This window comes from Phocoena sinus, chromosome 6 (assembly GCF_008692025.1).
Source record: "Phocoena sinus isolate mPhoSin1 chromosome 6, mPhoSin1.pri, whole genome shotgun sequence".
Lineage (NCBI taxonomy): Eukaryota > Metazoa > Chordata > Mammalia > Artiodactyla > Phocoenidae > Phocoena > Phocoena sinus.
In genome coordinates this window covers 28,485,946-28,630,124 of record NC_045768.1, presented here as the reverse complement: position 1 = coordinate 28,630,124, position 144,179 = coordinate 28,485,946, and the positions used below count along the sequence as shown (strand labels likewise).

Genomic DNA, 144,179 nt, shown 5'->3' with positions numbered 1-144,179 from the left:
ACAGGCTCTTGGTCCTCAGCCAGGCATCAGTGCTGTGCTGCTGAGGTGGGAGAGCCAAGTTCAAGACATTGGTCCACCAGACACCTCCCAGCTCCATGTAATATCAAACGGCGAAAATCCACCAGCGATCTCCATCTCAATGCCAAGACCCAGCTCCACTCAACGACCAGCAAGCTACAGTGCTGGACACCCTATGCCAAACAACTAGTAAGACAGGAACACAAACCCACCCATTAGCAGAGAGGCTGCCTAAAATCATAATAAGGTCACAGACACGCCAAAACACACCACCAGACGTGGACCTGCCCACCAGAAAGACAAGATCCAGCCTCATCCACCAGAACACAGGCACTACTCCCCTCCACCAGGAAGCCTACACAACCCATGGAACGAACCTTAGCCACTGGAGGCAGACACCAAAAACAACGGGAACTACGAATATGCAGCCTACAAAAAGGAGACCACAAACACAGTTAAGATAAGCAAAATGAGAAGACAGAAAAACACACAGCAGATGAAGGAGCAAGGTAAAAACCCACCAGATCTAAAAAATGAACAGGAAACAGGCAGTCTACCTGAAAAAAAAATCAGAATAATGATAGTAAAGATGATCCAAAATCTTGGAAATAGAATGGAGAAAATACAAGAAACGTTTAACAAGGACCTAGAAGAACCAAAGAGCAAACAAACAATCATGAACAACCCAATAAATGAAATTTAAAATTCTCTAAAAGGGATCAATAGCAGAATAACTGAGGCAGAACGGATAAGTGACCTGGAAGATAAAATAGTGGAAATGATTACTGCAGAGCAGGATAAAGAAAAAAGAATGAAAGAATTGAGGACAGTCTCAGAGACCTCTGGGGAAACATTAAAGGCACCAACATTCGAATTATAGGGGTACCAGAAGAAGAAGAGCAAAGGAAAGGGACTGAGAAAATATTTCAAGAGATTATAGTTGAAAACTTCCCTATTGATATTTATAGGACATTCCATCCAAAAACAACAGAATAAACTTACTTCTGAAGTGCTCATGGAACATTCTCCAAGATAGATCATATCTTGGGTCACAAATCAAGCCTTGGTAAATTTAAGAAAATTGAAATCATATAAAGTATCTTTATTGACCACAACACTATGAGACTAGGTATCAATTACAGTAAAAAATCTGTAAAAAATACAAACACATGGAGGCTAAACAATACACTACTTAATAACGAAGTGATCACTAAAGAAATCAAAGAGGAAACTAAAAAATACCTCGAAACAAATGAAAATGAAAACACAATGACCCAAAACCTATAGGATGCAGCAAAAGGAGTTCTAAGAGGGAAGTTTACAGCAATACAATCCTACCTTAAGGAACAAGAAACATCTCAAATGAACAACCTAACCTTACACCTAAAGCAATTAGAGAAGGAAGAAGAAAAAAAAAACCCTAAGTTAGTTGAAGGAAAGAAATCATAAAGATCAGATCAGAAATAAATGAAAAAGAAATGAAGGAAACGATAGCAAAGATCAATGAAACTAAAAGGTGGTTCTTTGAGAAGATAAACAAAATTGATGAACCATTAGCCAGACTCATCAAGAAAAAAAGGGAGAAGACTCAAATCAATACAATTAGAAATGAAAAAGGAGAAGTAACAACTGACACTGCAAAAATACAAAGGATCATGAGAGATTACTACAAGCAACTATATGCCAATAAAGTGGACAACCTGGAAGAAATGGACAAATTCTTAGAAAGGCACAACCTTCTGAGACTGATCCGGGAAGAAATAGAAAATATGAACAGACCAATCACAAGCACTGAAATTGAAACTGTGATTAAAAATCTTCCAACAAAAAAAAGCCCAGGACCAGATGGCTTCACAGGCAAATTCTAACAAACATTTAGAGAAGAGCTAACACCTATCCTTCTCAAACTCTTCCAAAATATAGCAGAGGGAGGAACACTCCCAAACTCATTCTATAAGGCCATCATCACCCTGATACCAAAACCAGACAAAGAGGTCACACACAAAAAAGAAAACTACAGGCCAATATCACTGAAGAACATAGATGCAAAAATCCTCAACAAAATACTAGCAAACAGAATCCAACAGCACATTTAAGGGATCATACACCATGATCAAGTGGGGTTTATCCCAGAAATGCAAGGATTCTTCAATATACGCAAATCAATCAAATTGAAAGAGAAAACCATATGATCATCTCAATAGATGCAGAGAAAGCTTTTGACACAATGCAACACCCATTTATGATAAAAAACCCTCCAGAAAGTAGGCACAGAGGGAACTCACCTCACCATAATAAAGGCCATATATGACAAACCCACAACCAACATCTTCCTCAATGGTGAAAAATTGAAACCATTTCCACTAAGATCAGGAACAAGACAAGGCTGCCCACTCTCACCACTCTTATTCAACATAGTTTTGGAAGTTTTAGCCACAGCAATCAGAGAAGAAAAAGAAATAAAAGGAATCCAAATTGGAAAAGAATAAGTAAAGCTGTCACTGTTTGCAGATGACATGATACTATACATAGAGAATCCTAAAGATGCTACCAGAAAACTACTAGAGCTAATCAATGAATTTGGTAAAGTAGCAGGATACAAAATTAATGCACAGAAATCTCTTGCATTCCTATACACTAATGATGAAAAATCCGAAAGTGAAATTAAGAAAACACTCCCATTTACTACTGCAACAAAAAGAATAAAATACCTAGGAATAAACCTACCTAAGGAGACAAAAGACCTGTATGCAGAAAATTATGACACTGATGAAAGAAATTAAAGATGATACAAATAGATGGAGAGATATACTATGTTCTTGGATTGGAAGAATCAACATTGTGAAAATGACTGTATTACCCAACGCAATCTACAGATTTAATGAAATCCCTATCAAACTACCACTGTCATTTTTCACAGAACTAGAACAAAAAAGTTCACAATTTGTATGGAAACACAGAAGACCCTGAATAGCCAAAGCAATCTTCAGAAAGAAAAACGGAATTGGAGGAATCAGACTCCTGGACTTCAGACTATACTACAAAGCTACAGTAATCAAGATAGTATGGTACTGGCACAAAAAGAGAAATATAGATCAATGGAACAGGATAGAATTCCCAGAGATAAACCCATGCACATATGGTCACCTTATCTTTGATAAAGAAGGCAAGAATATACAATGGAGAAAAGACAGCCTCTTCAATAAGTGGTGCTGGGAAAACTGGACAGCTACATGTAAAAGAATGAAATTAGAACACTCTCTAACACCATACACAAAAATAAACTCAAAATGGGTTAAAGACCTAAATGTAAGGCCAGACACTATCAAACTCTTAGAGGAAAACATAGGCAGAACACTCTATGACATAAATCACAGCAAGATCCTTTTTGACCCAGCTCCTAGAGAAATGGAAATAAAACAAAAATAAACAAATGGGACCTAATGAAACTTCAAAGCTTTTGCACAGCAAAGGAAACCATAAAGAAGAGGAAAAGACAACCCTCATCATGGGAGGAAATATTTGCAAATGAAGCAATTGACAAAGGATTAATCACCAAAGTTTACAAGTAGCTCATGCAGCTCAATATCAAAAAACAAACAACCCAATCCATAAATGGGCAGAAGACATAAATAGACATTTCTCCAAAGAAGATATACAACAAACACATGAAAGAATGCTCAACATCATTAATCGTTAGAGAAATGCAAATCAAAACTACAGTAAGATATCATCTCACACTGGTAAGAATGGCAATCATCAAAAAATCTACAAACAATAAATGCTGGAGAGTGTGTGGAGAAAAGGAAACCCTCTTACACTGTTGGTGGGAATGTAAACTGATACAGCCACTATGGAGTATGGAGGTTCCTTAAAAAACTAAAAATAGAACTACCATATGACCCAGCAATCCCATTACTGGGCGTATACACTGAGAAAACCATAATTCAAAAGAGTCATGTACCAGAATGTTCATTGCAGCTCTATTTACAATAGCTAGGACATGGAAGCAACCTAAGTGTCTATCGATAGATGAATGGATAAAGAAGACGTGGCACATATATACAATGGAATATTACTCAGCCATAAAAAGAAATGAAACTGAGTTATTTGTAGTGAGGTGGATGGACCTAGAGTCTGTCATACAGAGTGAAGTAAGTCAGAAAGAGAAAAACAAATACCGTATGCTAACACATATATATAGAATCTAAAAAAAAAAAAAAAAGGTCATGAAGAATCTAGAAGCAAGATGGGAATAAAGACGCAGACCTACTAGAGAATGGACTTGAGGACACGGGGAGGGGGAAGGGTAAGCTGGGACACAGTGAGAGAGTGGTAGTGTATTTATGGACATATATACACTACCAAATGTTAAATAGATAGCTAGTGCAAAGTAGTCACATAGCACAGGGAGATCAGCTCGCTGCTTTGTGATCAGCTAGAAGAGTGAGATAGGGAGGGTGGGAGGGAGGGAGTCGTAAGAGGGAAGAGATATGGGGATATATGTATATGTATAACTGATTCACTTTGTTATAAAGCAGAAACTAACACAACACTGTAAAGCAATTATACTCCAATAAAAATGTTAAAAAAAAAAGATGAAGGAAACTGAGGCTTAATGATGTTACTTGCCAAAGAGCACAAAGACAGTAAGTATTGCAGTCTGAATTCAAACCCAGACAGCCCTAATTCCAGAGTGACTGATCTTGAACCCAACTTGACACTGCTTAACTTTTTTGCTTAATATTTTGTTGTTGCTGTCTTTTTCAATCACCTATCTTTCACACCCTGTAGTGAACACACTCACCAACACTGTCATTTTACCTTAACAATAAGTGACTAAATTTAGTTTAATTATGCCTGTGTTTTCAAATGAGCAAAACAAGTTACAAAGAGATTATATCATAACAATGAACAGAGCTGAGAGCCAAACTGTAGGTCTAACTGCCCATGCTTAGGGTTTATATAGCTTGTCATGGTTGCCTGGGCTTTTCAAGTCTAACTCAAATGTACCTACGGCCCTCAATCACCTAGTCTTCTCTGCTACTGAGAGCCCTTATTCATTCAAAATGCGAAATACTCATATAACCACGCAGAGTGAGGCACTAAGGGGTCATTTCTACTTATTTATAGGACCAAGAGCCTATCACCCTGAATCGTCCTTTTGGTGCTAATGGGGTTCATCTCAGCCAGCTAGGAGGAGGCAGTTGAATGATTTTCAGTACACATGCTTCAGTTCACCCAGTATCTTCTATGGCAGGGGCGTCAGCGGAAACTCTGAAGCCTGGGGCCAGTTTTTTTCTCTGTCCTTGACTCTAGTGGTTTTTTTTTTTTTTTTTTTTGCGGTATGCGGGCCTCTCACTGTTGTGGCCTCTCCCACTGCGGATCACAGGCTCCGGACGCGCAGGCTCAGTGGCCATGGCTCACGGGCCCAGCCGCTCCGCGGCATGTGGGATCTTCCCAGACCAGGGCACAAACCCGTGTCCCCTGCCTCAGCAGGCGGACTCTCAACCACTGCGCCACCAGGGAAGCCCTCTAGTGCTCTTTTGACTGACACTGAGAGGCAGGTAGGGAGAAATGAGGCTTCTGAAGATATTTGAGAGTCATTGTCAGATATGAATAGTTTTTTAAAAAATGGGTTATTAATGCTTATAGCTTTCTATCATGAATATTTTAGCTAATGTATATTTATTAATAACCACAACTACTGCTTAGGAAAGGCCTTCTGTCTATGCTCACTGGAACTATTAGTATATCCTCCCAACTTGTTTCCCAGTACATTTGTATATTTTATAAAATTGTACATTATTTATACAATTATTTATTTATATTGTATATTTCTAATATACAAATTTATCTGAGTAATTTCCCTGCCTAAAATTCTCCATTTGTTCCCCATTGCATAGAGGATAAAGTCCAAATTATCTACTCTTATATATAAGGACCCTCTGGCCCCAATCCATTCCTATATCCTTTTGTCCTGAAAGACAAAACACACAAACACATACATACATACATACATCTTTATATCTACATACATCATTTCTTACCCATAGAACAGATTGTATCTGACCTGCCTTAGACAAATAGGTTCCCTTCACAACACTTACTTCAGTGTCTTCCATACATATAGTAGCTGTTCAATAAACGCATTTCATCTAATTGGTCTAGTATTATTGAACTATATAATCTTGGCTAAGTGAGTTAATGTCTCTGCAATTCAGTTTTTACCTCAGTTAAATGAAATTGTTGCAATCGCTTTTGAGTCATTGATCTAATATTCTGTAAAACAACGGCACTGCCTTACATCTGAATCTTCTCATAGTGCTTCATGTCAGTGGTTTTGACTGGACTCATCCTTCACACTCACCTAGTCTTTTAAAAACCATATTATTGGGATTTATGGTGGATTTTAAATTGTTTCTTAGCCTATAATATAATTGGGATTTGGCAACACTCTGCTAGAGTATTTAGATTTCTTTCAATTTCTAATATTCTATAAATCTTTGATTTGGGGATTAAGTTTTTTAAAAATTTATCTTATTGAAGTACAGTTGACTTACAATGTTCTGTTAATTTCTACTTTACAGCAAAGTGATTCAGTTATACATATATATATATATAAAATAGTTTGTATCTGCTAATCCCAAACTCCTGATTCACCTCTCCCCCCACCCCACCCTCCACCATTTTGGCAACCACTTCTGTTCTCTATGTCTGTGAGTCTGTTCCTGTTTCGTAAATAAGTTTATTTGTATCATATTTTAGGTTTATTAGTTAAGTTAAATAGTCACTTCAAAGTGACTAGTGAACTACTAGAAGTATTGTATAGCTACGTAATGATAAATTTTATCACATTATTAAGTGATCCAAAGAAAATTTTAGGACATTGTTTGGCATTACTGTCATGTGCACTTTTGTCTCATTGATACATCATGTATTAATGTACGTCATAAAATATCTGACCACAGGTAGCTTCAAAAGTTTCAGTAATGTTCAGTTGTAAAGCTGCTTAGGGAGTTAGTAGGTACCTTTTTTGTTAGACTTCATAGCAAATATGTTATAAATGTTATTTTACATACCAAATACTATACAACAACATTTTGAAATATGAAGATTCTGCATATACACTTATTTATCAGGTTACTCAGAAGACTAAGGTGCTATATACTTCAGCATAAATATAGTGCCTGGATGTTAAAACAAGCAAGGAACAGATGCAGCAGCTTAACTGCTGATACAAGGCAATGATCAATCACTCCCTTGCTTAACCCTTTAATGCTTTTTCAGTCTCTACTGTCAACTGCAGCAAGTTCTTTGCTTTTTTTCTCCCAAATGATCCAAAGACCCATGACGCAATGATACCAGCAGAAGGTTGGTTCCTCAATCAGGCCAGGCCATTGTCCATCTTCATGCTGACTTCTTAGCTTGGAGTGTTCTTTGCTCCACTGTTGCTTAGAAAACTCTTCTTTCTAGACTCTATTCAAGGGACACCTTCTCTTTGAAACCTTACTTGACATTTTCACAAATGTCGAGCTGTTAGAAGCAAATAATTACTTTCTTTGTGCCCTCATACAAACTTCTATCGTAACACCAAAAATACTTATTTTGACTTTTTATTTTACATGTCTGAGTCTACCCTCCCCTTCTCCGGTCTCAAGAATGAGAGCTTCTTTAAGACAAGTACTAGGCTGGCACATACTAGGTGCTTATTTTTTTTTTTAAACATCTTTATTGGGGTATAATTGCTTTACAATGGTGTGTTAGTTTCTGCTTTATAACAAAATGAATCAGTTATACATATACATATGTTCCCATATGTCTTCCCTCTTGCGTCTCTAGGTGCTTATTGAATGCTGAATGAATGAATGAACGATGAAGGATACAGGACAAAGTTTTAGATATAAGTTGAACAGAATATCAGTTGTGAGAGCCATCATGAGGAAACAGGGATTCAAGTAGGGTCCCTGCCACGAAATCCAATGTAATCCATTCCAAACACTTTTCTGTATTATAACCTAAAAGTCAGTGGGCTGTGCCCAAGCAAGGTAAATCCCAAAAAGATTCTGAAGGATGCCCTTAGATAATCACCGATGTGTTAATCTGAAATTTTCTATGTACTACATCAAAATGACACTTACTGCTTGATAGAAATTCAGAATCTCAGGCTCCAACCTGAATCTGAATTTTAATATTAACCCCAGTGATTCATATTCACATTATTTTGAGAAACACTTCTTTAAAATAACAACTGTGGGACTGAACTCCAACTAGAAATTATGATTGTTATCTAAAATACAAGTCTGCTATCATATACTAGTCAACAGCTATAACTATAATAAACAAGATTTTAGGTCAAGCAAAAAAAATTGAGGTAGTGGAAACACAATCTAATTAATGAATTTAAGTAATTATTCATTGTTTATAATCACTTGAATGAGTTCCTCTTTGGAAATACATAGGGAATATATAACTTTTACATATTATGTGTAAGAAACAGACCATTCTACCTACACAACATACATGAACATAAATTCTCAGGCAGAAATGAATTAGCAGAGTATGTTTATGAAGTCCTTTAGAATCAAGCTCAGGTCAAACATAGAAAGCTTTAGGAAACACAAATTTAATGAGAGAATTTTAAAAGCATTTAAAGGAGCAGTATAGCATAGTGGCAAAAAGCATAACCTCCAGAATCAGGCTGTCTGGATGCAAATCCTTGTTCTATGTTTACTAGCTGTATGACCTATGGCAAGTTCTTTAAAACATCCATTCCTCAATTTTCTCATCTCTAAATGAGGATAATAATAGTAACCACCTCAAAGGGTTGTTATAAGGAGACAATATATGTAAAATGCTTAAAACAGTGCCTGGCACATAGAGCTATATAAATACATGTGTATATATTTGCAAGTAACTATTATTTAATATCACCATTATTACTAAAAGACTTGGCATTTAAGAGGACACAGGTTGGTCTGGACACAAGAATTGGCCCACAGTAAGAAATGAAGAAGCCGAGAATAGAGGAAGGCAAATGAGCAGTTGTGATGTGATGAGCATGACTGGGGATTAGAGTGTGAATAATCATGAAATAGGAGACATATGTGGGGTCACGCCACCATAAAGGGAACAGAGAGGCAGAGGGAAGGATCAATTATTGAGCACATACAATGTGCCAGGGACAATACCAGCAGCCTTCATATATATTAGCTGGTTTATACCTTACACTTACCTAAAGTAAATCCATTTGTTTAACCAGTAGGAAATGGGGTGATTCTTTCCAATATGACCTAAGCTCTTTTGATGAAGATGATGATGGCAGTGGCAGCGGCTAACACAGGTATAGTGTGTGCTGCTTGCCAAGCACTAGTCTCAACATACTGTTTGTGTTACTTCTTTTAATCTTACCGAGAACTCTTGGCAGGTATATTATTATGATCCCATTTTACAGATAAAGAAACCGAGGCATAGAGGAATTAAGAAACTTGCCCAGGGTCATTTGCCCAAGGGTTAGAGTGGCAAAGCTGGGCTCTTACCCCAAGCAGGGTGGAGCCAGTGCCCATGCTTTTAACCATCACACTGTACCTTCTCCTGTTAAAATAACAGCAACAACAATATCTTGGAGTAGGGGCAATGAATTCGTATTTTCGAGTATCTATTGTATATTAGAGTACACACTCCTATATTTAATTCTCATCACTATGAGGTGAGGTAGGGAGCAGTTTTGATGTGAGACTTTGGAAAATTGGAAACCAAAGTCCAAAATGAATAATATGAATGGGAGAAATAGAAGGCTGTAAAAATAATCATGTTTTAGTTAAATTAGAATTCAGAAAAAAAATGAAAGTCTTGATTAAGAGCCAGCAAACTTTTCCTGTACTCGGTCAGATAGTAAATAGTTTAGCCTTTATGAGAACATGGTCTCTGTCATTAGTTACCTCTGCCATTGTAGCATGACAGCAGCCAAAGATGATACATACATGAAAGGGTGTGACTATGTACCAATAAAACTTTATTTACAAAAATAGTTGGTGGGCCAGATTTAGCCCACGGTCCATCATTTTCAGATCCTTGTTCTTCAAGTAATAAGAACTTTTCTTTTATGGTTACCAGGTAGTTCAAACCATGATAAATAAAATACAGTGTTATCAATATTCAGGATTCTGTTTCTTAAGAATTAAACTCTCACTGATGAGACAGTTGTTGAACTACAGAATATCAGTGCCACAAAGGGCTGACTGCCAATAGTTTATTTTTGGAAAGGCAAGGGAAAAAAGGTTTAAAAAATGTAAGGTTCCATTAAAAAAAATGTAAGGGATGTGGATGCATTGATTTGTTCTACAAATTACAGATAAATCATGAGTCATTAGAGTCAGCAATAACTGGAGAGGATCTTAAATTTATGAAAAAATAAAAGTAAATGGTTATTTTCTTCTAAAGTAGCTACCAAAATGAAGTGTCAGATTGGAGATCACAGATTGTGTCCCCCACTTTTCCCTTCTCTTCATTTCGTCCGATCCCCAGGCATTTATAATAACTCCATGATGAAAAATTACAGTGATTTCATCTTGAAAGATATATTGCATCCACATGTGGGTCAAGTGATTTAATCTTGATTAGTGCTGTCTGAGGCTTGTCAGATGGGTTAGCGATTGGTCATGTATCTCATAGCACCTCTATTAAATCCACTGGGAATTAACATGTTAAATCCATAATCATGCTTTATTGCCTGTATAATCCTGGGTTATGGCTAAACGAAGTTGATTCATTTTTTCACATGTTCACCAATGTGAAGTCATATTTTCCCTTAACTAGTAATTAACCTTTATGGCTTTATTAACTACTTTATTAAATTTAAATGAAATGTTTATTGGAAAGAGTTAATGGGAAGTGTAAACCACAATGACAGTGTGGCCCTGGTGATGTCCTATTCCCTGGAACTTCTCTATTAAAAAGTTTCATATTACAAATAGTTCATTTTTTATCACAAGGTACCAGTGCTTGTCACTTAATAGGCAGTGTGATACAATAAAATAAGCAATGGATTTGGAGTCAGATAGACCTGGGACAAAATTCATATCTAATTGCTTACTAGCTGTGTGACCTTGGGCAAGTTACCTAACATCTCTGAGTCCCAGTTTCCTTATACGTAACATATAAATAATAATAATTATGCCTAGACTTCTGAGGGTAAAGGAAGTAAATGAAATAGTGGGGAAGATATGAGGGGTAGTCAATTTGCAAGAGGTAATTTTTATCAGAGCTTCTATTTTGGGTTGAAGCAGTAAGATTTTTGTACTGTGTTCATAAGGAGGGAGAAAACACTGAAGGCCAAAGGATGGTGTATATTCCTAACTTCTTCTCACCTTCCTCCGCCCCACTGACTAGATATAAACCCTACTGTTTCTATATATATATGTAAGACTGCTGACATATTTCAGAAAGAATCCCCAGGACTGCCATAGTCAAAATTGTCACCCTGTACTAATTAGAAAAAGGTCCCCCTTGGGCAGGGACAGCCCTGTGGACATATGGCTTGACAAGCAGAGAAACTTTTGTGAAAAGAAGGTGGACTGGGGCTCATGGCTTGGTGAGCAGAGTATGGGTTGTGTATCAGCTCCCCTCACCTCTCAGCAGGGCACTCTTGTTCAGACCACAACCCACACACCTGCATGTGGTACCCTGAACCCCAGAGTTTTAACTGGGCATTTGGCTATCTAATTGGAGACAAATTTCCCAGCCTCTTTTGTAATTAGTTCCAGCTACTGGGATGTATCCAGAAGTGGTGTCTATAACAACTTCCAATCATCTCCTTAAGCAAATCCTTTGTCCTGTATATTCTCTTTCTTTTTCCTCTGTCTGGGAAATGGCAGTGATGGAGTAGCCATCTTGGAAACGGAGAGAGAAGCCATGTTTTGAGGATGGCAGAGCTAGTCCATCAACCAGGAGGGAACAGAGTCCTGGGCTGCTCACTTCAAGAATATACATCAACAGAAATAAAATTCTATCATGCTGAAGCCACCATATACTGGCATCTTTCTGTTATTTCTAACCCATACGGGGCTTTTAGAGCAGAGTCGATGGAGTTATTTTTATGAGGAGTCTGATTTCCACCGACACAAATAATGCTGCTTTGGGTCCCAGGTGGAAAGGTAAGATGAAGTGTGGAGAGGAGCACGCGGCAGTGCTTTGGCACCAGTGGCAGTGCCCAGGAAGGTAGCAGAGCAATGATGGAGACTGATGCATGACAGGAGATGGCAGACGCCCAAGAATCCTGGCAACGCAGAGGCTCTGCTCAACCGAATTGGCACACGGGAGCTCTTCCTATGGATCCTTCATTATACTTGAGGGAGAGGAATGTTGCAGCTGGCTCAGCTCTGTGTGAGGAGATGATGGGAAGAACAAATTCTGTGTTGCTACTGTTACTCTGACCCCACCTGTACTCAAGGGGTTAGCAGCACCTTGAGTCAATCAGGGTCCAATGAGAAAAACTGCGTCCAATTATACCACTTATTTTGAATAGATGTACTTTACTAAAGGGTACTTGTTTCAGAAGTGTTCGAAGAGTTGAGAAAGAAAAAAGGAACATGAGATAATACAGAGATTAGGAACGACAGGAAGTTCCTAGGACTGTGAGAAACAGAGAGGAGATGTGTTAACAAATCCCTAGTGGGGGTGGTGGAGGCCACCACAGCTATGGCAACTGCTTCTCAGAGAGTTCATAGCTTCCTGCTGCCCCAGGGGAGGGGGGAGGAGAGGAGAGAGGAGGGAAAGAGGAGGGAAAGAGGAGGGGGGAGAGAGAGAGAGAAAGAAGAGGGATGGAGGGAGGGAGGGATAAAGGGGGAGCATAGAAACTAAAGAGACCATAAAAACTATAGCAACTAAAGGACCATAAAAAACACAAACTCAAACCAGAACTAAAATTAAAAAGACCATAGAAACTAAAGAGGAGGGAGAGATAAAGGGGGAGCATAGAAACTAAAGAGACCATAAAAACTAAAAACTATAGCAACTAAAGGACCATAAAAACTCAAACTCAAACCAGAACTAAAACTAAAAAGACCATAGAAACTAAAGAGAAAGAAGGAAGGAAGGAAGGAAGGAAGGGAGGGAGGGAGGGAGGGAGGGATAAAGGGGGACCATAGAAACTAAAGTTGAAGGTTGAAATTACATACTCCGAAAGGCAATTCTCATATAACTTTGGAGGGATTAGAGGTGAGAAAGGCTGGAAGCAGGGAAACCAGTAGATTGGAGGTTGTGCCATCCACACAGTCTCTAGAACAGTGTTGGGCAGGCAGAGAAACTCCAATTTGTATATGGTGATCTGGAAATTGAATACAAATTTTTGTTTCTTATAGCATCTAATATTAATATTCAGTTCTATCTCCCTCTTTAATACACAAGTGTAAGTTCATGACACATAAACAATTTTTAAGCAGCTAATGATGTTATTATATACTTAACATATACTCCCTTTGCTTCATATTTGTTAAATTTTTCAGAGCATGAAGTTTATTACATTGCAAATTATGAAACACTGAATTAAACATAAGCTTGAATGCCAAAGGAAGAATAGAAGCATGTCAACATTTCGCCTGCTCTTGGTTAAATTTAAATAAATTTTGCTGGCCTTCAGAGATGAACGTTTAAGGCTTATCAGTGAATAATTCTAACAAATGAGTGACAAACATATTCAAAGAAATATTCAAAAATGTACTAATATTTTTGTTGGGACATTGACACCTATTTACTGCATTTTTCAAATCTTTACATTTATTTCTCAAGTAGTCATTCTACCTCAGGTTTTGATGCCAAGGCACACAAATCATACACCTCCACTCTTACTATGGACCCACACTCCCAGCCCCTAGCTCCTACAGACGACGAAGGAGTCCTGCTTATTAGGACTGTAGTGACTATTTAACTGTGTGTCAGAGTGGTCCCACAAGATCCACTGACCCAATTACTGTCTCCTCATTCAAATGATGGAGACTCATTTGTCACATTATTTCAAAGTGATGCTTCTTTACACTTGACTGGTTTTCCTTGGGTCAATATTACTGACAAATGACTATCTCCTTCAATACTAACTGGTGGTAACTCCTAATGTGCCTTATACTTGCAAAAGATTAAACTTCCAGTGCACTTGCAAACCAAGAGAAGTCATGCCAAGGGATATTTTTAAGTTTCTTGAGTGCCCAGTACTATGCTACATAGACAATATACTAACTGTGTAAAGAAATAGCTTCATTTTTGAATGCCTGGCAGCAGGCTGAGCATTTTACATACATTATTTCAGCTAGTCCTTTCAATCATGCTGAAAGGTATTTTCATGCCTATTTTAAAAATGGGGAGACAGAGACATGGCAGTCGAGCTAAGATTTAAACCTAGTTCACGTCTAATCTCAACGCCTTTTCTGCTGAGTACCTGGTGTAATCTTAGTCAGTATCCTTGCCTTTTAGGGTTAGTCATATCCTTTGGAGGATAAAAGGAAGACCCACGTGACCAGCTTATTGCTAAATATCTTTCTCATCTGCCTCTATATCCCCATAAACAAATTTCACTGGACATACATGTCTAAGCAAATGCACAACCAGCAAAGCACCAACCTCCACCTGCACAGATAAGTCTGCTATTCAGGATGTTTTCTACTTTTCTCTATGTGTGCGTGCCCTCTGGACCCTTGTCCTGCAATAGTCCCTTGACACCAGATCAACCCTCCCCGGGAGAGGGATCAGACAATTAGCTCCAAGGCCACTTGACCACTTCTCTGTCCCAGATTTGTGTCTCTGGTCCCTCTCTTTTCCTTACTCTACTTACACCAAGATTCTCAGCTTTCCTTCCTTTTTTTATTATGCTGCTTTACCCTGCAGAGTGAGACTCAGTCTCCCAGGATCCCCTCTTTCCATGCTACCCACAAACATAAACCATCAGGCCTTTTAGTGTGTGTTTTAGCCATTATGAAAACACAGACAGAGGAAGATAAAAATATACAAGGGGAAGATACAAAAGTTTATTATTGCTCCTGATTTCACAGTGTTGGGAAGCACACACCTTAAAATCTCTGATTGTGCCCAGCCCTGCCTAAATAGCTGACGACTGTACATTGCCAACCTGAGAAAGTCAGAGGCTTGCACACTACGCTCACCTGCTTAATGCCACCTCCTGTGGCTCTCACTTAGCTCGTGCTCCAGCTACAGGGCAGTGAGGCCCGTGCCCCTTTACACTTACCTCCTCTGCACATGCTATTGCCAGTTCGTCCCTACCCCAGGCCATGAGAATGTCACTGTCCTTCAAAACTCAGTTCCTATTTTGTTTCCCCTGTGAAACCTTTCCTGATTCCCTTGGGCTTCATGAATGGCTCCTTCCGTCGTGCTCTTCCTGACATACTTCATGTCTGACTCTCTTACAAGCCCTGTTCTCAGTGCATTTGAATCTCGTTTATATGCCTGTGTCTCCTACTTAAATGAGATGTTCTTAATGGCAGGGACCATGTTTTGTTTACCCCTGGGTCCCTTTGGCACCTCCTGCAAGTACCTGGATCTTAGAAAGTAACCCCTAAATTTGTTGAATACATGAATGAATAAATGCACAGATAAATGAATCCATATGCTTGAGCTGAGGGCAAGTGATTATCATAACGATGTGTCACACATCCCAAGGCCAGGAGGGTGAAAAACAGTTATAAAAACTCTTGTGTTTATAATGTCCCTATGCACATCATATTGCTATGGGAGTCTGACATTTTATATCAGTTTTTTCTGCCTAAGGATGTAAAATTGCTCTTCCCCATCAAGGAGAGGCAGTGTGTCAGTCTGATGTGTGCTCTGTAGCAGAGCAGTACCCTCCATGAAGTGATTGCCTGTCAGCTTGTGACACATTACAGCAGGTGCCACAGCAAGCCAGCTCTGTTTGGCACAGAGGAGAGTTAATGAAGGAGTCGGGAGGTGATCATCTCGGGTGATTCAGGCAGTGTGGCTGGGAGTTGGGGGATGGGAGGAAGAAGCCTCCCTTGCAAGCACATGAAAAGAGGTTCACTTCCAGCCTTAGACGGGGACAAAGTTAGCAGACAAGTGACCTGCCCCCATACTGGGTAGCCACAGGCTCTTGTTTATGGGGCCTGTCCTCTTTCTCCCCATAATCTGAAGCAAGCAGCCAAGGTATTCCTAGAGACCATTTGGTATCAGGGCCATCAAAGACAGGTGACTCTCCTGACCTGTTTTTGGAGAAGATGGGATGTGAAGAAAAGATGGAGACACAGATCCTTTGAAGTCAATTTTGCTGAGAGAGAATTCTCTCTCCTTCTACTTCCCTATCTTTGGATAATATACTCTTTTATCTGGAAAACAAGTTGTCCCATTAGTTGGAGTTAAACATTTATACTTAATATCTGGTATTGTGGCAGATTAAGAAATGGGCTAGGGCTTCCCTGGTGGCACAGTGGTTGAGAGTCCACCTGACGATGCAGGGGACACGGGTTCATGCCCCGGTCCAGGAGGATCCCACGTGCCACGGATCGGCTGGGCCCGTGAGCCATGGCCGCTGAGCCTGCGCGTCCGGAGCCTGTGCTCCACAGCGGGAGAGGCCACAACAGTGAGAGGCCTGCGTACCACAAAAAAAAAGAAAGAAAAAAGAAAAAAAAGAAAAGAAATGGGCTAGCTCTTAAGGAGATTATAGTCAATGGAGAAACACACAGTTAACCAATGATTATACTGTGGTAAGTGTGATTTATGGAAGAGCTAAGAACAGGGCACTTACGAACATGCTGGCGGACTCCTAAGTTATAGTCCATGGTTAAGGTAAAGCATCCTGGGAGAGGCAGGACTTGCACTGAGTAATAAATATCATCAATGGTTAAACAGGTTGAAAAGAGTAAAAGAGGCTTTTGGGCCAAGTGAACAATATATGTGAAGACATGGGCCACATGACCCTTTGGGAATTATTAATTGCCATGGCTGTCACCCAAGCTGGAAAGTAGAGAGTGGGAAAAGATAATGCAGGAGAGTTAGGTTCAGAAAAGATTGTGATGGGTTTTTTAAGTAATGTCAAGAAGCTTGCATTTTAAGACCTTAAGGAAGTGGTTGAGGATCACAGGCCAACAGTCCAGGTCAATTAGAGGGGATGTGGCCACAGAGAAGAATGAAGTTGATGGAGATGCATGTCCTCAAATTCCTGATTCACAACATGGAATGCAAAGGGCTGGGTTTCCTTGCTATTCTGACAGGGGAAATCATCAGCCTATGTATCAATGCCCCAACTGACCAGCTACTAATGTTGTGGTGTTAGACAGATTACAACTGATTTCCAACCCTTTCAATCAAATCAGTTGCCTTCCATGAGACTCCTTTTTTTGGTGGGGGGCGGACCTGAAAAGTTGGATAACAATATCTTTCCCACAGCCTTTTTTGTGAGTATTAAATAACATACAGGAAAAGTGAAAAGTGCCTAACATAACATCTGACACATACTTGGTGCTCAACAAATTGTTTGTTAAACTGTGACACATTTATTAGAACTCTACACAAACACTCCCCAACAGAAATTTCTGTGATGATGGAAATGTTTTATGCCCATGCTGTCTAATGCTATAGCCATTAGCAATATGTGGCTACTGACACTTGAAACATGGCTAGTGCAACTCAATTATTAATTTTATATCATTTTAATTAATTTAAATTTAAGTAGCCACATGTGTGGCAAATGGCTAGCATATTGAACAACACATTTATTTTCTACAAAACTCTTCACATAATTAAAATGTTTTGTTCTAAAAATATGAAAAACATAAGGTTGGTGATTTCCAAATTTTGATAATGCCTTAAAATAACATAGATTTTAGTAATTAGTATTCTACCCTACCACTGTGCATTTTGAAATCTCTTGGAGAGAAATAAAACATTTTTTCATGACAATAATTTTGATTTTGACATGTTTGGATACATGTTATAAAATAAATGAATGATATAATTAATTTCAAAAAAGAAAATTACATAATAGCATACATAATGTGATCTCATTTATTTTGGGAAGGTATACATCAAAATTTTAATTCTTTATCACTGGAATGTGGGAGTATATGTAATTTGTGATATTGCTGCTCTGAATGTTTTATATTGCTTGAATCTTTTAAAATGATGAGGTGTCTGAATGTTTTATATTGCTTGAATCTTTTAAGATGATCAGGTGTTAGTTTTATAATTTGAACTATTTTGCTTATGTTACAAAAAGTAAAAATACATTAACCCAAAAGATTCTGGAAAATAAGAATAAGCACCAATTCACAGGAACACCACCTCCATTTATGTCTCCATTTAAGGCATTTAATTTTGTCTTTCTATTATGAGTAGAGAATCACCCCATCTTGACATAAAGTTAGAGAGAAAAGAGTTAAAGCAACTGGTCTGAAATCCATTCACTCCCTTTACCAACAGTATGCTACTGGGTGAAAGTAAAGATGACAGGTGACCCAGTCTAATCTCCTTGTCAGCACGATAATTAGACCTCCTGGTAAATGATGAAATGATATTTGCTAGGAGGAAGGTACTTAACTATAGAATGTTCTTAACAGATGTGTCTGGTTATGCACTGTTCATAGAAATTAAATCCATAATCTATGGATTTATAATCTATGGTTCCTGTAAAATGGCAGGGACATTGAAAGGACACCCTTGACTAATTCATCAAGAAAGCGGCCCTTCCCCATGGACACATATACACTACCAAATGTAAAATAGATAGCTAGTGGGAAGCAGCCACATAGCACAGGGAGATCAGTTTGGTGCTTTGTGACCACCAAGAAGGGTGGGATAGGGAGGATGGGAGGGAGGGAGACACAAGAGGGAAGAGACATGGGGATGGATATATGTACATGTATAACTGATTCACTTTGATATAAAGCAGAAACACACCATTGTAAAGCAGTTATGCTCCAATAAAGACGTTAAAATAAATAAATAAATAAATAAATAAAATTAAAATATAAAAAAAGAAAGTGGCCCTTCCCTAACAACACTCATCAGCAATTGCTGACTGAGTTTCCAGGCTTTCCTAGGCACTGTCCATGGTGCTGGTAATTCAGACATTAAGACATTCACTGTCCTCAAATGGCTCATAATTTAAAAGGACTCAGATAAATAAATAATACAGTGTTGCCAGTGCTAAGATATAAACATAGGTGCTGCGTTAGTACATACAAGAGATAGACACCCAGCCTGAAACAATTATGGAAGCTTTCCCTGAAGGGGCGATACCTTAGAGGAAGTGTAGAAGTTAGCTTGGCAAATGACATTTGGTGTTCTAGGAGCTCTGAAAAGATTGATAGTAGAAAGGCACAGATCTATGACAAAGCATGCCATATGGAGAAAGGAAAAGTAGGCCAGGATGCTTATAGCCTTGCTCATAAGAAGAAGGAGATCAGTGATGGACCATGATGCAGGAAAGGTAGAAAAGGGAATCCTGAATCTTTTATGTTACTCTGGCAACTTACCAACTATACTGAAAACAAGGGGAGTCGTTTAAGCAAGACAGTGACACAGTCATATTAGTATTCTAGAATGGTTATTGATGGGAAATTGATTAGAAGGAATTAAGGCAGGAAGTTAGGAGGGTTTGTCAGTGATCAAGGAGAGAAATATCAGGAAGCTGAAATAAGGCAGAGGCAGTGAGGGTGGAGAGATGAGAGTTATTTTGAGAGCCATTTAGGAGGGTCAGTCTATAAGATTAGATAGATTAAATGTGGGAGGGAAGCCAGGTGGATGGATTTACCAAATATATGACCCAATGGAAAAAAATGATTTAAGGAAAAATGATGAGTTAATTCATTTTGGTTTTGGAATTTGAGGTATCTGTGTGTTACAAAAGTAGAGATATTTAATAAGTACTTGTATATGACATGAAGAGTATAGAGATCTAAGCTAAAGATATAATCTGGAGGTTAAAACTTGCAGGTAAAAGTTGAATTCCCTAAGAGGGTTAAACATTGATCACATAGGGAAAGAGGGCAAAATGAAATGGGGGCTGGGTCCAAGAACCAATATTCAGGAGATGCAAGAATGAAGGAGTAGCAGAAGAAAGAAGCCCACATAGGAGGATGGGAAGAGGCCGCCAAAGAGGCAGAACACAAATGAAGCACTAGGATGGACAGCAAGAGAGAGGAGAAACGAATGGTCCTCAGTGTCAAATACTTCTGAGCTGTTAAGTTTTTAAAAATGTCCTGTGTTTTTATAATCAAGGAGATCACTGCCAACTTTGGCAAGAGCGGGTATTGATAACAGAAAGTGAAATCCAGGAGGAGTTCTACTGGAAGCCATCTCAAGGGGAGAAGAGTAGGTTTCCTATTACAGTCTCCTGATTCCTATCAGAGTAATTAGGATTCTCTCTCCTACCCACAGCAGTGAGACATTGTCTAGAAAGTGATAGATTCTCACTAATCTTCGTTCTCTTATCTTTGGGGAAAATAAAGTAGAACTCGATTCTCCCTGGTCTCAGATTTACAGTAAGAAGAGCTTAGTTCAAATCTTGGTCCCACCATTTTTAGCTTTGTGACCTTGATTGTGTCTCTTAATTATTTGTTTCTTAAAGGAAGGTAGGTGGACCAGCTGCAAAGTACCACCTGGGAGCTTGTTAGGAATGCATACTCCCAGGCCCCACCAACAGCCTGCTGAATGAGAATCTGCATTTTAACAAGATTTTTTGATTCTAAGGCACATAAAGTTTGAAAAGCATGGACTTAATAAATTAAATTCTACTTTTCCCAACTAACAAATGGGATGTAACACCAAATAGATTTTTGTTAAAACTAATTAATAAAGTGAAATACCAATTTGTAGTATCCCTGGAGCCTATTGCTCAATGCTACAGAGGTAAGAGAAAATAAAAAGGGAAAAACCAAATACTTCTTATACCATTACCTTCTTTTTTTATTCATTTATTTTTAATTTTTAAATTTAAAAAATTTTTATTTTATTTATTTTTAAATTTTTTAACATCTTTATTGGAGTATAATTGCTTTACAATGTTGTGTTAGTTTCTGCTGTATAACAAAGTGAATCAGCTATAGGTATACATATATCCCCATATCCCCTCCCTCTTGCGTCTTCCTCCCGCCCTCCCTATCCCACCCATCTAGGTGGTCACACAGCACGGAGCTGATCTCCCTATGCTATGCAGCTGCTTCCCACTAGCTATCTATTTTACATTTGGTAGTGTATATATGTCAATGCTACTCTCTGACTTCGTCCCAGCTTGCCCTTCCACTTTCCCGAGTCCTCAAGTCCATCCTCTACGTCTGCATCTTTATTCCTCTCCTGCCCCTAGGTTCATTAGAACCATGTTTTTTTTTTTTAGATTCCATATATATGAGTTAGCATATGGCATTTGTTTTTCTCTTTCTGACTTACTTCACTCTGTATAACAGACTCTAGGTCCATCCACCTCACTACAAATAACTCAATTTCACTTCTTTTTACAGCCGAATAATATTCCATTGTATATATGTGCCTCGTCTTCTTTATCCATTCATCTGTTGATGGACACAGGTTGCTTCCATGTCCTGGCTATTGTAAACAGAGCTGCAATGAACATTGTGGTACATGACTCTTTTTGAATTATGGTTTTCTCAGGGTATATACCCAGTAGTGGGATTGATGAGTCATATGGTATTTCTATTTGTAGTTTTTTGAGGAACCTCCATACTGTTCTCCATAGTGGCTTTATCAATTTACATTCTCACCAACAGTGCAAAAGGGTTCCCATTTCTCCACACCCTCTCCATCACTTATTGTTTCTACATTTTTGGGGGATTGCCATTCTGACCAGTGTGAGGTGATACCTCATTGTAGTTTTGATTTGCACTTCTCTAATGATTAGTGATGTTGAGCATCCTTTCATGTGTTTGTTGGCAATCTGTGTATCTTCTTTGGAGAAATGTCTATTTAGGTCTTCTGCCCATTTTTGGATTGGGTTGTTTGTTTTTTTGATATTGAGCTGTATGACCTGCTTGTAAATTTTGGAGAATAACCCTTTGTCAGTTGCTTCATCTGCAAATATTTTCTCCCATGCTGAGGGTTGTCTTTTCCTCTTCTTTATGGTTTCCTTTGCTGTGCAAAAGCTTTTAAGTTTCATTAGATCCCATTTCTTTATTTTTGTTTTTATTTCCATTTCTCTAGGAGCTGGGTCAAAAAGGATCTTGCTGTGATTTATGTCATAGAGTGTTCTGCCTATGTTTTCCTCTAAGAGTTTGATAGTGTCTGGCTTTACATTTAGGTCTTTAACCCATTTTGAGTTTATTTTTGTTTATGGTGTTAGAGAGTGTTCTAATTTCATTCTTTTACATGTAGCTGTCCAGTTTTCCCAGCACCACTTATTGAAGAGGCTGTCCTTTCTCCACTGTACATTCCTGCCTCTGTTATCAAAGATAAGGTGACCAATGTGCGTGGGTTTATCTCTGGGCTTTCTATCCTGTTCCATTGATCTATCTTTCTGTTTTTGTGCCAGTACAACACTGTCTTGTTTACTGTAGCTTTGTAGTATAGTCTGAAGTCAGGGAGCCTGATTCCTCCAGCTCTGTTTTTCTTTCTCAAGATTGCTTTGGCTATTCGGGGTCTTTTCTGTTTCCAAACAAATTGTGAAATTTTTTGTTCTAGTTCTGTGAAAAATGCCAGTGGTAGTTTGAAGGGGATTGCATTGAATCTGTAGATTGCTTTGGGTAGTTTAGTCATTTTCACAATGTTGATTCTTCGAATCCAAGGATGTGGTATATCTCTCCATCTGTTTGTATTGTCTTTAATTTCTTTCATCAGTGTCTTAGAGTTTTCTGCATACAGATCTTTTGTCTCCTTAGGTAGATTTATTCCCACGTATTTTATTCTTTTTATTGCAATGGTAAATGGGAGTATTTCCTTAAGTTATCTTTCAGATTTCTCATCATTAGTGTATAAGAATGTAAGAGATTTCTGTGCATGAATTTTGTATTCTGTTACTTTACCAAATTCATTGATTAGCTCTAGTAGTTTTCTGGTACATCTTTAGGATTCTCTATGTATAGTATCATGTCATCTGCAAACAGTCACAGCTTTACTTCTTCTTTTCTGATTTGGATTCCTTTTATTTCCTTTTCTTTTCTGATTGCTGTGGCTAAAACTTCCAAAACTATGTTGAATAAGAGTGGTGAGAGTGGGCAACCTTGTCTTGTCCCTGAACTTAGTGGAAATGGTTTCAGTTTTTCACTATTGAGAACGATGTTGGCTGTGGGTTTGTCATATATGGGCTTTATTATGGTGAGGTAAGTTCCCTCTATGCCTGCTTTCTGGAGGGTTTTTTATCATAAATTGGTGTTGAATTTTGTTGAAAGGTTTTTCTGCATCTATTGAGATGATCATATGGTTTTCCTCCATCAATTTGATAATATGGTGTATCACATTGATTGATTTGTGCATACTGAAGCATCCTTGCATTTATCCTTGGGATAAACCCCACTTGATCATGGTGTATGATCCTTTTAATGTGTTGTTGGATTCTGTTTGCCAGTATTTTGTTGAGGATTTTTGCACCTATGATCATCAGACATATTGGTCTGTAGTTTTCTTTTTTTGTGACATCTTTGTCTGATTTTGGTGTCAGGGTGATGATGGCCTTATAGAATGAGTTTGGGAGTGTTCCTCCCTCTGCTATATTTTGGAAGAGTTTGAGAAGGATAGGTGTTAGCTCTTCTCTACATGTTTGATAGAATTTGCCTGTGAAGCCATCTGGTCCTGGGCTATTTTTTTTTTTGGAAGATTTTTAATCACAATTTCAATTTCAGTGCTTGTGATTGGTCTGTTTATATTTTCTATTTATTCCAGGTTCAGTCTCAGAAGGTTGTGCCTTTCTAAGAATTTGTCCATTTCTTCCAGGTGGTCCATTTTATTGGCATAAAGTTGCCTGTAGTAATCTCTCATGAACCTTTGTATATCTGAAATGTCAGTTGTTACTTCTCCTTTTTCATTTCTAATTCTGTTGATTTGAGGCTTCTCCCTTTTCTTTTTTTTTTTTTTTTTGGTATGCGGGCCTCTCACTGCTGTGGCCTCTCCCATTGCGGAGCACAGGCTCCGGACGCACAGGCTCAGCGGCCATGGGTCACGGGCCCAGCCGCTCCGCAGCATGTGGGATCTTCCCGGATCGGGGCACGAACCCATGTCCCCTGCATCGGCAGGCAGACTCCCAACCACTGCGCCACCAGAGAAGCCCTCCCTTTTCTTCTTGATGAGTCTGGCTAATGGTTTATCAATTCTGCTTTTATCTTCTCAAAGAACCAGCTTTTAGTTTTATTGATCTTTGCTATTTTTTCCTTCATTTATTTCTGATATGATCTTTATGATTTCTTACCTTCTGTTAACTTTCGGGTTTTTTTGTTCTTCTTTCTTTAATAGCTTTAGGTGTAAGGTTAGGTTGTTTGAGATGTTTCTTGTTTCTTGAGGTAGGATGGTATTGCTAAAAACTTACCTCTTAGAACTGCTTTTGCTGCATCCCATAGGTTTTGGGTCATAGTGTTTTCATTGTCATTTGTTTCTAGGTATTTTTTAGTTTCCTCTTTGATTTCTTCAGTGGTCTCTTGGTTACTTAGTAGTGTATTGTGTAGCCTCCATGCGTTCTTATTTTTTACAGTTTTTTTCCTGTAATTGATATCTAGTCTCATAGCATTGTGGTCAGAAAAGATACTTGATATGATTTCAATTTTCTTAAATTTACCATTGCTTGATTTGTGACCCAAGATATGATCTATCCTGGAGAATGTTCCATGAGCACTTCAGAAGAAAGTGTATTTTGTTGTTTTTGGATGGAATGTCCTATAAATATCAATTAAGTCCATCTTGTTTAATGTATCATTTAAAGCTTGCATTTATTTATTTTTATTTTGGATGATCTGTCCATTGGTGAAAATGGGGTGTTAAAGTCCTGTACTGTTGATTTCCCCTTTTATGTCTGTTAGCATTTGCCTTATGTTTTGAGGTGCTCCTATGTTAGGTGCATAAATTTACAACTGTTATATCTTCTTCCTGGATTGATCCCTTGATCAGTATGTCGTGTCATTCTTTGTCTCTTGTAATACTTTTTATTTTAAAGTCCATTTTGTCTGATACGAGAATTGCTTCTCCAGTTTTTTTTGTTTTTTTTTTTTAATTTTTTTTTTTTTATTTTTTGTGGTACACGGGCCTCTCACTGTTGTGGCCTGTCCCGTTGCAGAGCACAGGCTCCGGACGCGCAGGCCCAGCGGCCATGGCTCACGGGCCCAGCCGCTCCACAGCATGTGGGATCTTCCCGGACCGGGGCATGAACTCGCGTCCCCTGCATCGGCAGGCGGACTCTCAACCACTGCGCCACCAGGGAAGCCCTCCAGCTTTCTTTTGATTTCCATTTGCATGGAATATCTTTTTGCATCCCCTCACTTTCAGTCTGTTTGTGTCCCTAGGTCTGAAGTGGGTCTCTTGTAGACAGCATATATACAGGTCTTTTTTTTGTATCCATTTAGTCAGTGTATGTCTTTTGGTTGGAGCATTTAATCCATTTACATTTAAGGTAATTATTGATACGTATGTTCCTATTACCATTTTCTTAATTGTTTTGGGTTTGTTTTTGTAGGTCTTCTCCTTCTCTTGTGTTTCCTGCCTAGAGAAGTTGCTATAGCATTTGTTGTAAAGCTGGTTTGATGGTGCTGAATTCTCTTAGCTTTTGCTTGTCTGTAAAGGTTTTAATTTCTCTGTCAAATCTGAATGAGATACTTGCTGGGTAGAGTAATCTTGGTTGTAGGTTTTTCCCTTTCATCACTTTAATTATGTCCTGCCACTCCCTTCTGGCTTGCAGAGTTTCTGCTGAAAGTTCAGCTCTTAACCTTATGGGGTTTCCCTTGTATGTTATTTGTTGTTTTTCCCTCGCTGCTTTTAATATTTTTTCTTTGTATTTAATTTTCGATAGTCTGATTAATATGTGTCTCGGCGTGTTTCTCCTTGGATTTATCCTGTATGGGACTCTGTACTTCCTGTACTTGATTGACTATTTCCTTTCCCACATTAGGGAAGTTTTCAACTATAATCTTTTCAAATATTTTTTCAGTCCCTTTCTTTTTCTCTTCTTCTTCTGGGACCACTATAATTTGAATGTTGGTGCATTTAATGTTGTCCCAGAGGTCTCTGAGACAGTCCTCAATTATTTTCATTCTTTTTTCTTTATTCTGCTCTGCGGTAGTTATTTCCACTATTTTATCTTCCAGGTCACTTATCTATTCTTCTGCCTCAGTTATTCTGCTATTGATTCCTTCCAGAGAATTTTAAATTTCATTTATTGTGCTGTTCATCATTGTTTGCTCTTTAGTTCTTCTAGGTCCTTGTTAAACATTTCTAGTATTTTATCCATTCTATTTCTAAGATTTTGGATCATCTTTACTATCATTATTCTGAATTCTTTTTCAGGTAGACTGCCTATTTCCTCTTCCTTTGTTTGGTCTAGTGGGTTTTTACTTTGTTCCTTCATCTGCTGTGTATTTCTCTGTCTTCTCATTGTCCTTAACTTACTGTGTTTGGGGTCTCCTTTTTGCTGGCTGCAGGTTCGTAGTTCCCATTGTTTTTGGTTTCTGCCCCCAGTGGGTAAGGTTGGTTCAGTGGGTTGTATAGGCTTCTTGGTAGAGGAGACTGGTGCCAGTGTTCTGGTGGATGAGGCTGGATCTTGCCTTTCTGGTGGGCAGGACCGTGTTCAGTGGTGTCTTTTGGGGTGTCTGTGACCTTAGTATGATTTTAGGCAGCCTCTCTGCTAATGGGTGAGGTTGTGTTCCTGTCTTGCTAGTTGTTTGGCATCGGGTGTCCAGCACTGTAGTTTGCTGGTCGTTGAGTGGAGTTGAGTCTTAGCGTTGAGACGGAGATCTCTGGGAGAGCTCTCACCGACTGATATTACATGGGCCTGGTCGGTCTCTGGTGGTGTAGTGTCCTGAACTCGGCTCTCCCACCTCAGAGGCTCAGGGCTGAAATCCGGCCGGAGCACCAAGACCCTCTTCGGAAGTCTGAAGTCTTCTGCCAGCATTCATTAGGTGTTCTGTAGGAGTTGTTCCACATGTAGATGTATTTTTGATGCATTTGTGGGGAGTAAGGTGATCTCCATGTCTTACTCCTCTTGCATCTTGAAGGTCCTCTCATTTCCTTCCTAAATCTTGAACTTTTAGAAGGTGAAACTGTGCTAAGAAATAGACCATACACCATTTCTGCTTTTGTGTGAAATCTATCCATATTCCCCAAGTAACCAGAATCAATTCTGTCAGCTTCTGTGAGAAGATATGTGGGCCATTTGAGATACCCCAGGGTGAAATCTGTTGAACGTATGACTAAACCTATGAAAATGGGTGGAACAACAATTACTCATTAGGTATAAAAAATTGTTCCTTGCTGTCTTGTGACTGATGTTTCTGAGCAAATACCAACACATTCATACACTCTTATGTGCCTGCTTGCCAACCCTTCTGGGTTAGAGTTCATTATTCAAACAACTCACAAATATTATTTCTGAGCTGCTACTCTGTTCCTGGCATTGTGCTCTGCTAGAAATGCAACAGTGTAACCACTTGATGTGGCCCTCAACATCGTGGAGCCTACAGTCTTATTTTTCCCCAGAAGTTGGCTCTACTCCTGCTCCCAGAATCCTGGTCACCGAATTTTAGTTTACCATTTAGTATTGCTCCCGACTTTTGCTCCCATGCTTTTAAATGACAATCAGGGTCACCTTAGTGCTAAAACCTGTAATTGAACTTCACTGCCCGGTATAATTCTGCCTCCAACAGATTAAATTTTACAATCCAACATTTCCAAGACCAACCCAGTATTCATTCACTTATCTGCCATTTGTTCAACAAATCTTTGTTGAACACACACTTTGTTAAGCACTGTTCTAAAAACATGGCCCAGACAGAAATAAAGAATATGATAATTTTAGCTAATAACAACCCTGCATTATGATTTTGTTAAAGATAAGTTCTCTGAGAAGTGCTACACTTAAGGTTATCCTAATCACAACATCATGAATAATGTTTTACTCAGTCAACGAGAACTTTTTATTTGAAGCATTGCAGCTTTCCTGGAATTCTCCTATTTTGTGTACATCAGAATTTCCAAGTCCTTGATATTTTTCCTTTTCTACCTGGATTTCTTCATAAGATAGTATCCCACTGAGGTAGATCTGAATATTCACCTGTCCTTTGAAGAAAAATTATAAGTTTATCCCAGATTTAAATAATTGGTGCTTTATATCTCTGTAGAATTGAGATTTAGAAGTTCTTTACATCCTTGTTCTCATTAATTGTTTTACTATTCTGAGGAGAGACCAACTGGGTCAAGTTCAAATATCAATTATTTATATTATTCTTAATATTGTTTTATGAATAAACCTTCTACTAGGAGAGAATTTCAACTCAGCTGAGGTAACATGGAAGTTAAAGACTGAAAGATGCAGAATAATGTGATCATCACAGGCTCAGAGGGGAGAGAAAAAGGGAAGAAAGGTGGTTGGAAAATAGTGACAGAAGTGCACTCGAAAGAGAGAGAAAGTAGCTTCTGGTTATTGCTCAGCAAGTCCAAAGAAGCATAGGTAATTTATTCGTGTGAAATAGAAAGTACAAAAAAGCTTTGGAATATTAGAATTGTATTCTATTAAAATACTCCAATATGTCAAGTAGTTTAAATTATTTTATCTTCCAAAAATAATGTCATATAATTAGGAGAAAGACTTTAAGGGAATATTCCACAGTTTTATCTGTGTAACTAACATGGGGAGATGGGATTACTAGGTATTTTTGCTCTCCTCTTTATAATTTTCTGTATTGTTCACAATGTGTATGTTCTGTTCTAGTAAGAAAAAAATCAATACTCATTTTAAAATGAAATGCTCCCTTCTCTGTCTTCAGAAATAATCACACTCTAGTTTTGAATAGGCCTAAGTTTACCACAGCAGGAAAATTTTAGTTTCAAGTGAGCTTGTAACTGAGATCATGCCTTCCATTCCACTTCTCTCCTGAAAAAGGACTATCATTATTTTATATGTACATAGTTGTATATACATTTATACATATTACATATGATTGTAATACTAATATAACTGTTATATATAACAATAATATTATATTGTTTTTATCTGTGTTCCCTACTAGACCATGAACTCCATGAAGGTAAGGGCTGTATCTCCAGCATTTAAAACAGAGTCTTTGAATTGATACTTCTCTTTATATTTTTGAATGAATGGATAATTGTTAAAGTGAAAGAAGACAAGAGAAGCATAACTGGCTATTATGGTGGGTGCTGTGACATAATAAAATTGATTTCTGTGCCTTTGTGTGGGCCGTGTGAGCCTTATCTGAGATTTTTGCCTTGTAACTTCAGTGAAAAAGAACTTCTGACTGGAAGTTTGCATCTTGCCTTAAATTCTAGGTATTTCCCAGATTGGTCTCCAGGTCACAGTTTCTCTATTTATAAAAAGTGTGGAGGATAGACTAGAAATTCTCTAAATTCCTTCCTCTCTTTTAGTGTTTAGAATATTTTCATTACACATTATTATCAAATTTGTTAGTAATTTTGTTGATAGTTTCCTGCATTTCAATCCAGTTCCATTTAGTTTCTACTATGTGCTATCATCTTGCTGAGATACATAGCTTCTGATATGATTTAAAAACACAGTTTAATGTACCTATAAAAGAGTTCATATTCTAATGGTGAGCTTATAAGATGTGATTTTTAATATTACATCTTTAATTTTGAATTTAATCTAGAAAAGTTACACAAGAATAATCATGTCTTTATGCCATCTCCCTATTTAGTTGTAAGCTCCCTATACACAGGAAAAATACATTTACTGTCTCTCTGGTCTCAGGGACCAGCACTGGGACTGCCATCTAATGATCAGGACACATTCATTTAATTGAGCTGCAATCCCTGAGTACCACTTCTGGCTTCCAGTCTTGCAGGCTACTGCCTATTTAACAAGCTGTTGCATTTAACAGATAGATTTCAACCCCCACCCCCCACCCCCCACCCCCAAATCGGGTACTGGAGTCTTTATTTTAACCACTAGGCTACCCCTCCTCAAGATTTTCCCATTTTTGGAAGAATGAATAGAAGACTTTAAAACATAATCTTTTAAAATGACATACCCCAGACTCTTTAGAACTTGTTCTCTCATTTGAGATATATTTCAAGGGACATATCCATTTCATGCTGATATTGATGTCACTGAATTACTGATACTGATGTCTACATCCCGACCTTAACTATATCTCACCCTCCTATGGACCCTTCCTAAGTCACTCAGTCTGTGAGGCCCCTGACTTGCAGTCTTACAACATCGATTTTTAGCATACAGTATATCACAAAACTGTAATAGTCTAGTTACTGTAATCTTCATACACTAGGGCTCTCAGAACATAGCAGTAAAGAGTTGATTCTCCAGTATTCTCCTCACTGTGGTGGCCCACTCAGGACTGTCCCATACAGTCTGCTCTCCCTCATGCTCCAGCCACATCAGCTCAGAATTCTGACTTCAAGCTTAAGGCAGCACATGGATTTACTTTCCTTCCAAAATTCTATTAAAATGTTAGTAAGTAAAGAATAATCTATATACAGCCCCAACCTGAGAATGGAGCCATCAGTGATAAGAGATATTGAGGAATTTTTATAATATGTTAAGAAGTTTAGATTGTTTGATAAATCATAACAGAGAAAGAAAATAGTCCACAACACAAATAAAGAAAATCTGCAGTTGAAGAAGAAGTTGTGGATACAGAACTCAACTGGGCTATGATGAAGAAGTCTAAGCAGTTAGGGAACTGTTGTCCCAATAGCCAGGTGAGTTGTCTTACACCTCCATCCCTAACACAAAGACACACAGATACAGACACACACACACACACACACACACACACACACACACAGGGAATCAGGCTGCAGTCATGATCTTCTATCTCAACCAAACAAAGGCAGAAACGGGAATCTCTAATAAAGGTGTTCCTGCCCCAGAGCTGAACCTTCTTTAAGGTGTTCCGTCTGTGCTTTCCCATTCCCACAAATTAGGAAGGATTAACAAACCCTGTCCATGAACAAAGAGCAGCCACACCTGGGAACATTTGCATTTGCTGTTCCCACTGCTTGGTACGTTCTTTAACTAATATTCACACAACTTTGTTCTTTCTTCTTTTAGACCTTTGTTCTGACTGCCATCTTATTGTAAAAGCTTCCATGCCAATCTGTGTAAAATAGTGACATACCTGTCTCCACTCATGGCATCCTTTATCCCCCTTAGTCTTCTTTATACTAACTGCCTGGAATATTAGTTTTATTTGTTTACCTGCTCTCTTCCCCTACTGAAATATAAACTTCATGAGTTCAGAGATTTGGTTTTGTTCACCGCTGATTTCCCAGTGTTTATGACAGTATCTGGCATTTAGTAGGTGTTCAACAAATATTTATTGAATGTATAAATGAACTTAGTAATATGACAAGAAAACTCAAGATGCCAGCTAGCTGCTCAGCAGGTAAAGAAAGCAAGAGGCCTAAATTAGTGGAGGAATTCACAAGGTATGAGAACAGCATCTTTGTGAAAAGTGGATTCCACTAAACATGTAACATTAAAAAAGCAATTGGAAGCTTTTGAAGGCATATAGTTCTTCTGCCCACCAGGTAAAACAAAAACATTTAGAATCTCCAGAAATAACTACGGAAATATATGCAAAAACATCATAGCCCAAATATGAACCAAAAAATGTATTGTGATTTTGAGCAATGAAGAGAATGAAATGAAAGACTCTATTTGATTTTTATGCTTAGAATATTTAGCCTCCAGTAGCACTGTTTTAATGTCATCAAATTGCTGACTCTTATTTCTTCCTCACTGTGTGACCCAGACCCCCAGGGCAAGAAGAACTTTCTAAGCAGTAGCTGAGCAGATTATTTCACTCCCAGGCCAAACTATTTCTCCAGTGGAGAAATGGAGAAATCTTTGTCTTTCCTTAGTCCATGGCTTCTTTAAGAATTGTACTGCCAGTATGGTCACCAGTCACATGTGGCTTTTAGCTTTACATGGAGTTAAAATTACATAAAGTTAAGTATTCCTTTTCTAGTTGTACTAGTCACATTTCAAGTGCTCAATAGCCACACGTAACTAGTGACTAGTTCTGAATGAATTAAACTGAGCAGTGAAGAAATAAAAAATTTTAATCATCACAGAAACTTCTATTGTTCCAACAAATGATGGAGACCAACAGGTAAAATGAGTCAAAGATAGGCAATTTTGCATCTCAGTATTTACAGGTACTTGGAGAAGCAACAGGTCTGCAGTGGCTAATAATTTCTCAGGAAGCAAGGCATGATTTTACATGTTTATAAAACACCACAAATCTATCTCCCCTTTGTTTCACATCACTCAAAGTCCTGCTAGGAATCTAGGTCCATATTCCTGCTTGTTTCCTTTCTGGGGTCATTTGATGTGGTTAGGAAATAACTTTCTGTCTCTGTCCTCTTTTCAGTGGTAACCCTTAATAATGCTAAAACTGCTGGATATCCTTCCAATTGTGTTGCAAAACAGCATGCTCCTGTGATTAAAACTATGTTAGCACCCATTTTCTGTTATCTATTATTCCTGCTACCTTGTATTTTCTTTTTGAATTTTGGAAGAGCCATGTTCTCCTTCAGAGTGAGGGTTTTAATTATTTTCTAAAATACAATTGGAACTTGAAAATTCTAGTTTATTTGGTTATCTACTTATTTCCTATCAAGATTACTTTTCTTTCTCTATGGGAAAACATAGTATTTGATTGTATATTGAATAACATTTCCATTATCATAATTTTGCAAGTGCACCTTATTGATTTTGTTAAAAAGTCAAGCCATAGGAGAAGTATTGAAAATGATTATAATTACAAAAGGGAATGTAAAGTCAGGTTGGTAGCTTGAAATCAGTCACAGAAATAGGAAAATGCTACAAATCAGCCTTCCTTCCCCCACCAATCAGTCAGTTTACCTGTAAACCATTGTGTATGAGGTTCTGCAAATTTATAATTTTATTATTTAAATGGCAGGTATCAAGGAGCAATCTACATGATGACAAGAACAGAAACAGATTTATATGTAAATCTCTCTGTATATATTACTTAGAGCTATAAGTGAAACCAACTGAAGAACTAAGTAGCAATACAAATAAAATTAGTAGGGAAGAAGTAGTATAAATAAATTAAATTCCTAATCTTTCATAGGCAAAGTTTATAGCTACTATTTAAAACTGATATATTGAGAAAAATAGATTTCAGCATATTGTTTAGAATAAATGCACTAACAAAAGGTTTGTGGGGAGGAGGACAGAACAAAAATTTTTTCATTTAATATTGCTTAATACTGTTTGAACTTTTACTGTGTACCTATGTTACTTCAAAAAATGTAAAATTTCAAAATAAAACACATATTAACTGCCACATTGACCTTGTTCCTCCAAACCTTCCACATTAATAAATGACTTGTTGTTGAACTTAAACTGTTTCAGGAAAATAAAGAAAAGAAACACATTTATTAGGTACACACCATGTGTACTATCGTAGGAATTTCTACATTCATTAATTCCTAATCTGTTAAATCCTCCTAATGCCCCTGTGAAATAGATACACATAGGAACGCTTTTAGAATTTAGCAACCTGAGGCAAGAAGGGGTATATCTGAGGCAGAAATTTTGGAACAGTCCCTACAATGTTGGGGATACCCACTGTCATCTGTGTATAAAACCAACTTTGTTAGCATTATCAGGATTGGAACTACATTTCTCATTGAATATCCCTTCCTTTTTGTTAAAGAATAAAGACTGTGAAGTGGGATAGAAGGTGAAAGTATATTATTCTTGATCATGCTCGCTAGGCCACAGGTGGGCAAGCAGATTGACCTGTCCATCCAAACTGAGTAATTCCTCACTCTTTCACTCTTTATGACTTTATTTCTTCATTCTTGGCAAGAGCAGAAAGTAAATCACGGCATTTCTTGGCTGAAAGGCAGAGTGAAACAGCTGTGACCCTTGAGATATTGTTTACTTTACTGCCTCCCGACATGCACTCAATCACTTGGATTAGACATGCTTGATGGCTTTCGTTCACATAGTTGGCTGTTCTGTCTGCTCCACCAACTGATGAAGAGACAGAGAGTGGCTGCTTTAAGCTACATTTAATGGTTCATTCATTCAACATTTATGAGCACCTACTGTCTGCCAGATACTGAGACGATTACAAACAGGAACAAATCAGGTACCCCACCCTTAAGGTGCTAACAGTCTAGTAAGGGAAGACGTACTGGTGAATATTAATCATTACACAATGGGTATAAGTACCAGAAGAGGTATGAATAAAGTAACATGGCAACACAGAAAAGAGACAGACTAATTCTGCAGAGGAGGAGAAGGTGGAGAAAGGCAAGATACCGGAAGGTTTACAGACAAAGTGATATTTAAATTATACCCTTGCGGTAGGCAATGGCCAGTGCAGTAGAAAGCTTCATGACACAGTAAGAAATAAACCCCAGAAATCAGCAACTATGGCACAGTCACAGGCCATAAAAAGGTAGTAGGTTGAAGAGGTGTAGTGATGCACCACCCAGATCACCCCTTTAGAACCAAAGCCCTCAACCCTAACTGCCAGCCAGCAGTGTTATCTGTTGAAGGCTCAAAGCTGTTTTTTCCCCTAGAAATCACCTTCCTCCAAAGGGGTCCCAATGCCTCCATTGCCGGGGGCAGCCTGATTTATCATTTCAAGTATGCAAACGCTCAACTGCATTGCCTCTGACGGAGGGTAATTCTGGTGGGTAATCTGAGTTCCAGAGATCTCCATATGTGGTAGGCTGAAAAACAGTCCCACAAAGATATCAAGTCCTAATCCCTGGAACCCGGAAATATTATTTGTATAGAAACCAGGTCTTCACAGATGTGGTTAACCAGAGGGTTTAATGATTGAGAGAGGATCTTGCATTAGCAGGGTGGGCCCTAAATGTAATCACGTGAGGAGAAGGTGATGTGAAGACAGAGGCAGAAATTGGAGTGATGTGGCTGCAAGCCAAAGAATGCCAGCAGCCACGTGAAGAGGCAAGGGGTGGATTTTCCCCTAGAACCTCCAGATGGCGCGTGGCCCTACAGATGCCTTGATTTTGGCTCAGTGATACCGATTTAAGGTCTGTGGCTTCCAGAATGGGAGAGAAAATATGTGCACTGTTTTAAGCCACCCATTTTATGGTAATTTGTTACAGTGAACATGGGAAAAGTATACAGCATGGCATCAGCTAAAGCCTTTGCTGCAACTGCACCTCAGTTTAACTTCTTCCTCTGCCCAATCCCGTGAAACAAATTAAGCCAAGTCTCAGCAGTTACTCCTCCAGCCTGGACCAGCCTTTTGTGGTCTGGCCTTGCTCAGTACTTTAGAGTAAATACAAATTCATCTGGAAGAGGAGCAAAGGTCAGGGAAGGGACAACATATGTAATGTGTGAGAGAACCCCGTGGATTTGGAGAAGTTCTGGGGCATTTAGGGCATATATATGCGCTAAGCCTCATATCTTGAAGCTGCCCTCAGGGTCTCCTTATGGCCTAATCCCCTACTTTGCTTCTGGCTTCTACCAAGCCCAGCTCTGACACTAGCACAGTGGGACCACCTCATGCAAAGCTTTTTTTTTTTTTTAATTTTATTTATTTATTTTTGGCTGTGTTGGGTCTTCGTTGCTGCCTGCAGGCTTTCTCTAGCTGTGGCGAGTGGCGGGGGGCTACTCTTCGTTGCGGTGCGCAGGCCTCTCATTGCAGTGGTTTCACTTGTTGCAGAGCGTGGGCTCTAGGCACGTGGGCTCAGTAGTTGTGGTGCGTGGGTTCAGCAGTTGTGGCTCACGGGCTCTAGAGCGTAGGCTCAGTAGTTGTGGCGCACGGGTTTAGTTGCTCCGCAGCATGTTGGACCTTCCCGCACCAGGGCTCCAACCTGTGTCCCCTGCATTGGCAGGTGGATTCTTAACCACTGTGCCACCAGGGAAGCCCCAGGCTCTGCATTTTATGCTCAGCTGTTTGGACATCATCCCCAAAGCAGTGGGTGATACTGAAGGACTGTTTTGCTGGGGAGTAACATGATCATATTTGTATATTTTCAGATCAATTGGCTACAGTGTGTAAATGGGAGTGAAGGAAAGAAAAGCGGAGTAACGAGAGTAAGAAGAGTAAGAAGAATGAGAGGAGCAGAGGGTAACAAGGTGACATGAACTTGGTAAGCTGTTTCCTGGACTTTGAAGGCAACTACTTCAGAAAACAGCTATGTTCTGGTAGTGCTACCTTGAGCCCCATAACTAAGTGTTAAGAGGCTAACAATTGGAGAAGGTGGCAATAGTTCTGAGGACAATGTACCCTTGACCATGGCTGGCAGAAAGCTGTAGGGACCTGGATCATATTGCCTGGGTGTGAATCATAGCTATGCCACTTACTCATAATATATATTTAAGCAAGGTTTATGAGCTATGCCTGCCTTTCCTCATCTACACTAATGATACCTCACTCATGGAGTTATTGTGAGGATTAAGTGCATTAATATACGTAAAGCACTTAGAAGAATGCCTGGCACATAGCAAATGCTTAATAACATTAGTTATTATCAGCCCAGCAGTTTCCTCAAATGTTTTATAGTCAGGAGAGCTGCTTTTCATTTATCAGAGCCCTGGGATCTCAAGAAATGGTGAGGAGAAAGGAATGTATTTATTAAAGGTGCTGATTAAAACTGGAAAAGATATACTGCTACTAGGAACTTCACCCTCTGCCCAGCCCCTAGCCCCAATTTTCTCCTTCCCCTTCCCCACTGAGAATGGTGAGTTGGGCATGGGAATTCCATATGTTTAGAACTAAAAGGGGACTCACAGTCATCAAGGTAAACCACCCACCCAAGGCTGGGTTCCTACTATAGCCTGACTCATCCTTTGGTTCCAGCACTGGACTTGAACACATCCAGCAATGGGAAACAAACCATTCCCATCGTCACAAAGCCCACAGTCCAGTGGCACGCACAGCCATAAATTAACAATTATATATGTATATAACAGCATAATATCAATAAATGGTACAAGGGAAGCTGTCTGGAGGGTGCTGTGGGAATAAAGATGGAAGGACTAATTTATCTTGGGGCAAGCAGGCAAGGTTTCACTAAGACAATTGCACCTGTGATGAATCTTACAGGCTGAAGCTTTTCTTGCTAGCCAGAAAAGCTAGGGACACATATTTGATGAAAAAGGAAAAGCCAACTAAGACACAGAGTTTGGAAAGAGCCAGCTCTTTTGGAAAATCTTGATAGCTGGAATACAGCTTGAAGAGTGGTAGAGGTGGAGTAGCGAGAAGAAGGGACAGAAGTTTGGGCAGAGGAAATAGGTTGTAAATCCTTTAAAGCAGTGCTAACGTCTCTGTAACTATCCTGAAGGCCAGGGGGAGAATTTGAAGATCCCTAAGAAGAGAAGCACATAATCAGATTGGTAGTTGTGGTGGGACAATTGCAAGGCCTCCTGGACATAATGAGAATGCGAATCCTCTTTGAGACACAAAATTTAAAACCATAGTAATAATGCAAATATTATCCCAATTTCTAAAATGTAAAATCTAAGATATGATGTAATTAAATGCTTTCCTCAGGATTGTGCATATAATCAAAGAACTTTTTATTTATGAATTTTATGTTTGCTTCATCCAGAATGCTATTTTACAGACACAAAAGTTCAGAAGAGGGCTTCCCTGGTGGTGCAGTGGTGGAGAGTCCGCCTGCCGATGCAGGGGACACGGGATCGTGCCCTGGTCCGGGAAGATCCCACATGCCACAGAGCGGCTGGGCCCGTGAGCCATGGCCACTGAGCCTGCGTGTCCGGAGCCTGTGCTCCGCAACGGGAGAGGCCCCAACAGTGAGAGGCCCGCGTACCGCAAAAAAAAAAAAAAGTTCAGAAGACATGCCTGCACAAAACAAATGAAGAAGTGAAAAGATCAAACTAAGAAAACGGCTTTTTTTGTTTTAGTGTGAATGTCTAGAAAAGTAAAGTGTATATTGTCTGAAAAGAATTGCTCTATCAATCTCTACAAATGTTTCTGTTCCTGTGAAAACTCCGTGTGCATTACTCAACATATGTACCCATCAATCACTACTAGTTTGAACTGAGGGTTAGTCTGGTAAAATTTTCCAATAGAATAACAAGTGCTAAAATGTCACTTCCTAAAACTGAGAATTTTATTCCACAAAGGTAAATTTAAAGCACAAGTTTGGAATTGAAAACAAAACAAAAACTTTATCAAAATGAAATATATTTTGGAAGTGAAATGCATTAATAGTGTTTCACGGATTTTTTTCCCTTGAAGTTATTAGGTGTTAAAATAAAACAGTGCTTTTCTGTTAAAAATGGATTGTATGTTTATAGTAAAACACTGACAAAGTATAAAGGAGAAAATAAAAATTATTCCTAAAGACCTAGAAATAACTATCATAAATATTTCACACACTCCTTTCATACACACATATATATTATATGTTTATCACTTATTTCTATTCATTTAAATTATGCCATAAGTGTTTTCCTATAATATTCAATGTCCTCTGAAAACAATATTTTAATAGCTGTATAATATTGCACTATAAGGTTATTTCATAAATTATGCAACTATTAACTTACAAGTGGGCATTAACATTGCTTCTAATTTTCTATAGTTTAAGAACTCTGCAATGTTCATTCTTGTACATGAATCACTTTTCACATCTCCACAGCTCTGGTGACTTTCTAAGGGCAGAATCCTAGAATAGAAATGTTGGGTCAAAGTATAAGTTACACTTTTAAAGTTTTTGCCACTTATTGCCAAACTGCTTTTTGCGCAGTTTTTACTAATTTGTAGGTGCACTAAGAAGTGCACAGCTTGACAGGCAAAACATAATATATAATTAATAATTATTTTTCCTTATTATATGTGAAGTGAGGCTTGTTTCATAATACTTATTGGACAACCATATTCTGTGAATTGCTTTTCTATGTCTTATTACCAGTTTTCTACTGGGGTATTGGTCTTCTTCATCTCCTTCTTTTTTTTTTTTTTTTTTTTTGCGGTACGCGGGCCTTTCACTGTTGTGGCCCCTCCCGTTGCGGAGCACAGGCTCTGGACGCGCAGGCTCAGCGGCCATGGCTCACGGACCCAGCCGCTCCGCGGCATGTGGGATCTTCCCGGACCGGGCACGAACCCGTGTCCCCTGCATCGGCAGGTGGACTCTCAACCACTGCGCCACCAGGAAAGCCCAATTTCCTTCTTTTGAATTAAGGGAGGAAGGGAATTTTCTTTGTATTATAGATGCTTTAGGATGCTCAGGAATGCCCCTAATGGGGAAGTCTGGGCTTTCTTTTTTTTTTTTTTAGCAAGCTGGTTAAGCTGTTGATCTGGACTCTATATCATGCTGCCAGTGGGAGCCTATTAAGGACACCTGGGTTAAGATCAAGACCACGAAGTGCATAATTACCATATTATGTTCACGCCTTAGTCTCTTTGTCATGTTTGTTGCAAAACTGAGAATTTGCTGCTATACTGATTCTAAATATTTGCAACCTGAAATCAAAAACACAAAATTAAATTTCTTTATCAAGAATTTAAGAAAACTAAATATATGCTTCAAATAGTACTTAACAATATAGAGCCCATAACTTATTGTAGTTACCCAATGTTAAAAAAAAGTGATGTGCCTTTCATTTTCAAAATATTAGTGTGTAGCTCTTAAAAACATTGGGGAGAGAAAAAGATGTCGGGAAACATAAGTAGAAATGACAGACTAAAGCATTATTCTCAACACCGACAGAAATCACCAGAGGACACTTTCTCCTGTATCACTTTGTTGAAAGAGGTGTAGAATATTTTCCTTCATATACTCTAAATTAAATGACTAATTTTTAAAGTCTATGCATTGCTTTGATCCCTACACATAACAGAGAATTGACTATTAACCCTGAATAAAGCTGACTCTTCCTGTTTAAGAGACCCAGTCAAGCCCCCTAGGAAGGATGGCTACTCCCCACAGTGACACTACAACATGCTTGGGCTCTCACTGTTGGGGGTCTGGTGTTTCGCGTCGATTGTAACAACTCCAACACAGAAACAGGGGACGGTGGCATGCAGCATGCGTGCACACATAACCAAACAATGTTACAGGCATGGAAAAATCCCAACATTTAATTTACACAAGGGGAAATGTTCACATTGTGTTTTCTAGCATAATTGTGTCTTTTTTCTTCATGTTCAGACTGGAGAAGGAATTTTTCTCCATTTCTAAGGTGAGCTGCTGGTATTATTAACTTATTTAAATCTTGTTACACTGTAAGAACTAACATTTGCCAATTTGCTCATTTCTTCACTGTAGGCCCAGTAAAAAGGAGGGAATCTGTTGCCAAAAACAAATTTCAATTTGTTCACCCTTTTCTCAACCCAGCTCCTAAGTTTATATGGAGTCCCCTCAAATTTTAAATGTAAAGGATGCAGTGGAACTGCTAGAGCTAAATTTCACAGTTGAACTGGGATAAGATAACAAACCAACAGTCAGGTACAAGTTGTTCAAAGCCACTTAAGTATCTACTTATGCCCTGGTAATTATTCTCTTAATAAATGGAAAGCCTTCCTTAGGAAAGGAAAAGACTTCATATGGCTTTGAGGCCAAAGGTCATTGGGGCAATCCCTTCCTGCCTTTTACCCACAGGTCCACAGTGTGCCAGCGTTAGCCCCAGAGGGGTCTGAGAGACACACCCAGCACTTCAATGGGGTGATCAGCTGAGGGAACCTGAAATTTGGGAAAACTCCATTTGGAAATGAAGTATTTTGGAAGGAAACTGGCTGATGCCAAACTAGACTGTTTATTCTTTTGGATCTTTGGCAGCAAAAATGTACACTGTGCCATGGTCACTAGATACACAGATGAGGGAAGTACGCTATGATAAATATTTACTGCTTGAGATGTTCTTCATAGTTCCTGGATTCAATGCCCCGATAGAAGCAGCAAATATTCTCATGAGTCCGTTTTTCAGATTGCAATTCTTTTTCCCTACAGGTCGAGAGCAGTGCAGCTCCGGATACCTTCCTGTACGGGGATGTCCACTGGCAGCATCCCGGTGCTGGCCAGGTCCACAAGCTGCACCTGACTCACGTACGTGTCTGGGAAGTCCAAGAAGGGATTGTTACTACTGGGACACAAGACACAAAGGCCTTTAGATTTATAGTAGGTTTTAAAGACATGCAACTAACTGGCAGGGGTTGTGTGCGCATGTAAACACCTTAATCACGAGGTCCAAAGGGACAATTCTGTCTCACCTCAATTTGGCTTCCTTGAATTCTGTGGAAAAGTCTAGGTTAATGAGCGTGTTCTTTTTCAAGAGCTCCTCTTCTGGCAAAAGGGTTAGGCTTTCAGTTGCATGCAAGTTGTACCATGTTAGGTGGAATTATAACCTTGTTACTGTTTTTATATGGAAATTAAGTATGGCTTAAAGAGATGGATATGAGTGCCAAGTTGACAAGGGGTGGATCTGTGATAGTTAAGTTTATATGTCAACCTGTCTGGATCAGGGGATGCCAAGATATTTGATTAAACATTATATTTGGGTGTGTCTGTGAGTGTTTCTGGACAAAACTAGCGTCTGAATCATTGACTTAGTAGATTGCCCTACCTAATGTGGGTGGGCATCACCTAATCCGGTGAGGGCCTGAATAGAACAAAAAGGCTGAAGAAGGAGGAATTTGCCCCCTTTTCTGCCTATTGTTTGTGATGGGATATTTCATCTCTTTTTCTGCCCTCAAATTGGGATTTACGTCATGAGCTCCCTGCATTCTCAGGCCTTCGATTCAGAGGGAATCCCATCACCGGCTTTCCTGGGTTTCCAGTTTATACATGGCAGGTTGTGGGACTTCTCAGTCTCCATAATTGTGCGAGTCAATTTCTCATAATAAATCTCCTTTTATATCCTATTAGCTCTGTTTCTCTGGAGAACCCTAACTAACACAGACACCATAAATAGTCACTCTCTTGCACTGCTGGTAAATTGCTACAGTCTTTCTGGAAGGGAATTTGTGAGTGTACTTCTAAAGCTTTAAAAATAGCCATGCTTTTTGAGATTACAATTCTACATCTAGAAGTTAGCCAATAGAAGTATCTGTGGATGAATTTACAGATTTCTCCACACAAATGAACATCTCAGTATAGCTTAGGAAACTAAAAAATAATTAGACATAACTTAAATGTCTCATTATTGGGGATTTATCAAGAGAATTATTTTATCCTTCAAAGCTACACTGTGAAGGTTATTTTTTGACAGAAATGGGTACTCTTGTATTAGTCTTATGTAACATGAAGTTATAAAACAGAATGTGGGGAAAAGTGGTGGGGCGGTGGTGGTATGATGAAGTGGGAGATTGGGATTGACATAAATACACTAATATGCATAAAATGGATAACTAATAAGAACCTGCTATATAAAAAATAAATAAAATTCAAAAAAATATATATGGGTAGAAAAAAGTCTAGAAGGGAATCATCAAAATATAACCAATAGCTGTTGTGGTACAGTAGAATTAAGAGTGATTTTTCTTCTCTTTCCTATTTTCCAAATAGTTTGTAATGTTCTACTTTTAAATTTCATGTATTTACTTTTATTGTAAAATATGATCGTTTATGACAACCAAGAAAAGAGATTTATAAGACTGGAGAAAACAAGGACAAGGAATAAATTCTAGACCCTAAAAAAAAAAACAAAAAAGAAAGAACAGAATGTACTTATGATGCCATTTTTATATATAATTTTTTGACACAAACCTGCATTCCTACAGAAAATGGAGTTCTGTTTTAAAGTCAAGGGTGTGAAAAAGGAGACAGCAATGATGGGATTCCTCTCAGAAATGAAAACTGAGCCTATAAACATCACTAGTTCTAATAACTGTCTCCAAAGGAGTTAAGGTATGAAGATCAGGAACTTTATTTTAAATGCTCTTTTAAAACCTCAGAACGTTTGTCACTTATCCTTTTCAAAAACTGCCTCACTATTTCCCCATAGTAATCACTCATTTATTTAATAAATATTTTTAAGCACCTATTATGTGCCAGGCACTTTTTTTAGGTGCTGGCGCATGAGCCATAAAGAAAACAGTCGTTGTTCTCATGTTAGCATAGTCAGGTTCACAGTAATTGACTTTAAACAGCCAAACGTGTCAATGAGTGATAAATGCTGTGAAAAAAAATAATGAAGCAGAATGAATAAATAGAGAATGCAGCCTCTTTGCTTAGCCGACATTTGAATAAAGACCCCAAAGGAAGTGAGGAGGTAGGCTAAGCTGAGTTCCAGGGGAAAAGGAGTAGCATTGCAAGCAAAGATGACAGGATGATGGCCCTGGGTCAGGAGTGTTTGGTGGCTTTGGACCATCAAGGAGATCAAAGAAGCTAGAACGGAGTAAGGCAAAGGCAGAATGGAAGGGATAAAATTAGAGAGGTAATAGAGAGTCAGACAACATATTGAGATGAGGGTTAGCAAGGAAATTCTTCAATTATGAAGCCTTATGTCCAAGTTTTACAAGAAAGCAAGGAGCTGGACGATTCTGTACAACTCTCAGAGAGTCTTAGGTGAAGGGAATCCCCAAAGGTAATGACTACCAACAGGTAAACAAAACAGGGTCAATACTTAGGTCTATTGACAGGTGTGAAAGGTATCTGGAGACAGTTTGGGGGCTAAGAAGGTGGGGCTGGGGTTTCCTTGAAACCCAAAATGATTCAGAAATAATTTGCATTATAAATATATTTTCAAATAAAAGTTTATTTTTGAAAATATGTTAGAAAGTGTCAGTGGGTGCTCTTATTGGGTAACCTAGCATGAAGAATGAATACCCTCCGGTTCACTTCTGTAGTTAGTTTTGTTTTTCTTTCAAAGAATAAGCATGTAGAGGCTTGCAATGGCTTGCTATAGAGAAAAGGAGTAATTTGAATTTTTCTCCTGGACTCAGAAATGATCCAGATTATTTGGCAGCTTGACTTCTTCCAGTTTGCTTTGCATTTGCATTTTAATATCGTGCCAATAGACATAACTATCTTCTTTGAACACTTTATTCCTTTCCTTTACAGAGTAGTAATTCTGATCAGAGGATAAAATAACAACTTAAAATGAAACCTCTGATGGAAATCAGGCCAACCAATTGAAATAAATAAATTTAAAAAGAAATCCTACCTCAAGATGTATGTATAATAGAGTGAAATGATACACTCCTCCTATTTCAGAAAAGATGAATTGCTATAAAAGCTGCCTAAACAAGAGATGAAACTTCAAAATATTGGCAACTGAAAAAACACAGAGCTTAACCAAGGAGAGGAAAACATACCATGTAGATTTGCTATGTCCTTTTAACCATAAATGCCTTAAAATTTGTTAATTAATTAAACATTATTGTGTATATATTCTGTGCCAAGGACTATGCTTGGCACTAGGATAACTCAGTCTAGTAGGGAAGGATGGTAAGTGAACTAATTGTATTATAAACATAATGAAAGAAATAAGCTCACAGGAGTGTGGGGAGTTACCGTAGAAACACAGAAAAGACTGAAGAACTGGGAAAGGCTTCCTGAAAGAGATATTGCTTGGGAACCCTGAAATTTAGGATTTGAAGGATGGTGCAAGCAGGAACATCCCTGGAAAAGAGTCAAGAGACCTACATTCCAGTATGAACTCTACCATTAACTAAACTTGAGACTTGAAAGGTCACGGGAAGCATTCATGAAGGGAAGAGACAGGAAAAGCAAGGATGCTATGAAAGTAAAGAATGCTTGACATAGCTTGGAAAAGACTGTGGGCCTTGAGGAGTGTGGCTGTAGCCCTTTGACCAGCTACGCCTAGGGAGCTACTTATTCTGGGTTTCCTGGACTCAAGAGAGGCAGTGCTGGTAACTTTAGTATTTTCCCTACATGTCCTCTATTGTCTATGGACTTTTCCAACTCCTCCATAACAATTTTTGAAAACAAAATGTGATCTAATCCATTGATTTTCAATGGGTGGTCCCAGAATCTCCTGCAATACAATCACCCAAGGTCCTTATTAAAAATGCGGACCCCTGAGTCTTACCTTAAGGTTGCTGAATCAGAATATTTGTATCTAGAGTTAGGAAACCTGTATTTTAACACCTTATTAGGTGATTTGTTTGCACCAACTCATTCTGGTCCACCTATTCTATCCTCCCTGCCAGCCACAGAAACTGGTACCATATTTGTACTTCCAAACACGGACATGTTGGGGATTGAACCCCATGACTCTCAGTCCCCACCTTACTCTACTGTGTAATTTCCTATTTTTGATCCAACAATTTAAACTTATTTAGTGTTTCCAGAAGTAATGTGGAGCGATTCTTATGTTAGGCTGTTAAGAAGCCAAATAGGAGCTTAAATTGTGCATATGGTAATATTTTTATATTACCCTTGAGCAAAAATATTCATGGAAAAATACTGAAAGGAAACACAACCAAATGTTAGCCATTTTTGCCTTCATGGGGCAAGAATGTTGTCTTTATTCATCTTTCTCTCTTCCCATATTTTGTATCCTTCAAAACAAGCACATATTTTATAATTTAAAATAACAATAACTTCATTTAACCTGGAATAAAATTAAAATTGAAATGCCTAAAGCAATAAGAGACCCTCAGAGAACTTTCAAAGCCTCTGGTAAATTGTGTTTTCAAGATTTAACCATCTCTGTTGGCTCTGGCCTCCCAGATGGTATGGATCTGCTCAGTGATCTCTGACCTCACTTGATTTCTGAAGATGTCCTTTGACCATCAAACTTTGCCCTACTTTTCCTGAAAAATTAAGTCATTAGAAACTTTGACTCACGGACGAAAAAGGTTTGGAAGGTTTCAATTTGGAAGATGAATAAAAATCACAGGGAGTAGTGTCTGTTCACTTCTAAAACTCTATAAATCTTTTTTTGTGAGAAATTTTAAAGGCAGGCTTTAAATTCTTGATCTAGGATTTGAAAGTTAACGAGCATAAAAAGAAATTAAGATATTCTTCCCATATAGAGATAAAGCCAAAATTTTTAAAGATTTTGATTTTCTTTTGGTAATTGTTTTAATTATGAACTGAGTGATTATTTATAAATTTATTTTAAAATTTTTATGTAATGTACTGCCATTATGTACAATTTAGAAAATAAAAAATAATATTAACTATCCATAGTTTTGCTATATATTAATAATACAGTGTATTTTCTACAGTCTATGCATAGGTCTGTGAATAATTACATATAATTTGGATTCTTGTAATTTTTTATAATATTCTAACACATTTTCATGTTACTATACAGGCTTTTTTTTTAACATCTTTATTGGAGTATAATTGCTTTACAATGGTGTGTTAGTTTCTGCTATATAACAAAGTGAATCAGCTATATGTATACAAATATGCCCATATCACCTCTCTCTTGCGTCTCCCTCCCACCCTCCCTGTCCCACCCCTCTAGGTGGTCACAAAGCACTGAGCTGATCTCCCCGTGCGATGCAGCTGCTTCCCACTAGTTATCTATTTTACATTTGATAGTGTATATATGTCAGTGCTACTCTCTCACTTCATCCCAGCTTACCCTTTCCCCTCCCCATGTCCTCAAGTCCATTCTCTACCTCTGCGTCTTTATTCCTGTCCTGCCCCTAGGTTCATCAGAACCATTTTTTTTTTATTCCATATATATGTGTTAGCATACGGTATTTGTTTTTCTCTTTCTTACTTACTTCACTCTGTATGACAGACTCTAGATCCATCCACCTCACTACAAATAGTTCAACTTCGTTTCTTTTTATGGCTGAGTAATTAGAAACATCATTGAACCAAAAGATTTCTGATACTAAAATCAACACAGCACTAATTTATTTTGTTCAGATTATGAATCTACTTCAAATCACCTAAAATATGCTTTTGGTCTCATGACACATTTAAATAGTTAAGAGGCATTGCATTCTATTTTCCATTGTCCTATGATATAATGAATCATATCTAGGGGAAACAGTGATAAGGGGCAGCATAAGTTTAGGTGAAAAAAACTTACTTTTAGCTCTCATGAAGGTATCCATCTAATGGATATTCATATAAAAGAGTTTATGACTAAATAATCGATATTATCAACTTCTTAAATAGAAAACCTAACTTGTGATCACAAATAAGTTTGACCAAATTTTTGTGATTCTAATTCTAATGGGAACGCTTCCCATTCCCCTGTCCCACTTTAGAAGCTGTAGCCCCTTCAAGTCTGGTATAATGTAGAGAAAATAGACAGCTATTGGGCTTGGAAAATCTTAGGCAACTTTTACTGAGCTGAGCATTCAAATATTTCCAGATGGATATGAACTCTCTGAACATCTGGGTACTGATGTATTACCTGGAGACCTCCCTATTTATTCCTCAATAAGTCAGATGGCATCCAAAGCTAGATAAATCCTTAACATGAAGAAAGAAGGTGGCAAAATATTCTACAGTAAATGATGTAGCAGGTAACTACTGGTTATACATAAAGGAACACTGGTTGATAGAAGGCACTGATAGTGCCTAATCTTGGAGACCAGAAATAACAGTCCCAGGAAATTTGAGTCCAGTTTCCCTGCTCTTTCAGTAGGGAGCTTATTATAGCTCCCCCAGTTTTAGTTAACTCTCATAAAAAGCTTCCCAAGCAATTTTTACATTAGAATTTCCCTTTTCTTTCCTATAGTGACACATGCTCTTTACATTTAAACTTAAATTGTCCCACATCAATCACCTAGTAGTTCACTCTGGGCTTTAGAAAAGATACAGCTGATTCACAAAACAAGCAGAGTGCAAAGTGGCTCTCTTCCCTAACTCTAAATTCAATTCATCATGCTGATATCTTGAAATCAGCTACTGTGAGAGTACTTTAAACCACAGAAATCAGCACATACCTTAAATCAGAAGCCTCACCCCCAGCCCCAGGGGCTTGTCTGCCCAGCCCGCCACTGTTTGTAGAGTTCTATGTATGGCTAAAGCATAAGCATAATCTGAAAATCATGCACTTGGTGGCCTTGATATTAACAGAGATGTTCTTAATTGGCTCTCACTGGCAGTATGATCTAGAGTCTAGACACAATAGCATAAGCAGCTTGCAAAGAAAAATGGAAGACAAATTTCTCATTTAGGAGCATTCCAAAGTGACCCACTGTACAAAGCATAGAAAACCCCCTTCCTCCCCTTAATTCAAAGGAGAAGAAGACAAAGATGAAGAATGAAGAGGAGCAGGAAGCAGAGGAGGTGGAGGAGAAAAGAAGGAAAAGGAAATAAAAATAAGGAGGTGGAATAAAGGCTTGTCAAAAATCCTGCTTTTTCCACAGTGGCCAAAATGCATGGTCATCATTCATCCTTTGTTTCAGAGGCACTTTTACTATGGATTTTATTTCTCCTTTTCTTTTATTTTACACCAGTATTAGAGTATCCTACAACATGCCCTATGATTAGTACAGAAGCTTTCTGGACCATGCTTTGCTTCTGCACCTCAAAATCCAAGACTGTCTACTCCCTTGAGGGCCCTAAACTCCACTAATGACTCATAATCAAATGTTCTATTTCTAAGACTCATAATAAGGGATTCTCAGATGTAAAAGCAGCAGTCACAGGCAAAATAAGATTAGATAAAAGAGACTGAACTTGAAGCACTGCTCTTGGAGGGATCCAAAGGTTTAAATCAGACTCAGCATAAAGTTGGCTTTCAGAAAAGTAAATTTCTTATTAAACTGCTAGCTTGACTCCAATTTCTCAAAGACCCTTATTATAGTTTATTGCAGTTTAATACTAGTCAAATGTTCACATCTTTTTAAATATATTCTATTGAGACTTTCTGAATATCAGATAATAGCCAAGTGAGATATCCAAATTTCTCATTCAGGCAGTTCAGATTAGATGGTTTCATAAATTATATCAATGGTTCAGCACATACTCAGCAGTCTCAAGATACAGGACGATTTCTGTAAGTCCACGTATATGTCTAAGTATAATTGGTATCCCCATGAATTGCAACAAAAAGAAGGTGAAGGTGAAACATACGTACTATAATTTGCAGTTTGCACCATATTTCAGGTGCATTTCTGTTTTGACATTATATTCAATTTAATTGCCTTTTTCAATCAAAATCTTAATTGTATAGTTAGTTAATGCTAATTAGTTGATGAAGTATTATAACTAAATGTGTACACTTTCTATTATGTGGTTATACCTATACATAATTTCTTTAAAACTAAGCTTGTCTATAGATGCCTCTAAATGAAAGTATGTAAAAAATTACCTCTAAGTGTAAATTTTCAGAAAGGTCAAAACATATGAAATTAGACCTTTTATTTTGAAAATTAAATTCTAAACTCCTCTTCCCAAATCAAGAAGTTAATACTTTTTCTCATTAAAAAGTAAGGAAATGTGATTTAGAAAATGCCTAAGCTTCCAGCCCTGTGGTAGAAAAATTTACAGTTTTAGGTAACAAATTCTCTTAAAATCCTTCATGAATTATTTAGATCACTATTTCCCTAATTTGGCCATGTATCAGAATCTCTTAGGAAGCTTTTAAGAATATAGATCTCAGGATCTCTGTCTAGATCAACGGAGTCAGGACCTTTGGGGTAGAGCTCAAGAATTCATATTTTCAAAAAATTTCTTCTCCAGGTTATTTTTATGTGTAATCAAGTTTAGGAATAAAATATTTTAGATAGTTACGTACTTCCTACCATCACTTGCTATCCCCACTCTCATTCTTCCACATACTCCAAAAAGCAAATCTACATAAACGTGAAGCCAAGTACCAAATTTAGAGAATTTGAATTGGTCTGACTTAACATGTAGTTCACAAAGTTCACCCTGGAGGCCCCTGTGGAAAAGACAAAGACAGGAACTTTCACCATCCACAGCTATTGCAACCATGATACCAGTTCAGAACCGGGTGGCTTCTGATCAGGACCTACATTACAGAGGAAACAGTGAAGATTTAAAATATGAACCCAAATCACAACGCTTGATACTCTCAATTGCCAGCTTTGATTTGTGACCTGTTGCTTCTCGCACATCAGCAACTCTTTTGTGCGTCCTCTACTGTAAAAAGATTTAGGAATTTATAAGTGTTAAGTCCCTTGAACCACAATGGGATTCTAGCTGTAAAACATACAGTGAACCCAGAAGGTCATTTTGGTAGTGTGGGTTCCACCCAGAAATTAAGAGTCTGAGATAAGAACTTGAATGCAGGTAATTGGTGGTGGCAGAGGGTGAGGTGTAATGCCAGGGAACAGTACAAGGGGTGTTCTTGAGTTGGTCACAGCTGTGGCCACTGGGGCTAGATTATGTTGGAATCTTCTGAGGAGCAATGTAGAATGTGCCTCCAAATTGCTCATTGGAAGGAAAAAAGAGAAAGCCATTCATGTACCAGCTCCCATCTCCCAGTAGTCAAGGACTGCCCCATCAGATGCTTATTCTATGGCATTCCAGTCTGCACAAGTGTGAGTGCCACCCAGTTGCTACAAGTATCCCATACCACAATGTCAGAGAAGACCTGGAGCACAGAACAGAAGGCACGCAGACAGGCAAAGCTGAGGCGCTCTCAGATCCCATATGTGTGTGAAGCTGGTTGTTACAACAACAGCTGGCTTAAAACTTGGGCCAGGAAGACCAGGATGAGGCACAGAAGTCGTCCTATACAGTCATGCATGTATCGGGAGGCTACTGTTCTGCCGTGAGCCTGCAGCTTAGAGGTGTGAGGTTCCAAGGCTTAGTACCCTTATTTATGCATTGAAATAGTTCCAGAGTTCTCCAAATTACCAAAAACAGCATGAAGTTATGCTGCTTACATACCGTTACATTGGCACTCTCTGTACAGTGTCATCTCCCTTGCTCCTTATACTGTTAATTTCTTACCCCCCATTCAAGCTTTCTCCTTTCTGTTGCTATTGAGCATTGCTCTGTATTTCACCTGTAACCAGTGAGAAGCTAATTTAGCTTCAAGTGTATGGTACACCCTTAGAAAACGAACAAGATATGGAAATTATAGTTAGGGTACCAGGCACCTCCATGATAATTTTGGCATAAGTCTCCTCCCTGACTAGAATTACCTCACTATCAAACACCACTAGAGACAATAAGAAGACTACTGGTGCTCTGAAACCAGGCTCCTTGGGTTCCTAGGGCATACAAGTAAAGTAAGTGGTGGAGTGCTTAAAGTATTTTGAAGATTCATGGTGAATGATACATGTGGAAGAACCCGACACAGCACATGTGCCTGACTTGTTATTGTCTGCCGTGCTTCTGGAAGATAGGCCTTGCTCCCCTTCGTCCCTGCTCCTAAATATTTCTAAGAGATGATGCGACTTTGCCTGACATGCCATCATCACCACTACGCACTTAGAAAGTCAGGTTCCCATCCCACCCCCACGAACTTTCTAATTCCACTGTTTGGACATTGTCTCTGATGGAAGACCACTTTTCAATGTCATTGACTGTCTGCATTTGACCTGTGATCTGTGCTAATCCTCTTGCCCTCAGCTTGATTGTCTCTTTATTCCCAGCAAGGCATGGACCCAGGATCTGGGAACATGTACCTTGATTCTTTACTGGGAGATTTGTTGTTACAGGAAATTGTGCCTTTCTGTATTGCTGTTATGTGAAGGGATTCAATATTTCATAGAAACAGAATAATTAGATTCACTTATGCTTTCAAGGCATTACATATTACTGTGCAGGAACTCATCAAGTTGAGTTTGATCTAAAAGAATACAAAAACAGAAAAGCAGAAAGGAATTATTCATTCCCTCACCCTTCTTTTTGCAGTTCACATGAATATCCCATCTCTAATCCCACTCTTTAATCATATTAATTACGACTCTATTTCTGTGGCGATGGGAAGAAAGTGATACTAAGACAGGTTTAACAAAAAGGGGGGAATATTTTCATTCATAAAACTGAACAGTTAAGGGGGTATTTGACTTCAGATATGGTTTTACCCAGTGTTCAACAAGAAGCAAATAGACGTTTCTATCTTCATTTCTTGGTTTTGCTTCTACAACATTAGATACATTTTCTGCAGAACCTCACTCCCACCCAGCAGCTACAATGTGACTGCAGCAGCTCCTGTCCCTTCATGCTTCTGTGCAGGAAAAAGTCTGAGAGTATTTCTTAGGATTCACAGTGAAATTCTTATTGCACTTCACTGAGTCTCATTAGCTTACGCATTTATATTGGACTCATGGATTGAATTGTGTCCCCTTCAAATTCATATGTTGAAGTCCTAACCCCTCCCCACCCCCAGGACGTGTGATCGCGACCCTGTTTGGAAATAGGGTCACTGCAGATTTAATTAGTTAAGGTGAGGTCATATGGGAGTAGGGTAAGTCCCTAATCCAAATGACTGGTGTCCTATTGTCCTATAAAGGGGAAATTTGCAGATACACTGGCACACAAGGAAGATGCCACGTGAAAGCAGAGATTGGGATGATGCAGAAGAACCCAAGAAATGCCAAAGATTGCCAGCAAAACACCAGAAGCCAGCTGAGAGGCATGGAACAGATTCTCCTTCACAGCTTCCAGAAGGAACTAACCCTGTTGACACCTTCATTTTGGAGCTGTAAGACTGTAAGATAATAACTTTCTATTGCTTAAGCCACCGAGTCTGTGGTACTTTGCTATGTCAGTACCAGGAAACTAATACATGCGCCAATCACCACGGTCAAGTGAAAGCAATACTCTGGCCAGGCTTGAGTCACATGCAGGCCCGCCATACCAGGAATGGAATGACAGCACTGGAACAGACTGAGGGAGGGGGTGAGTCTCAGGGGGATGTTAGAGTTGGAGGATGAATGGAAATTGAGTAGAATAAATTTCAGCTGTCAATGATACAGTTCCCTATCTTCTATCAATTTCAGGGGGAACAGAGTTCACTTCTCTATTTATCGATGTGATAAATATTTGTCCTCTTTCAGTCTTTCAGTTACACCTGATATTTTCTCTTCTGCACAAGGTCAAGTGTTTCTCAGGCCCTTAGAAACACTAGAAATGTCCATGATTTCCTTCCCAGGTTGAAGGTGTTAATGGAAGCAATGACAATGTAAGATCCTTGAAAAATAGTTACTACGATATTTCAGTAATCAGAGTATTTGATCAAAATGTTTGTCCATAAAGTATGAGAGAGATTTTACTATACTAATATACCAAAGTAGTGATATGAGCATATATAGAAATTCTACAAACAGTGCAAGAGGGTTCCCTTTTCTCCACACCCTCTTTTACAAGCATTTATTGTTTGTAGATTTTTTGATGATGGCCATTCTGGCCGATGTGAGGTGACAACCTCATTGTAGGTTTGATTTGCATTTCTCTAATAATTAGTGATGTTGAGCATCTTTTCATGTACCTCTTGGCCATGAAATGTCGATTACTCAGCCATAAAAAGAAATGAAATTTGCAGAGATGTGGATGGACCTAGAGTCTGTCATACAGAGTGAGGTAAGTCAGAAAGAGAATAACAAATATCATATATTGATGCATATAGGTGGAATCTAGAAAAATGGTACAGAAGAACCTATTTGCAGGACAGGAATAGAAATGCAGACATAGAGAATGGACGTGTGGACATGGGGCAGGGAAGGGGAAAGGGGGATGAATTGAGAGATTAGGTTTGACATAAATATACTACCATGTGTAAAATAGCTAGCTAGTGCGAACCTGCTGTATAGCACAGGGAGCTCAGCTCGGTGCTCTGTGATGACCCAGATGGGTGGGATGTGGTGCATCTGTACAGCAGAAACTAACACAACATTGTGAAGCAACTGTACTCCAATAAATAATAAATTCTACAAAAAGTTAAACTTTGGAATGGTGTATAAAAAAAAGGAAAATAGGGGGCTTCCCTGGTGGCGCAGTGGTTGAGAGTCCGCCTGCCGATGCAGGGGACACGGGTTCGTGCCCCGGTCTGGGAAGATCCCACATGCCGCAGAGCGGCTGGGCCCGTGAGCCATGGCCGCTTGGCCTGAGCGTCCGGAGCCTGTGCTCCGCAACGGGAGAGGCCACAGCAGTGAGAGGCCCGTGTACAGCAAAAAAAAAAAAAAAAAAAAAAAAAAAAAAAGGAAAATAAATGAGCTTTCAGGTTGGGATAAATTCTACAGAGTAGTAATATGTGTGAAGCAAGGAACTGTGCTTTAGAGGAGAGTTGAAGTCAATGCTGGTATTATTAATGTATATGTTGAGATAATAAATGTTTAGCCATTGGTATATATATTCATGAAATGGGGTATTAACATTCTGTTTGTTTTATATTTAACTCTGTAGGGTCTACTAATTTACAATTAAATTAAAAAATCCACTAGGACTAATGAGCTAATAATTGCAAAGAACTCTTGAGCATGGATAAAAGGCACCAAGGGAGGACAAACTTCTATTCATGAAAATCGAAACATCTAAGACTTTAATTACATCCCTTGCTAGAAGGGACTTGTAATCAGTTATGGGGACTAGCTCATTAATGATCTGCTGTGGGATTCCTGAACAACATATTGAAAGCCATTTCACTTACCAAATGTGAATATGCTTCAGAGCAGGCATTTTCTGATAATTCTGTTTCAATACAGCAGGTTCCCTTTTTCTTTCAAATTCAAAGGATTCTAATTAGTTCTATAATATAACACACCTCTGCATTGTCAAAATTTTCATTTCAGTTTTTAAGTTGGGCAGTGAGTGTACGTTTGAGGGATATTATTTCTAGGTTGGGGGAAGGGGAATAAATAAAAGAATTTCTTCAACTCTCTGGGTAAAGATAGTTATGGGACTAGGCTCAGTGAAATAGAGACTCAAATATTTGGTTCTCAGTGCTGGAATCCTGAGTTTGCCCAAAGAAGCATTGAAGGAAGTGCCAAAGTTTCTCCAACTATGGTATTTGACGACCAAATGTTCTGGAAAATATACGAAGAAGTTTTATACATATACATCTATACATGTGTATACATAATCTCTAACCTGAAAAATTTTAAACCTACTTAAAAATGGGAACAAGAGTACAATGAACACCCTTAAATTCTTCACTTTGATTCCAGCATATATATTTTGACATATCTTTGTAAAAGTTTGAATCTAATATTTATTTGTTTATATTTATTATTTACATTGGAAAACGTTAATTAGTAATCTAATGTTGGGAATTTAGATGACAATTTATTTTCATTTTATTCATCTACATATTCTAATACAATGAATATGAATTACTTATATAAATAAAACATCCTGCAAAACGATTCTTACTGAATTATTTAGAAATGCTTTCATTGGGGTGTTATAAACATAAATTTCATGTTATGCATTTGAATCTACGTGTAGCAACAAAATTTGTGATCAGGTGTGAGTTACAAATCTCTGAAAACCAGTAAAAATTCAAGATTTGATTTTTCCCATATACCAGGGAGTTTGTAGGTAGGAAGTCCAGGGCTGGTACCTTTGTCCCATAAATTCATAAAATACTCAGGTTGCCCCTATATTTCTATCATCCTTATCATGTATTCCAGGTCACATGATCTTAAGAAGTGTCCTCAAGTTCCAGTGTCAAGTCCTCATTCCAATGAGGAGGATGGAAGACAGCCTCTGCCAGTGAAGTTTGCCCATTTAAAGGAGTTATTTTTCTCTCTTTTTTTTTTTTCCCCAAATCTCAACCCAATGACTTGTAGTCATATCTCAATGTGTAGAACTAAGTCACTTGGCCATGTCAGGCAGTAAGTAAATCTGAAAATGTAATGTTTTGCCAGGCACAATGCCTCCTCTAAAAAAAAACTGACTGTGAAACACATCATTTTATATACCACTAAAAGAGAAAAAAAGTCTCCTACCAATGAAACTATGGCATGATTTTCTTTTCATTTAGAATATTTATTTGCTACTCATTTAAAGAATACTTTCAGATTTTTTTTTTTTTTTTTACACTTAGACTATAGTCATATATCATGCTGTTCTGTGTCCAGGACATCGTACATACATACACTTTTTATTTAATTGGTAATTGTAACAATCTTTTTGAAGACATCATGAAAAGCAATTAAATTCAAAATGATTGGTACCAACAACACACGTAATACATTGATTATGTTGATGTGACAACAAAGTAAACAGTACTGACCAAATTCACATAAGATCAAGCATGATGCCTCTTGGCCAACAGTGAAGGCAAGACACCAACAATGGCAAGGATATGGAACAAAAACAAGTTTGTCCTGGAACCAGTCAGTATGGCACCTAAGAATTAACTAGACTGCTTTTGGATAGTCAGTGGTGTTTGCAACATGACTACTTGAATCTGTGTGGCAGAAACTTTAAATTTAATTCATATTCTTTTTACAAAGGAGGTGGTGGTATTCTCTTCTAAGTAACTATTTGAGAATTGAATGTAACTACTTTCAAAAGACAAAAAAATCCAGAAATTAGTTAAAAGTGTTTTAGATTTCATAAGCAGAACTGAGGGAGAAAAAGCGTCCTGAGCAAAGAAAAGAAGCAGAAATCAGAGGGCAGAGTAAAAAGTGGTATTTGTTCAATGCAACCTTAAACAGAGAGAAAGGCTCTGGAAGTAAAGTGTACCAAGGCATTGAAGTTGCATCCCTGAACGTGTTAGGGGCACATAATTAAGCTGAGTGTGAGGGGCAAGGATGCTGATAGGATAATAACTAGCTCAGTCTTCTGCTGTGATCTTGTATGCTCTCATCAGTGCAATTAAGGTCACATAATCCATCACCTAGCAGAATATCTGGCATATAGTAGTGCTCAAGATTATTTATTACATTGAATTAGAAAATTAAAATTTTTTATTGGGACGAGGGGTTGAGAAATATCCCAGGATATTCATGAGCATTATTTTTTAGTTAAGCAGGTTAAACAGAAGCTCCTTTTAGAGATTTTTATTTCTTGGTGGGGGTGGTAGGGGGTGATATTCAGGTTACTCTCTAACTCTGCAACCTAGGTGAGAACCAGTAGGTAGGAATCAGACATGCCCATCAAAAGCAAAGAAGCTGACTTAAATGTTACATGCTGAAAGAATATCCTAGGTGTCTATCTTCTTACAAAACAAGCATGGGATGTACTGTCAGCAAAAAATGGATTCTGAATGTATACTAGATGTCATTCAATCACATTTATATGCACTTGCTCTCTGTAGCTTCCTGAATTGAATACTGTGGGAAGATAATAGAAGAGACTGATAAAATGTAAAGAGAGGCTTGGATCTGATGACTGAGTCATCTGCACCCTACTTCAGATCCACAAAATTTCTCTGCAGCTTTGACTCCAGCATCCATAATTTAAAAATCTGCCAGGGTGATTCTGATGTTCAGCAATGTAATTTAGCATCCTCTAGACTGGATCTTTCTAGAGTTCTTTTAGGTTTTCAAATTTCATACTTTAACACATTTGTCATATATTCAACAAACATATATATATATATATATATATATATATACATTTTTTTTTTTTTTTTTTTTTTTGCAGTACATGGGCCTCTCACTGTTGTGGGCTCTCCCGTTGCGGAGCACAGGCTCCAGACGCACAGGCTCAGTGGCCATGGTTCATGGGCCTAGCCGCTCCGTGGCATGTGGGATCTTCCCGGACCAGGGCACAAACCCGTGTCCCCTGCATCGGCAGGCGGACTCTCAACCACTGCGCCACCAGGGAAGCCCTAAACCTGTATTTTTAATTTAACAATATATTTTATTTAACCCAATATAACCTAAATATTATCACTTTAACATGTAATAAATATAAAAAGAATTAATGTGATTTTATTAAAAAAAAAAACCAAAAAAAAAAAGCTATGGGTTTTATTAGCAGCTAGTTCTCACTGCTCCTTACAATATAGAAAACCACAAGAGCCTCATAAACCTCAGATAAGCTCAGGTTTATGAAACTCTAGGACTAACTAAAGTCCCCAGAGACACAGAGCCTGAGAAATTCCCAGAAGTATGGGAGAAGAGCAAGAGTGTTCTGATCTTAAAATGTTATTTCCATTTGTGTCTCCAACTCTTTGCCCTATAGTCTTCTATAATAGCAGAACTTTACTGCAGTCACAGTGGTCTCTCTGCTATGGGATGAAGGATGGTCTGGAGACCACCAAACTAATTTCATGGAAGAACAAGACTGCTGAACTAAAGATGGGACATAAGGGGCAACTATTACATTAAGGAGACAGAAAAACCATTTGGGGGTTACTACATGTAAGAAAAAGAGTAATATACCAAGTGATATGTTTTGAATATGCCAAATAATATATCAATATACCAAATAATATGCTAATTACATAGTGATCTTTTGATACTCAGCCCACATGGCCTGTGAGGAAATCTTCTGCCTGATGAGGTGTGGTGATGGGTTTGTTCCCCACATTAGGGAACTCAAGAAATAAACATATCTGCCTTTAAATGGAAGCAAAGACAAGTATCTCTCTATCGGTCTTTTTAATTGCCCTGTACCACTTATAATAAAACAAATGTGGTATTATTTCCAACTCAGGAGGCTTCAACTTTGGAGGCTGTGACTGCACAAGCACTGGATATTCATTGACATATACAGCTGTGGCTGTGACGAAAGTAAAGAGAAGAGTTACGTACTTATGAGAAATTTCTCAATCAAAGTAACTCTAAATATACCACATCGTTTCTTGATGCTAAGAGGGCCTTTACAGGTCTTATAGTTCTTAAAGAATGAGTAGGAAATTGCCAGAAGGAAAATCAAAACGAAGGATTCTGGCAGATTTAAATTTTCAGATCACATGCAAACACAACACATTAGGAAACAGCAAGTTGTGAAAGATACTAGGGAGTACTTTTAGCTGACAGACTGATAAAAATAAGCTCATGAAGGGTGCGATGGGTTGGATTTTTTCTTCTTCCTTCAGTAGCCCTCCCTGCAGGAGGATTATGTTTCCTATTCCATCGATATGCTCCTTATCTATGTCAGTTTCTTTGACCAATGAAATAAGAGCAAACGTTATGATTGTCACTTCCACTAAAGTTTTAAAAATCAGTAAACAGTATACTATATATACTTTTTTCCTCTGTTGTATGCCCAGATTGCATTTGTTCCTTCAGTCTGGTTCCCAGAACAAAAATAATTTGGAGCAGAGCTGCAGTCAGCTTGCTAATGGCATATTTCTAAACATTCTCATATAAAAACACAATAAATTATTTAGAGAAGAAGTCAGAATATATGTAAGTAAATAATATATTCTCATGCTTTACCAGGCTCCCAACCATTCCACTGCGATTATTAGTAAAGGACAATTCATTATTTGTTAACTATTGTATTTACTAATATTAAATAATCAAGGTAGATTCAAAGTAATTGTTATCTTTTCTCAAAACTTTAATTTTAATGCTACAGGAAGCTCTGTGTCCTTAAAAATTCAGGTTATGATTATGCTCTGATGATTAACATTGTACAGCCTATGGCTATGAGTGGATAAGAAGGACAGTGATTGTCTTATGCACCATGCTTCTATGTTCATTTGTCCAGGTTCCTGTTGGAAAACAGCACAATATTTTCTCAAAAATAATGTATGAATACTGACACTGTCAGTCATCTCACAAAGGAATTGACATACAAGAGAGAAACAGAAAAAAATTCACAAAAACATATATATGTGGATAGACGTTGATTTGGGAGTAACAAAAGATACCCAGGAACAGTTGTCTAGATGTTTCCAATATTTGGAACGTTTAGCAGTTATGCAAACCAAATATTTGAATATCTGCTGGAAGTTTTCAGTTTTTCTGAACATGAAGACACTTGATTTGGGAAAAGACATTATTCAAAAATCAAGAGGAAAGCATTAAAGAGAAGAGTGGAAAGAAAAGTCTTTTCAACTCTGATTGATTGTCTGGTTTCATTAAGTCACCAGATGCCTCCTTTCACCTTATTTAACTGGTCTTAAAGGCTTAAGGAAGTTTTTAGCTCAAATCAGAGCAATCTAAAGAAGTTTCTCAAATTGCAAAATAGGTTCTTAGAAATCAAGAAAACTTCTACTCTTTAGTGAATACACTCAGAAATGCAAGATCTAAACAATTTTTTTCCGTTGACTATGAAGGCATTTAAGATCTTCAGAAAAAGCTTCTTATGTACTTTTTCTAAGCATGTACTCTGATAATTGTAAGATATAAAATAACTCACATTTCTTCTCATCTTAATGCAGACTAGTTTACTAGTTTCTCAGTTTACCAGCTGAGAGATGACATATTGGATTGTGTCTGGGAAAGATGACCAAACCTTACTTCTCTTAAAGACAGGGGTAATCCAATGTGGGAATTATTAGGAGCAGCTGAAATGATTTAGTCAACAGATCTGATGCTTCTAGTTTATTCTGTTTTCAACCTTCTGGGGTACAGGATTCAAATTAATTCCCAAGGAAGAGGCTTAAGATAATTATAGGAAAGAGGTCATGAGATAGCTAGTGCTCAAATCACAAGAAGCTTGCTGATAAAAACAAATATGTTCAGTAGGACAAAAGGGTTGAAAAGCAGAGGACATCTCTGAAGTTAGGGCAGGAGAAACAAGACCATTCCTAAGGAAAGGAGTAGAGATAAATTGGCAAAGGCAAGTTAGTAAGACAAAAAGCTGTGATGAGCCTAGAAAGCTGACTGGACAGACTCCTTCAGTGAACAAATTAAAGTCATTATTTTAAAAGGCAGAGATTTTCAGATTCAAATGCCTTCAAGATCACTGTAATCCCAAGAGCTCTCTATGCATGGTTGAATCCAGAAAACAGACTCTTTGAAACATATCTAAATCCTATGATAGGGGCTCTTCAAAAGAGAGAGAAAGGATAGAGTGGCGAGGTACTCCAGGATGAAAACCATGCATTGAAGATAAGAACACATCTTTTTTTTTCTTCTCTAAACATTTTTAGTTTTTGGAAATTATCCTTGTTGATTAATTTATATTCAGTTTATTTATTTTAAGTTGTATGGGACTCCATTATGTCAGTTCATAATAATTAATCTACCTCCATCAGTAAATAATAAAGATGAGGCCTATTTTCAGCTACAATAAACAAGACTGCAAAGAGCCAAAGTATATATCTAAATGGGGACTTGCTAATATGCACATCTTCAACTTTGTTTACCAAAGAGATGGTTTCAATTAATACTCTCACCAATAATGTATGAGAACTCCCTTCTCTCTACATTCTTAGATTTATTGCTTCCTTCTTTCTAAATACTGTTTTATTCTATATTTCTTACTAATTTATGAAATATATATTTAAGTGTGTGTGTCCATTTAATCCTTTACTGGTTATATTTACTAAAAAATGCCTTCTCCCAGTGGTGTGGGTTGCTAAATACAGATATTTTTAATAATGATACTTTTAAATTTATTTATTTTTGTCATTTTTGAAACATTTAAGAAATCCTTCCACACTCTAGTGTCATGAAGACATTTTTCTATGTTTTCTTCTAAAGGTTTTATAACTTAATTTTGCACGTCTTATCCATATGGAAAATATTACTTTATAGAGAGATTTTAAAAAATATATGGATAGTGGGACCTTCCTGGTGGTCCAGCGGTTAAGACTTCGCCTTCCAATGCAGGCGGTGCGGGTTTGATCCCTGGTGGGGGAGCTAAGATCCCACATGCCTCATGGCTAAAAAACCAAAACATAGAAACAGAAGCAATATTGTAACACATTCTATAAAGACTTTAGAAATGGTCCACATCAAAAAAATAACTTAAAAACAAAAATATATGGATAGTCACATTTCCTAGCACTAATTAGTGAATTACTTGACTCTTCTGTAAATTTAATTTATACCTTTGGTTCCCACTCTCAGCATACAGTATTTCACCCCACATATAACACAAGTTAGATATACCCTTTTTTTTTCTCACCTATGTCAAGATATTGAAAAGGAATTGGAAAACCAAAAGTAAAGTATATTTGGAAAAAACTTTCAATGGAGCTAATTTTCCTCTGTGTGCTGTGAGTCCCTGTCTCCTGTGGAGAAGGGGAAGGTACTCAGACATCAACTGAAGCCTAGTGATAGTAGCATCAGGTAAGCATTGAGAGAGATTTATATATGACCCCACCAATTTGGAGGACATAGTGGACTTGTGTATGACTCCCACTTGCGAAATCTAAAATACAAGAGGCTGCCTGAGGTAACCCATAACATTGAAAGGGAGGATTCAGTAAGGAAGGAGGTATACTTTCTAATGACATTAGACCTAAGGGCCAGGTTTCAACAGACCAGACATGGTTTGTTAAAGAGAGCACCGCCATAAATTTGTCTTAGAAATAGCCCCCAAAACCAGTTGGAGGGGAGATGAGACTTCCTCTGAAAGGAAACTATGCATAAGAGGGCACTAAAGACCACATGCAACACTTCAAAAAAGAAAAAGGTAGTCCTTATTCCCCTACCATATAGAGAATTTGATAACAGCTTGGAATAATACTAATCAAGAAGAAATTTTCTGTTCTATCTGCCTCACCCATCCTGTCCTGTCTATGTGAATCTTAGACACGTCAGAAACCGTGGTTAGCAATATGGGAGAGAAGGGATATAAGTTAGGGAACTAGAGGAGGAGTGAAGCATGGCTACTTTCCCACTGAAGATAGCCTTCCCAAACTGGGTCCAAACTGGAGGTGAGAACAAATTTTAAAAATGAAAACGTTTTAAAAATATTACAATGAACAGCCAAATACCCATCAGTCAGATTCAGCACTTGACTTCCAAGGTTGCCCTGAGGGTCGACATTCAATCAGATGATGAGGAAAGAGAGAGGGGAGAATGGATTTGGTTGGTTTTTATAGGCTTGTATTAGTTTTGCACACTTTTAATTGGTCAGAAAACTCATTCACGTGGCACTACCTAGAGGCAAGGAAGGTTGGGAAATGTAATTCCTAGATGGTTACTTCAACTTAGGCTATGAAATAGGAGTCTGAATGTGTGGTATTCAGCTGGATGTCTCACATTTGTTTTCTTAACAGATCACATGCATCTGAAATTTGTTTGTGTGTGTATGTGTGTGTGTACAATGTGAGTTAATAATCTAGAAATTCAAAGCCTTGATTATTTTCCTGGGTTGAAAATAAACCTACAGACATAATTCATGGATTCCTGTGACATCTAGACTTTTATCTTATATATATATTTTAAATTGGACTCCTTCCCTGTGATTGTTGGTGACATTCTATGTAGTATAGCCAGAAGTCTCCACTAGAGCAATGTGGGATATTATAAAGAATGTAGAAAATAATGTCCAGTATATCATCAACTGGAAATAAGATCTCCAATTATTTTGATATCCACAAAAGCATAGCTATATACATATGCAAGATCACTTAGAAAACCAAAGATTATAAATTAGTTTTAAAATACTCAAAATCAAACAAAACCCAGGAAAGTAAAGTCAGCAGCCCAGATCTTTCGGTTCTAAGTGTTGTGTTTTATCTATGTTCCTCTTCAAGCTTCTATCCTGATTTCATCCAGTGGCATTAAAATATTGTTTAGAAGAGTTTTTCATTTGGGGAAATGAAATCAAAATATTTACCTGCCAACATTCAAGTCATTTTTTCTCTCAACATCTGCCCCTCTTCTCAAAAACCTCACTACTCAACTTGATAAAAGGTTCCTATCACTATGCACTATGTCTATTGATTCAAAAAGTAAATTAACTTGGAAACTATTGCTTTTTTTCTTTATTCCACTCCTAGGAAGAGGCTGTCCTGTTGAGGGGCCATTAACTTCTCTTTAACTAGATTACAGTGCCAGAGGGTAAACCTTTGGGGTTAAGAAGATAAAGTAATTTGCTTCTGAGCTGAGTCATGTCAGGTTCCATCTTAGTTCTTTATATGTGGGGAGGTTGCATTAAGTCATGGACCACAAGAGAATAGGTTCATCCTGTATCCACCCACTCAGGCATACTGAGATACATGTTAGAAAGAGAGTAAAGCCTATCTGAAAGGAGAAAAATTAAGCCTCCCTAATCTCAGCCTGTGGGGTCATCAGAGTTCTGCACTCTAGTCAATCTCATTGCAACTTAGGCTCCATATTAGAGCTTAAGGACAAAGCCCCAGGAAATAGTAAAGCATTCCTTCACATAGTTTTGTTATCCATTCACATTAGCGCTCTCTTCAAACTTTTGGTAACAGGTAGCCAGTAAAAACTTGGATACCTACTACTTCTCTTCGGCATCCTAAAAGACACATAACTTACACTCAATATCTTTTGGTGGAACAAATGAGAATATCCATTAAATAAAGGGCAAAATGTTGAGATGTAAAGTACCAAAATAAAAACAAAATTTTATTGTTTTTTTATGTGACTCTAAACTTTGGGAGCTAAGCCACAGTCTTCTTTGGTCTGGATCCAAAGTAGATCTTCTGAACAAGACCTAAGTAGGGAAAAGCTCCTTTTCCTATTGCAATATTTGATAATCCTTTTCTAATTCAGTGACTTTTTGACATTTTCACAACCCCCTCACCACTTTGAACACCATCAGAGAGACAAGTAAACCTGAACCTCCAGTTTAACCATTAGCTTCTTAGAGATATTTGCTTGGAGAGTATTTTTAGCTTCTGAGCTCTCAACATTTTATTATATTCAATTTTATACCTTTAGTTTTGATTGGGTGACTCCTACATGTGCAGCATAGCAAGAAAATAAAGTTAAAATGAGATAAACTATATACAGTAAACAAGAAAAAAGGTAAAGGCAAAATCTTCCAAGAAAAAAAAAGAATTCTAAGTTATCACTAGGTAGCTTTTTTAATAAATAAGGAAATAAAAGAAAAAAAAGAGTTCTGGAGACTCACTTTATCTTAAAGTGGCTTTGATTTCAGGACACTGCTACTTGAGTTTTGAGTCAGAAAATGCTGAATAAATCCATCCTTTCCACACAGAAAACAGTTCTTATATTAATTTTCACTTTATTGTATTATTCAGGGCAGGCTATCTGACAAAACAATTTCCACATCTCAGTGGACTAGTAAAATAGAATTTTATTTTTCACTCCCTCAAAATCAAATAGGATGGAGGAGAAGGGTGAGTGCTCTGCTCCACAGAGTCTCTCAGGAACCCAGGCTCCTCCTATTGTGTGCCTCACTGTTCCTAGGGCCTTCGAGGCCTCAACTGAATCCTCTGTCTTTGGATGGCAGATAAGCAAAGAGACAAGCACATGTGGCAGGTCATACTGAAGGCTTTTATGAGCCAGGCCTGGATGTGGTACACGTGACTTTCACTCATATCCCAAGGATCAGACTTCATTAACTGAAGAGGAGGCTAGCAAAGGTAGTTTTATTATGATCCCAGGAGGAGAAAAAAATGGGTTTTTATGAACACATACTCTTTGCCACTCTTCTGCTTATTGTGGTTTAGGTGTTCATATTCATTTCCAGTATCATGGAAAATTCACTTCAAAATTATCAGGACCCCTGTATAGAGATATTTTACTTTCAGATTGATGTATTTATGCCAGGATCTTTTTGTCTTGTTTTTCCCCTCTATCGCCAGCCAAGTTCTAAGGGACCCACTTATTACTAAATCTTGATAATAGGATAGATTTGGGGGGACCCAGTTTCCTGAATATGAGTTCTAGCACAGTTCTTTTCTGAAGTTCATCTGTAAAGATAAGGAGAAATGGGAATCACTAGTATATAAAAGTTGTACTATCTCCTTGCACTGAGGTGAAAAACAAATGCATTTATCAGAAATTCAATTGCTAAGAAGGAAACAACACAGTGACTCTGCTATCAGAATTGCTAATAGACTAAGGGATAACTACAAGCAGCAGGTAAGAAGGCTGGCAACAGAAAACTGAGTTTCCATTGTATAAGAAAACTATCAGAAACTTAGGGGCAAGGAAATCCACTTGTAAGAGGTTTTGATTTTGCAGTTAAAACATGAGCTGTGGGAAATAGTAAAAGAAAGGAAGGAAGACATTCAAATTCAGCATACGTTAGTTTTATACACAGTCAAGGAGAAATGGATCAAATTAAGAAGCACGTTGAAGTGTTAAAATCTCAACTGGCCTTTTCAAAAGGGTGTTGAGAGACACCAAAGTAAAAAGGAAATGGATTTCTAGAGTCAGTATAGTCAGATTTCATTCTGTAGACAATAAACTGAAGATGCAAGGAGTCTTTCGGATGCAACTGGATAGAGAAGGTTTCGGAAGGTAGGTTTGGGGAGGAGTATATATAAATACTTGCACTGGGCCCAAAGGTACAGGTTTGGAAAGCAAAAGGAATTCCATCTCTAGTTCATAAGTCTATTTCTCTAGCAGGGACAAATGTGAACTCAGGAAGAAATCTTTCCTGGGAGGGAGCATCCAAGGTCTAAGGAATTCAGGAGTTGGGGGCTGCTGATGCAGCTATTGTTACATACTAACATAAATGCCAGCAAATGGCTAAGGAATATGGTGGTTCTTCTAAGAATGGAAAATTTGAGAGAGAGAAACAAGAATTTGGGGAAGTAGGAAATGTAAGACCATAAACTATACCAGTCTTTGTTTTAAGTCTGAAATTCTCAGCTCACAAGAGAGTGGAAATTCTGGCCCTAGTCAGAGACCACACTCAATTAAAACTTGGGATTCCAAGAACTCTGGTCTAAAGGGGAAATACGAATTAAGATCAATGGACTAAATAAAAAGGAGAAAAGGTAGCAACAAAAAAGAGAAGTCTCTGAGTATTACTTATATATATATTTAAGAAGATAAGGATATTTTAATAAACCTCTCCTAATTTAGGTATGCAGGGCAGGGGTTTTTTGTTGTTATCATTTTCTTCTTTTGTTCCATTGTTCACCTCAGAATATAAGAGGCAGAGTGTTACAATGAGCTCTAAGTGAGAGACTTCTCACATGTGAGGGTTAAATTCACAGACACTAGACTCAGGAACTTGATGGAAACTCTGGAGAAGCTAAATAATCCAAGCAAGTTTTCTTTCTTAAAATTTTTTATTTTTCCTTTTCAGTTCTACCAGCTATTACAAAGTCTTTGAAGTTATCTTTTATTTGTAATAGAATGTAGGTCTGTCTTGTAACATCTTTTGTGTTTTAGAGACATCGCTTTTGCTTGGAAAATGCTTTTATTTGTGGGAATTTGCTTGGAATTTAGGGGCTTCCAATGCCACATGGGTCCTGAGTATTTGTGGAGAAAATGTGGGACTGGTGCTATAATGTTCCTATGTGTCTTGTGGTTCCTCTGGAACTTTACAAGAACATAGGAAAGTTTTCTAGTTGGAAGACATCCATTTCTGGACATCTACATCCAGTGGGAGAAAGTAGGCCTTCAACAGGGCGTTACTAATGAAGAAGAAATCCTATTTCTCTGCCAAGACATCTAAGTGAGCTCTCCTTTGACTGAACCTCAGTAAAATAAGAAGAAAATGCAAGAGAGGAAATGCTTTTAGACATAAGCTAGGACTTTAATTTATCTGTAAAAAGGGAGACAAGATTTCATTTCAGCTATCAAATTTCCCTGTGGTAAAAAGAGGTTTATATAATAACATGAAGGGTTAATATTGTTAAAATGTACAAATTTGGTTGCAAAATTGGGGGATTTTAAATTGGTGGCTTTGTGTTATTTGGGCTCTGCTATTAGCTGACACACCTTGTATAAGCTTGTCTGGTGAATAGGTAGGAGAAGGGGAAATAGAAACTTGGATAATTTCTTCTAATATAGAGTATGCTCTTGGGGTGTCACTCAATTCCTGTACTGACCCATATTAGAGGTTTTGGGGGACAATATCAACAGGGATTTTCATGATGGCCTAAGGGGATGGTCTGCCAGTCTAACTGGTCCCTGCCAGACTATAAACTTTGTGGAAATAAAAATTAGGAAATTTTAATTACATTGATATACATTAGTTGCAAAAATGTGGGTTAAATCATATTTATGGACATATGTACTTGAATACAAACACTCTGTTGAAATATTCTTTTTCAGCAAGACAGGAACTTGAAGGAACAAGAATATATACATCTTACAACCATAGGAATACAAATGAAGATGCTAGCCAGATGGAAAATTGCTTTTCGAAAGATGATATTGTGCATGATTTGTTTCTTGTCAATGTTAAGAGATCTTTTCTGTATTTATCAATAATTACTACAACAAAATAAGACTTTCTGAGAAGTATGAATGTCTGACTACATGTTTTAAATGTAAAAGTTTAAACAATTTTGTCAAGCATATCTGATTAGAAGTTATATTTCTTCACTTAAAATTATATTTGTATTAAAATTTCCTCTCTGACTTTGTAAAGTGATCTTGCTAATCTTGTTTTTATTAATTCATGATTATTTATTATGTGGTGAAATCTCTTTTTAGACGGAGACAATTTTGTTTTTCTGCAGCAGTCTTGTTTTTTTAAACTCCTCTCTGATTTGACTCCAGCACAATATGAAGTCCAATTTATTCAGTTGCTCCCTGAGAGCAGGACCCACATCTGTTTTGCCCTCGTCACTGCATTCGCATTGCCTAAATTAGTTGCCCAGACTTCCCGACAGTGTGACTGCATGTGACTTGTTAAAAATAATGGAGCCACATGAAGGTGTAAGAAGGTGTTTTCTGATAATCCACTGATCTTTTTCCTCTCCTAAGTGTTTCAACGATGTCTCTAGCTAACCACTGGAACTAAGCTAGTAAGACGAGTAAAAAGCAAGAATCAAAAGTAGAGAAAAGCTGAGCTCTACAGCCTGCTCAGGCTCCCCTCTGTACTCCATTGTCACTGTTTCCCTAAGAATGAGTTAGGATACACAGTCGACCATAGTACCTGGGCCATGAGATTCTGTATCTTTGTAGAATCTCCTTTCCTTCCACAAAGCTGGAAGAATAAGAATGCCAAGTTTTCCTATCCTGAAAGAGCCTGGGTTAGTGACATGAGCATTGGTTGGCAGGGGAACGTAAATACTCTCCTCTTCAGTCAAATGGCAAATGATTTCTAGTTGGCTTATGTTTATTTCTATCATGTATTTAGCTCTGGACTTGTCTTTGTCATAGAGACAAGGTCCCTTACCATTTATATTGGAGGTCATTTAGGCTTACGTCTAGTATAGGCAATAGGAATCATCCAAAAAGATCATCCCAATTCACCAAACACTGTAGTACAAGGCAAAAACCTTACAGTAATAATATGCAAGGCAACCTAAAATGCCACTTCTATCAAAAGTTCAGAATTAACCACATCTTCCCTTGAAGCATACTGACAAGCTTGCATCTCTATATCATATTTATTTTGTTCAATACACTCTTATATCCTAACTATATTAGACACTGTTCTCATACCTTTACAAATACTAATGCATATAATTCTAAATTATTTAATATTATTACTCCCATTTTAAAGATAATGCATTTGAAGTTCAAAGACATCAAGTCATTTGTTCAAGCTCACAAAGCTAATAACTGGTAGATCATGTGACTTCAGCACCTGTTCTCTTAACCGCTAAACTCTGCTCCTCACACTTATTATGTCTAGTTGTAGTATCTATACTCATGCAATTTTCCCTGAATTTCCTGATTTTTTTCCAAAGAAAACTGTCAAGTGATACATCTCTCCCCTCCTTTCTCAGAAATTCTGGGTTTGACTAAAATACAGGAAATTATTCTATTATTATTAGTTATGTTGATTTTTCATTTAATGGAATAATAATAGAAGGAATAACAACCAAACTATATTGAGACTTACTATATCTTAGGCCTAATATTCTAATATCTAAGATTACTACATTCTTATATATTACAGATACACAGTATAAAAAGGGTTCTGGACCTAATTCCACTTTGAGGGGGGTGGTTTCCCCAAACCAACCAATAAACAATTCTTAAACACTAGCTGGGTGTCCTACAATTCAACTCAATTCTGACACTATCTACATAGAGAGAGCATCAGGTCTCACAGGTTAAGGGTGAAACCAAGCAGGACCCTGCAGGGCCCTCCCAGGTACAAGACTCTCCATGTCCCCACTTCTCATTTGTAGAAAAAGCTTTAGTATCCTAGGGCTTTCTCAAACTGGTAACGACTAGAGACATGAAAAAATGCAGAAACAAAGGAAAAGCAATTAATCAAGAAAAGTAATAATAGCTTGAACAATAGAGTCACAGACTCCTAGTTCCTCCTAAAGGGATATAGATAATAACATGATTCATATCCTTGAGTTGTTTTACAGAAACCAGGACTCCCACTAAACAAAAACTGCTAACCACAAGCACATAGATGCCAGACTGGTAGAAACCAGATCGATGATTAAGATTCCCAAAACATCACCTTGTTACCTCGCCACCAACCAGTCAGAAGAATGTCCATGTGCTGATCACGTACCCTGTGACACTTGCCCCTGATGTTGCCTTTAAAAACCCTTGCATGTAAGCCATCAGGGAATTTGGATCTCCTGAGCATTAGCTGTCTAGTCTCCTTGCTTGGCACCGTGCAAATAAATACTGCACTTTCCTTCACTACAACCTGATGACAGTAGATTGGTTTTGCTGCACTTCAGGCAAGTGAACTCAAGTTCAGTTTTGGTAACAAGGGCTCATTCCTACAAGAATGTCCCCCCTTTCCTACCCAACTTCAGAGGTCAGTCACAAGTCCAGGTTGTTACCTGTAATTCTGACAGACTGCTATAAATCAGAGGTCCCCATGACCCACTTCTTGATTTTGATTAACTTCCTAGACCAGGTCACAGAACTCACAGAAAGATTTTACTTACTAGAGCACCAGTTTCTTATAAAAGGATACAACTCAGGAACAGCCAGATGGAAATGATGCATAGGACAAAGTATGGGAAAATGGTGCTGAGCTTCCAAGCCCTCTTGGAGCATGCCACTCACCTCAAATCTCCAGATATTCACCAACCCAGGAGCTCTCCAGAACCCCTCCTGTTGGGTTTTTATGGAGGCTTCATTACACAGGCATGACTGATCAAATCACTGGCCATTGCTGATTGACTCAATCTCTAGCCCTTCTCCCCTCCCTTGAGGTCAGGGGGGGAGGGATTGAAAGTTTCAACACTCTAATCACACATTACTAATCACACATTAGTTCTCCTGGCAACCAGCTCCTGTCTTTAGGGGAGTTCCAAAAATCACCTTATCAACCTAATGAAAGACACCTTCATTGTTCTTACCACTTAGGAAATTCCAAGTGTTTTAGGAACTGCATGCCAGAAATGGGGATGAAGACCAAACATACATTTCACACACTGTATTTTGTAATTCTCACAATAACCCTATAATATTAATATTAATACTCCATTTTAGTGGCAAGATTTGAACCTAGCTCAGGTTCTATGCTATGTATATATGGTGACCAATATGCTATAGGGCCTCATATAAAACAAACATTAAGCAGGCATTCTACATTTATGCATTGATAATTCCTCAGCATATGAAACTTGGAGATGTGCATTGCTTTGCAACTCAGGTCTCATACTTTTCTGACATTCCAGAACCCCATTGAATACACCTACTCTATCATTAACCAAAATTTCAGAAAGAGAGACCTGATTGCGGTTTGTTAGGATTGCAGCCTGGGAGACACAGCTTCAAGAAGCACTTGAGTTGTGTTCCACCAGACTACAAAATAAGGGAAGCTTATAAAGGCAAAATAACCTACAAGGTTACGTAAATTGTTTGTCAAGAATTAGGATTGGAGCTGGCAAGATTGCTTGTTAAGCAAGGATTGGTTGGCCTCTAAAATGGTTACATAGTTGCAAAGGGTAGAGGAAACTTTGAAACTACAGGATGCAGCTAGCAGCTGCTAGCAGATATTGTTTTGAAAACTGGCTGGTGGTATTCTTGAGTCTGATACAGTTCAGAAAAAATTCCAGTTCTCAGTGATGCAGGAATGTGTCTGAAACCACATCCACAATGGCCACCCAGCTCCATTTTGGATGCCTGAACCATAGTTACTCCGTTTTGATTTTTAAATGGTCTTAAATATGTCATCACCACCCTCTACAAGATGCTGCCCCCTCTGCTGGCACCAGATGCTCTCCTGTGTATCTGCCTTGGTATCTGCTACAGAGGCCTCCTTCCAGATACTAGCTGTGGGCTATGCTAACCTCAGAGGCTGCTTAGGTATATCTTTTAATCCATAGGTCTGCATCAAAACACTTCTCTCAATTTCAAAGGAAGTAAAACAAGGGATATTAATTCATTTGGAAATAACTTTTCATCTGTCTCTACTCATTCTCTTTTCTTCACTGGACAAAGAATAATGTGCTCAAGTATTGAACTAAATTTACCCCAACTGTCTCCAAACTTAATTTTTAGAAAAGAGTCCTCAAAAGCACCTCTCTTCTATTTAGCTTTATTATAGGAAGTCAGTATAGTCTAGTGGCTAGGACCTGGAATCTGGAATCAGAAATTTGGGGTTCACCACTGACCTTGGACACACTAACGAGCCCCAGAGAAAGCCTCATTTCTCTCATGTAAAAAAATGGAGATAATGGGTAACAATACCACTCTCCTCATTGGATTGTTGTGAAAATGAGACCATCCTATTAAAGAGTTTAGCATGTTACTTGGCTTAGGCCGAGTAGTGACAAGCAATTAGCCGTTGTCTTTGCAGTAGCCATTTTACATTACATTAGAGTCAGTCATCCTGTCCATATGCACACTAAAATTACCTGGGGAGGTTTAACAACTACTGATGCTTGGGTCCAACTACCAGGGATTCTGATTTAGTTTATTTGGGGTAGTCCTGGGCAACTAGGTTATCAGAAATGTTTTTTCACACAAGCCCCAATGTACCATTTTGTACGTGGTAGAGGCATGCCTTATAAATAAACCTTAAATAACATACTAAGCTTACTTTAAAATTCTAGCAGTGGAATCCAAGCACTCAGCTATCTTTACCTGAGTATTGGAAGGTGGTTATTTTTTAACAAATGACTAGCTTTCAGAGAGATAAAGAAAAGCAAGGTGGTGAGAGGGACCTGTCTAAATTATTACATCACCCAAACACACCAAATCAATCAGTCAGGTGATATATCCTTCAGCAGGACCACATTCATAGCTAATGGATAAGGATCCTGAAGTATCCTAAAATGTTACTCCTGGATATGTTATTACTTAGAATAGTCATGGGTCATGGGCTAGTTAGGCGGAAGGCCTGGAATTCCAGTGTTATAAAACCCGGTTTCTCATTTGAGTCCTCACTTGCCTGTAAAATCCTGAATAAGTTGCTAATCTTCCTTCAGGCTCAGATTCTTCATTTGCAAAAGCAGATGAATACCTATTTCACATGGTTCCTGAAATTATCAAGAGACATTCAGTGTTAATCATTTTTTTCATTGATAAAGGTTATACACATTAAATCTTTTTTTCACTATAGTTATATTCTCTGGCCCTCTAGTCTTCCACCAGTCCCTCTTCTTCTCCATAATTAGCTGTTTATGCCACTATTAAGGATATTTTCCTATTAATGTAGATGCATCCCTGACTTCTGACTCCCCAAAGGTCAGAAACTGGCCTTAGTTCTGTATTCCAGGAACCTAGCTCATTATCTGATACATAAAAGATGTTTAATAAATACTTGATGAAAGAATACATGGAAATCAAGAAGCCAGAATTATGAGCAAATAAATTTTTACCAAGGTCAATTCAGTGGGAGAAAATTGTCAGACTATGAAAAGCTATGTAGGGAGAAGCAACTCCAAGCCTCAATTTAACTTCCCTGATGTTTAACATTGACTATTGTTTTGAAGGTAAGATTTTAGGAGCTGTCATATTAGACTTTCAATTCATTCAAGTCTCATTTATTAGGTGTGATAAAACTCAGGATTTAAGACCCTAGATAATTAACCAAGTGTGCTTTCAATTTCAATCCCCGTTACCTACAAATATTTGAACTAGCATTTAATGTTTATTTTGAGCTATCACTGCTATTCCTGGACCTTTGTAACTCAATGAGTTTCATTTCCTTCCATCTTAACCAAAGGAGAAGCACTGACTCTCATCAGAGGAGCGGCATTTCAGGTCAAACATTCCATAACTGGAATTTGAGTTAATGTAAATTAATTCCTATGTGACTCGCATTCCCCCAGTAAACATTTATCATCTACTGCCTCTGACCTTGAACCACTACATGCCACACTGAGGCCAAATTATTGCATTAGTTTTTTTATACTTGAAATAAGTAGAATTTCCATCTCTGGCTTTATTTCCCACTCCTTGATATCATAATATTACCCAAGTTAGCTTTATAATGATGAAGAATTGAATTATATGGTACAGATGAACTTATTTGCAAAGCAGAAATAGAGTCACAGATGTGGAGAACAAACTTATGGTTACCAAGGCGGGGAAGGAGGGGTGGGATGAACTGGGAGACTGGGATTGACATATATACACTACTATGTATAAAACTGATAACAAATGAGAACCTACTGTACGGCACAGAGAACTCTACTCAATGCTACGTGGTGACATAAATGGGAAGGAAATCTAAAAAAAAGTGGATGTATGTATACGTATAACTGATTCACTTTGCTGTACAGCAGAAACTAACACAACATTGTAAAGCAACTATACTCCAATAAAAATTAATATAAAAAAAGAATTGAATTATAACCCTAGGCTCAACATAACTTAGCTTTGCTTTTTCAGCTATATCCTAGATCAGTTGTTGAACTCTGTGTCTTCAAATCATCTGGAGATCTTCTTAAAATGCAGATTCTGATTCCATAAGTCTTTGATGGGGTCTGAGATTTTGAATTTCTAACATGCTCCTAGATAATGTTGTTGATGCTGGTCTAGGGACCACATTTTCAGTAGTAACGTTCTAGATAATTTCAATTCACTATAATTGTTTGAACTTGTTTCTCTGCATTCCTTGCTTCTTTTGCCTCTTATTATAGTCATTCACTTATCCCCTAGACTCATACTTAAGAAGTTTTCTCAGGTGTAGACCTTGGGCCATGTAGTCAACTACGGCTTGTATTGTTTGTCTCAGCTCCACAGTTAGCACCTGGAGTACCCACACCTATCAGCCTTATAAAAACCTACCTGCAAAGAGAGTCCCCAGAAATAGGGACAAGAAGTAGACATTCAGCAACAGTGAATGCTGAGACAGATCACTTAGAGTCCCAGATTCTCTATGTGTTTCCTTTGAAGCAAGAGATAATTTTTACAAACATTCTCTGAATCCTTGAAAAAATGTGCATTGTGTTTTCAAACTAATGAATTATACTATTCAAATTATAATGTATGTTTTGCTTTTAAACATATTAATATATTCAAAATTTTCATGTCAATAACTTTGTTTTCAGTCATTTTTTAATTTAATTTTTTTTATTCAATATTTTTATATTTGAAACTTAAGAAAATGAGCCACTTGATACTGTGTTCATCTGTTGTGGGTATTGGAATTATTATATCCTATTATAACTATTACATTCTGATAGATTGTATGAAGAGGTGATCTCCCTGAAAGGCTATTATCAGAGTCAGTTATTTTTGGAACAGGCAGTTCCTAAGATAAGGGACCAGGAAGATAACAGGAAATGATGAACTATCAAGGCAGAATATAGAGGCATAACTCCTAGTAGATACCTCTCTAAGTCTTGATCTCTTTAATTGGGACTTCTAATATAAATATGCTTTAATATTTTGTTCTATGAGTTAACAACTTACATGTTACTTGCTATATTCCCTTTTATCAGTACTTTCAGTTTCATCTTTAATAAGTCCTTATTTTAAAACTTTAGCTTGGTTTCAGATGTACAATAAGGAAAAATGAGGAAACTGTAAAGCAATAGAGGCTTGAAGCTTGGAGGACGGAATACAGATTTGGGAGACTTCAAGGTCAGAGATTCTAGTTGTGACCCCAGACTTCGAAAGCAGGTACAAGAATAAGGAAGCTGGCAAGCATAGTATCTCGCCCAATGACTTAGTTGGTGATGGATGCATATAAGGAATCTAGTGAAGACTCATAGGACATCCATCATTCTTAACCCTAACACCGCAGATAGTATGTGTGCTACCCAAGAACTTATGTCTCTCCAGCCCCTCCCACATATACATAGAAAAGGGAGAGGGAAAAGGGCAGAATTGATTCAACTTGTGGTCATGACTAAGAATCTCAAAGAGGCTGACTTGACTTGAAAGAGACTTTCAAACTGGAAGAGAGAGAGCTACGGGGGCAGTTTAATTTTTTTTTTTTCATGACTATGCAACAATAGACGATGAGGTGGATGAGAGCAGTTACAGAAATAAGGTTTTTTTTGTATCCACATCTGAAACATAGTATGTGTATCCCAATACTACTCAACTACTTTGATCACAATTAATATTAAAAACTCTTGCATTTGTTTTGATATGTTTATCACCAACAAATACCATGTTGCAAAATACTATTGCTTTTCTGTCCTCAACTGAAACTGTAAGCAGTATTTGACACATCTGATGACTTTTCCCTGCTTAGAGAAACACTCTCCTCTCTTGGCTTTCATGATACTACCTTCCTCTGGTTGTTCCTTCTCAGTCCCTTTACTGAATAATACTGGTTGTCAAATCTGAATCTACTTCTTCTCTTACCCTGCTTATCTTCAAGATTAGAGGTTCTCAACTCTAAACGCATATTTTAATCACCTGAGGAGGTTTAACAACTAATGACCCCTGGGTCCAACCTCCAGAAAGTCTGATTTATTTGATTTTGGGGTATCTAACCAAATAGATTAAAAACTGTCAGGTTACTGTAATGTGAAACCAATAATTAGAAGCACTTTACTAGATGTTTCTCCTATTGATAAATATAAATTTCTATATTAGCTCCAGAATTCTTTCCTGAAATCAAGATTCAACCAACTGCCAGGATTCTGATGATAGTATGGCAGTTTATATTGGACTGTTTCCTGACAATAACAATTACAAACTCTGGACAAAGAAGCATATCTATGTCTATTTCTACGTCTCTTCATATCAACTGAGAGCAGGCAGAACCTGGAGCTGATATTACACTTTCCAGATTGGAAACACACTGGGTGAGATCCACATTTAACTGGCTTTTCCCATGATAGCACTCTCCAGTCTGCCCTGTGCACAGGAGATACAGTTCAAGCAGAAAACAGAAGTCTGAGGTCAAAGTTTGGGGCTGCTAGAAACTGACGAGGATAGGTAAGTGCATGAAAGGATGAAACCACAGAAGGCGTGATCCCCAAATCTGTGTGTGAACTCTTCCAAAATTCAGCTGCACATGTGTAGAGTGAGATTCTAATGAACTTAGTAGAAAACAACAGTTGTAAAGCTAAAACACTGAACAGGAATTTTAGTAGCTGCCTGGTATTAGGGAGGTGCAGTTTGGAATTCGAGTTCTGCCTAATTAGAGGAATTAAATCTAGGGTTTGTAACTGATACTTCAGAAGGGCCACAACTTAGAGTAGTAAAGACCATTCCCAGGACTAAAGTCTATGCCCTGAACTGAGCGAAAAATTCAATTACAATCACTCTAACAAAACTAAAAACAAAACCTTAGGATCAAGTTGGTCCACCAGCAACTTAATTGCTTGCTAAATTAAAATTAACATTTTCCAGAGGAAAGTTACAGAATCCAAAGTCTCTGCAAAATATTATTCAATGTAAAATAAAATTACTAGAAATGTAAAGAGGCAGGAAACTGACATCTATATTCAAAAGAAAAATCAGCCAATAAAAGTGGACACAGACATAGCAGATGTTGGAATTAGCAAACAATAAGTTTAAAATGACTACTATAGATATATTAAAGAGTTAATAAGAAAAATGGATATGATGAGTAAAGATACATTTCAGAAAATATATGGAAACTAAAATTGAACCAAATGGCTACCCAAGAACTGAAAACTACAATATCTGAAATTAAAATAAAAGGTGCTTTCAGAAGAAATGTATCAGTGAAACTGAAGATAGGTAAATAGAAATTTCCAAGCTCAGACGCAGATTATTTTTAAATGGAAAAAAAAAAAAATGAACAGAGCTTCAGTGGCTTGTCAAGTAATATCAAGAAGTCTAACATTGGGAGTCCCAGAAAAGGAGAAGAGAGATAATGGAGCAGAACAAACACTTGAAGAGATAAGGTTGACTATTTCCCAAATGTGATGAAAACCCACAATCAACTGACCCAGGAAATTCGGCCAGCTCCACGCAGGAAATATGGAAGAGCCAACTAATCATTTCACATTTGGGTTACTCGTAGATCTTAAGACTAGCAAGTTCAGAATGATCTCTTGATATTTCTTTGATACTTCCCACTCTTCAAACATGTTTGCTCATTTCCCAATATTTCTCATTTGAGTAAATAGTATCACACTTACCCTGTTGCTCAAAATGAGATTCTGGGAGTCATCTATATTGGTTTCCCAGGGCTGCTCTAACAAATTACCACAAACATGGTGGCTTTAAAAAAACACAGATTAATTTTCTTATCATTCTAGAAGTTAGAAGTCCAAAATGGATTTCACTGGGCCACAGTCAAGGTGTCAGCAGGGCTGCATTTCCTCCAGAGGCTTTAGGGAGAATTTGTTTCCTTGCCTTCTCCAGCTTCTAAATGCTGCCTTTATTCTCTGGCTTGTGACCCATCCTCCATCTTTAACGCCAGTGTATAGCATCTTCTCCCTGACTCTTCCTCCCCGTGCTTTGGTCACATGGTTTCCTTCTCTGCCCTATCAAATCTCCTTCTGATAAGGACACATATGATTCCATTTAGGACCCATCCAGGTAATTCAGGCTAATCCTCTCCATCTCAAGATGCTAAACTTAATCACATCTGCACTCTCTTTTGTCAAATGAAGTTATATTCACAGGTTCCAAGGATTAGAACCTGAATATGTTCGGGGTCTGTTATTCAGCCTACGACATCATCTCTTATTGCTCTTCTCTTACCCCAATTTTTAATTTTTTCATGAACAATTCTTTTTCATTTTATTTGAAAATACATCTTGAATCCACCCACTTCACCTCCAATGCCACCCCTCTAATCCAAACTACCACTAATTATCATCCAAAGAAGGTCCCCTCTGGCTGAAACACACTTCCTTCAGATCTCCTTACTATTATCTCCTTCTCATACTTTAGACTGTAACTCATATATTCACTTTTAAGAAGGCTTTGATAACAATATCTAAAGAATATCTAATTCTACCCTTTAACTCCTTTTAAGACCTTGATGCATTTCAAAATCAACATATTGATTTGTTTCCTCTATCAATTAGGTTCAATCAGGAAAATAGAAACCTTTTGGGAGCTTTGAACGAAGGAATTGGTTACCCTAGCACTGGAAAGTTGGAAGAGCAAAAATGAGTAGGAGTCCTGGAAGAGTAAAGTAGGGGAAGGAATATTGTCCAGAAATTAATACCTGCAAAACCAGATACCTCCCCAAAGGTTAGAGGACAAAAGGGAAGAAGTGTTACCAGAATCGAAGAGCATCTGGGGATGCTGTACCACTGAAAGAGGTAACAGAGAGGAAGAAAAGAGCATCTTGCCTCCTCATTTTCTATTTCTCTATAGAACACTAATGCAAGTTTCCTACATTGCCAAGGAAGTACATTTTGTGGGCCATATATCCTGAATGAATTGGGAACTGTTTAAACGTAGTGTGGCAGTAATAGTGGGTAAACACTGATTGTTCAAAAGCTCTTAATCCCCAACAGTAAGTATTTTGGGAAAATCTCCTTTTAAAAGCATCAGATGTTCTCTGTTTTTTACTAAATGAATCTATCTACAACAATTGACCCTGCTGTCCAAAAAGCTGTTTTAGAGTTACATTTCCTGAGAACTTTAAAAACAAGTGTGGAGGTTTAAACAGCATGAGCACATACTTGGGGGAATTTATCTTGTTTCTCAAGAAACAAAAATTACAAATGGCAAAATAACTTTGTAATACTGTAGGAAGAGATCAAAATGTATTCTTTCCCACCACCGGAAGCCATGCTCATTATAGCAGGAGCCCTGTGTATGATCTCCATTGGGATCTTGGCCTTTGGAACAAGATGTTAAATAATTAGCATTACCATAGCAATGGGAGCTGAAAATAAGCTGCCTTAACAGATCTACTTCCTGCACAAAGAAAGCAGCTAGCACAAGTAGAGGGCAGGGACTTGTAAAGTCAACATTTATGGAACACCTACTATTCCATAAATAGTAGTGCCAGGAATTTTAAAAAATGTATTTATTTATTTGAAAGAACATAGGATTAAGAATTAGAACACCTGTGCCTAGATCCCAACTCTGCCTTATTAAAATGATGTGATACTGAGAAATATATTTAGCCTCTCAACCTCAGTTTTCTTAGGTATAAAATAAGAGTAAAAATAACAATGTCATAAAGAAATTGTGAAGATGGCCTAAGGAAACATGTGAAGTTGTTTGTAAAGTTGTTATATAAATATTTCTGTTGAAGACTATAAATTGCTACATAAATATTTCTGTATTTATGATTGTAAGTATATAAGAAGTACTTAAGAAATGCCAACCACTTTAGACATTTGTTTGCAAAAACAAGATGGCAGTTGTTAGAAATTAAGATGGAATTTTGAAGGTGTTTATGAAAATGTATGAATGCCTGAATCCTGTTCTGCAAATCCTAACTCATCCCTGAAAACTCTACAGGGAGATAGACACAGGGAACAAAGCCAATGGGAAACAAATATTAGTTCATTATTATTGGGTAAGTACCTAATTACTCCTAATGCAAAATGTTGGCAAAGCTGAGTTAGAGGTCTGCAGCTTTTTGCCTGCAATCAGCCTAAATTCAAATTTTGGAGTATTACCACCTAATGACCAACCACATGGTACAAGGAACCTGACACACTGACCAGGACTCTCAGGAGGTTCTGTGGAAAAAATTAGAGGTAACAGAGTTCCTCCCAAGAGCACCATAAAAGAGAAAAAGTGAAAGAGAAAAAATATAATGTGGATTCCTAACATTTTTGGCACAGTATTCTTGCCCATTAGCAAATATGGATGAATCTATGGCCTAGAATTTGATGAATAAGATTAGCAGTTTCTTCTTCATGGGAAGGTGAGGGAGCTAGGATTGATGTGGAGAGAAAGAAACTCAAGTCTCCTCCCCTGCTTGTTGCAGTCAGTATCCCTAGATGGCCCTTCCCTAGCCAGCCTGTCTCTGGCCATTCACACTCACTGAGACCTCTGAATAAATTCAGGGAATGATTCCACACTGATGCACCCCAAAGAGGAAATGAGGTTAGCCAGTGTGCCTTCATCATTTTATTGCCTCTCAACTACAAATCTACTCTTTATTGCCTGATCTGTGGGATGAAGTTGGGCTCTTTATTTCTTCTTTGATATAAGGGACAATGCTAAGGTTTGTCAATACAGAGTCCTGGGGAGATAATCAATGGTGGAGGAAGGGGGTCTTTTTTCTGGTTTCGGAGTGCTCCACTAATAGGCTCCTGCAGTGTGTGTAGCTTCTTCAGTGCCTGATGCCTTCACTGCACACAACTCCAGTCCTGGCTCCTGCAGCATTGTGGTTTCTCCGGCAACAGGAATCTTCAGCCCAGATGTCTCCTCCAACACCAGCTCCCACAGTGCATGGTGGCGAGCAGCACCTATGACCAACAGCTTCCTCCAGCACCCTCTCTGGTGGTTTGGCAGTGGAATGCCTCTGGCAAGATAATTCCCTGTGCATAATTTTCTCAGCACCGTAGAGTACGGACTTCCAGTGGCTTCCACAGGTGCGTCGCCACAGTTACTTTTCTGCCATCCAGTGGGTCATGGCCATGCCCTCTTCAACAAGATCTGGATCTCAGCCATGGGGGGACGGGTGGAAGGGGGCTCTAATATATTGGATGCTCTGTCATACCCCTACGTGGTAGTAACTACTTTTATCTACCTTTCCTATGTTCTTTAGAGTTCTCTTTACTTCTTTATTAGCCCCTCCCTTGTTACTCAAATCTCCTGTTATTGTTAATATTCTTTTTATTAAACTTGTACAAATCGCTGTGTAGTTTCTGTCTCCTGATTGGAACCTGACTGATGCAGCCAGGTTGGTGTAGGCTAAGCACTGCTCTAGAGAAAGGAGGGAACTTCTATTTACTGAGCACTTGCTCTACACTAGAATCTGTGCTGGGTGTTTCATCATTATCTCATTTGATCGTCACAGCAGTTCTTTGTTGCAGGATACTGTTATCAGCACCATTTTACAAGTAAGGACACTGAGGCTCATTAATATAAGTGACTTAAGGTACCCCAGCTATTAAATGGCAGAGTTTTGGAATTAAACTCATTTATCTGGGTTAAAGCCTATGGAACTCGTAACGCTAGGAATTTTCCAAAATTCACTTGAAATATTCTTTAGCTTTACTTCCCTAGTTAGCACTACATAATATCCTAGATACTTATTTATGGAATAATGCCCTTTCTACTTCTCTCTGAAATGGAAGTTAGATTCCTTAGTGACGAGATGAAACATGTCTTTATTAGAGTTTAAGCACTCTTTGCCACCAACATTTACCACCTCTCTTGGTGTGTCTGTAAGGACCCATTAAGAACAGCACGGATTGTGCTATCAATACCTAAGCTTCAGAGCTACCGCTACTGTTTCCTTTCTTGACTGATCTTTTTTTTTTTTTTTTTTTTTTGCAGTTCGCGGGCCTCTCACCGCTGTGGCCTCTCCCGTTGCAGAGCACAGGCTCCGGACACGCAGGCTCAGCGGCCATGGCTCACGGGCCCAGCCACTCTGCGGCATGTGGGATCTTCCCGGACCGGGACACGAACCCGTGTCCCCTACATCGGCAGGCAGATTCTCAACCACTGCGCCACCAGGGAAGCCCTCTTGACTGATCTTTCAACTCCAATTGATTTTTTCAAAAATTTCAGTTTCCACTTGATTTCCTGTTTTCTCGCACTCATATCTTCCTTTACAACATCACAAACTTTATTTTATTTGCTTTGGCTCAGTGGGTGATTTCTCAGATGAAATAACTTGTTTTCTTTCTCTGATTCTAAAATCATCAGAGGAACCTAGTAGCATGAAAGGGAACTGTGCGATGTATTTTGAGGATCACAAATTACTCACTGGAAAGAAAATGATGGATATGTTTTTCTATTCTCTGCATGTATTATACCAAGACGATAGTTTTTCTCAAGACCAAGTTCAAATGTTTTCTCCTATAAACCCCATGCACCTTTCCCAGGGATGAGCCTAGAGGAGGTATGAGGCCCAATTCTGGCCAAAGAGATGTGAGGAAAGTGAGCTATGAGATACCTGGAAAGATTATCCTCCCTGGAAAAACAAAAACAAAAACAAAAACGGCACACTAGAAGAAGACCCCTTTGCCGTTTTCTTCCTTCTAGCTCTAGACAGTTATGTGAGAACACAATATTTGGATACTCTGTGTGAGCCTGTTGAATGGATGAATGACTGTTGTTTTGAGACACCACATTGATCAATTGGTTGTAGGCAGTCAAAAGAAGATTCAGTCCCAGAACAATCCTTTGGTATTCTCTCTGGAAGAAATCCATGAGAACTAGATTAAGATGGAATTTAAGTTAAATAAATGCAAAAAGCCTGAGAGAGATTAGTCACTTGTGTTATATTCCATATAAACAGCCAAATGTGGTCTTAGATAAATTACAGAAAACTGTGGCTTTTTGTTTCTTTCTCACCAATACTTATTTAATTAAAAAAATTAATATTCAGGGTGTCTGCATTTTAGTGCTCTCTCACTCTCTTTTTATTGCCATCAGAAAGCTTTAAAAATTGGAAGAGGACAGGAGGCAGTTTTCAGGGCAGAGAAAGATGCTAAAACAAAATCGCATTTCTGAAACGGTCAGAGCTAAAAGTATTTGAGAAATAAAAAGATACAAATTCAAAGGTCAAGAGGTGTTTTAAAAATTTAATTCCACCTGTTTCTTTTCCCAATTTTTGAGTCATTTAGAATAGTTGATAAAGTCATAGAAAACAAAGAAATCTTAAAAGATCTCATATGTCTCATCTGTGGGGGCTTTAGTTCAAACTAGTTAGTGATTACACCAACTCCAGGACTCTTGAGTATGGTTTCTTTCCACCACCCCACTATGGCTACATGAGTAAACTCAAACAAAACAGCCCCACGAAATGTTAATTTACATTTTGTTCCTATTTCAATATAAAATTACACAGTATCAGTTTCCTCAAGGTATTGAGCCAAAGAGCGTTCCTTGCTGCCCAGTCGTTACTCTGTCTCCAATTCTGTCATTTTTTCTGTCCAAAACCTCATGCATTTTGCAGGTGCTCCTTGTAGATCCATATTCCATGGAAGAGGAACTGGACAGCTCTCAGTGACAGTTAGGTGGCTTATTTGTGAATACACAGCAATAGCCAGGAAGAGAAGCAAGAGCGAACTCTCACTTTTGCCGTCTGTATCTGTATTTGTAGCTGTGCATGAGCATGAGTCTTATTCAGTAATTCCAAAGCCATGAGGTTAGGTTAGCATACATAAAAGCACTGCAATTATCTTAAACTTTCCATATGCAGACCTTTATGTCTTAAAATAAATTCTTTATTGATTTTGCTATAATAATTTACAGCTCCAGGATAATCAAATTGGTGGATAACTTGCAGTAGCCATAGATATATGCAACAAGATACAAGCACAGAAATGCACTTGCGTTAATAATATCAATCTCAGAGTTCCTAAAGCAGATATGCCTTTTCTTGGCAAATATCTGCAGAGACAATATTTATTCCAAATGCCAACTCCAAGACCACTAGGATCCCTAGGAAGTGAGGTTGAGAGTAATGTAGAGCTATTGCCATCTAGTGGTTCACAATAGAAACATCAGGCTCCTTTCCTCAGGTCTAACAGAAATAGAAAATTTTTTATAAAGGTAAATATTCTGCAATTTTATTTCACTGCTCTGTGTATACGTGGTTGGATTAAAACATTTTTGAAAGAACTCATGGATGCTTATTATTATCTGAGGACAATTCAAACCTCTAGCCATACTGGAATTTTCATTCATCAAACACATTGTTAGAAGCCGAGCTTTGAGTTTAAAACTACGGTTATAGAAATGTGCCATCCTCAGAGTCCCTATTTCAAGCTGTCGTTCAAAAGCTATAGCCAGATATTCTGGATTTCATGTGTGTGACCCAGGGGCATCCTTGCATATTTTTTGGCTCTCTCTCCCTCTTTCTTTATACATGTGTGTACATATGTGTGTGTGTATACATATATGTAATATAGTACTAGGTATTATGCACACTACACACCATTTAACAAAACAGACATTATACAAAGAATACAATCAAGTGAATATGCATATTTAAATATTTAAATTATATGTATTAATTAAACAGGAATTTGTATTCACGGGCTCACTAAATTATTAATAACACTGAGCATTGTGATATGATGGGAGTATACTTCATTAATTAAATAAAATTTGGATTTAATGCCTTATGTTGCAGAAATTAAAGGTCTAGTTGTGTTTATTTTGATACTTGGTTTTGATGACCATCAAAACATTGCTGCAAAGTATTTCTCAAAAGATCTGTGGATCCAACAGGAGGTGCATCATTGGCTACACTTTCTAAATCATAGTATTAATTTCTGAGTTTCATTCAAAAAATTTCTTGTTCACTTGCATTGTAAATATTTAATAAGTTCTCCCTTTTCCTGATGTCAAAATCGGATTCTTTTTGGAATGAATCAGAAGGGATTTTATTTTAATATTTTCATCAAATGGTTTTTTAAAAACCACTGAAACTCTTATTTGGAAGATCTTAAATTAGGTTAGAGAGTTCTTATTCAATTTTTATTAAGTGGAAGATATGAGTTTATGTCTGAGACATATCATTTTTGACAACAATAATATAAACACTTCCAAACATCCATTTTTCAACATTCTTTTCCCATACCAGGATTAAAAATAAAAGAAAACAAAGCAAAAACAATCACTTTCTCACTCATTTTTAGAAAGTCACCTCTACCTTCAAAGAAGACAGTAAGTGTCTTTATCTTTCTTGAAGATCTCTGTTAGGTGGCATTCTATCGACAGCTACTTGTCATCACAAAAAAGGTCAGCAAATTTGGAATTTGGAACACTGGTAATTTAGTGAAAGAAAACTGTTACTCGTTTAGGTTCTTTGCCAAAAGATAATAAGGGAACTATGCTGCACAAAAAACAAAAATAAAAACAGGGCTTCCCTGGTGGCGCAGTGGTTGAGAGTCCGCCTGCCGATGCAGGGGACACGGGTTCGTGCCCCGGTCTGGGAAGATCCCACATGCCGCGGAGCGGCTGGGCCCGTGAGCCATGGCCGCTGAGCCTGCGCGTCCGGAGCCTGTCCTCCGCAACGGGAGAGGCCACAGCAGTGAGAGGCCCGCGTAACGCATTAAAAAAAAAAAAAAAAAAAAAAAAAAAAAAAAAAATAAAAACAACACATAGAACAGATTTATATGGTCACACCTTATGACATTATAATTTAAGCATTATACAAAGTCTACTCTTCATGATATCAAATTCATAAACACACATAGCCAAGCATATGTGAGCCACACTAGGGTGCAATGTGCTTGAATGGATGTGTGAGGGTGCAGCTGTCAACCCCTTTGAGGTGTGGAATTTATATTCTCCCCTCAGGATACAGCTTATACCTTAAGCGACACATGGACCAAGTGGGGATGTCACAGTCAATTATATATATATTTTAAGTGTACTTTCTTTTTAGCCCATTAGATGAATATAAATAAAAGTTGTAATATTTTCTTCCTGCACATCATTTTTGAGACCCTTGGGGAAGCCTCTGAAACCTTTTTAGGTTTTGATACTCCACCTTCAGCCCTGAGAGACAAGGAACTCTCAGGGGCCTGAATGTGGGTGAGCAGTTCCAAAGCAGTGGTTTCTCTGGGGAAGTAGCTGTATTTGGGCCAGTCCTAAGTGTGGCTGGACATTCCCCAGAGACCTAGACGTGGACAGCTGGTTAGTAGTACATGCTCCTCAGGAGCTAATGTCAAATCTTGAGCTATTGGAAGCTTTCACTTATGATAGGTTCACAGGAACATAGCTCCTCCCTGGAGCGGCCTGGGCTTAAAGAGCAGGCAGTCCTTAGAGGTCTGTCCTAGGCCTCTCGGGTGGTGCTCTGACTTCCCTCTGCTAGACTCGTCTCATCTTGTGTATCCTGGTGTTAATAATACAGTCTGGAAGAAGGAGCTCTTCTGGCTCAGGCTCACGGGGCTGCTGAGCTGCAGGTCCTATGGCAGAATTTGAGAGAGGCTGGCAACTCGGGAGCCTCACTGAGCCTGACAGCTCTAGGGCTCTAGGAAGAGCAAGAATCTGAGCCCTGGTGCCCTAGATGGTTGATTGTGTCATCCCAGAGCACCCACAGAGCTGGGAGAGAAGGTTTGGGGCATCACAGCTGGTAGTGGGGGAGGAGCTGGGTACCAGAACTTTTTTCTGAGTTTGGAAATGAAATCCAGCCCCCGAACTCTGGTAAGGATACAGGCTGGGTTTTATTTCATCATCTTCTAGTCTGGTGGACCCAAACCAGCAAGGGTATCTGGATCTAGCAGCTTAAGTGGATCAGGGACTCTAGTTAAATCCCATCTCTGTTCCTAGTAGAGCTTCCCTTGTAACTAAAGCAAGCAGAAACATTTCATTCAGGTTTTGGTTTAAAAGGCTATAGAATCAGTACAGCCACTATGGAGAACAGTATGGAGGTTCCTTAAAAAACTAAAAATAGAACTACCATATGACCCAGAAATCCCACTCCTGGGCAAATACCCAGAGAAAACCATAATTCAAAAAGATACATGCACTCCAATGTTCATTGCAGCACTATTTACAATAGCCAGGACATGGAAGCAACCTGTGTCCATCAACAGAGGAATGGTTAAAGAAGATGTGGTACATATATACAATGGAATATTACTCAGCCATAAAAAGGAACAAAGTTGTGTCATTTGCAGAGACATGGATGGACCTAGAGACTGTCATACAGAGTGAAATAAGTCAGAAAGAGAAAAACAAATATTGTATATTAACGCATATACGTGGAATCTAGAAAAATGGTATCGATGATCTTATTTGCAAAGCAGAAATAGAGACACAGACATAGAGAACAAATGTGTGGATATCAAGGGGGAAAGGGGGGCGGTGTGGGATGAACTGGGAGATTGGGATTGACATATATACACTACAATGTATAAAACAGATAACTAATGAGAATCTACTGTGTATCTCAGGGGACTCTATTCGGTGCTCTGTGGTGACCTAAATGGGAAGGAAATCCAAAAAAGAGGGGATATGTGTATATATATGGCTGATTCACTTTGCTGTACAGCAGAAACTGACACAGCAGTGTAAAGCAACTATACTTCAATTAAAAAAAAAGGCTATAGAATCAAATATTGGGCAATAACCTTATTTATAATAAAAGACATGGCTATTGATTCAAATTATTAATCTATCTCCACTAAAGCATGACATATTTGTTCTATTTCTGTGTGAAGATGACTAAAATAGAATATTTTGATTTCTGATGACTCTGTATAAAACATAGAAGTTGGAGAATCTTAATCAAGGATGGAAAATACAGGTCATGTATATTGCCACTTCTCCATTCTAAACGCATGGCAGGCATTGCTACTGAGCTACTCACTCCCTTTATTTTGTACTTCATAGGCTCTTTCCAGCATGGCCAGGATGAATCTTTTTCTACAAAGTAGGAGTGCAAGAATTGTTACATTATTGATTTCTTAAAAATGTTTTATTATAAAAATTTTTTTAACATATACAAAAAGAGGATGGTATCATGAGACCCCATATACCCATCACTCAATGTCAAAAATGATCCAGGTTTGCCAAGCTCACTTCAACTATCCAACTCCACCTCACACATATGCATGTATATACTTTATTGTTTTTAAATAAAATTAAATCTGTCTTCCAGTTTCTAGCTAGTAGGTGTCTAGAAAAGCAATCTTTTGGTGAATCCTTTCTTTCCCTGCCTTCATACAAAGATGATAATGGAGGCTTCTGTAAAACTATATGTCCACAGAGGCCTCACCTGCCTTTGAGACATTCTGGAAGAGTTGATACACCTAACATTCATCCTATACTGAACTTCGAAGTCCTGTAGCTCTGGAGCTTCTGTAGCAGTCAGGCACCTGAATGTTTGCCTATGTTCCAGCCATAGTGTCTAGGGTCCAGCCTTCTGAGCTTTATCAAGCAGTCATTCCTTTGAAATAGCCCGTTTCCGTGGATATTTTAATGGATCAGACTTCACATTCCAAATACACCACAAATTAGCAGATTTCCATCCCCTTTTAAATGTTGTAGTATATCTCAGTTCTTTCATTGCTTTTATCTACTTCTCACCCTGGAAGAGACAGGCTTCTCTTTCCTCTTTTTCATGATACCTGCCAGGAATTTAAGCTTTCAAAAAGTCCATAAAAAGTGATTTTTCTACCAGAAATTTTGTTTTCTTAGAACTTATACCCAAGGGAAGGGAATACAAAGTCCTGGTTGCCTTCTTGGAATAAGGGGAGAAAAATACAAAGTATAAAACATAAATACTGGGCTTCCCTGGTGGCGCGGTGGTTGAGAGTCCGCCTGCCAATGCAGGGGACATGGGTTCGTGCCCAGGTCCGGGAGGATCCCACGTGCCGCGGAGCGGCTGGGCCCATGAGCCATGGCCGCTGAGCCTGCATGCCCGGAGCCTGTGCTCCACGATGGGAGAGGCTACAGCGGTGAGAGGCCCGCGTACCGCAAAAAAAACAAAACAAAACAAAAACAACCCATAAATACTGCTCATTCTTTTTTAAAATTTTTTTATAGGTAGAAAAGCAAAACACAATTTAATATTTCAAAATTACCTGTCATACCAGCTTTTCATGATTAAAAACAATGCGTCTATAAATGTGTTTGTGCTTTACCACAGTGTCTGATATATGTTCTATTTCTAGCCAGCCAATCATCAGCTCTTGCAGTCACACTGGCAACTTTCTGAAGATATCCATCATTCTGGAGGAGCTAGCCAAGGAAAAGCTAGAGTGACTGCTGGCAGTATCTGAGGCACTGAGGTCGAGCTGAAAGGTTTCAATCAGAAGAGAACCCAGACAGCTGCTAACTGTTACTTGGCAAGCCACTTTACAACTCTGAGACTTAGGTTCCTTATGATATAATAATAATTATAGTGTTGATAATAATAATAATGATAACATATTCCATAACATCAGTATAAGTATCAAATGAGTGGATGTATAAAATCACTTAAATGAAGTCCAAATATGAATGTTATTTTTGTGGAATTGAATATCATATTTCTTTAAATATGTAACAAAGTACAGTAAAAATAAACCATTTGAAATCTCAGAAATTGTGGGATTTTCTGATTCTGAATAGTTTTCTAATGTTTCAGAATATGTTAAAAATGCATTGGGTTTTGGTGAGCATACACACATGATCAGTATACACAAGTGGAGAGCGACTAAACCAGTTGGGTACTAGAGATGAACTTCAAGATTCATGCAGATACGTGCACTTATACCCAGGACATTATTACAGACTAAATTTTTGTGCTCCCTCCAAATTCATATGTTGAAATCTAATCCTAAATGTGATGGTATTTGGGGGTGGGGCCTTGGTGAGGTAATTAGGTCACGAGGGTAGAGGCCTCATGAATGAGACTAGTGCCCTTATAAGAAGAGGCCAGACAACTAGCTCACTCTCTTTCCTCCATGTGAGAATACAAGAAGTAATCAGTCATTTGCAACCTGGACCAAAATTCTGCACCAGAACCTGACCATGCTGGCATCCTGATCTCACACCTCCAGCCTCCAAAACTGTGAGAAATCAATGTCTACTGTTAATAAGTCACCCAGTGTATGGTACTTAGTTATAGCAGCCTGAACTGACAAAGACAGTCACTCTGTCATTGCCAAGTAATGACACTGGCATCTGAAGAAAGACCTTCTATCATAATATTTACTACATCAAAACACTTGATAGAAGTAAGGTTTTTCTTACTATGCTATCCTGTAATGAAGATTGCATGCCTTTCTCTGTTAAACTCCAAGCTTCTAAAAGCCAGAGTAAGGCCTTAAGAAGGATTAAGAAGTTGAAATCGACCTGGGTTCAGATTCAAGCTCTGACTCTTCCTAACCTGGGGCAAGTTATTTGAACTGTACATTTTGTTTACTTACCTGTTTCTCTAATTAAACTAAAAATCTGAAGGCAGAGGCCATGTCCTAGGCCTTCTCCATTTCATCCTATATTTTCCCCAATAGATTAGTGTTTCTCAGTATGGTGGTCTGTAGATCTCTGAGATTTTCCTTCCGTCTAATAAAAAACACTTTTCCTACCTAGATTCTGAAAAATGTGAGAAATAAAACAATAAAATCAGAGGCAAAAATATCACCTATATTATTGATGAAGCTAAGTTGAAAAATGCACTTTATGGAAGAGCCACACACACCTACCAAGACAAATCAAAAATTAGAAAAATTTATCTAGTCAAGGCAGCACCAGGGCAGCACGAAAGCCTGACAAGGTAAGTTCAGGGTAAAAGGATAACTCATGCTGCCTATAGTCAGGCTCATTCCCAAGCCCAGCAAAAAGAGCTGCAATGTCCTGGACTTCGAGAGTCTGGGGGCAAGATGTGAGGCATGGAAGAACCAGATAGGGACCCTGTGGAAGACGGCTGGACTTGCATATTTTAAAGGATTCCCAATCAAGAGCACCACCTGAAGTGGTGAGTAGACTCTCCAGAGCGACTCCTGGAATGCCTTTCAGAACCTAGAAACTGAAATAAGTTAGCCAGGAGAGACTTCTGTGAGCATCAGGGAACTGCCAGTAAGAGGTTCCCAGCAAGTCCCCAAGAAACCCACAAAAGGGCTAAATTAGAGGAAGAGTAAGCCTTTGGACATCCGCCACTCTCGGAGGCACCAGTGCTAGATTATGACTGCATCATATGAGCAAACCTTTTCTGTTCTTTCTTCCCCTTATTCCCCTATTCCAAGACTAGAGGATGCGAAAGAGGCATAGTGAGTGGGAAAGGAGTAGAAGAACGAGAACAGAAAAAGGTGAGGAAACCAACACCACCTGTGTGTTCCCATTGCAGAATTTCCAGTCTGAAGAAGGGCTAAGCTGGGGAATGAAAGAAGCTTTAAAGTGGATTAAACACTGAAGCTTTAATATCAGCCTGGGTTTTTTAACATTGAGAAAGAAAACCATTTGTCATTAACTAAAAGATATGGAACAAGCCTGAGATTTTATCCAGGGATAAGGAGAAATGCTTCTAGAGAGAAGGTGCAAGGGGCAATTAAATAGAGACTGATTTTCCCATAAGCCATTTTTATATATTTATTTTACATGGGCATTCACAAGGATGTTGTGAGAGGGAAAGTCTTTTTTGAGATTGTGATAGTTAAGAACTATAAGCACAGGGTGGCTGAATGCCACTTCTTTCTTGAGAGTAAAGCAAAATTGCAGAAAGCAGAACCAGGCGATTGAAGAGAGAGAGAAAAACAGATTGATTTATTATTGGTGACACTGTCTGATATAATTCAGCCAAGCTTAACGAGAAATCTCCTCTAGATTTCCCAGTTTATGTGAGCCAATATATTCCTTTTTTCCATTCAAGCCAGGTTCAACATTTTCTTCTTTCAACTCATGACAGAAAGAGTTCTGACTAACAAAGCATAATCACTTAGAAAAGTAATGAAAACCACACGTACTGTATATACTACAAGGAGATAAAATCTCTGATATTTGCATAAATTCTTATTTTTTCTGCTATTCATATATAATAACAAATAACATGTACTCAGTACTTACTATATATCAATCACTGCTCTAAAACCTCTAGATGAATTAGCTCATTTAATGACCACTATGACCTATGAGGTTGTCACTACCTAGAATGATCCTCAGTTTATCAATGAAGAAACTGAGAGGTTAAGTAAGTTGTTCATGGTCACACAACTAGTAAGTAGTGGAGCTGGGATTCCAACCCAGGCATTCCAGCTCTAGAGCCCACTCCTGATCTCAATTCAGGGTCAAAAAGAAAAGAGGATAATTGTGAATATGATCAAATCGAGCAGTATTCTTAACATGCTATGCAACAAAATGCCTTTACACACATAAGAATGCAGATTGTTATAAAGGCATGCAAGTGAGTGAAATGAGACATTAGATGAAACATTTCTGATAATGTCAGATCATTTACAAGATTTTAAGTATTTCCTTAAATTGTGTTTCTCATTGAAATGGGCAGAATCTTGAACAGTTTGAATCTATGACACCATGCTAAAATACTACAATTTTTCAAGTTAAGGATAAAATATTGAGGTTTCAAAAGAAAACTAAACCATGTTGCAGATTGCTTAATTGCTGAGTTTCACTCTTTCACAACACCTGATAACTTTTTCACCTGCTGGAGAATGAAACTGTAGGTATATAATGTGGGCATATGTAATCAAAACCTGAAGGAATGCTTTACAGAGATTAATGAAACAAAGAGTGGATAAAGACCCATTCACCATTATCTTTCATGTTGAGACATTTAACTTTTCAGCTTTTGAACTGATATTACAGTGTATGTAGTCACTGAAAAATCTGTCTATAAATTTTAAGTCCATTTTGAATCTGAATCTCCAGAACCATTACACAGATACACTGAACACTGTTGTGCATTCCTGGTGACTAAAATCGAAGTCAGAACTGTCTAGTAGAAAAAGGGATTAAAAAGAATGTACCGGGCTTCCCTGGTGGCGCAGTGGTTGGGAGTCCGCCTGCCGATGCAGGGGACACGGGTTCGTGCCCCGGTCTGGGAAGATCCCACATGCCGCGGAGCGGCTGGGCCCGTGAGCCATGGCCGCTGAGCCTGCGCGTCCGGAGCCTGTCCTCCGCAACGGGAGAGGCCACAACAGTGAGAGGCCCGCGTAACGCATAAAAAAAAAAAAAAAAAAAAGAATGTACCAACTGAACATGGCCCCAGTTGTCTACTACAGCCATTCGTTATTAAACCAGATATAGAAAGCTTGCTGAAAAATTTCAGATAATTTCATCTCTCTCACTGATCTGAAATAATCATAAATGTCAATTTTAAAATATTCTGTTTTATTTGTACTATTGTTTTAAACTTTGATAAGTCTTTTTAAAATATACTTTCTAATGGAGACCTAAAATTGCCAAAATTTTTAGAAACACTGTTCCACGTAATTGTAGAAATTCCCATGACTTTAAACGATGTACATGATGGTGTCTCCCTGTTGTTTTAGTGGAAGTTGTGGCCAAAAATCAGTAGAGATACTTTCTCCCTCTCAGGGGTCTAATTATATAGTAGGTTCTTTTTATAACCAGAGAGTGAAATGTTCAGAACTTAGAGACAGACATCAGTCTGAGAAGTTTTCCAACAAAATCCCCATTTTCCGCTAGACAGTAAGTAGCAATCAGCTATCACCCACTCTAATTTCTCTGCATTATGATGATGAAGGTTTTCTGCCTCAAGTTTCAAAAGTCTGAGCAGCACTGGAGAACACACTTCCTGATCAATCATCCAGCCCCCAGCTATATCTTGCAAGGGGGTGGATAAACAAGGTTCATTGGCAATTAAGCTACAGAGACACAGCCTTTCATTCCTTTCTTCTCTGTGTGACCTTCCTTCATTTACACCCATTGATGACAGTGACATCATTTGGGATGTAGAGGTGGCTCATTCTTTCTCTATTGGAGCTATTATAAAGTAACAATCATGCAAAAATATTCATGACATAATGAAAAATATATAAGGAAAATGACATGCTTTCATTTTATTTCTTGTTATGACTTAAATAAATTATCTCCGTGGAATGAAATAAACTAAGCCTGGCTATGCAATGTACTCCGCCTAATAGTTTAATCAGATGTATCTGTTCTCAGGTGAAAGATGCACTGTCACATGGCAAATGACCAAAACCTGCTGAGGCAGGTTTCAACAAGAGTCCTGTGCCCCAAGGCACCTAAATCCCTGTGCCTACTTTATGGCTTGGAAGTTTCATGATACATGTCAAACTTAATATGTCTCAAACAGAACACCTGATATACATTATGGCAAGTTGGTAGTGATATACCATGTTTCATCCTTCATATTGGTGATTTGAGTCTTCTCTCTCTTTTTTTTTTTTCCTTTGTCAGTCTTAGTAGAGGTTTGCCAATTGAACAATTTTCCATTTTTATTTATCTGTAGTGCTTTATAGTGTGTCTCTTTGTATAGCTATTTTGGTTATTGCTCTAGATATTATATTACATACACAATTTATCACAGTCTACTAGTATCATCATTTCACCTCTCAAGTAATATATAAAAATCTTACCTCCTTTTACATCTCTTTATCTTCTTCTGCTTATGATATAATTGTCTTAAATATTTCTTCTACATACATTTAGAATCACATAAGACATGATACTGTCTACTTCTCTGGTCAAACATAACTTAGAAAACTCAAGAGAAGGAAATCCTATAGCATTTACCCGTATTTTTGCTTACTCTGTTCTTTTTCCTTTTCCTGATGTTCCAAGGGTCCCTTTTATCATTTCTTTCTGTTCATAGAACAGAATTTTTTTTAGTCATTCTTTAAGATGGGTCTGCTGGTGATAAATTCTCTTAGTTTTCCTTTATCTGAGAATGTCTTGATTTCCTCTTCATTTCTGTAAGATTTTTCATTGGATATAATATAATGGGTTATCAATTCTTTTCTTTCAGAACTTGGTGTCTTTCCTTTCTCACTGCTTTTAAGCTTTTTCTTTTTCTTTAGTTTTCAGATGACTGACTATGATGCATTTAGTGCAAATTGTTTGAGTTTATTCTATTTGGAGTTCATTCAGCTCTTGAATCTGTAGGTTATGTCTTTTGCCAAATTGGAAAGTTTAAAGCCATTATTCCTCTGAGTACTTTTCCTACCCTGCCCTCTTTCTCATCTCCTTTTTGGACTCTGATGATACACCTGTTAGAGTTTTGACTAAAGAGCCACAGGTCCTTCAGCCTCTGTTCTTTTTATACCCCCAGTCTATTTTCTCTCTGTTAGTCAGACTGGGTAATTTCTATTGTTATATCACTCAGTTCATTGATTTCTTTCCCCTCATTCCCCTCCACAGTGCTGTTAAACTCATCCACTGAGTTTTTATATTGCAATGTTAAAATTTTCAGTTTTAAAATCTCCATTTGGTCTTCTTTATATCTTTTATCACTTTGCAGAGATTTTCTATTTCTTTTCTGGTACTTTCTATTATTTTATTTGTTTCAATAATGCTCATAATTGCTTTTTTTTTTTTGCCTTGTTTCTATCTTTAGTATTTTTAGATTTAGGGTGGGTTTAAGTTTTCTAGTGATAGCTCCAACTCACTCTCAGTATCTAACACTTTTCTTGGTCTATCTTTGCTTTCCTTAAAGCCCTATCATAGGCAGGGGTGAGGCAGACACCAGTGAGACCAAGGTGCTAGTATATGTTGATTTTTTTCATTTCCTCACAGTTATCTAGAAATTTCAGCTTCTTCTGTCTTTAAGTACTGCTTAGGGAATAACCTTGTGTAATGTGAAGCTACTTTAAATATTTGGGGGAAGAGATCTTGGAAGGTTGTTTAATACACTGACTTCATTGTCTATGGCTACCTGGAAGACTAGTTTATTTCTTAACTAATTTGATTTCCTCAAACTATTATATTCTTCTAGATTCCCTGGATGATCACATATTTACTCACTTAGGAATACTTGTGTCATTCAAATTTTGAAATGAAGTTTGCAAGTAATTTTGGGTTTGCCTTTTTGGATTTTGCTGAGGTCTCCTAATGAATAGGAATATTGGCTGTGACATGACCATTCTTGTCTGTGACAATAATGGGGTATACTTAATTCAAATTAAAATTAGCAATAGGAATCTTGTAACTTATAGAAGGAAGTGGTCACAAAGCCTTTGTCTTTAGATTTGAGTCATATCATTACCTAATTTTCAAGCCATTAGAATTTTAGCTCCTACTCAGGTAAAGGCACTATTTGATTGAATCATCTAGTTTATTAATCAATTCTCTATTCTATTCCAAATTCTCACCATGGTTTTCTAATTTAAATGCTAATACATTTCCTCCATAGTAACAATACCAGCTTGATAATTACAAAGAAATAAAATATTTTATATACAATTAAAAATAAATAAGCACGAAATGTATAGTAATTCTGTGTAAGAAATGTCAAAATTCTCATTAAAGTTATAAAGTATTTCAGGGAGTCCCTATACCTGCAGAATGAATTTCATAAAAGTCACAATTCTTCCATAAGTAATTTCTGTTTTATCACAGTATCAATATCCAATATTGCATACAGATATATTTGAGAATAGTTAAAATAATTCTGAGAGGAAAAGCAGACTTGAATAGGCAAGTCAACATTTCTGAGACTAATAAGTGAGACTTGCACTACCAAATACTTTAAAACATTATAAATATGTAATCCTAAAAAATTAGCTGCCAAAACAAAAACCAACAGTTAGAAAAATAGAAGTGAATTGAAAAAGGATAAATAAAATAAATTAAAAATAAAAATTATATAGAGAAAATAATGGAAATAAAAATAAATATTATAAATATCAGGTAGTGTGAAGAATTAAAGGTAAGCGTTAAAAGCCCATTAAACTGACAAAAACTGAATTGATCTTGATATAAATGAAGACTGTCTCAATTTCGGTACATCAACAAATAAATATGAGATAAAAATGTGTCTGTGGGGGCTTCCCTGGTGGTGCAGTGGTTGAGCGTCCGCCTGCCGATGCAGGGGACACAGGTTCGTGCCCCGGTCTGGGAAGATACCACATGTCGTGGAGTGGCTGGGCCCGTGAACCATGGCCGCTGAGCCTGCGCGTCCGGAGCCTGTGCTCCGCAACGGGAGAGGCCACAACAGTGAGAGGCCCGCGTACCGCAAAAAAAAAAAAAATGTGTCTGTGGCTCTTTTCCCACTTGAGTACATAAAAGCCTACAATCTTCTGCATTATTTACCTCAATATTATGCTTGTCTCTGTGCATACATCACTGAATATAAGTGAAAAAACACATGAAGAAATATTGATACAATACACTGTCTTTTTCTTTTTCAACCTGCTATATTATACCCTGAGAGTTTGTTTCTTTGAATGGATGCAAAAGGAGAGATATTGATGAGGGATAGAGGAGGGTGGCATGTGGTCCTGGTCCTAGCTGTAAAGAAAGCATACCCATGGGTAAATCTGTAGTTGTTCAGGTTGTTTTAATCCAAAGTCTCCAACTTAAGTTGGAAGGAATAAAACTGTATTTTATACTGATTTCCTCTTCTCCTCAATCCCCACTTCCTTCCACCAGGAATCAATACATAGGTTATAATAGTATTTCTCAATCCAGTTTTATCAGCTTCTGGTGGTTGATGCAAACTCCTCTGGGTGGGTCCCTTTCCAATTGTTGATATATATCCTTAGTTCTCAGAATGATTTATATGTGTTATCTTTGTCTCCATGAACATTTTAATGAAAAAGGTACTGACATCTTTAAAATACAAACTACAATTTAACTTCTGTTTTTTGTTGTTTTTTTTTTATTGGCTGTGTTGGGTCTTAGTTGCAGCACGCAGGATCTTCATTGCGTCACACAGGATTCTCTCCAGTTGTGGAGTGGAGTGCAGGTTTTCTCTCTCTAGTTGTGGTGCACGGGCTCCAGGGCATGTGGGCTCTGTAGTTTGCGGCACGCAGGTTCTCTTGTTGAGGTGTGCGAGCTCAGTAGTTGTGGCGCGTGGGCTTAGCTGCATTGGAAGGTAGATTCTTTACCACTGGACCACCAGAGAAGTCCCTAATTTCTGTTTAAAACTCTTATTAGAGCTCTTAAATAAAAGAAAAATTCTCACATGACCTAACCTTGCTTATTCAATATTCTTATCCAAGTCAAACCAATACCGCCTCTTAATTTGCATTGCTACATTGTTCATTTTTGATCTGTATTATTGTGTCAGTCATTATGCAATGGTTCTCATGCTATTAAGTTCACAGAACAGAACAAAAGAATGACCTCATGGCCACTTCTTATTTTTCTCACACTATTAGTCTCCTCTGATAGCCTTCATAACTATATGTCCTTGACACACTTTAATATCAAGGTAAATTTTAATGAGCAATTAATCATTTTTGCTCAGCTATCCGTTTGCCCTGCACATTAATTTTATGTCGAGAATTTGTCCATAGTATATACACTTAAAACCTCATTTTTCTTCTTTCATTGTTTTTCAGACTTGATCAAAATCTAAAGTTACACAATAGTCAAATACTTGAGATAAGCAGTTCTAGAAAAATTTTAAAACACACAAGCTAAAAACCTTAATTCAGCAGTTTGGCTTGTCTGACACCATGCAGCTAGCAATAAACTTTTCCTTCTACATGATTTCTTTTTACCTCCTAAACTAAATTCAACAAACCTGACAGATTGACTAGCATAGTAGCAAAAAAAAAAAAAAAAAAAAAAAATGCATTGGAGCCAGATATATATAAGTTGAAATCTTGCCTCTGTCACTTCATTTAAACCTCTATTATCAGAGAGAGGGGGAAGATGGCGGAAGAGTAAGACGTGGCGATCACCTTTCTCCCCACAGATACATGAGAAATACATCTACACATGGAACAACTCCTACAGAACACCTACTGAACGCTGGCAGAAGACCTCAGACCTCCCTAAAGGCAAGAAACTCCCCACGTACCTGGGTAGGGCAAAAGAAAAAGGAATAAACAGAGACAAAAGAATAGGGACGGGACCTGCACAAGTGGGAGGGAGCTGTGAAGGAGGAAAGGTTTCCACACACTAGGAAGACCCTTTGCGGGCGGAGACTGCGGGTGGCAGAGTGGGGAAGCTTCGGAGCCGCGGAGGAGAGCATAGCAACAGGGGTGCGGAGGGCAAAGTGGGGAGACTCTCGCACAGAGGATCAGGGCCGACCAGCACTCACCAGCCCGAGAGGCTTGTCTGCTCTCCGGGCGGGGTGGGCGGGGCTGGGAGCTAAGGCTCGGGCTTCCGTAGGAGCGCAAGGAGAGGACTGGGGTTGGCGGCGTGAACACAGCCTGCAGGGGGTTAGTGCACCACGGCTAGCCGGGAGGGAGTCCGGGAAAAGTCTGGACCTGTCGAAGAGGCATGAGACTTTTTCTTCCCTCTTTGCTTCCTGGTGCGCGAGGAGAGGGGATTAAGAGCGCTGCTTAAAGGAGCTCCAGAGACAGGCGTGAGCCGTGGCTAACAGTGTGGACCCCAGAGACGGGCATGAGAAGCTAAGGCTGCTGCTGCTGCTGCCAACAAGAAGCCTGTGTGCGAGCACAGGTCACTCTCCACACCTCCCTTCTGGGGAGCCTGTGCAGCTCGCCACTGCCAGGGTCCCGGGATCCAGGGACAACTTCCCCGGGAGAACGCACAGCGCGCCTCAGGCTGGTGCAACATCATGACGGCCTCTGCCGCCGCAGGCTTGCCCCACACTCCGTACCCCTCCCTCCCTCCGGCCTGAGTGAGCCAGAGCCCCCGAATCAGCGGCTCCTTTAATCCCGTCCTGTCTGAGCAAAGAACAGACGCCCTCCTGCGACCTACAAGCAGAAGCGGGGCCAAATCCAAAGCTGAGCCCCGGGAGCTGTGCAAACAAAGAGAAAGGGAAATCTCTGCCAGCAGCCTCAGGAGCAGCAGAATAAATCTCCACAATCAACTTGATGCACCCTACATCTGTGGAATACCTGAATAGACAACAAATCATCCCAAATTGAGGAGGTGGATTTTGAGAGCAAGATTTATTATTTTTTCCCCTTTTCTACTTTTTGTGAGTGTGTATGTGTATGCTTCTGTGTGAGATTCTGTCTGTATAGCTTTGCTTTCACCATTTGTCCTAGGGTTCTATCTGTCCGTTTTTGTTTTTTTTTTACTTTTAAAAAATTTTTTTTCTTAATAATTATTTTTTATTTTAATAACTTTATTTTATTTTATCTTACTTTATTTTCTTTTCTTTTATCTCCTTACTCTCTTTTTTCTTTCTTTCCTTTCTTTCTTTCTTTCTACTTTTTCTCCCTTTTATTCTGAGCCATGTGGATGAAAGTCACTTGGTGCTGCAGCCAGGAGTCAGTGCTGTGCCTCTGAGGTGGGAGAGCCAACTTCAGGACTCTGTCCACAAGAGACCTCCCAGCTCCACGTAACATCAAATGGCGAAAATACCCCAGAGATCGCCATCTCAACACTAACATCCAGCTTCACTCAACGACCAGCAAGCTACAGTGTGGGACAACCTATGCCAAACAACTAGCAAGACAGGAACACAAACCCACCCATTAGCAGAGAGGCTGCCTAAAATCATAATAAGGCCACAGACACCCCAAAACACACCACCAGACGTGGACCTGCCCACCAGAAAGACAAGATCCAGCCTCATCCACCAGAACACAGGCACTACTCCCCTCCACCAGGAAGCCTACACAACCCACTGAAACAACTTAAGCCACTGGGGACAGACACCAAAAACAACGGGAACTACGAACCTGCAGCCTGCAAAAAGGAGACCTCAAACACAGTAAGATAAGCAAAATGAGAAGACAGAAAAACACACAGCAGATGAAGGAACAAGATAAAAACCCACCAGACCTAACAAATGAAGAGGAAATAGGCGGTCCACCTGAAAAAGAATTCAGAATAATGATAGTAAAGATGATCCAAAATCTTGGAAATAGAATAGAGAAAATGCAAGAAACATTTAACAAGGACCTAGAAGAACTAAAGATGAGACAAGCAATGATGAGCAACACAATAAATGAAATTAAAAATACTCTAAAAGGGATCAATAGCAGAATAAATGAGGCAGAAGAACGGATAAGTGACCTGGAAGATAAAATAGTGGAAATAACTACTGCAGAGCAGAATAAAGAAAAAAAAATGAAAAGAACTGAGAGCAGTCTCAGAGAGCTCTGGGACAACATTAAATGAACCAACATTCGAATCATAGGGGTTCCAGAAGAAGAAGAGAAAAAGAAAGGGACTGAGAAAACATTTGAAGAGATTATAGTTGAAAACTCCCCTAATATGGGAAAGGAAATAGTAAATCAAGTCCAGGAAGCACAGAGAGTCCCATACAGGATAAATCCAAGGAGAAACACGCCAAGACACATATTAATCAAATTGTCAAAAATTAAATACAAAGAAAACATATTAAAAGCAGCAAGGGAAAAACAACAAATAACACACAAGGGAATCCCCATAAGGTTAACAGCTGATCTTTCAACAGAAACTCTGCAAGCCAGAAGGGACTGGCAGGACATATTTAAAGTGATGAAGGAGAAAAACCTACAACAAAGATTACTCTACCCAGCAAGGATCTCATTCAGATTTGATGGAGAAATCAAAACCTCTACAGACAAGCAAAAGCTGAGAGAGTTCAGCACCACCAAACCAGCTTTACAACAAATGCTAAAGGATCTTCTCTACGCAAGAAACACAAGGCAAGGACAAGACCTACAATAACAAACGCCCCCAAATTAAGAAAATGGTAATAGGAACATACATATCGATAATTACCTTAAATGTATGGATTAAATTCTTCCACCAAAAGACACAGAATGCCTGAATGGATACAAAACCAAGACCCATATATATGCTGTCTACAAGAGACCCACTTCCGACCTAGAGACACATACAGACTGAAAGTGAGGGGATGGAAAAAGATATTCTATGCAAATGGAAACCAAAAGAAAGCTGGAGTAGCAATTCTCTTATCAGACAGAATAGACTTTAAAACACAGACTATTACAAGAGACAAAGAAGGACACTACATAATGATCAAGAAATCGATCCAAGAAGATATAACAATTGTAAATATTTATGCACCCAACATAGGAGCACCTCAATACATAAGGCAAATACTAACAGCCATAAAAGGGGAAATCGACAGTAACACATTCATAGTAGGGGACTTTAACACCCCACTTTCACCAATGGACAGATCATCCAAAATGAAAATAAATAAGGAAACACAAGCTTTACATGATACATTAAAGAAGATGGACTTAATTGATATTTATAGGACATTCCATCCAAAAACAACAGAATACACATTTTTCTCAAGTGCTCATGGAACATTCTCCAGGATAGATCATATCTTGGGTCACAAATCAAGCCTTGGTAAATTTAAGAAAATTGAAATTGTATCAAGTATCTCTTCCGACCACAGTGCTATGAGACTAGATACCAATTACAGGAAAAGATCTGAAAAAATACAAACACATGGAGGCTAAACAATACACTACTTAATAACGAAGCGATCACTGAAGAAATCAAAGAGGAAATTTAAAAATACCTAGAAGCAAATGACAATGGAGACAGACGACCCAAAACCTATGGGATGCAGCAAAAGCAGTTCTAAGAGGGAAGTTTACAGCAATACAATCCTACCTTAAGAAATAGGAAACATCTCGAATAAACAACCTAACCTTGCACCTAAAGCAATTAGAGAAAGAAGAACAAAAAAACCCCAAAGTTAGCAGAAGGAAAGAAATCATAAAGATCAGATCAGAAATAAATGAAAAAGAAATGAAGGAAACGATAGCAAAGACCAATAAAACTAAAGGCTGGTTCTTTGAGAAGATAAATAAAATTGATAAACCATTAGCCAGACCCATCAAGACAAAAAGGGAGAAGACTCAAGTCAATAGAATTAGAAATGAAAAAGAAGTAACAACTGACACTGCGGAAATACAAAAGACCATGAGCGATTACTACAAGCAACTATATGCCAATAAAATGGACAACCTAGAAGAAATGGACAAGTTTTTAGAAATGCACAACGTGCCAAGACTGAATCAGAAAGAAATAGAAAATATGAACAGACAAATCACAAGCACTGAAATTGAAACTGTGATTAAAAATCTTCCGCAAACAAAAGCCCAGGACCAGATGGCTTCACAGGCAAATTCTATCAAACATTTAGAGAAGAGCTAACACCTATCCTTCTCACACTTCTAAACTATAGCAGAGGGAGGAACACTCCCAAACTCATTCTACCAGGCCACCATCACCCTGATACGAAAACCAGACAAGGATGTCACAAAGAAAGAACACTACAGGCCAATATCACTGATGAATATAGATGCAAAAATCCTCAACAAAATACTAGCAAACAGAATCCAACAGCACATTAAAAGGATCATACACCATGATCAAGTGGGGTTTACTCCAGGAATGCAAGGATTCTTCAATATACGCAAATCAATCAATATGATACAATATATTAACAACCTGAAGAAGAAAATCCATATGGTCTTCTCAATAGACACAGAGAAAGCTTTCAACAAAATTCAACACCCATTTATGATAAAAAACCCTCCAGAAAGTAGGCATAGAGGGCACTTTCCTCAACATAATAAAGGCCATATATGTCAAACCCACAGCCAACATCGTCCTCAATAGTGAAAAACTGAAAGCATTTCCACTAAGATCAGGAACAAGCCAAGGCTGCCCACTCTCACCAGTCTTATTCAACATAGTTTTGGAAGTTTTAGCCACAGCAATCAGAGAAGAAAAGGAAATAAAAAGAATCCAAATCGGAAAAGAAGAAGTAAAGCTGTCACTGTTTGCAGATGACATGATACTATACATAGAGAATCCTAAAGATGCTACCAGAAAACTACTAGAGGTAATCGATGAATTTGGTAAAGTAGCAGGATACAAAATTAATGCACAGAAATCTCTGACATTCCTATACACTAATGATGAAAAATCTGAAAGTGAAAGTAAGAAAACACTCCCATTTACCACTGCAACAAAAAGAATAAAATATCTAGGAATAAACTTACCTAAGGAGACAAAAGACCTGTATGCAGAAAATTATAAGACACTGATGAAAGAAATTAAAGATGATACAAATAGATGGAGAGATATACCATGTACTTGGATTGGAAGAATCAACATTGTGAAAATGACTCTACTACCCAAAGCAATCTACAGATTCAATGCAATCTCTATCAAACTACCACTGTCATTTTTCACAGAACTAGAACAAAAAATTTCACAATTTGTATGGAAACACAAAAGACCTCGAATAGCCAAAGCAATGTTGAGAACGAAAAACGGAGCTGGAGGAATCAGGCTCCCTGACTTCAGACTATATTACAAAGCTACTATAATCAAGACAGTATGGTACTGGCACAAAAACAGAAAGATAGATCAATGGAACAGGATAGAAAGCCCAGAGATAAACCCACGCACATTTGGTCACTTTATCTTTGATAAAGGAGGCAGGAATGTACCTTGGAGAAAGGACAGCCTCTTCAATAAGTAGTGCTGGGAAAACTGGACAGGTACGTGTAAAAGTATGCGATTAGAACACTCCCTAACACCATACACAAAAATAAGCTCAAAATGGATTATAGACCTAAATGTAACGCCAGAAACTATCAAACTCTTAGAGGAAAACATAGGCAGAACACTCTATGACATAAATCACAGCAAGATCCTTTTTGACTCACCTCTTAGAGAAATGGAAATAAAAACAAAAATAAACAAATGGGACCTAATGAAACTTCAAAGCTTTTGCACAGCAAAGGAAACCATAAACAAGACCAAAAGACAACTCTCAGAATGGGAGAAAATATTTGCAAATGAAACAACTGACAAAGGATTAATTTCCAAAATTTACAAGCAGTTCATGCAGCTCAGTAACAAAAAAACAAACAACCCAATCCAAAAATGGGCAGAAGACCTAAATCGACATTTCTCCAAAGAAGATATACAGACTGCCAACAAACGCATGAAAGAATGCTCAACATCATTAATCATTAGAGAAATGCAAATCAAAAGTACAATGAGATATCATGTCACACTGGTCAGAAAGGCCATCATCACAAAATCTAGAAACAATAAATGCTGGAGAGGGTGTGGAGAAAAGGGAACACTCTTGCACTGCTGGTGGGAATGTGAATTGGTACAGCCACTATGGAGAACAGTATGGAGGTTCCTTAAAAAACTACAAATAGAACTACCATATGACCCAGCAATCCTACTACTGCACATATACCCTGAGAAAACCATAATTCAAAAAGAGTCATGTACCAAAATGTTCATTGTAGCTCTATTTACAATAGCCAGGAGATGGAAACAACCTAAGTGTCCATCATCGGATGAATGGATAAAGACGATTTGGCACATATATACAATGGAATATAAAAAGAAACGAAACTGAGTTATTTGTAGTGAGGTGGATGGACCTAGAGTCTGTCAGACAGAGTGAAGTAAGTCAGAAAGAGAAAGACAAATACAGTACGCTAACACATATATATGGAATTTAAGGGAAAAAATGGTCATGAAGAACCTAGGGGTAAGATGGGAATAAAGATGCATACCTACTAGAGAATGGACTTGAGGATATGGGGAGGGGGAAGGGTAAGCTGTGACAAAGTGAGAGAGTGGCATGGACATATATACACTACCAAACGTAGAATAGATAGCTAGTGGGAAGCAACCGCATAGCACAGGGAGATCAGCTTGGAGCTTTGTGACCACCTAGAGGGGTGGGATAGGGAGGGTGGGAGGGAGGGAGATGCAAGAGGGAAGAGATATGGCAACATATGTATATGTATAACTCATTTACTTTGTTATAAAGCAGAAACTAACACACCATTGTAAAGCAATTATACTCCAATAAAGATGTAGGGGAAAAAAACCTCTATTATCTCCAAACTTCAGTTTCCTCATGTAATATGGAAGTGTTGTGAAGTAAACTTAATTATGTGCGCCAAGTACTTGACATAGTATTGCATCCTTTTCCTTCTTCTCAATACAGAGTTAGTTTGTATATTATACTTTGGGGAGATAACTATTAATGTGACTGTCTATGTCTACATTAGAAATTACAAATATTTTCTAATCTAATCATTACAAATATGATGATTGGATATCACTCTTGCTGAAACTTCATCCCCATGGAATGAAAGACGAAACTGGTACCGGAAAGAAGTTGGAGGTGTGGGATATTCATGAAGCCATAGTGGTTTACTTCTTTAAAGTCCATTTCAAGTATCCAGCATAGACACGGAGATGGTTAGGGTTACTGTCAATGTTGATATCTAAAGGTATGCAGACCACCAGATGGAGTGGATAATCCCTAACTTTTGTTGTATACATAAGTATACACCAGTCACAGTTCTAAGTACAGTAGCCATTTAGGTAGCAATCATTAATTAAATCATAGCAGGCTAGAGCCATATGCTTCCTACTGATAAGTACCTTCAAAGCAGGAAGCTAATGAGTAATTGCCAAGAAAGGCAATTCAGTACAATAGGGAGAGTGCTAGCAAGAATACAGTGGGGCATGATGTGCATTGGGTCATAGATGGGATCTGCTTCAATAGGGTAAAGGAAACCAGGATTGAGGAGGCAGGAGGATAGTCAAGATACAGCAAATGTAGGTTCACCCAGAAATATGGATACTGAATCCATGATAGCAGGCTAAACTCCAATCCTCCACCATTAGAGAACTATCATTTAAGGTCTTCATCAACCAATGAACTTATGTAAATCTATTGTTTGCCCTACTCAATACTGAGAACTGAATAGCAGAAAGTTAGCAAATGGAGCCAGTCTCTTCCCAGGGAGTAGATAGGGAAAATAAAGTCCCCCAGACACAGGCAATAAAAAAATGATTAATGTGGGTCAGAAATATGCATATATCATAATATTATACATTGACAGTGTAAAATTTAGTCTATCACATTTTGACTAGGGGTGATACACTCAAGTGCAGTATATTTCATACTGATGGGGCAAACAGCATACCCACATTAGTGGATTTTAATACTGCGGTTATAATCCTTTAAATCACCCCTGATCCTGTCACAGTGCCCCCAGCAGCAAGCTACTTATGACCTGCCTCAGAATTACTTTGGAATGCTTTTTCTGAAGTCTCTCTTCAGACATATTAAGTACAAATCTCTTAGGGTGGGCCTGGTAATGTGGATTTTTAAGAAGTATTTTAGATGATTCATTTGCACACTATAGCTTGAGAACCACTATCTGATCACCTCTGTGAATCAAACTGTTTTCATTTTTATTGCTCCTTTCCAGACCTGGCCTCCGAATACATATCATTTTTACAATGTTTTAACCATAGTGTAGATATGCATTTATACTCTGCTTAAAATGATTCATCTGGGCTTCCCTGGTGGCGCAGTGGTTGAGAGTCCGCCTGCCGATGCAGGGACACAGGTTCGTGCCCCGGTGCGGGAAGATCCCACATGCCGCGGAGCGGCTGGCCCCGTGAGCCATGGCCGCCGAGCCTGCGCGTCCTGTGCTCCGCAACGGGAGAGGCCATAGCAGTGAGAGGACCGCGAACCGAAGAAAAAAAAAAAAAAAGATTCATCAGAATATTCTTGTTGCTATAGTCTTTATAATAGTCATTTTTAATGGCTACATATTATTTTATTGTGATACAGAGCACATTATATTACTCATTAATCATTTATAATTCTCTTTTTGCAGGTATTCTTCTTTATCTGCTTTTGGATTATTTAAGTATGATAAAGTCCCACAAAAGAGCTTTCTAGTCAAAGGATTGACCCAAATTTTTTAACAACTATAATCAAATATAGGCACAATATCTATAAAAGCCAGCAGTTTTAATTTCACAATTGTAAAATGAAGCATAAAACCTAAAACACTTTAGCTAGAAAGACATTTGGCTAGATATAGAGAGGGTGGGAGCAGGGGGAGAACATGACACAGATAACTTGAAAACTGTATCATAAAAGAGAAGGTTTTTGTAGATGTCTATATATGTAGAGAACAGAACTACTTTCTAGATATAAATGAAGTATAAATTAAATCTCAGGGATGGCACAATTTCCTAGAAGTCATTTGTAATAGCACCCCTTATTCCACCAAGTGATTATATTCCATTATTTTTATAACCTTTTAAAATAATCTGGTTCCTGCATGATTCTAACCAATATTCTTATTTATGGTCAATGCAGCCTTCCAATATTCATTTGGAGCTATTATTTAAAAGGCTTTATGTTAGTTCTTCCCTCCTGTATACTTAGTCTTTAGCATTATTTAAATTATCTGATTTACCCTTCCAACTTACCCTTGATAAATATGGAATAGCAATCCTTTTTCAAGAATTATATTGCTAATTTTTACCTCTTCTCATTTGCATTTTTAAGCTAATTATATTATCATATATTATTCACCATTTATTTTGGTGTTGAAAAGTTTTTAAATATTCATAGTCAAATCTTTCCATTTTCCCAATTTATTTGTTCCTTTACGTCTTCTGAGATTAGAGAGACATTCCTTAAATAAAAATAAGATAATTTTATCTATATTTTATTCTATTAAATTTGGTTCTCAGGTTTTCCTCAGTCATTCCTATAATGTGCCAGCACATTTCTTATAGAATCTATTTCTTCTTCTCCATTTAATGGTTTTTTTTTTTTTGCCGTACATGGGCCTCTCACTGCTGTGGCCTCTCCCGTTGCGGAGCACAGGCTCCGGACGCGCAGGCTCAGGGGCCATGGCTCACGGGCCCAGCCGCTCCGCGGCATGTGGGATCTTCCCGGACCAGGGCACGAACCCGCGTCCCCTGCATCGGCAGGCAGACGCTCAACCACTGCGCCACCAGGGAAGCCCCATTTAATGGTTTTAAAATGCCATTTCTGTATCCTCCCAATTGCTAATGGCAAAATTTGAATTTCATTCTAAATTGTTTCCTTTTACCCAGCATCTTTCCAAAAACTCCCACCCAATCCATAACTAAGTACTCTGTTTAAATGTCACTTTGTCTCCTCCAATCCCAGTTGGCCCAAGTAATCATCACTTCTCATCTGACAGTTGCAAAAGCCTCATTAATTGAATTGTTTCCTGTCACTTTCTTGCTATTCTCCAAAGAGTTTCCCATAGATCCATCAAGGTGATCTTTTAAAAATGTAAGTCAAATCATCTTACCCCTCTTCCCCACTTGAAACTCTTCAATAGCTTCAAATTTATCTTGGAATCAAAATTCAAGATTCAGTACCAGGATATAACAGGGACCATGTGTACCATGTCTTAATCCTAACTTCCACAGATATTTTTAAAAATTTACTGATAGAACTGATTTGTTCAACACATTTCAAATACTTACTTTATCCCCAGAAATTCAATAAACATTTTTAGATACATGTCTTTAATCCTTACAAATTCCTATGAGAAGGATATTAGCCTCACTTTACAGATGTAAAAAACAGGTTGGGAGACAAAATTCAGGTTTTATTTTTCTATAAAGTCCAGCCAACTCCCTAGGGTAGGCAAGTAAGGAGAGATTAAGAAGTAATCTCTTCTAGAAGTCATGCATGTGCATCTATCCAGAGCATCTTATTTTACTTCTTTTAGAAGAGGTATATGAGGGCAAGTTCTTCCATTTACTTCCTGTTTACCAAAGCACAGAGCCAAAGAAGCAGAAATGATTATAGGGATGGAATGATTTGAGGGTCTCTAGAGACCTTTTTCTTTTCTTCAACTACTGGTTTCTTGTATGTTCTTAAGGTGACTAGATTTTGGAAATTTTCTGCTGGCTTCTAATGTTCTGATTTTACTCAGTGAGAGGTTTCATGTGTGTCACCGTGTCTCAAGAAGCTTATTTCTGTTTCTGCTCATTTGTAATTAGAAAACCTTTTGGTCTGCAAAACATTTAAATCCATGAAAAAAATTGGCAGTATTGTCTACAGATGCTATTACAAAGGACTTAGATTACTCTGTGTTTGTGTGTGTGTGTTTAAAATGATCTTCCATAATTAAGTGTTTTGCCCTCAGAGCACTATTTAGCCAAGAAGAGGTCAGTTCTAGTCCTGAACTCATCCTTAAAGAGCAAAGCTTAATTGTCTCATAATTGTTTGGGAAACCCAAGCAGAGTTTACAGTTTACTCATGAAGAAACAGCAGGATGATGCTAAGTCTCTGCAGGGTGCACTGCAGATCACAGATTTTCTTCAAACTGCTCAGCAAACTGTGGTGAAGGTAAGAGAGACAGACAACTATACTGTGCATTGGAGTTACAAATGTTTATCTTTTTTACTTGTTTTTATAAGTATAAATATGCACTGTCTTATTTTTCTAATTTTTCATGGGCATTTTAATAGAAGAACATCATTAAAGCAATGCAGCAAAGGAAGTTGGGGGTTTTAGAGGAAATTGTCTCTGGGAAAAATCCCAGAGGCATGGGAAATTGCCTTTTCATTTAATTTAGATTTAAAAACATGGTGGAACGCATTATTTTCCCTTTCACTTATTTTCATTTATACCATCCACCAAAACCTCTTGTTGCCTGCCATTAGGTGTCACTATCCTCCATGTTCCACTTCTCAACCATCTACTATTCAAGCAATATTTACTGAGTGCATAATAAATACTAATGTTCCAAGACATTCCTTTTCTCACTTAATAATTACCAACAATCAGTAGATAATATTATCCCCATTTTTAAAATGATAAAATTGAGACTCAAAAGCTTAAGACTACGGGGTCTTACATTTTTTTCTAACTCCAAAGATTCTACCAAAGTTCCATGTCCTTTAACATCTATTTTCCAAAAAAAATGGTCATGCAAATTGTGGTCATAATAAGGCACTTGCCTCATGGGATAGAGAATATTATTACTGGAGGTCCTGAATTGTGAAATCCTTGAGGAAAGGAACTATAACATTTCACACATACACATTCCCTGTGACAAATAGTATATGTTTTCATAACACTGATTTTTCTCTGTATCACCTATTACATTGCATTATACTTATTTTATTGTAGCTCTCTGTTATCTATCCTATGAATTCCTCAAAAGTAGAAAACATATTATCTAGCTTTATATCTCCATATTCAAAAGTAGCTCATTTTTCTGTGTAAATTAGCATTTGGATTAGAAATTTAATAAAGAAATTCATAAAGGTACTTTGATCAAGTGAAACTAGATATTCAGAAGTCATCAGAAAAAAATAATGTTTAAATTAATTATTAATTAAAATCTCAGAGCAATAAGCTTAGTTGTAACACTTAGCTTTATAAAATGTCCTCAAATGCAAGTCTGAAACTAACCAAAATGATACCACTGACAATTTTAACCTTTCTAGGCAAAGACTAATCCTAAAAATAAAATAGAGCATGAGTTTGGTGAAAAATCATTCTTTTATAGAATGCAGTAATATGTTTTCCCAGTAGAATAACCCCAATTATTACCAAAAGATTCCAATAGCCAACAGAATAGAAGCCTCTTGGAATACTGTAATACCATTTTAGAAACCAGTTCAAAGAGCCCTGAATTTAGGATGAGAGGGTCCGGACTGGAGTTTTCCTCTTGCAATAGTAAGCTCTTAGTCTTAGAAGACAAATTCTTTTTTCTAAGACTGTTCTATTGTCTATAAAATGAGGCAATTTTCTTATGTTAACTTCTTGACTTACATTTCTATTATTTTAAGCATGGATGTCATAGTCTCTAAACTAGGATTGTATATTAACTTAAAAGAGGAAAGCTACAACATGGTGATTCTTGGAGCCAACCGACTTATTCATGAAATGCCTCCTTAGGATTAATCATTTATTCTGTTTCCTTTCATTGCTTGACTAATTTTATTTTCCACTCTCAATTTTGTTGGGTTTTGTTTGCTTATTTGTTAGGAAGAGATATAAATGTGTGTAAATAATACAGTGTAAAAATACCTTCTGCTTTTTGAGGCCCTAGTACTTTTTGCATCTGAAACTATGAAAGACATATAGAAAGAAGGGTTGGTTTTGTTGCCAACATGAGCTACTGAATTTCCTATTTAGTGATAGCAGCCAGTAAGTTTTACTGTAAGGATGTTTTGATCTTTGAGTTCAGTGGCTAATGAGTTCACTGTGACACTGTACTCTGAAATGTTGTTTCTTTGAGTGAAGTGAGAGCCACAAGCACCACTCAAAGCACAGGCATTTTTCTTTCAGGGCTGATCTTTGGCTCTGTTTATATGATGTAACTCTACCGCTGATTGAGGGGAGGATTCCTAACAAATTTGAGCCAATCAGTAGCTCTCAACCAAGAATTTGGAATGGGTATAGTGAATGGGAGTCAATAAAGCTGGAGATTTCCTACCCTGAAAGAGGGTTCATGAATACTGACTGTTGGGGCTCCTAGAGCTTCCCTGATTTCTGCCATTTCCTTGTGAACTATTTAACCTTTCTTTAGATTTACCAACACCCCAAAATCTTATTTGAAAATTCTACTTCTTTCAGTAAGCAAATCAGGATTAAATTCTGTTCCTTACAGTCAAAAAGCAGAACCACTTTAATTAGTACAAGTATAAAAAATTAGTGTAAAGGAACAATGATTGTGAAAGTGAGTTTGCTTTGTCATCAGCTGAATAAAAAACTTGATACTTTTCTTTGATACTTTATATCAAATCAGATTTTAGACATAGTTTAACTTTGCCCTGCTGTCTCTTAAATGAGAGGACCACCCATGATAATTTTATCTTCCTTATTTAGTCGACTATTAACCACAACTAATAATTGTGTCCACTTGGTTCAAAAAAACATATAGGCTCCTTTATTGAGGATCTACAGACAGCAGCAGTGAGGTGTTTGCTGTTCCAAGTGACAGATGGAACACACATTTTTTCCACCTCCCAAGATCCTATTGGAATGACTGTAAAAAAAAAAAGGTTTAAATATATATGCAACTCAAGACAATATAAATTTCCACGAATAAAATACATTTTTATGAATTTCTAGAAGATGGAGATTGGGCAGCATCATAGTCATATGTATGAAGAAGACTCGCTCTGAATACACCTTGGGAGAGGCAGTGATGGAGACAGACATGCTCTTCCAGGATAAGCAGTGGAAGCCTTAAAGTGCAGAGTTGGTTGTGGGGCAATGGTCAGGCCAGTCCACCATGACAATCTAAAAGTTCATCTATTATCATACTAAGTGAAGTAAGTCAGACAGAGAAGGCCAAATATCATATGATATCACTCACGTGTGGAATTTAATTTTAAAAATTGATATAAATGAACTTATTTACAAAACAGAAATAGACTCACAAATTTTGAAAACAAACTTATGGTTACCAGAGGGGAAATGTGGGGGGAAGGGATAAATTAGGAGGTTAGGATTAACATACACTCACTACTATACATAAAATAGATAACCAACAAGGACCTACTGTATAGCACAGGGAACTCTCTCAATACTCTGTAATAACTTGTATGGGAAAAGAATCTGAAAAAGAATGAATATATGTATATGTATAACTGAATCATTTTGCCGTACACCTGAAACTAACACAACATTGTAAATCAACTATACTCCAATACATTTTTTAATTTAAAAAAAAATTTTAAGATATATGCAAAAATAATAAATAAAAATAAAAGTTCATCCAGCAGAAAATTGATAAAAGAAAAGGAGCATCCATTATGGAAGGTACCTGACTTCTCATCAACAACATTGGATACAAGAAGGTGAAGTAGTTGGGGGAAATGTCTTCAAAAGTTGAAAATCAAATGAATTTGGCTCTTAATTCTCTACCTCACCAAACTGGCAAATAAATGTGAAGGCAAGTTAAAGATACCATTTCAGACACATAAAGGTTTAGAAATTTATCTTCTCTGCCCCTAAAATTCATTCAGGACACACTCCAGCAGAATAAAAAAGGCATCTAAAAAAAGAAAAAGACATAGAAACCCACCAACAATGAAACTAAACCAGAAATGCAATAAACAGTCTGTTGTACAGCAGGCAAAGAAAACAAATGGTTTAAATTAGAACAGGAAGTCAGAAAGTTTAATAAGAAAGTAGGTGCACAAAATTTATAGTAATATATAAATAAGAACTTGGAAAATCTTAATGATAAAATGTAGATAATACATATCTCATCTATCAACAATGGCAAAAAGAAAAATAAGTAGAAATTACAGAGAAGACAAAAAGCTATACAAGAATGAAAACTAAATGTGGCACAATTGTGAATAATTGATGAAGTATGTGAAAAAAGAATTTATTCACTTTGATTCTTCTTCAGCTGACAAGGTATTAACTTACAATTACATTTCTCTTTCTATAAGTGAGTAACACTATTTGGTTCTACAATGATTCATATTTTTATGGTCATAATACGCATTATTTTTTTCTCAAATTTTAGAGTAAATCCATAGGCTAAAAAGAAAATGTTTTTATACTTCAGAACTCAATGAAAATGTTATAAATAATGACAATTTTTAAGCTCATCTGGTAGAAGATTGACAAAGGAAAGGGTCATCAGAGGTAAAAAGAAGTGAAAATGAAAATGCACTTCTCCTAAATCCCTCATCTTGTAAAGTCAATCATTTAAGCTTAAGTATACAATTTCAAGTTAGATTACTGATAGGACAAACACACAAAATTTATTTTTTCTAATGGGAGAAGAATTGGGAAGGAAGATAAGAGGTTGTGCAAGTACACTAAACTGTTTTAAACAGCAGAGAATTCCTAGATGTTGTCTTAAATATTGAAAAGTGGTTACTTCCAGGAAGAAGACCAAGAATGGAGTATGTTGTAGATGAAGGTCTTTGTCTGCTTTTATGTTCTTTAGTGATACTTATTATTTTTTCCCAAGCTTATGAAGTGGTTTTATTATCCAAACACTTTGAATTAAAGATAGTAAAATGACTAAAGGTGCAGAAAGAGTCCTAATACTACAAAATGTAGTAAAATTAGTTTAGTAAACATAAGAATATAAGAAATCCTTTAGGGTAGTGTCTTTTCTAATTCCTGGGCTAAGTTTTCTGGCGGGAGGGGGAAATGATTTGTTTCTGAATAGGCAATAGGCAGCTTAACCCAGGAGGCAGCTCTGGAGCAAAGATGGCCTATTAGAGGAGACAAATGTTAGTCAGAAATTCCAAGCCCCTGTGCTCAATCACTGACTGGGAACTTGGTACTCATCAGTAAAACTCTTGAAACATTCTTGCTAAGTTTTCCAACTTATTTCCAATTTTGTATTTCCAATAGGTGATCTCTTTTCATTCCTTACTTTGTGAAAATACTCTGAGGTATCTGACAGTAATCATCACTTCCTGCTGTTAGAAATACTGCCCTTCCTGGGTTTCTATCATGCGACACTATCATAATGCTTTTATTCTCTCTCCTTGTGTTTCTTTTCAGTCTACTTTATTTATCTTTCAACCTGTTGCTGTTAGCTGGGGGTCTATTATTGGCCTTTTTATCTTTTCCATATATACACTCTTCGAAATCATAGGTTCACATAAACTCAATTATCATTTCTATCGCCTATATGTTGGTGATTCCTTAAGGGACATTTTATATCTAATCTAACTCTTGAACTTCAGATTTAAATGTTCTCGCTTCCCTAGATTACCTCCAAGCCCTTCAATTTCAACCTATCTAAAACCATAACTATTACTTCCCCTGCCAGAAGTATCTTTATCCACCTTTATGTCTTACACAAATGAATGATTACACACTTTTTTGTAACTTACAAAGTCTAAAAAACTTGAGAAAGCCTATGAAAAAATTCTGCCCTTCTTCAATTGATACATCCAACTATTCAAGTCCTTTTGAGTCTAACTAACCATCTAGCTTCTGGATGGTTGTCCCCCCGATCCCAATCTCACCCTGTTAGTAAGTTACCCTATAATAAACTGATCCATTGAGTATATGGAGCTATCTGCCTTGTTTTTTAGTCTCAAGATGCCTTGGAGGGTATTATGCTTAGTGAAATAAGTCAGACAGAGAAAGACAAATACTGTATGATATCACTTATATGTGGAATCTAAAAAATGAAACAAACTACTGAATATAAGACAAAAATACCAGACTCACAGATATAATGAACAAATTAGTGGTTACCAATGGGGAGAGGTAAGGGGGGAAGGGCAAGACGGGGCAGCAGATTAAGAAGTACAAACTACTGTGTATAAAATAAATAAGCTACAGGGATATATTATAGAGCACAGGGAATATAGCCAAATTTTATAATAACCATAAATGGAGTATAACCGTTAAAAATTGTGAATCACGATGTTGTACACCTGAAACTTATATAATATTGTAAATCAACTATGCCTCAACAAAAATAAATAACTAAATAACACAATAATAAAAGTTACCACTTTCTCTCCACTTGAAATGATGACTGTGATGGAACAAGCCATTAGTTCTTCCGTAGATTTTGTCTCCTCATTTACATTAGATAGTGAATGTGAAAATGTAAACTATGAGATACTAAATAAATGTTAAGATATTTTAAAAAAAGATGTCCTCTCAGTTTAGTGTGCACTTTTTGTTCCTTCTGTCCTCCAACAGGCCCTGTACAGCTTAGCCTCTGCCTATTTCTCCATCTTTATCTTGTAAGGCACATCCTCTGATATTGTCTTCTTTGACAACACTGGCCTTCTACTGTTTCATGTTGAAGCTAATTCTCTCCTGTCTCCTCCTATTTAATATCTATTGATCTTTCAGCTCTCAACATAAGGATATTATTTTCAGGGAAGATTTTCCCCTATTACAGATTATAAAGCATCTTGTTACATAAAGCATCTGTTACAGCACTGTGGCATGTGAAATTTTATACTTATTTTGTGATCATTTTGTTAATTCTCTACCCCACTAGACTACAAGCTAAATAAATAATTTATTGCATGGACAAACAGCCAAGTAAATAACTACTCACTCACCACTGTATTTCCAACATATTGTAAAGTGTCTAGCATATGATAAATGCTTTAAAAAACTACGCTGAATGAAATAATGAAAATTAACAGTAGAGGAATTCCCCCTTTTATTGGTAGCAAATCATGCTACAGTCTAGCAAAATATTTGTCCTCACATGGTCTTCTCTATCCCATCATTCCCTTCTCCTCCTCTATTAAACTCTTACTCATCCTTTCAATCTCAGCACAGACACCATTTCTCAGAGAAGCATTTAAAGAAGACCACCACCACTAGATGAAAGATCCTGCATTATGTCCTCTTAAAGTTCTGAGAATCTTCCTTCATATAGTTTATCACATTTAAAAAATTTTTACATTAGATTATGTAATTTTTTAATTGCATAAAAATACGTTGATTAATCTCTCTCTCCCCTCCAGTAGAGTCTACATTCTATGAGGCCAGGGATGTAATAAATATTATAGTTGAATGAAGGAAGAAGATTATCTCTTTAGTTAAGAAAGCAACTTTAGGAAGAAACATTTGGATGGTTATAAGATAAAGTGGGCTCCTGCTAGCCAGATAGATCATCTGGATCAATCCTAGGGTAAAAATGGGGTGACAGATATGGCAGTTAGATCACTATTATATTCATAAAGATGAAAAGAGACTAAAGTACATACGAAGAAATAAGTTGTGGCCAACTCTTACATAAAATGTTTCTCAGAATTACAAGGCAAATATTAATCAAGCCCAGGAAAATGAATTTTTACATATTAGATACATAATACGCTAAACAGCCAGCCAGAAACAAGTCCTGCTCCAGTATGACATTTTAAGGAAGACTGGTTTTTGAGCACCAGAGTGTTGACTATGAGTTCAACTTCTTTTTGTATTTCTCTATTATAATACCTTAAGGAGTTATTTTTTAAATTATTTTCCCCAAAGTGATAAATAACATAAATTGAATGAAATGTATGGAGTACCTACCATGTGTTTGATTCAATAAAAAATGTAACTGATGAGGATGCTTTTTCAGTCTTTCCCCAAAAACAGGTACTTCCCTCACCTTTATCCAGGAGGGAGGGTCTACATCACTTCCTGAGCTTGTGGGTATCACTGGAGATTGTATGTATAGCTACTGGGTATCCACATAGCTTAAGTCATATGGGGACTAGACCAAGTCTCAGGGCATAGTCAAGCATTAAGTCTTTGCTAGGAGGTCTCTAAGCTAGATTCTAGTTGCTGGTTATTATAAGTCACATCAAAAATTGACACAGCAAATATCATAGACCCTGCATCTATTCAGCAAAGACCAGATAGTCAGCTGTGGATGACTCAGTTCCTATGCAGCTGTTAGGTACTCAAACAATGCTCACACAGGAGTCTTTTGCTCTTTTTTTTTTTTTTTTTTTTGCTACTTTAGTTTCATGCTAATGACATGGAAACTTGCTACAAGATTATGCATGGTCCATCTGCCTATGTCGGTACATTCATTTCTATCTCAGATCTTGCCACATTCCTAACTCTCAGTTTCCCTCCTTCTAAGATCCTCCAACCTTCTTTGCCTGCTATATTATTCCCCCCAATCTCTAGCGTAAGTTAATATATTTTTGGTCTGGGGAAGTATTTATCAAAAGCCCTTGGTATAACCTTTTTAATGAATATAAGTTCCCAGAACTTCTCTTAGAAATGAATGACTTTTGGTGCTGATGGGATTTTTAGATAAATTTAATTATTTTGATTTTGATATTCAAAGGGTAGGGAGTTTTAGGCAATGGCAAATGTTCATGGGGTCTTTATTCCCCATTATCTTGGAGATTTTTAAGACAATTTTTCATTTATTTTCATCTTTGTTTTGCTATCCATAATTTCAAACTACCCTATTTCTCATCATCACACCACATCTTTGACACTATAAATGTATGTGATCAACAGCACAACCATGAACTAGCCATCTGTCAAACTAATGGCACCTTTGCCTTGAAAAGAAATGGAAATATTTCTTATTCATTCTCTGTCCCCTAACAGACCCCTTGAACTCTCCTAATCCCCTTTTTCTGACCATTAATTCTCTAGGCAACTGATCCAACATGCTGGACCATTCCTTTTGATTTTACCTTTTTTACTACTTTTGCAGTGTGAAAATTGGAACATGACTCTTTAATAACACACACTTCTTAGATGTTGACCTTTGCCTCTTCTGACCTCTAACTTGTACTTCAGAACTAATATTTTACTCCAGATTTCCCTAGGCCTACATTGGTTATGTGGCTCTTTTTTTGTTAATGATGAATACATAACAGATTAAAAGACTAAAATGTACATCATAAAACCTCATTAATTCTACGTGGCCCCAGAATACACTCTTGTTTGCTTTCCATGATCAATATTTCCAAATGCAATCAGCAGATATTATAAATAAATTTGGAGTCTGTGGTAGAATAATTGTTAAAATACTGAAGAACCAACCTTCTAGCGATTTAGAATAATTCAATTCATACAAAACATTACAAATTATTTTTAGTGGAGTCTAGATAAGGAAAGATAGCTACTCTGAGGGACCAGAAAACAAAGCTATATCTAAGAAGGATAGTCTGGGTTGAAGACAAGTTGATGTGTGTTTGTCATCAATTACTTCTGAAGAGAAAGCACCAGGATCCTAACTGTAGGCAAGGCAAGAGTTCAAGAGCTTGATGAACAGAAGAGCCAGGCAAGAATAAGTGCTCTAACAGGGAGCAAAGGAGGAAGACTTCAATTATAAACAGGGCTGCCCTGTCCAGAGCTCTCTACTTCTGTGTGCTGGCTAACTGGCATCTGGACAGCTTAGGCATGTAAAAGGCACAAGCTTGGTTTGAAAACAAAAAAAATTATAAATACTGTCCCATAAAGCCATATACAAACTATAGCTATAATAAATAACTGAACTTTTTTGGCTTGAATTACTATAGTTAAAGGTAATTGAACTGAAATATATAAGTACACACACACATGCTCACACATACATATTTCAGAATTACCTGCATGACATAACACTGTATTAGCAGCATCGTTACAATAACTTCTTTATCTTTTCTTCCCTGCTGGCATTTCCCATGTGGCATTTTTCTTTACCTACCACCCTCTCAATTGCTTCCAGAATCTTGGCTATTGTCTGAGACTGCTCCTTCCCAATCAGGGATTCATTCCTTCACTCTTCAGGGACAGTTCAGAACGAAATGTATTGTGGTCTGACCAGTGGTAGCTAGAGGTAAAAGAGAATGAATGGATGGATAATATTCCAAAGTCTGAATTCCAAGCAGGCAGGCAACCTCAAGTTAGTCTATCTACAGATTTCAAGGTCCCAGGGGCTATGCTTCCAGTCCAGGGCAAGAGCTCCACTCTCCAGGTAGGATGAGGTTTTCTTGACATAAGTTGGTTGAAGGTGGAGCTCAGCCCTTCACAAGCATCTATCATGGTACTAATCTCTTCAAGAACCTCACTGCAGAATTCTTAGTTTCAAATTTAGAATCTTGGCAATGACATAGCAGCTGGTATACCTGAAATATTAGTTTAGCACACATCAATACCAACTCTATGCTCCATGGATCAACTCACCACCTTTTCTTCAACAAAGCTGCAGCTTTCTGGTCATTAAATGTTCAGGTACAAGGGAAAGGAGTAATATTAAACATACTTTTGGAAGCAAAAAGTCATGTATATAAGCACAGATCGATGTGAGCATTGTGATTGAATAAATCATTCTAAGCATTTATTTAACTCTTTACTACTTAACCGTAAGTCCTTCCATATGTTGGAGAAATATAATTAAAAACAAAATTTCCTCCTAATCCAGAAAACTTCTCCATAAAGGTAGAAGAGAAAGGAAACAATTTTATTATTAAGTAAACACTAAACCAGGCAATTTGCTAAGAGATTGCAAAAACAGAAATAAATCTCATCCTTATATATAGCCAAGTACCCATTTACATACATGTTCTCAAAGTAAACAATAATTGGTCCTCAAGTAAGCAGACTTGACAGCACCATTTGTCACATAGTCTATCCTAATTTCATTTGATAATCGGGGTGACCATCTATGTTAGCTAATTGGCTTCATCCAAAGGAATGTAATTTTCTGATATATTTATAACAAAAGGTAGTTTTGCAACTTGGAGCAAGGCACTGGCTGACTGAAGTTAGGCTCTTACTCTCCCTCAGAAAGTGGAAGATAGAGGCACCATGTTCCTTGATGATTATGTTTCAAAGAGAGAGTTTCCAGGTCCTTGAAAAAGAGCTTCCTGGACCATAAAGCTGCAAAAAGGCTTATTTCATTTTTAAAAGACTTATATGCATCTCAAAAAGACAGAGAAAGAACTTAATTACAAATTTTCTGAAGTAAATATATTAAAACATCACTTTGTACACCTTAAATATATACAATTTTTTTATTTTAAAAAATTTAAACAACTCACTACTGGGGGAAAAGAAAGGACACTTTTGTTTGGAGGGGGTTTGGAAGAAAAACGCAGAACATTTCTAATTTGAATAGGATTAAATCTATTTTCCAGGAAAAAAATAAACAAATAAAGGGAGAGGAAAACCATAAACAAAATGAAAAGAAAACCCACAGAACGGGAGAAAATATTTGCAAACGAAGTGACTAATAAGGGATTAATCTCCAAAATATACAAACAGCTCATGCAGCTCAATATCAAAATAAAAAAACAAACAACCCAATCAAAAACTGGGTAGAAGATCTAAAACAGATATTTCTACAAAGAAGACATACAGATGGCCAAAAAAGCATATCAAAATATGATCAACATTACTAATTTTCTGAGAAAATTCCATACTGTCTTCACTAGTGGTTGCACCAATTTACATTCCCACCAACAGTGCAAAAGGGTTCTCTTTTCTCCACAACCTCACTATGACTTATTATTTCTTGTCTTTTTGATAATAGCCATTCTAAAAGGTGTGAGGTGATCTTACTGTGGTTTTGATTTGCATTTCCCTGATGATTAACAATGTTGAATATCTTTTCATATTCCTGTTGGCCATCTGCATGTCATTTTTGGAAAAATGTCTATTCAGATATTCTGCCCATTTTTTGATTGGATTGTTGGGTTTTTTACTATTGAGTTTTATGAGTACTTTATATACTTTTGATATTAACCCATTATTATATGATTTGCAAATATCTTCTCTCTTTCAGTAGATTGCCTTTTCATTTTGTTGATGGTTTCCTTTGCTCTGCAGGAGATTTTTAGTTTGATATTGTCCCACTTATTTATTTTTGCTTTTGCTGCTTTTGCTTTTTGTGTCAGATTCAAAAAATCACCAAGATCTACGTCAAGGAGTTTACTGCCTATGTTTTCCTCTAAGAGTTTTATGGTTTCAGGTCTTACATTCAATAATCCATTTGAGTCAATTTTGGGGTATGATATAAGTTAATGTCCCCGTTTCATTCAATTTTCTTAACACCATTTATTGAAGAGACTTTCTTTGGCCAACTGTATATTCTTGACTCCTCTGTCATACATTAATTGACCATATATGCATAGGTTTATTCATGGGCTCTCTCTTCTGTTCCATTGATCTACAATATGTGTCTGTTTTTATGCCAATACCATATTGCTTTAATTACAATAACTTTGTAATATAGTTTGAAATCAGAAAGCATGATGCCTCTGGCTTTGTTCTTCTTTCTCACTATTGATTTAGCTATTCAGCGTTCTTTTTTGGTTCCATACTTAGCATTGTTTGTTATATTTTTGTGAAAAATACCACTGAAAAATACATTGAATCTGTATATTGCTTTGGGTAGTATGGACATTTAACAATATTAATTCTTCCAATCCATGAGCATGAAACATCTTTCCATTTATTTGGGTCTTCTTCAGTTTCTTTATCATTGTTTCATAGTTTTTAATATACAGGTCTTTCACTTCCTTAGTTTATTTCCTAGATATTTTATTATTTTTGATGTGATTATAAATGAAATTATTTTATTAATTTCTCTTTATGATAGTTTGTTATTAGTGTAAAGAAATGCAACAGATTTAGGGGTATTGATTTTATATCCTACAACTTTACTGAATTCCTTTATTAGTTCTAATAGTCTTTTGATGGAGCCTTTAGGCTTTTCTATATATAATATGTCATCTACAAATAGTGACAGTTTTACTTCTTCCTTTCCAATTTTGATTCTTTTTATTTCTTTTTCTTGCCTAAATGCTCTGGCTAGGACTTTCAATACTATGTTGAATAAAAGTGGTTAAAATAACATCCTTGTCTTGTTCCTGATCTTAGAGGAAAAGCCTCCAGCTTCTCATTATTGAGTATGATGTTAGCTATAAGCTTGTCATATCTGACTTTTATTACATTGAGGTATGATCCCTCTGTGCCCACTTTGTTGAAAGTTTTTATCATAAATCAATATTGAATTTTGTCAAAAGCTTTTTCTGCATCTATTAAGGTGATCATATGATCTTTATCCTTTTGTTAATATGGTACATCACATTGACTGATTTGCAGATGATTAGACATCCTTGCATTCCTAGAATAAATCCCACTTGATCATTTTTTATGATTCCTTTAATGTATTGCTGAATTCAATTTGTTAATACTTTGTTGAAGATTTTTACATCCATCTTCATCTGCAATATTGGCCTATAATTTTCCCTTTTTGTGGCATCCTTGTCTGGTTTTGGTATCAAGGTAATGCTGGACTCATAACATTTGTTTGGATGAGTTTACCCCTCTTCCATTTTTTTGGAAGAGTTTGAGAAGGATTCTTGTTAATTCTTCTTTGAATATATGGTAGAATTTACCAGCAAAGTCATTAGGTGCTGGCTTTGGGGAGGTTTTTATTATTGATTCATCTCCTTACTAGTAACTGGTCTGTTCATAGTTTCTATTTCATCATGATTCAGTCTTGGTAGGTGGTATGTTTTTAGGAATTTATCCCTTTCTTCTAGGTTGTCCAATTTACTGGCTTATAATTGTTCATAGCAGTCTCTTATGATATTTTGTATTTCTGTGATATCAGTTGTAACTTCTCTTTTATTTCTGATTTTATTTATTTGAGCCCTCTCTCTTTTTTCATTGGTGACTGTAGCTAAAGATTTGTCAATTTTGTTCATCTCTTCAAAGAACAAGCTCTTCATTTCACTGATCTTTTCTATTGTCTTTTTAGTCTCTATTTCATTTATTTCTGCTGTAACTTTTGTTATTTTCTTTCTTCTGCTCATTTAGGGCTTCAACTGTTCTTTTTCTATTCTTTGAAATGTAAAGTTAGGTTGTTTATTTGAGGTAGGCATTTATTGCTATGAACTTCCTTATTAAAACTCCTTTTGCTGCAGCCCATAAGTTTTGTTATGTTACATTTCCATTTTCATCTGTATCAGAAATTTTTTAATTTGTCTTTTGATTTCTTCCTTAACCCATTGGTTATTCAGTAGCATTTTGTTTACTCACCACATATTTGTGAATTTTCCAGTTTTCTTCGTGTAATTAATTTTTAGTTCTATACCATTGTGGTCAGAAGAAAATGCTTGTTATGATTGCGGTTTTCTTAAATTTATTAAGACTTCTTTTGTGGCCTAACATATGACCTGTCTTGGAAAATGTTCCCTGTGCACTTGAGAAGAATGTTATCTTGCTACTTTTGGATAAAATATTCTGTAATTATCCATTAAGTTTATCTGGTCTAACATGTCATTTAAGGCCAATGATTCCTTATTGATTTTCTGTCTGGATGATCTATCCATTGATGTAAGTGGGGTATTAAAATTCCCTCTATTATTGTATTATTTCCTATATTATTGTATTGTTGCCTGTTTCTCCCTTTAGGCCTGTTAACATTTGCTTCATATATTTAGGTGCTCCTATGTTTGGTGCATAAATATTTATGAATGTTATATCCTCTTGTTGAATTGACTCCTTTATCTTTATGTGATGTCCTTCTTTGTCTCATACAGTCTTTGCTTTGAAGTCTATTTTGTCTGATCTAAGTATAGCTAGTCCATATTTCTTTTGGTTTCCATTTGCATGGAATATCCTTTTCTAGCCCTTCACTTTCAGTCTGTGTGTGTCCTTACATCTAAAGTGTGTGCCTTGGAACACTCTATGACATAAATCACAGCAAGATCCTTTTTGACCCACCTCCTAGAGCAATGGAAATAAAAATAAACAAATGGGACGTAATGAAACTTCAAAGCTTGCACAGCAAAGGAAACCATAAACAAGACCAAAAGACAACCCTCAGAATGGGAGAAAATATTTGCAAATGAAGCAACTGACAAAGGATTAATTTCCAAAATTTACAAGCAGCTCAATAACAAAAAAAACAAACAACCTAATCCAAAAATGGGCAGAAGACCTAAATAGACATTTCTCCAAAGAAGATATACAGACTGCCAACAAACATATGAAAGAATGCTCAACATCATTAATCATTAGAGAACTGCAAATCAAAGTACAATGAGATATCATCTCACACCGGTCAGAAAGGCCATCATCAAAAAATCTAGAAACAATAAATGCTGGAGAGGGTGTGGAGAAAAGGGAACACTCTTGCACTGCTGGTGGGAATGTGAATTGGTACAGCCACTATGGAGAACAGTATGGAGGTTCCTCAAAAAACTACAAATAGAACTACCATATGACCCAGCAATCCCACTACTGGGCATATACCCTGAGGAAACCATAGTTCAAAAAGAGTCATGTACCAAAATGTTCATTGCAGCTCTATTTACAATAGCCCAGAGATGGAAACAACCTAAGTGCCCATCATTGGATGAATGGATAAGGAAGATGTTGCACATATATACAATGGAATATTACTCAGCCATAAAAAGAAACGAAATTGAGCTGTTTGTAATGAGGTGGATAGACCTAGAGTCTGTCATACAGAGTGAAGTAAGTCAGAAAGAGAAAGACAAATACCGTATGCTAACACATATATATGGAATTTAAGGGAAAAAATGTCATGAAGAACCTAGGGGTAAGACAGGAATAAAGACACAGACCTACTGGAGAACAGACTTGAGGATATGGGGACGGGGAAGGGTGAGCTGTGACAAAGTGAGAGAGAGGCATGGACATATATACACTACCAAACGTACAGTAGATAGCTAGTGGGAAGCAGCCACATAGCACAGGGATATCAGCTTGGTGCTTTGTGACGCCTGGAGGGGTGGGATAGGGAGGGTGGGAGGGAGGGAGACGCAAGAGGGAAGAGATATGGGAACATATGTATATGCATAACTGATTCACTTTGTTATAAAGCAGAAACTAACACACCATTGTAAAGCAATTATACCCCAATAAAGATGTTAAAAAAAAAAATAAAGTGTGTGCCTTGTAGGCAACAGATAGATGGGTCTCGATTTTTTAATCCATTCAGCCACTTTATGGCTTTTGATGAGAGAATTCAGTCCACTTACATGTAAAGTAAAGATTGATAGGTGTGTGCTTATTGCCATTTTGTTAATTGTTTTCTAGCTGTTTTTGTAGTTCCTCTCTGATCCTTTCTTCTTTTCTTGCTCTCTTACTTTGTGGTTTGACAGCTGACTTTAGTGATATGCTTATCTATTCCTCTCTCTTTATCTTTTGTGTATTTACTATAGGTTTTTGCTTTGTGGTTAGCATAAGGCTTATGTATAACAATGTATATCTATAACAGCCTATTTTAAGTTGATGACAACTTAAGTTTGATCCCATTCTGCTCAACATTTTTACTCTCTCTGCACATTTTATGTTTTTGATATTTTAAATATTTTATCTTGTGTTTACTTTAATTATTATAAACATAGTTATTTTTACTACTTTCTTTTAACCTTCACATTAAATTTATAAGTAATTAGTCCCCTACCTTTACTATATATTTATTTTTCCAGTAAGATTTATTCTTTCATATGTGTTCTTATTTACTAATTAGCACTATTTTTTTTTTCAGCTTAAAGAAGCCCCTTTAACATTCCTTATAATGTTGGCTTAGTGGTGAGGAACTCCTTTAGCTTTTGTTTGTCTGGAAAACTCCTTATTTCTCCTTCAATTCTGAATGGTAAATTTGCTGGGTAGAGTATTCTTGGTGGAAGTTTGTTTTTTTTTTTTCTTTTGGAACTTTGAATTATATTGTGTCACTTCCTTATGGTCTGCAAATTTTGTGCTTAAAGATCTTCTGAGAGCCTTATTGGGGCTTCCTTACACATAACAAGTTTTTCCCTTGTTGCTTTTAATCTTCTCTCCTTGCCTTTACTTTTGACATTTTAATTATAATGTAGCTTTTTGTGGATATTTTGGGGTTCATCTTATTTAGAACTCTCTGGGCTTCCTGGATCTGCATGTCTGTTTCCTTCTCCAGGTTAGGGAAGTTTTCAGCCATTATTTCCTCAAATAAAATGTCTGCTCCTTTCTCTCTCTCTTCTCCTTCTGAGAGCCCTGTAATGTGAATGTTAATTTGTTTTATGTTGTCCCATAAGTTCTTTAATCTATCTTCACTTTGTTTTTATTCTCTTTTCTTCCTGCTCCTTTGATTTGGTGAGTTCCACTGCCTTGTCTTCAAGTTGATTGATCCTTTCTTCTGCTTCTTCTAGTCTGATGTTGAACCCTTTCTAGTGTATTTTTTGGTTCAATTATAATATTCTTCAACTCTGTGACTTCCATTTGGTACTTTCTTCTATTTTCTGTCTCTTTGTTGAAGTTCTCACTGTGTTCATCCATTCTTCTCCCCAGTTCAATGGACATCTTTATTACCATTACTTTGAACATTTTATTAGGTAAATTACTTATCTCCATTTCATTAAGGTTTTTCTGAGGTTTTATCTTGAGTTCCAGTTCAAGATGGAGATGTTCAGCTTAAAGAAGCGCCTTTAACATTCCTTATAATGTTGGTTTAGTGGTGAGGAGCTCACCTCCTTTTATGGACACACTGAATCCGAGTCTACACCTACATATGGAACAAAACAACCCCTAAAAACTGGCTAAATGGTGACTACACATCAGGCAAATGAGAAGAAAACCACATCAGAGTTGGTAGGAAAGAGTGGGACACAATCTCACCATAAATCCCACCTCTAGAACAGCAACCCATTCAAAACCTAGGAGGGAACTCAAAACCTGGAGCTTCTCCCTGAGGAGTAGAGGGTTCAAAACTTACATTGGGCATTCTAACTTTTAAGACATGCTCTTGAGAGATGAACCTCCAAAACATCTAATTTTGAAAACCAATGTGTCCTGAGACCCACAAGATGGCAGTGATGTAAGAAACACCTCTCACAGGGCTCTCAAATTCACCAGCCCCAGGGCCCAGCCCAGAACAGTCAGTCGTGCCCAGACTTAAAGTGAAAGAGGCTCACCTGCTTATATTAAAACCTCAACCTGAGGGGCAGGCATCTAATTTAACACATACATCTAGGAGCCTGCTGGAACACTCTCCAGGGAAGGAGACTGGCAGGTGCCATACTTGCATTCTCCCTTTGCTGTGCTCCACAGCACCAGTATCTCCCAGAAGGGACCTTTACACATGTCTGGTGCCTTGATTTTTGTGGCTGCTTCCCAAAAAATGCCCGTCTGTAAGAAGGCTAGTGATTTAATGACCTCTCTTGGTCTCATCTAGCTATAAAACATGTTATATAATTTTTAACCTTCTTCCAATCAAAGCCTAGCCTAAGAAGACTCTGTGTGGAGAATCCATGGGTTAATCTATTTGTTCAATAAATATTCATTAATCACCTACCATGTGCCATGCAAGTAAGCACTGGGCAATAAATAGACAACTTTCCTGACTCAATGGAGCAGACACTGTGTTTAGCTGAGAGACAGGCAGACCCCACAGGGACTTTGGGCTGTATAGAGTTTGAGTTTTATTCTAAAAACAATGGGAAATCCTTTAGGAATTTTAAGCAAGAAAAATATCTGATTTATAATTTAAAAATCTACTTGTAGCAGATATGGATATCCAACAATTACTATTGATGAAGAATATGAGACAGCTGTCTTGCTCAAGTGACATAAGAGATACTTGTACTTCTTCACCATCCATGTCTAATCCTGTACTACTTGCTTTATATTTTTAAAATATAACTTCTTGTATTCAACCCCACTGCTGCTGGCTTGGCCCAAGGTCTCAGAATCTGTCTCACTAATTTTTTAAATAGGGTCCAGACTTGTTTTACCTCAAAGGGAATTTTTGTCACACCACATCTCTCCTTAAAACCATTCAATGTATCTCTAATATTTAGAGCAACCATAAATCCTGGTTTGCCCATTCTCAGTTTATAACTTTTATCCCAGGGTAATTATTAATAGCACCAACTCTCACCCTCAAAATTTTCCTAGTTTGAATGATAACACATAGCAACTCTAATACTTTTAAAACCACACTCTTCAGCAAGTCATATGAGTCACTCTGAGACCTACATTCTTCCACCCTTGATTGCCTCCACCCTCCACCCTATATTTTCCTGGCATGCTTAGAAAATGCAGTAGTATTATGCATTATGTGTTCTGCTTTCAGTGTCTTTGCACACGGTCTGTATACCTCCCTACTTCTTCCCACAGCTAGCTTCTGTATGATCTTCAAATTTCAGAATGGGTTCTATCCTGCCCCCAGCTTAGGTTATGTAATTCTTCTAGTAATACCATAGCTCTCTGTATTCTCAATAACTACCACAAAGCATGAAATGTTTGTTAAAAGTAGCTAAGAAGGGAGGAACGCAGCCAGGCAGGCAAGCAAGAAGGAAAGAATGAAAGAAAGAAGGAAGAAAAGAAGAATAACTCATCTCACACATCAGAGGTGCTTAATAAATTTGGGCTATCATTAACATATAGGCTTTCCTCTAACCTAATTACCATATACATTATAAAAATATTTATCAAGCTCTAGTCTAAAAATATGTACTTGATCACTGATATTTTGTCTTATTCTTAGAGACCTGTAATATAATTGATGAGGTTGCTTCCTTTCCTTTTATAGATAAAAAAACTGAGACTTCCTCCCAAACCTTCCAACTGCTTTTAAGCAGCACTTTTTCATCATTATTGGATTAAAACCAAGGTATACCTAGGATACAGCTATGGATTCTTTTTTATTATTATTATTTTCTGATGAATTATAACTGATTACGAGCTGCAGTTTCTCAACTTGCATTATCACAGATTTTTCACTCATATACTTTTTAGTCAAATCTCATTTCCCAGAGATGGTTGAATTTAATTCATAGGTTTGTACATTCATGTTAAAGTGTGGATATCTGATATTAGAGAAGAGCTACTGACTGTATTATGTCAAAGAGTAACTGAAATGAAGAATGGTTAATATGAGGCTGAAGTTTTCTAGGAAGCTGTGCTGATTATTTTGCATTTCCCCTATACCTCTCCAAGATTTATTCTCTGCCTTTCTCTGCCCTTCACTTTCCCTAGAAGGCTGACATACCTGGACGCTATCTACTAGACTCCTCTGCCAAAGGTCTTCCAGTTGGGTTTGGACACTAGAAGCAGAGGCAGGTATTCTGAAGTCAAGACCGCAGTATTTCTTCACTGCTCCTTTTCTTAATCTTACCCAGTATATGTAACTTTTTCATTAAAGTCTCTTCATTTGGAATACTTGGGATGAATTCTGTTTTCCTAACAGGATCCTGATTGAAACAGACACATTGTCTTAATTAGTGCTAATAATCAAAATTTAATCATTGAAATTTATGAAATCTCTAACATAGAAAGTATATTAAGTATAATTATATCTGGCAGGAAATAATAAAACACTTGGTTCAAAAGCCTTAAATTAATCAGGTTTTTAAAAAATTTTTATATAATAAGAAGTCTGGAGCTAAATGGCTACCGATATTCATTTTAGACTCCACAGTGTACATTCTGATATATCCTTGACTCACTTAGCCTTTATTTCAGGATCACATGATGGCTGCTCTAGCTCCATCTGTCACATCTTCAGTCAATCAGAAAAAAAAGGGAGAAGAAAGGCAAAAGCAGCTGTATCCTTCTTGGTCAAGACTTAGTTTACTGGAGGCTGCTCTCAGCAAGACTTATGCTTATAGTGTTTCTTATGGGCTGAATTTTGTCCCTCAAAATTGGTATGTTGACGCTCTCACCCCCCACTATTTCATAATGTGACTATGTTGGAAATGGGATGATTAAAAAGGTAATTAAGTTTAAATGAAGTCATATGGATTGGCCCTAATCAAATCTGATTGGTCTCCTTATAAGAAGAGAAAATTAGGACACACAAAAGAGATACCAGGGATATGCGTACACAGAGGAAACACCATGTGAGGACACAGAAATGTTTCTTTCACCACTCCTTTTCAACATTGTACCAGAAGTCCTAGCTAATGAAATAAGATAAGAATAGAAATTAAAAGTATACAAATTGGGATTTAAGAATAAAACTGGTTATTGGGGGGCTGTTTTTTTGTGGGGGTTTTTTTGGGGGGGCGTTTCTTGCAAATGACATGATATCTATGTAGAAAATCCCAAATAATCAACAACAACAAAAATCCTATAAGCAATTATAGCAACGTTTAAGATACAAGGTTAATACACAGAAGTTCATTGCTTTCCTAGATATCAACCATGGAAAAGTGGAACTTGAAATGACAAACACAACACAATGGCCAAAATCCAGAGCACTGGCTACACCAAATGCTAGCGAGATGTGGAGCAACAGGAGCTCTTACTCATTGTTAGTGGAAACGAAAAATGGTACAGTCACTTTGGAAGACAGATTGGCAGTTTCTTATAAAACTAAACATACTTTTACTATATGATCCCACAATCACACTCCTTGATATTTTAAAGGAGTTGAAAACTTATGTCTAAACAAAAACCTGCACATAGAGGTTTATAGAAGCTTATTCATAATTGCCAAAACTTGGAAGCAACCAGATGTCCTCCAGTAGGTAAACAGATAAACAAACTGTGGTACATTCAGAAAATAAAATATTATTCAGCACTAGAAAGAAATGAGCCATGAAAAGAAATGGAGGAAACTTAAATGCATATTACTAAGTGAAAGAAGCCAATCTGAAAAGGCTGCATACAGTATGATTCCTACTGTATGACATTCTGGGAAAGGCAAAATTGGAGACAAATAGGCTGAGCACAGAGAATTTTTAGGGCAGTGGAACTACTCTGTACGATAGTACAGTGGTGTATACATATCATTATATATGTATCTAAACCTACAGAATGTACCATAGCAAGAGTGAACCCCAGCGTAAGCTATGGACTCTGGGTGATAATGATGTGACAATGTAGCTTCATCAGTTGTAACAAATGTACCACTCTGGTGGGGCATGTTGATAATGAGGGAGGAGGTATATATTTTGGGGCAGGAGGTATATGGGAACTCTCTGTACCCTCCACTCAATTTTGCTGTGAACCTCAAGCTGCTCTAAAAAATTGTCTATTAAAAACTACCATTTATATTGTCATGAAAATGAAGTACTTAGGAACAAATCTAATAAAATATGTTCAGGATCTATATGTGAAAGACCTAGAAAGTGATATTGAAGAAGAACAAGTGAAAAGACTGATACCACATGACTTTAAGCCTTAAAATAAAGCTACAATAACCGAAACAGGGTGGTTTTGGTGAAGGAATAGACAAATAGATCATTAGAACAGAACAGAGAGCCAGAAGTAGACCAGCCAAACACAGCCAACTGAATCTTTGACAAAGGAGAAAAGGTAATTCAATGGAAAAAGATAGTCTTTTCAACAAATTGTGCTGGAACAAATGGACATCCACATGCAAAAATGAATATAAACACCACTGTGAATATTGATGAGGCTAGAAAAATAGGCAGTGGCAAGCCCTTTTAATACTGCAAACAACTATTAGCCTTGTGTATGAATATAGTTCCTATTTACATTATCATTATCAATTTCAGAATTAAAGCAGTTCCAGTCCTTGGAAAAATGACATGACATTATGGAATGAACTAGGATTTTGTGATACCTGAATTATGTCATTTATTAAATCTTTGGTACTGGAAATATTACTTAATATCCCTGAGTAATGTTTCCTCATCTATAAAATGGAAATAAAGACAGTGCCTTCCTTTTCTGACATGTTTATAGAGGTATTATTAAATAATGCATGTGAAACAATAACCATATCATAAACACCTATTTGTATTAGGTGAAGCTAAGGAAACAATGATACAAATTTAAAACCAGATTGGCTTAGAAAATATTATCAGTGATAATGTATCACTAAGGACCTCCCACAAAAAATAGCACTTGAGAAATATTTACTGGTGTACTAGACTGGTACATCAAGTTTTGTTTTGTTTTGTTTCCCCTTATTAAATAATATTCTTTTAAAATATATTCAGTATTTATGATGTATGATTAGATTATGATTCAGAGTTATTCAGTGCCTCATTGGTGCCACTTACTTGGAAACACGGTATTTTCCTGCCTCTTGACATTGGATCTGACTTACTTTGGGCAATGGAATCCTAGTGGACATGACAGAGCCAAAGGCTTGGAAAGTGACTTCAATATTGGTCCTGTCTTTTTGATCCCCAAATCTCCCTGAGAACATGATCTGGCTAGCCCACTGGTTCAAGAGAGTTGAGAGACACTGGAGCAGACCCTCATAGCTGCACCTTGAAGCAGAATATATGTCACTGCAATCTAGATCAGCCAATACCCATCTAATCCCCAGATCTCAGCCCAGCTGAGATCAACAGAATTGTTCAAGTTGACCTGGAGATGCATGATAAATAAATGGTATGGACTGCTGAGATGTTGTGGGTCTTTGTTATCTCTCATTGTTGTGGCAATTTGCTTCCTAATATACCACGTATCTCATTTTACTTATTTCCCTTCTAGGAAGCTCAGAGCCAGGTTTAAAACACAGTTGTGTCCTTAAGTAGTCTGAATATGTGGACATTTATTTGAAAGGGTTTCAAGTTTTAAATTTTATATGCACTTCCACTTATTTGGATCCTATATTTCTATTTATAATTTATCACTCTTTTTTTTCTGCTTATGTTTTATTCTAAGCTTTACCATGCTTTTAAGAATAAGACAGAGTATAAGTAATAAAACATTGAACAATTACTATGTGCCAGGAATTGTAAATATGGATAAAATGTCTTCCCTGTTGTTGAGGATGCTATAGTCTTATAAAGGAAATAGATATCCAGCAATAGATGTAATAACAATATAATAGGTATAATAATATAACATAATAGCAATATGTATAATATGTATTGAATATATAAAGTTATATAGAAAATATTCTGACAAAACATAGGAAGGAGCTATTAATAATCATGCCAAGGAGTGGTGAGGTCAGACCAGAAAGGCTTCACAGAGTAATATTTGAGCTTGGTATTGAAAGATAAGAATTTCACTAAACATGGAATTGAAAAGGGTTTGTATAGAAATACATGAAGTAATTTGGTGCACCTATAGTGTAAAATGTGAAGCAAAAAGGGACAAAAATTTGTGAAAGTTTGTTTACTATGTTAAAGTGTTTGATGTCATATCTGAAGATGAAAATGGGTAATGCCAAAAGAGAAATGGAATTATAAGAAAATTAAAAACAGTAACAGAAATGAAGAATGCCTCCTACAGGCTCATCATTAGACTCAACACAGATGAAGAAAGAATTGGTGAATTTGAAGTTAGGTCAATAGAAATTTTCCAACCTGCAACTCAAAAAGACAATAATGGAAAAGAAGAAAAACAGAATAAAACGTTCAAGAACTGTGGGACACTATCAAGAGGTGTAACATATCTAAAGGTGATAGGGATTCGCCTTCATTTTTTCAAGAAAAAGAATACAAATGTTTTATGGCTTTATAAGAGTCTTAAAATTCACTCCATAAGAAGATATGGAAGAGACCATCATTCCTACTTTAGTCATTTAATATATATTTATCTATACAGGAACACATATATAAAGCCAGAATTTTCCCTTAAATTAATAAAAATGAAAATTTACATTTAAATAATGAAAATACTAATCGCAATAATAATACATGCAGACTTTATTTTAGTATGCTTTTGCACCACTGACATTTAAGGAATAGACCTGAGAAGGACTTTTTCTGTAATTTAGTTTTCCAAGTCAGGCACAACATACTGAATTTTATCCTTGGCATTTGGCCAGAGTTTCATGAAATGCCTGAATCTGAAACTAGTACAGAAACAAGAGAATTAAATAGTGGGCAATCTTATGTTTGGTTTGAATCTTTCTTGGCAGATTCCCTCTCATTTGGTTTTTCACATCCTCAGCAATAACCCATTACTTAACAATAACAAAGATTGATCAGGTTTACTTGTAAAGCAAAATTTACAAATGGGCTAGACTAGGCTTCCTTTTGCTGCTGTTTTCCTTAGATCACATTGTCAGTATGTATTTCTGGAAAGTAGTGATGAGAATATTAGCCTTGATATTTTACCACTTAATGCATGTTAATGCACATCAGCATCAGGTATGTTGGGAATATCTTCAACACAACTGTAATTGCAATACATTTACCTGAGCCTTTTTGCTCAGGAAGGAAGGGAGGACATTACAAAGAGCTAGTTAAAACCTGATGCTAGAGGACAAGTTCTGAGAGATTGTATCAGAGAGGAGCATCTTCCCAGAGCTGAAAATTAATCGCAAGGGATATCAAGTCCTTATCATGCCACAACAAGTTCAAAAGCCAGGAGGAGAAATAGAGAAGCAACTTGAGAGTGATGTTGTGCATCAGACAGAAAGGCAGAGTCTGGGTTAATGGCTGAGAAGAATCTAATGGCAGCCACTGCTAACATACTACAGGTGGGTATACAGTAAGTGCATGAGGGTTTTGAACTGCCTTTAGCATGAGAGTGTACCTATCTCAGCATTAATCTAAAACTCATTTTACATATTCTCTATAGGTCAGGGGTCCCTAACCCCCAGGCCACAGACTGGTACTGGTCCACGGTCTGTTTAGGAACCAGGCCGCACAGCAGGAGGTGAGCAGCAGGTGAACGAGGAAAGCTTCATCTGCCATTCTCCTTCGTTCCCCATCACTCGCACTACCACCTGAACCACCCCCTGCACCCATCCCCACCCTCCCACTGTGGAAAAACTGTCTTCGACGAAATCAGTCCCTGGTGCCAAAAAGGTTGGGGACCACTGCTATAGATGATGGTGGTCTTGAGCCTATAACATCCTTGATGGTAAAATGTCTTCATTACTTTTTTAAACAAGTTTCTTCTAACATACACACACACGCATATATCTTCTCTACTCCTAGGGTAGTATTCTGTACAGTTCTCTCACAGACGTACTTACAGCTTTGCACAAGAGCATCGATGTATCATGTAGTTCTGAGCAAATGAGCTGAGAAAAACTAAGGATTATTTTTACTATTAGAGAATCATTAGAGCAAAGAACTTACTAAACATAGCATTGGGTTCCTAAATGACTCTTACATTTACTTCTTAATAGTTCAGTCTTTTACTGGAGTAGTCCAATAGCAAAACCATTCACAATTTTCAAGACTATATTCTGAACTTTTTTTATTATGTTCTTTAGATTCAGTGCTCTCTTCATAACTGTTTCTATAATCTACAGACTAGTCTCCATCTTTTGATGACCTATATATTATGCAATAAAACTTTTCTTTATTTTTCAATCTATCTACTATTTCTGTATTTTTAAACTCTTCTAGTTTAAATGGAAAGAACACTGAAGTTGGAGTAAAAGCATCTGAGTATAGATATTAGTTCTGTTATTTTATATTTATGTGACCTTGGAAAATATCTTGAATGCTTCAATGCCTTAGATTCAGTTTTCTGACATCAAAAATAAAATTACAAACATGTACTTAGCTCATAGAGTTGTTTTGAAATTAAATTAGATAGTATAAGTGAAAGTTCCAGGCATACATCGAGTGCTCAATAAATATTTGTTACCATTTTGTTGTGAGCTCTCATTGCCCTTAACATTGCTTCTAACATATTTAGAGCCATTATAACATTAAAGTCCTTACTCAGACAAGGCTGAACTGAGCTATAAATTCACTGAGGCGTTCATATTTTTCCAAGGAACAAATCCAAAACTCTTCTTCAAAATTGTAACTATTCATAGGTACAGGACTGCTTAAGATAATGGTGAAATTTAGACAAAATTTCTGCAAAGAACAATGATTTTCTTTTAAGGGAAAGACAGAAGGAAAGGTGCTACCTGTGAAACCATCCATCTACCCATTATCTATTCACCTGCACTTTCTCTTCTTTCCCATCACACTTACCCTCTCTTCCTTCCTTCTACCCTCTATTCCCCTACTCACATTTTTTTCTGTCTGCAGCCTCTATATTCACACATAGAGCTCTATGAATTTCAAAATCCAAGGTCTCAGCAAATACTACAACAAATGCTACAGTCCCTTGCTACTCCAGGTGCAGTCCATGAATGATCTGCCTTGTCACAGCCCTGAAGCTTGTTAGATATGCAGAATCTCAGATCCCACCCCAGACACATGGAACCAGATCTGCATTTTAACAGGACTCCCAAGTGATTCTTAGGTACATTAAAGTGTGAGAAGCATTGGTATAGCCAATAGTTCTCTACTCTGGCTGCACATTAGACTGACTTGCAGAACTTGTAAAAATTTATGTGTCCAATCCTTGCCTTCGCAAAAGATTCTAATCTAATTAGTATGCTATGTGGTCTGAGCTTTACTATTTTGTAAAAGCTCCCAGGTGATTCTTACGTGCTGCCATGTTTGAGAGTCTTTTTCCCACTCCAGTCATGTTTTAACACAGTAATACTTTTAAAACTTCATCTCTGTAATCAGTAAGCATTTATACATTAAAACAGCTTTACTACTCATTTAGCAACACTAAAAGGCTATACAAAGAGATGCTAAAAAACACTTCCTATGTTATTTCTTGCAATGGCATGCAGATATACAATGATCTCAAAATTAAAAATTTAACTTACAAAAATTTAAATACGTATAGACATACACATTTGGTTTTGTGTCAAAAATGTATAAATAAAATCTTTTATATAATAAAATCTTCATCTAAAAACTCAGTCCACATATCTCCCATATACATTTATAATTAATAATAAAAGTTGCATTATAAGACACAGAGGATTCCAAATGAAATGTGAAAGCTACTCTTCTCCAACCGATTTATCTTCCCAAAGGTAATAACTATTAGTATTTACTTTTATCTTCTAGAAAAATTTTAATACCACATGGATAGATTCGTTTTTATTTCCACAGACCAGAATTACACTATACATTGTGTTCTTTATATTGTTGTTTTCCTGTAGTATATATTAGAAATCCTTTCTTTTCAGTATATACCTTATTCTCTTCAATAACATGTTGTTCAGTTCTCTGTTGATTGAGGTTCTGGTTGTATCCAGATCTTTTGGATGTCTTTTTATTTCTCTGTTTGTGATTATTGATTATTTTTCTATATCACAACATTAAATGAATATTCCTATACATATATCTTGGCACAATTGTGTGAGGGTATCTAGGAGGTATATTTTAGGTGGTATAATTCCCACAACAAAAGGTATGGGCAGTTTTAATTTATATGTGTGTTACCAAGTTGATACTAATGAGGTCCATGTCTATCCTCTTAGCACCAATATATACTTCTGCATAATTCTGTCCTCACCAGCTCAAGATATTATCAAACCTTGTAATTTTTGTCAACATGATATATAAAAAAATGAGATTCTATAGTTGTTTTAATGTATTGCATTTCTTTTTATAGGAAAAGGTCAAACATCTTTTCATATGTTTATTGGTGCCTTCTGTTCTTGTCGACTATACCCTTTTCTGACTTTTATGTTTGACCCAGATGGATTAATTTCAGAAATCGGAAGCTTATGAGCAATTCTTCTTTTACTTTGCTGATGTATTAGAAAAAAACACTAGAGAAAAGAATGAGGGCAGAGAAAGGGGCCAATAGCAGGCACCATGCCAACCTATACAGAAGCATATAGAGTACTTCATGGTTCTCAGAAGTAGATCATTCAGATCTCTGATAATTGGTTGATTACCAGCAGAGTCTGAAGCAGAAACTAGAGAAAATCTGCAAGGGAAGAGAGGAGGGTTATGAGGCTTGCCAAATCCAGCTCTATTGTCTTTGAGACAAGGATTCTGCATCAGTTCCTACACCACACTAGGTATGAAATAGCCTTCCACCAATAGGTCATCCTGCCTGAGAAAATGGCAAGCACGCCTAAGAGAAAACCCAAGGATGGAAAAGGCCTAGTTAGAGGTTGAGATTCCCAAGACAAAGCCAGAGAAAAATGACTAGTGCCAAAATTCGCTGACATAGGTCTAGATTGGGAATTTCATTCACCTTTTAGCAATGGTTGGCAAATCTTCATCTCTAATAGCCTGCCCAAAGGGAAGAGACAGGGTGACTCTACTAAGAATATTTCTATCCCATGCCACATCCCGAATGGATTATTGGATATTAGTAAGGATCTTTTCAAAGAATTTTGAGAACTTAACTAAGGAAAAAGTAAGCAGAAGTACCAGTTTAAACTTAATCATCCTTTCTTGAAAGTATATACGCCTGCTGTACAGTAGAAACTAACACAACATTGTAAAGCATTTATACTCCAATAAAGATGTGAAAAAAAAGTATATATGCCCAAAGAATTATAAAGATTAAAAAAAAAAACGCACAAGGAGGTTGACTTAATAAAGCCACAGTCACTGAAAAGGCAGAGAGATTCCAAATATAACATTTCCCATTCTAAATGTATTTTCTAGCCCAGTTCCTACTGTAAGTAAATCTAAATTCCATGAGAGAGCAATAAATAAAAGCTGAAAGAGCTAGTTTATAAAAATCCCTGTAAATAATTAGGGCACATGTTACACTTTATGAACTTGAAAATGTACTTTTATGAAAGCTTTTGCTTCTGAACGGGGAACATCCTCTCTTACTTTGTTGTTGTTGTTTGCTTTTTGGGTTTTTTTTTTTTTTGCTCAGAGTACCCAAAGCTGTTTTGTCACCCTGACCTCACCATAGTAGGAGAATCCCCCAAGAAAAGACCAGCAGTGCAGAAGGCTTGAGGCAGTAATTACAGTGTCCCTCCAGAAGAGGTGGCACATTGTGAAAGTGAGCTCATAGCCAGAAGAAAGAGACAAAAAGTTAGGTGGTACCCAATATTAGTATGGCACCAGAGGGGACAGAGCTCACCTGTGAGTACTGGAGGGTGACAGATAGCAAACTAGCCTGGCTTAGGGGGCAGAGGCAGGACCGTTGGAGTCCAGGCAGGCAAGGGAACAAGGAAAATGACAGATGCCATGTGACAGCAGGCCAGACTTGGCAATAAGCACATCTGATACACATGTCCAGGAGGTTACAGAAATGATGATGGAACAAAGGGAAGGTGGGATTCTGCACTAGCAGGCGAAGCATGAGCCAGTAAAATAAAACCTATTTCTTATTACCATATTGCCAGGGTGCACTAAGAAAATACATATACACGTATATATTTATGTATAACCAGAAAGTGTAACAATATTTTTAAAAATATGGCTCACATGATAAAATACAATGGAGTCATTTTGAATAAGTTTTAAAATAAATATTTAAAGAGCTTAGGATAAAGTTAAACTCTAAGGAGGAAAAGAAGAATATTAAATTGTCTATATAGTGTGGTTCATATATTTATTAAAGAAATATACAGAGATATAAAAAATACCAAAATATTAATGCTACTATTTTATCATAGCAGAATTTTGTTTTCTATTGTGTTTGTTAGCATTCTAAAATAATAAGTATAATGACACTAAAAGACTAAATGTAAAGAGCTGGGCAGACAAGCGTAAACAGTGCTATGATTAGTATTTTCACCTAATTCTTATACCTTTTTATGTATTAGTCTCATAATTATGTAAAATGATAAAAAGTTAAAGCAAAAAACAGCTGCAATAACTGTGCAATATGTACTTTTACAACAGACTTTAATGTTATTCCGAAAACTGTTAATGAAGCTTATCTCTGGATGGAAGTGTTACAGGTAATTTTTTTCTTTTTTTCGGTATGTGGGCCTCTCACTCTCGTGGCCTCTCCCGTTGCGGAGCACAGGCTCCGGACGCGCAGGCTCAACGGCCATGGCTCTCGGGCCCAGCCGCTCCGCGGCATGTGGGATCCTCCTGGACTGGGGCATGAACCCGTGTCCCCTGCATCGGCAGGCGGACTCTCAACCACTGCGCCACCAGGGAAGCCCCACAGATAATTTTTTTCAATAGTTTTCTTCTCATTTTCTTTCTTCCTCTTTTTTCTCCTCCTCCTCCTCTTTCTTCTCTTCCCCTTACTTCCCTCTTCTTCTTACAATTAATCAGAAAAGTAAATGTTATTAATTCCTTTAAATGTATCTACACTTTTACTTCATGAATATGTTTCTGCCTGGTGTCTTTCTGTGCCATTGTGGAAAGCAAAAATACCATATTTTTATAAAGCAAATTTGATTCTCATCCATACCATGAAGTGTCCCAGGTGACTACTCTTCCCTCCATCTCACACAACACTCCTGAAAAGATCTGGCATGTAGACCATGATTTGTTGTGTCCTACATTGACACTACAATATACGCCCTATGAACAGAGTGCTTCACTCAATCCCTTAAGTTCATGGAATACAGTAGCTGCTTAATGTTAATTGTGCAATTAATATTTTTGAATGCTCATCACACGTCCTCTCTTGATTCCATTATAATAAGTGATGATTTCCGAATTCCTTTCACCAGCCCAGACTCATTCCCTGAGCTTCAGCACCACCTGTACAACAGCCTGTCCAGTACCTGCATTTGGATGTCCCATGGTCCCCTCAAATCCACGTGGCTGAACAGAGCTCATGATCCTCCCCAAACACCTGTCTCTCTCCACTACCTGAGTTGATGGTGTTGCCATTCATCCACTTACCACCCCAGACTTTCTCCTTTCACTTTACCTCCATCCACGAGCAAACCCTGATGATTCGGACTATTAAATATACCTGAGTCAATTACATCTCAATAAAACTGGAAAAACTTTTTAAATTAAACAAAAATATTGTTGAGTGCTCGACAGATGCTGTTGACCCTAGGTTAACCACCTTAACACCAGAATATTTAAAATATTGATTAATAGAAAACCTATATATCTTTCTCCTATTGATCTAAATTTAGTATTTTTAAAACACTTACCAGGTCATGTTCCAATTAAGAAAATATTAAGAAGACAATAAACAAGACATGTCTATCAAATTCCACAGTTCTTGCCACCCCCATACCTCAGAGGACAGGGCAGTGTTTCTGGATTCCAAGAGCATAAAGTCCACTTTAGTTTTCTCTCCAAATCCCACATTTTATGGGGAATGGGTATTTTATTAAAACATTCAGCAGTGAAGTATTTCTGCAGATCAAATATTGATTTTGTATGCATTTATTTACTCACAATCTACTCACATTAAGTCTGCAAGTCCTGTTTATTGTCTTCTTAATATCTTTCATATCCATTCCCATCTCTATCACTGTCATTTGCCCATATTACCGTAATATTTTCTCAGACCTCAATTGCATTACTGCACCTTTAATCTCCTTCATAATTTGATCAGAACAGCAGAAGGGGCTTTCAAATATGCAAATCTGGTCTTTTCACTTTGGTTTTTAAAAATCCTTCAGTAGTTCTTTGTTTACAGGATAAAATTTAAATTTCTAATTTTACTGAACAAGACTGTCGTGATCTGCTCCTTTCCATTATTTGCACTTCTTCCACAACTATTACTCTGTGTATACTTAATTACTATATTTAATTGGTACTAATTAAGTATATCCACAAGTATACTAAAAGGTGATATATATTACGTACTTGTGGTTACCCCAGCTGTTTCATGACCTTTTTACCAGATCAATTCTGAATGAAATATGCTCTTATAGACAACTCCAAGTTATCTTAGCTATGTAATCATTTTTCAAGATTTGGCTTAATTTGCTCTGAGAAATTCCCCTCTTCAACTTGGGTTAAAGCTCTCACTCCTTACTGCCATCCTCTGTCTGTGCATATCTATCTTCATGCCCTCTATTGTATTTTCCTGGTTGCTTGTGTGCCTCTACAATTAGAATATGAGTAAATTAAAGATAATTTGATTCATCCTTTTATTGCCAACAGGAATTACATTGGATTATACTTAGCAGGGTCATCAAAAGGCATTTATTGAATAAAAGCACACATAACCAACATCAAATCTTTGAAGAAACCTCACTGCTAAATGTTCTAATAAAATTTTGCACTTTCCATGAGTGCATATGATAGGAGAGAAAACCAAAGGAAACCATTGACCAAACAAAAAGACAACCTACTGAATGGAAGAAATATGTGCAAATGATATGACTGATAAGGGGTTAATATCCAACATATATAAACAGCTTATTTAACTTAACATCAAAAAACCAAACAACCCAACTAGAAAATGGGCAGAAGACCTGAGTAGACATTTTTTCAAAGAAGACATACAGATGGCCAACAGACACGTGAAAA

The 144,179-nt window shown here is 37.5% G+C and overlaps 1 pseudogene; it reads right to left on the bottom strand.

The window, feature by feature from the left end:
• Positions 1–40,782: 40,782 nt before the first annotated feature.
• Positions 40,783–136,730, bottom strand: LOC116754972 (annotated as a pseudogene).
• Positions 136,731–144,179: the final 7,449 nt, after the last annotated feature.